This window comes from Rhinoderma darwinii, chromosome 11, assembly GCF_050947455.1.
Source record: "Rhinoderma darwinii isolate aRhiDar2 chromosome 11, aRhiDar2.hap1, whole genome shotgun sequence".
Classification (NCBI taxonomy): Eukaryota; Metazoa; Chordata; class Amphibia; order Anura; family Rhinodermatidae; genus Rhinoderma; species Rhinoderma darwinii.
The window spans coordinates 4,856,228-4,983,303 of record NC_134697.1 but is presented as its reverse complement, the minus strand read 5'-3'; the positions used below and the strand labels follow the sequence as shown (position 1 = coordinate 4,983,303).

Sequence of the window (127,076 nt, the reverse complement as noted above, 5' to 3'; positions counted from 1 at the left end):
GTGTCGGCAGCAGGCTGACCCCATCATAGGGCCACATAGTAACTGCACCGTGATGCCGACCATAAAATTATCACATAGCAGTGCCCACAGAGTCGTTACTGCTGCAGCAGAGCTCATACTAATGAACTGTTGTGGCCAGCCTGGGCATGTAATATTTGACGTACACCCTGCCTTGGAAGTTGTGGTACTGCTCCCCACATCTTCACTGTGCCCAGCAGAAAGTGATTCTATGACAGGATATTACTCCCAGCAGCCGGCACTGTTGGGTGTAATGATCATCTGATAAAACTCATTTGCAATCAGCTCAGAGCTGGAAAGCTGCAATTGATCCCTGGGATTTGAAACGCTCCAAAGTTCACTGTCAGGTTTTTTAAGGCATCGATGAGATTTAACCTCCCCTCTAATCCCACAATCTCATAAATTGTCCCGGTTTTTTATCGCATAGTGATCCAGCATGAAGTCAAGAGATGGTAGAGTTGGCTGCGATCGTTTGTAGTCCTGAAGCAGTGAATTCATTGAATTAAAGAGCAGGTCCAGTCTTATGCAAATAAAGCTAAATCATAATATAATAAAAAGTTCTGCAACTTTCTAATATACTTTGTGTTTCAATTCCTCACTATTTGCAAGATGCATGCTTGTTGTCAGTGAATGGAAACTTATTGATCAATTTCAGAAGCTAAAAAAAACTGTCCTGCCCTTATCCTGCTCACACAGCTGCAGTTTGATACAGTTTAAGGGTATGTTCACACGCAAACGTAAAATACGTCTGAAATTACAGAGCTGTTTTCAGGCGAAAACAGCTCCTGCATTTCAGATGTTTTTGAAAGTGCACACGTTTTTCGCGGCGTCCATTACGGACGTAATTGGAGCTGTTTTTCAATGGAGTCTATGAAAAACGGCTTCAATTGCGTTCCAAGAAGTGACATGCACTTCTTTTACGCGCCGTCTTTTGATAGCGGCGCGTAAAAAAAAAGCCCGTCTGCACAGAACACCGTAAGACCCATTGAATTCAATGGCCAGATGTTTACCGATGGTTTGGAGCCGTTTTTTTCGGCCATAATTCCAGGCGAAAAACGCCTGAATTACGTCCGTAAATAGTGCGTGTGAACATACCCTTAGAGTTGGCAATACAAATTTCTCCCCTGTCCTGAGGGTTTGATACAATGTATCCAGACTAGATAATCTTCTGTGAGCTAAACAAGAATGGACTCCAGACTGATACATTTTACCTGGACTGACACATTGTAACAAACTATCAGGACAGAAGAGTGATTTGGGCACACACACACACACACACACACACACACACACACACACACACTCTCATTTATATAGTATTGAGAGTGCTCATTCTAGTGCAATTACAAAATTGTCCCTTTGCACTGGGATACTCAAGGTGCTGAATTACTAGAAATTCCAAATTATTGGACGTTTGGACTGATGTACGTAAAACACGGTGCAGATATCTATATGTTTTCTAACTATGACTCTCTAACAGTGCATCACCACTGATCTCCGACGTACCACTGATCCTGAAGCCTGGCACTGTCATTCAGACACTGGCACTGGCATCCAACAAAGACTATGGTGGGAAAATGCCATCAGCACTGGTGTTGACCCAAGACTACAACTATGCTGGTCAGGATCACCTACATGTTGTCAGTCCACTCATCAAGTGTTGGTCCAGTGGCAATGCTGACAGTCCTGGGGCAGAGTTTAATGAAACATGATGGCTTCCCTGGCCAGACACCAACATATTTGCCTTTCCAGTCCACCGCACAATTTATTTTTATTAATGCTCCTTTAACATATTGTGACATTTAGCAGAAAATCAATCCATCTGAGCGGCCTTTAAACCTTCCTTCTATAATAGCAATAGTAATCATAAGGGCTGATCAGATAAAGCTCTTTCCACACGCTGAGCGGCTTCTTATCAGTCAATGGTTCCAAACTCTAATGTTAGTAAGAAGTCAGAATAAGTAGAAACTTACCCCCCCCCCCCATCCTCAACATGAAACATTAAAGTCAATTGAATAATTTTCTGCACGTGAGCTTAAATCTTGCAAAAATAAATGTTTAAAGTACATTAGCAACTAAAAAAAATGTCATACACTGGCTATAGACAACAATATGTGGCCACGATTAGGTATCCAGAGCTAGATGAAGTACTGTGGACAGAAGAGTTGGAAGAGTTCCGGTCCCCTAAATAGGAGGAAAAATCAGGGTCCAGGTAAAAGGAAAGACTTGCACAAACACAAAATATAAAAAGATAACAAATTGTATTGGCTTAATCACAACAATGCACAGAATGGACTGAGTGTGGATCCCATTCCGGGACCTCAGGCACTGAAATTAAGGGTATGTGCACACACACTAATTACGTCCGTAATTGACGGACGTATTTCGGCCGCAAGTCCCGGACCGAACACACTGCAGGGAGCCGGGCTCCTAGCATCATACTTATGTACGATGCTAGGAGTCCCTGCCTCGCTGCAGGACCACTGTCACGTACTGAAAACATGATTACAGTACGGGACAGTTGTCCTGCAGCGAGGCAGAGACTCCTAGCATCGTACATAAGTATGATGCTAGGAGCCCGGCTCCCTGCACTGTGTTCGGTCCGGGACTTGCGGCCGAAATACGTCCGTCAAATACGGACGTAATTAGTGTGTGTGCACATACCCTAACAGGCACCAGGACACCCTGTGTAGACTATTCATAAAAACAGGAACACCTAAGAACCCTAGAAGAAACCTGCCCCACCATCCTCAACAAGAAACATCAAAGTAAATTTTTTGCACATGAACCTTAGTCTTGCAAAAATAATTTAAAGATTTTAAAGTGCATCAGCAACTAAACAAATGTCATACACTGACCATAGACAAAAAATATGTGGCCACGACAAGGTGAACACTCTTATGTCCCTGACTGGATCAAGGACTGTGGAGTACCCTGGACAGAACATTGGAGAGGATTCTGTCCCTTGAAAGAAGGAAAAAGTAGGTCCAAATAAAAGAGTTATACATATGCAATATATAAAAAGATAACAACAGTAGCTTCCTCATAACAACAATGTACTGTACGGACTGAGTGGAGACCCCATTGCGGGACCTCAGGTACTAAAACTAATAGGCACCAGGACAGAGCCCTGTGTTTTAAGGCTGTTCATAAAAGTATGGACAACTGGGAACCATGTGTTGAGGAGGTCCCTGGATTCTTGAGGTCACAGAACAGTAGTGGCCTTTTGCCCCATCGTATAGTCTGGCCCTGTCTACTAGGTTCCAGAGGATCCATATAGCCTTCCTTGTGGGTGCATACAATAGTCATCAATGGAAATAGGTAACATTTACTATATTTAATGGCTCTGATAGCCCCTCCATCTATAAGGATATCTTCCAGGAGCCCCCTGTAGATCATACAGCATTGCTACTGGTAATAACTACATGGTTTATTTCCTGGATCCGTCTTACCATTTATATTCATTTCTTTCCTGGGTCCTCCCACAATTGCACTCATTGCAGTGCTCCTTTATCTGGGAGGGACCTAAAATATTGTTCATCCATAGCCTCATGGTTAACGAATAGAATTCCAAAATTACAGTAAAGACTGACACATGCATACTAGCAGGGGGCAAAAATGTAACAATATATGAGAATGAAGAGTTACATGTTATTCACGATATGTGAGGAGTTGGCCGACGACCCCTATGATGAATGCCACAACTCTGCAATTTTAGCATCTATTATGTGTGTAAAAGACAAAGATAACTAAAATAAAATTGCTACATGAACTATTAAAATAATTAAGACAGGAGGATGGTCAGGGGTTAAGACTGGGGCATTTTTTTTATTTTATTTAAAGGTAAGTCGGTGTCCAGTCTTCTGTGAAAAAAAAACAAAAAACAAATCATTGTATAAGAAATTAACTTTGGTGTTTTAACATTTCATAATTTTCAAGATCTCTGCTTGCTGCCAGTGAATGGGAACATTATTGTTATATCCCCAGACTGAAAACTGGTACAGACCTGATACTTCTCACAGCTTATGGTTTGTTACAATTGTATCCAGTCTAGACAATCCTCTGTCAGCAGTACAACATCCAGATGTGGCTCACAATGAGCTGGGAAAATGGGACTTCAGTGAGGCCCTGGGGTAGAGGCTCGATGATGGGCACCTCACCCTGTGAGCATGGGACCCGCTTACTGTTAGGGCACAGGGGCCCTCAGCTCTCTGGGTCCCCCATTGCAATGGACTTATAAGAAGTGTAAGATCGGACTCCCTCTAATCCTGTCAGCTTATCAGAATTGACATAAAACCTGGATAGTGAAGGGTTTCGCAGCCGTTTATCTTGCATTTGTCATTGACCTTTCCCCTGGTGACCCGAGCAGACTGTGACTCATGGAAACGATTGTTGGTGCACAGGTTAATTTAAAGTCACAACGTGTAACACAATGTATAATAGAGAACCCCCACCCACTATAACTGTATACACAGTGCGTACAACGCTAACTCTCAAGGGTCCCCAGTTCTGTTGGACAGTTCCCGGATCCTTGCAGTGTCCCGTTCTCCCAGGACTCTCCATATCTATCAAGTAGAAGAGATCAGGAAGAGATTCACGCTCCCTGCTTCTTCCATGGCTTGCCGGGTAGACTATAGACCATTTATGGCGACCTGCAGCCCAATAATGGGGAGCTGGGGATGTGTAGGGTATCTCCACCTACATCTGTATCATAACATAGATCCCCCCCTATAGGTGACAGTTGCAAATCTGATAACAACATTACATTGGGGGCATTGCTATTTATGCAATTATCTAATGTATTATTTAATTAACATTAAGGGGGGGCTTCCAATGACAAGAAAAAGCCCCTAGACATACCTATGTAATTCTGGAATTACTCCACTCCCTCTGCCCCCTGCCCTTGTTAACCTACTGATAGTAGGAGAGGAGACAGATGGAAGGAAGAAACAAGGATCAGACTACACAAGGTTTGTTTGTAGTCTGTAACCATGGAGACACATTGGTCTGCATAGGAGCTGTAGACACAAAACGGAAATTGTTGTTTTTCTTGTGTTTTTTTTAATCAAGCTTATGCGCAAAGTTCTTCATTTTATTTTAGAAACATTTTGCTAAGTAAATTATTATGCAAAACTCAACATCTCTTTTAGCATAACATAGGTTACTTTTGGTAGACAATGTAACCAATAGCCCACGATTATATACAAGAGCACAGGGAGCTCCAGGCCTGCCCAGTCTGTGGAGGAATTGGTCCAGTTTGGTCAACCCCATTATAGGAGGTGAATTCCATTAATGATAAGCTGAGTATGGGGCTCCATGTTGATGGGACCCCAGAATTAACTGCTATTACCTGGAGAACCACCGAGCTAGCACTTCATCTCCGTGCAGCAGCACTATAAGGAAATGAAAGCAAGGGGATGGCAAACTGGGCAATTGCACAGGGACCCAATTTGATAGGAGGACTGGACCCCTCCTTGGGAAGCACTGGCTTGGACCACCAGGAACTTAACCATTACCCCTTCCCTATTTAGGCATTGAATGGCATTATTTATCATGCACAGCATTGTGTGGGCACTGCATGGAAGCATTATTTGGCATCGTATGGCAGCATTTGGGTATGAACATTAGAGTAAAGAGGGTATGATTATATATGTAATTTATTTTTAATTATAAAAACTATTTTCCAAAAATGTGAGGAGGGGTCTACTTAAGGTGTTGCCCAGGACCATATTTTGTATAATACGATGGGCAACTGTAGGACCCCTCTAACGACAGGGTGTCTGGAGCAGGGGGGCACCGTCTATCAGATCAGGCCATGACAATGAGTTATCTATAGCTCTGTCCCAGACAGACGAGTAGGTGTTGAATTCCGCTCTTTTCAATATTCGCACCTCACTTGCAAATCTCCTGCACAGGTGACTGCATTCTGCTTGCCCCAAAATTAAACTTTCAAATCTAGTGACGGGCCCTATCCGGGGAGGACGGTTCAATACCCCCCAGGAGCACGCTGTCATCACGCGGTATTTAAACACAGACTTTTCTACCTTTGTACCGATTGCAGCCAAGGTCCAAAGATTAGACTACAAGTGCAATGTGCGGCTTTTATTAGAGCTGCCCCGAGGACGGTATCAGGGCAGTTCCTCAGAAGGACTTGTCGGGATACCAGCCGGTGCCAGGTTCCTGTATGAGAGGAGGTAAGTCCGGGTCTGGCTGCGGAAGGGGGTGGAGGGGAAGGCTGAGCAGGCTGTAGGGCATTGGTCTGCAAGCCGGGACTCTCCAGCTCTTGTCAAACTACAACTCCCAGCATGTCCTGACAGCCGCAGGATGGGAATTGTAGTTTCACAACTGGCTTGCAGACCCCTGCTATAGTATCTTAATGAGGATGCAGCCAGGCAGAGGTGCAGCATGAAGCTCCTGGACCCAGTGCAAACTCCCTCCTGCTGCCTGCGCACCAGTGATGTCAGGATATGATGACATCACTCCGTACAGGATCTATATACCGTGTCATAATAAAGGATCCATGTATATGACATCATCGGGCAATTAGTCATTGCACCTCTCTCCAAGGCTGGATTATAAGAGGGGCAAATTGCAAGTAGCCTCCACCTTCTAGGGGCCCCATAGCAATGATCAGGTGGAGTGCAGATTGAGGAGCATGATCTGGTGGCATTATGTGGGCACTGCCCGGCATGATTATAGGGTTGGTTTTATAATCCTTTCTCCATATACACTCCCATGCATTTAACATGGGCATTTTAGTACGGAATCTCACCTCATTTTTGGAATTCTATCTTGCAAGTGAAATATTAATATGACCGACCTTATAGTAAGTATTAGTCTTACGAGTCACTGCTTGTTATACAACAACTCCATCCAAAACCTTAACCATTCTGCTGCCACTCCAAAGGACCCCAATATCCTTCCCCCTGGAAGCTGAGATATGAGGAGCTGTTTGCAGGATCCTCACATGGCGCTGTCCCTGTTTCTGCCTGTGACATGAAGGGAACAAGATGGACATTGGCGATTTTCTTTTCTTAACTAACAAGACGGTGACTGGAGGGTTAAATATATCTATTTTTTACGCATTGACCCTGCAATGTCAGAGACGAAAATTTACCAGAGACCACCTTGTTCCCTACACAGTGCGAGGACCCTGCAAACAGCCCCTGATATCTCAGCTTCCTCATGGGGGAGGAGTCAGCTACATTTTTAGGTTTTTGGCCGTGCCCATAATCACTGTCCACCCGCATTTTCGGCCCGTGCTCACAGTTTGGGAGCACGGTCCGTAAAAAGCAAAAAATAGGACATGTCCTGTCTTCTGCGGAGGCTTTCTATGGCCCGGACACTTTCCTGTATATATACGAGAAGGTGTCCGGGGTCAATAGAAGTGAATTGGTTCGTAATTGAGGATCATAATTACAGTCTGCAATTACGGACAAATTCTACAGTGGTGTGCGTGGGGCCTGAGTGCGTGCCCCTTCACCTCGCTGCAAGTAACTGGACATAAAAAAAAACAGGTATTATAATTGCTGCTTTTTGCGCAGGTGGAGGAGGATTGTTTACACCGTCACTGCACCAAATTAGCTTGTACATTGTTAATTAAATGAATTGCATTGTGGAGAGTTCACATTTTAATTGGCTCCCAGTGTCCACCCTGCAAGTTCACACACGAAGCAACATCCAGACACAAGATCACATCAAATATGTCACAGAGGTGTAAAATGTACCTGTCATATCCTCAATGCAAGAAGCCACCCCTGTACCCCAGTCCCCACTATAGTCCCCACTACAGTCCCCATCATGTTATGTATATAAAAATATAATCTCCAGGGAGAGCTGCTGAGCTGTGTATCTAATCCTACAATGTGTGATACTGTCTGCTGAGCTGTGTATCTAATCCCATCATGTGTGATACTGTCTGCTGAGCTGTGTATCTAATCCTATCATGTGTGATACTGTCTGCTGAGCTGTGTATCTAATCCTATCATGTGTGATACTGTCTGCTGAGCCACCGTATCTAATCCTATCATGTGTGATACTGTCTGCTGAGCCACTGTATCTAATCCTATCATGTGTGATACTGTCTGCTGAGCTGTGTATCTAATCCCATCATGTGTGATACTGTCTGCTGAGCTGTGTATCTAATCCCATCATGTGTGTTACTGTCTGCTGAGCCACCGTATCTAATCCTATCATGTGTGATACTGTCTGCTGAGCCACTGTATCTAAACCTATCATGTGTGATACTGTCTGCTGAGCCGCTGTATCTAATCCGATCATGTGTGATACTGCCTGCCGAGCCACTGTATCTAATCCTATCATGTGTAATACTGTCTGCTGAGCTGTGTATCTAATCCCATCATGTGTGATACTGTCTGCTGAGCTGTGTATCTAATCCCATCATGTGTGATACTGTCTGCTGAGCTGTGTATCTAATCCCATCATGTGTGTTACTGTCTGCTGAGCCACCGTATCTAATCCTATCATGTGTGATACTGTCTGCTGAGCCACTGTATCTAATCCTATCATGTGTGATACTGTCTGCTGAGCCGCTGTATCTAATCCGATTATGTGTGATACTGCCTGCCGAGCTGTGTATCTAATCCTATCATGTGTAATACTGTCTGCTGAGCTGTGTATCTAATCCCATCATGTGTGATACTGTCTGCTGAGCTGTGTATCTAATCCCATCATGTGTGTTACTGTCTGCTGAGCCACCGTATCTAATCCTATCATGTGTGATACTGTCTGCTGAGCCACTGTATCTAATCCTATCATGTGTGATACTGTCTGCTGAGCCGCTGTATCTAATCCGATCATGTGTGATACTGCCTGCCGAGCTGTGTATCTAATCCTATCATGTGTGATACTGTCTGCTGAGCTGTGTATCTAATCCTATCATATGTGATACTGTCTGCTGAGCTGTGTATCTAATCCTATCATGTGTGATACTGTCTGCTGAGCTGTGTATCTAATCCTATCATATGTGATACTGTCTGCTGAGCTGTGTATCTAATCCTATCCTGTGTGATACTGTCTGCTGAGCCGCTGTATCTAATCCTATCATGTGTGATACTGTCTGCTGAGCTGTGTATCTAATCCTATCATGTGTGATACTGTCTGCTGAGCGGCTGTATCCAAACCTATCATGTGTGATACTGTCTACCGAGCTGTGTATCTAATCCTATCATGTGTGATACTGTCTACTGAGCCACTGTATCTAATCCTATCATGTGGGATACTGTCTGCTGGGCCTTATATCTAATCCTATCATGCGTTATACTGTGCGCTGAGCTGTGTATCTAATCCTATCATGTGTGATACTGTCTTCTGAGCTGTGTATCTAAACCTATCCTGTGTGATATTGTCTGATGAGCTGTGTATCTAATCCTATCATGTGTGATACTGTCTGCTGAGCTGTGTATCTAATCCTATCATGTGTGATATTGTCTGCTGGGCCTTACATCTAATCCTATCATGTGTGATACTGTCTACTGAGCTGCTGTATCTAATCCTATCATGTGTGATACTGTCTGATGAGCCCCTGTATCTAATCCTATCCTGTGTGATACTGTCTGCTGAGCTGTGTATCTAATCCCATCATGTGTGATACTGTCTGCTGAGCCACTGTATCCAATCCTATCGTGTGATACTGTCTGCTGAGCTGTGTATCTAATCCTATCATGTGTGAAACTGTCTGCTGAGCTGTGTATCTAATCCTATCATGTATGATACTGCCTGCTGAGCCGCTATATCTAATCCTATCATGTGTAATACTGTCTGCTGAGCTGTGTATCTAATCCTATCATGTGTGGTACTGTCTGCTGAGCTGTGTATCTAATCCTATCATGTGTGATACTGTCTGCTGAGCTGTGTATCTAATCCTATCATGTGTGATACTGTCTGCTGAGCCACTGTATCTAATCCTATCATGTGTGATACTGTCTGCTGAGCTGCTGTATCTAATCCTATCATGTGTGATACTGTCTGCTGAGCTGTGTATCTGCTATGTATCTAATCCTATCATGTGTGATACTGCCTGCCGAGCTGTGTATCTAATCCTATCATGTGTGATACTGTCTGCTGAGCCGCTGTATCTAATCCTATCATGTGTGATACTGTCTGCTGAGCGGTGTATCTAATCCTATCATGTGTGATACTGTCTGCTGAGCCCTATATCTAATCCTATCATGTGTGATACTGTCTGCTGAGCCGCTGTATCTAATCCTATCATGTGTGATACTGTCTACTGAGCTGTGTATCTAATCCTATCATGTGTGATACTGTCTGCTGAGCTGTGTATCTAATCCTATCATGTGTGATACTGTCTGCTGAGCCGCTGTATCCAATCCTATCATGTGTGATACTGTCTGCTGAGCAGTGTATCTAATCCTATCATGTGTGATACTGTCTGCTGAGCTATGTATCTAATCCTATCATGTGTGATACTGTCTGCTGAGCTGTGTATCTAATCCCATCATGTGTGATACTGTCTGCTGAGCTGTGTATCTAATCCCATCATGTGTGTTACTGTCTGCTGAGCCACCGTATCTAATCCTATCATGTGTGATACTGTCTGCTGAGCCACTGTATCTAATCCTATCATGTGTGATACTGTCTGCTGAGCCGCTGTATCTAATCCCATCATGTGTGATACTGCCTGCCGAGCTGTGTATCTAATCCTATCATGTGTGATACTGTCTGCTGAGCTGTGTATCTAATCCCATCATGTGTGATACGGTCTGCTGAGCTGTGTATCTAATCCCATCATGTGTGTTACTGTCTGCTGAGCCACCGTATCTAATCCTATCATGTGTGATACTGTCTGCTGAGCCACTGTATCTAATCCTATCATGTGTGATACTGTCTGCTGAGCCGCTGTATCTAATCCGATCATGTGTGATACTGCCTGCCGAGCTGTGTATCTAATCCTATCATGTGTGATACTGTCTGCTGAGCTGTGTATCTAATCCTATCATATGTGATACTGTCTGCTGAGCTGTGTATCTAATCCTATCATGTGTGATACTGTCTGCTGAGCCGCTGTATCTAATCCTATCATGTGTGATACTGTCTGCTGAGCTGTGTATCTAATCCTATCATGTGTGATACTGTCTGCTGAGCGGCTGTATCCAAACCTATCATGTGTGATACTGTCTACCGAGCTGTGTATCTAATCCTATCATGTGTGATACTGTCTACTGAGCCACTGTATCTAATCCTATCATGTGGGATACTGTCTGCTGGGCCTTATATCTAATCCTATCATGCGTTATACTGTGCGCTGAGCTGTGTATCTAATCCTATCATGTGTGATACTGTCTTCTGAGCTGTGTATCTAAACCTATCCTGTGTGATATTGTCTGATGAGCTGTGTATCTAATCCTATCATGTGTGATACTGTCTGCTGAGCTGTGTATCTAATCCTATCATGTGTGATATTGTCTGCTGGGCCTTATATCTAATCCTATCATGTGTGATACTGTCTACTGAGCTGCTGTATCTAATCCTATCATGTGTGATACTGTCTGATGAGCCCCTGTATCTAATCCTATCCTGTGTGATACTGTCTGCTGAGCTGTGTATCTAATCCCATCATGTGTGATACTGTCTGCTGAGCCACTGTATCCAGTCCTATCGTGTGATACTGTCTGCTGAGCTGTGTATCTAATCCTATCATGTGTGATACTGTCTGCTGAGCTGTGTATCTAATCCTATCATGTGTGATACTGTCTGATGAGCCCCTGTATCTAATCCTATCCTGTGTGATACTGTCTGCTGAGCTGTGTATCTAATCCTATCATGTGTGATACTGTCTGCTGAGCTGTGTATCTAATCCTATCATGTGTGATACTGCCTGCTGAGCCGCTATATCTAATCCTATCATGTGTAATACTGTCTGCTGAGCTGTGTATCTAATCCTATCATGTGTGGTACTGTCTGCTGAGCTGTGTATCTAATCCTATCATGTGTGATACTGTCTGCTGAGCCACTGTATCTAATCCTATCATGTGTGATACTGTCTGCAGAGCTGTGTATCTAATCCTATCATGTGTGATACTGTCTGCTGAGCTGCTGTATCTAATCCTATCATGTGTGATACTGTCTGCTGAGCTGTGTATCTAATCCTATCATGTGTGATACTGTCTGCTGAGCTGTGTATCTAATCCTATCATGTGTGATACTGCCTGCCGAGCTGTGTATCTAATCCTATCATGTGTGATACTGTCTGCTGAGCCGCTGTATCTAATCCTATCATGTGTGATACTGTCTGCTGAGCGGTGTATCTAATCCTATCATGTGTGATACTGTCTGCTGAGCCCTATATCTAATCCTATCATGTGTGATACTGTCTGCTGAGCCGCTGTATCTAATCCTATCATGTGTGATACTGTCTACTGAGCTGTGTATCTAATCCTATCATGTGTGATACTGTCTGCTGAGCTGTGTATCTAATCCTATCATGTGTGATACTGTCTGCTGAGCCGCTGTATCCAATCCTATCATGTGTGATACTGTCTGCTGAGCAGTGTATCTAATCCTATCATGTGTGATACTGTCTGCTGAGCTATGTATCTAATCCTATCATGTGTGATACTGTCTGCTGAGCTGTGTATCTAATCCTATCATGTGTGATACTGTATGCTGAGCTGTGTATCTAATCCTATCATGTGTGATACTGTGTGTGGAGCTGTGTATCTAATCCTATCATGTGTGATACTGTCAGCCGAGCTGTGTATCTAATCCTATCATGTGTGATACTGTCTGCTGAGCCGCTGTATCTAATCCTATCATGTGTGATACTGTCTGCTGAGCCGCTGTATCCAATCCTATCATGGGTGATACTGTCTGCTGAGCTGTGTATCTAATCCTATCATGTTTGATACTGTCTGATGAGCTGTGTAAATAAGCCTATCATGTGTGATACTGTCTGCTGAGCTGTGTATCTAATCCTATCCTGTGTGATACTGTCTGCTGAGCTGTGTATCTAATTCTATCATGTGTGATACTGTCTGCTGGGCCCTGTATCTAATCCTATCATGTGTGATACTGTCTGCTGAGCTGTGTATCTAATCCTATCATGTGTGATACTGTCTGCTGAGCTGTGTATCTAATCCTATCATGTGATACTGTCTGCTGAGCCGCTGTATCTAATCCTATCATTTGTGATACTGTCTGCTAGGCCTTATATCTAATCCTATCATGTGTGATACTGTCTGCTGAGCTGTGTATCTAATCCTATCATGTGTGATACTGTCTGCTGAGCTGCTGTATCTAATCCTATCATGTGTGATAATATCTGCTGAGCTGTGTATCTAATCCTATCATGTGTGATACGGTCTGCTGAGCTGTGTATCTAATCCTATCATGTGTGATACTGTCTGCTGAGCTGCTGTATCTAATCCTATCATGTGTGATAATATCTTCTGAGCCGTGTATCTAATCCTATCATGTGTGATAATATCTTCTGAGCTGTGTATCTAATCCTATCATGTGTAATACTGTCTGCTGACCTGTGTACCTAATCCTATTATGTGTGATACTGTCTACTGAGCTGTGTATCTAATCCTAGCATGTGTGATACTGTCTGCTGAGCTATGTATCTAATCCTATCATGTGTGATACTGTCTGCTGAGCTGTATCTAATCCTATCATGTGTGATACTGTCTGCTGAGCTGTGTATCTATTCGGCCTCGTTTACACGAGCGTGATATACGTGCGTGCGATGCGCGTGCTTTTCACGCTTGTCGTACGGACCTATACAAGTCTATGGGGCCGTGCAGACAGTCCGTGAGTTTTGCGCAGCGTGAGTCCGCTGAAAAAAACTCACGACATGTCCGTTCTTTGTGCGCTGTTCGCGCATCACGCACCCATTGAAGTAAATGGGTGCGTGAAAATCACGCAGGTCACACGGAAGCACTGCCGTGCGAACTGCGTGGTTCGCGCAACAGCTGTCAAACTCTGAATGTAAACAGAAAAGCACCACGTGCTTTTCTGTTTACAAACATCCAAACAGAGTGTCATAAAGATGCCGGCTGCGCGAAAATCACGCAGCCGCGCATCATACACTGATGACACACTGTTAAGTGCCTTTAGCGCACGCAAAACGCAACGTTTTTTGCGTGCGCAAAACGCACACGCTCGTGTAAACCCGGCCTCCCTGTCACGTGTGATGCTGTCTGCTGAGCTTTGTATCTAAGCTTAGCATTAATGATATTACTTACTGTGTTTCCAAGCCTATCATGTGTGATACTTTCTTCTGAATCACTGTATCTAATCCTATAATGTCTGGCATTGTTTGCTGAGCTTTGTATCTAAGCCTATCATGTGTGATACTATCTTCTGAGCTATGTATCTAATCCTATCATATGTGATACTGTCTGCTGAATCGCTGTATCTAAGCCTATAATGTGTGATACTGTATGATGAGCTGCGTATCTAAGCCTATCATGTGTGCTACATTCTCAGAGCACCGCACAGCACTACAACCCCCACCATGCAATGTTAATGACGTTGGATACATATATTCCGGCTTCACTGGGTATAGAATTATAATGTCTCCTTATCTCTTATGGTTTAGGTTTGTGGGCCGGCGAGATGTGTTGCTGTCTCACTTTCCTGTTCACCCCACTGTCGGCACCAGCGATCGTCACCCTCATAGCCATCGGACTGACCGCTTTCTTCTATGTTCTCACCAAACCTAAACCCGTCTATCCTCCCATAGATCTGAACAAGCAATCCATCGGAACACAGGTAAAGATCTGCCGCCATCATTCTATTATTATTATCATTATTATTTCATCATCATCATCATCATTATTATTATTATCATTACTATTATCATCATCATTACTATTATCATCATTATTATTATTATTATTATCATTACTATTATCATCATTATTATTATTATTATCATTATTATTATTATTATTATCATTACTATTATCATCATTATTACTATTATTATTATCATTAGTATTATTGTTATTATTATTATTTCATCATCATCATCATCATTATTATTATTATCATTACTATTATCATCATCATTACTATTATCATCATTATTATTATTATTATCATTACTATTATCATCATTATTATTATTATTATCATTACTATTATCATCATTATTATTATTATTACTATTATTATTATCATTAGTATTATTGTTATTATTATTATTTCATCCTCATTATCATTATTATTATTTCATCATTATTATTGTTATTATTATTAGTATTATTATTATTATTATTACTACTATTATTATTATTATTAGTATTATTATTACTACTATTATTATTATTAGTATTATTATTATTATTATTATTACTACTATTATTATTATTATTATTAGTATTATTATTATTATTATTACTACTATTATTATTATTATTAGTATTACTATTATTATTACTATTATTATTATTATTATTATTATTATTATTATTATTACTACTATTATTATTATTATTTGTATTATTATTAGTATTATTATTATTATTATTATTATTACTACTATTATTATTATTATTTGTATTATTATTAGTATTATTATTATTATTATTATTACATGCCATTAGGTCTTTTTGCCTCTTCGCTTCCACATGACCAGTGTCTTTCCAGAATGTCCGGTGTTAAGTTTGGGTCTTCAGGCTTCTCAATGGAGTGATCGTGATTTCTATGTTTGTCTCCATCCATCTTATTACCATTTGTCTTCTTCCAAATGGTAACGGCGAAACGGCGCTGTTAATGTCTATGGGACTCAAAAATGTCAGAATATCCCCTCCGATGGGGGTCATGATAAGATATGATATGGAAAGGTCATAATTAGACCCAAACTCTGATGACCCGAGGTTGGGCCGGGATTTGAATCCGTAACAAAGCGCAGAATAACATCCATATAACGCTCCTATTTGTCAGTAATCTCATGGCGGTTCTATACGCAGGGTGGGGCGCGGAGATGTGCGTTACTGAAGGATGATACCCTCATGTCTTACTACTATGAAGACGCCAAAACCTTGTATGAAATATTCATGAGGGGACTACGAGTGTCAGGTAAGAAACACTACGAGATTTAGGCCATGGCTGCTACATTCTTTGCTGCTTTTTTATGGCCCATTCATATAAAATAATAAATGAAGCATCTTTGCAAATAGTTTTGATTAAAAATCTCCTATCGTTTTGTGTCCACACCTCCTATGCAGATCTATTTGTCTCCATGGTTACAGACTACAAACAAACCCTGTGTAGTCTGATGCTGCAGTCCCACTACTTTCTACCTGTCCCTTACTTCTTGTAATCTACCGAATGTACAAATGTATGTAAGTAAGAAGTAGGGGACAGATGGGAGTATGACCGCAAGATCAGACTACACAGGGAAACTGGAAACCATAAACAAGCAGGTTATCTGCTATTGGCAGCTCTTATTATAGCTTTATTTTTATTCTAATTCTGGCTTGTGTGAATACCCAGGGCATTTGGCTCATTAACATATAAATACATGATGGTCATTAACTTTTGAACATCCTAATACTTGAATTTGGCATTCATGGGTTAATGAGTCAGACTGTGGGGGTGTTAAAATATTAAAATATAACTAATAGCTCATTTACTTGTGGGACACCACTTTGGACCAAAATGACTAAATAATTAATAAGTATAATGGATCTGTTAATGGTATCTAGCCTGCTTGTTGATGGTTTCCAGGCTGTAACAGAACTTGAAAATAAGGGCAAACTGTAAAAAAAGAAAAAGATGCTGGATATTACGAGTGCTGACCAGTATTAATCATGGGTGGAGTACCTTTATCTTGAAATGGGGCATATAGCCAGTTGATGACATCATCATGACATAATCGGCTATTGGATTCTGCAGGAAATGGAGACTGTCTGGGATACCGGAAACCAAATCAGCCCTATCAGTGGATCACATACAGGCAGGTGAGATCCGGCGCATGATGATTTTCAGACACGATATTAGATTATCTACAGTTCCACATGGTATATATACAGGTATAATATATACCTGTATATAGACCTATTCCATGTGACCCCGTAGGTTACAGCCACAGATGTGGCATCACTCACTGATAACATTCACGTTTCATTTTATATCATGGATTTGTCTTACTATTTGGATTTCCGGTTTGTTTTTTTACCTATCATCCTCGTATAAGTATGAATATAATGCCAGACCTACAGTGGAGACTGACACATACACAGGCAGAGCAATAAGAGAGAGTGAAGAAGGGGCAGCAATGTAAATGGGTTTATATATTCCATTCTGTGTCTGTGAAAAGCTGGGTGTACACTGTCATGCAGGGGGGTCACTGTATGGGTGCAGCGGCTGCAGTCACTCCTAGGTCCAGGAGCTTCACGTTGCCCCTCTTTTGTCATGGCTTCTATTAGGAGATGTCACCCAGCGTCTTAGGAGACCAAGATAACTGAGAAATATGGAAGCAGAATATAGGACTGTTCCTATAATTTAGGACCATTTTGGCAAATATTTGTCCCGGGCACATTTTGGCAAACGCAGGGGTAGATTTGGAAGGGGAGATGATGGAGGGATCTCCCCCACTTTCCCTCTACACTACACCAGCAGTATTTTTTTTTTTGGGGGGGGGGGTTAATCGTCTTTTATCTATTGACCTAATCCAATAAATAACTGCCGATATTATGTCTCTCTCATCGCGCCCGGCTCCTCCCCAGCTCCAGATGCCGCCGCACACAATGTACGGACACTACGGTGTGTGGCAGCGCCTGCAGCTGAAAACGAGCCAGGAGCGGGGAGTAATTAGGGGGTCTGATCTCCAGTCTGAATTATTGGGTCTGGTGTCTGAAAAGGGGGGTCTGAAGTATGGGGTTTGAATTGTGGGGTCTGGACTTACATCAGGAATAAGTTTGTAGTCTGGTCTTGGATCTGAATTTTAGGGTCTGGTCTGGGGTCTAGAAATAGTTTGGGGTCAGGTCTGGGGTTATCCAGGCTTTGTAAAAATGTTAACTTTAACTGCAAAAGTCGTCTGAGATCCCCGCAGCGCACAATTCCCCCCCCCCCCCATACTGTCCTCACTGTACGGCTGTTATAGCGAGGTCGGTATACAGGGAATATTCAGAAGATAATGTATATTGTAACAACCCCCGCCCCATGGCAAGCCACGCCGCAACAAGCCGAGCCGCAACAATCCACGGCGCAACAAGCCGTGCCACAACAAGCCACGCCACATCAATCCACGCCACAACAAGCCACGCCGCATCAAGTCGCGACGCAACAAGCCACTTTGCAACAAGCCACGACGCAACAAACTGCCCCACAACAAGCCACGATGCAACAAACCGCCCCCAACAAGCCACGCTGCAACACACCACCCCCTGTCAATGCCAAAGTGGCCGTACAATTTTTTTAAAAGGGGACGCGTTTTGATTTTGGGGGAAATGTTACTCCATAAACCGGAGATTATTACTGAAGACTTTGGTTTTGACATTTTGCAGGTGGCAGACAGAGCTGAACATTTGGGTTCTGGTTTCATCCAGAAGGGCTGCAAAGCATCTCCGGACCAGTACATCGGGGTCTTCTCCCAGAACCGGCCCGAGGTAAAACAGCCAATCAGGAGAGGGTATCCTTCAGTACCTTTAAATAATAAGAAGCTATAATCAGTAAATCTACATCTGAGCTTACAAGAAATGTTGTTAATTTGACATTAAGAAACTGAGAAAGGTACAACAGGAGCCGAGACAGTGCTGAAGACCTGAGTAATGTGAGACAGACTAGTTGCTAGGGACCCACTGCCTGACAACCCCAGAGAAAAGACTGACAGTCTGGTTACTAGGGACCCACTGCCTGACAGACACAGAGAAAAGACTGACAGACTGGTTACTAGTAATTGACTGCAACAACCTCAGACATTTGTTCTCTGTTATCAGACATGTCAGGCTGGGGGAGGATGACTGTAGGACAGGTGACTACAATCTATTGTTCTCTGTTACCAGCCATGTCAGGCTGGGAGAGGATGACTGTAGGACAGGTGAATACAATCTATTGTTCTCTGTTATCAGACATGTCAGGCTGGGGAGGATGACTGGAGGACAGGTGAATACAATCTATTGTTCTCTGTTATCAGACATGTCAGGCTGGGGGAGGATGACTGTAGGACAGGTGAATACAATCTATTGTTCTCTGTTATCAGACATGTCAGGCTGGGGGGAGGATGACTGTAGGACAGGTGAATACAATCTATTGTTCTCTGTTATCAGACATGTCAGGCTGGGGGAGGATGACTGTAGGACAGGTGACTACAATCTATTGTTCTCTGTTACCAGCCATGTCAGGCTGGGAGAGGATGACTGTAGGACAGGTGAATACAATCTATTGTTCTCTGTTATCAGACATGTCAGGCTGGGGAGGATGACTGGAGGACAGGTGAATACAATCTATTGTTCTCTGTTATCAGACATGTCAGGCTGGGGGAGGATGACTGTAGGACAGGTGAATACAATCTATTGTTCTCTGTTATCAGACATGTCAGGCTGGGGGAGGATGACTGTAGGACAGGTGAATACAATCTATTGTTCTCTGTTATCAGACATGTCAGGCTGGGGGAGAGGATGACTGTAGGACAGGTGAATACGATCTATTGTTCTCTGTTATCAGACATGTCAGGCTGGGGGAGGATGACTGTAGGACAGGTGAATACAATCTATTTTTCTATGTTATCAGACATGTCAGGCTGGGGGGAGGATGACTGTAGGACAGGTGAATACGATCTATTGTTCTCTGTTATCAGACATGTCAGGCTGGGGGAGGATGACTGTAGGACAGGTGAATACAATCTATTTTTCTCTGTTATCAGACATGTCAGGCTGGGGGGAGGATGACTGTAGGGCATGAATGTTGGTTTCTTCCCACTCCCTGCCCCCATTAATAATGCTTTATGTCACATCCGTGATCCACCTGTATGACTGATATCAGCCGCCCTTTATATAACATTGCAGTACTAGTTTTGCATGGCGGGTCCCACTGGGGAACTAATCCTGCCATCGGCAGAAAGATTCCTCCTCTCATTGACTTCAGAATCCATCCAAAGATCGAGTAAGAAGCTTCTTTTCCCCACTAGCTTATTTTTTCAGCTAGCGGGAAAAAGAAGCGTCCGACTCCCATTGAAATGAATGATAGGTTGAATTATGCTGCGGAATCCTTGGTGGGTTACGCCACTAAAATTGTGCCATGTGAACAGGGCCTTATATGCTGACAGCTTCAGGTGTAGTTGCCCTTTAAGTTCAAGTAAAATGTTGCGGTGATGATATAAAGTAAAAGTAACTGACAGTATTGCAAGATGGACATGCCCTTAAAATGTGCAACATGAAGGTAAAGCTCTGACCTGGGGTCGGGGGTGCTGACACGTGTTAACCCCTCATCTCCTTGACCAGGTGGTGATTGCTGAACTCGCCTGCTTCTCCTACTCTATAGTGGTGGTTCCTCTTTATGACACTTTGGGAGCAGAAGCCATCGTATTCATCGTAAACAGAGGTGAGTCCCCCCTCAAAGCGGGCACTTAGTAATAATAAATAAGGGGCCCCTTGCTGGCAGTGGCATAACTCGAAGCTCGTGGGCCCAAAAGCAAAAACTGTGCCAGGGCCCCCCACCTACCATTTATAATACGGTGCTTTCTTATTTTGCAAACGGGCCTCACAGGCACCAGACCCCGGGTGTGACTGCTACCTCTGCACCCCCTATAGCTACACCCCTACATCCCGGGACAGGGGGGGCCCAGAACTGGTTACCACCTTATAGGTGTGAAGGGTGATATTGTTTAGGGAGATGCCGGACCCCCTCTTACATCAGAGCCCTTAGACTATGTAACGTATGGACAGCCGGGCACTGAATCCTGCTAGGAGTCAAGGTCTGAAGCCCTGGATATTCCTTCCCCTCTTTTAATTAAAGGGTCAGTCCAGTAAAATGAAGCTTGATCATTGTATTATGAAAAGTTTTGCAACTTTCTAATCAACTTTGTGCTTCAATTCCTTGACATTTTCAAGATCTCTGCTTGCTGTCCATGCATGTTTACATTCTGGGTCTAAAAACCTGTACAGACCTAAAACTTCTTACAGCTGAGGGGCTGTTACAATTGTATCCAGTCTTCATAATCCTTTGTGAGCTAAACACTTCAGCAGGACAAATCTCTCTCCTGTTCTGATAGTTTGTTACAATGTATCAGTGCAGATAAAATGTATCCGTCTGGGTCCAGGCTGTTTAGAACACAGAGGATTGTCTGGACTAGATTTAATTATAGCAAACCCTCAGCTGTGAAAATAATTAGGTCTGTACAGCTTTCAGCCTCTGGATGTAAAAAAGAAGGTCCCTACTCACTTACGGCAAGCAGAGATCTTGAAAATGGTGAATAATTTAAGCACAAAGTACATTAGAAATTTGCAGAACTTTCTACTCTTTCTTAGCAACTCCTGCTAATAATGGGAATCCTCGGCTATGATGTTCATTTACTTTTTTAGGACATCTGGACGGGGGATTCTTCTTGACATAACCCCATAATCGTTATTTACATAATAGCGAATTACCCCTCTAATACACAATCCATTATCGAGTTTGTAGTTGGATGAGAGGGAAACCAATTGGCAAGCTTGTGGTCTCATTACACGATCTTGAAGCTTTGCCTTCGCTCGTGCTTTGCTTCCAGGATCATGAATATAATTCCAGAAGTAATGCTATGACACAAACCCAGGCAGTGCCGTATGACAGAGCTGGCTGGCACGTAGCCGGGAGGGACCTATAGCGCTGCTTATTCTAAGCTTCATGGTTTAGGAACAGAATGCCACAACTACAGTAAAGACTGACACTTACACAAGCAGAGGAGTAGAAGAGAGGAACCAAGGGGGAAATGCATCTCTGAATATCAGTGCAGTGTATGGAGAGATGGTGACAACTGCAACGGCTGCCGCCAGTGGTTGTCACACATTATTTGATGCTCATAGTGGGGACTAGGAAGCCACAGAATAGCCTCGGTGTACAGGTGGAGTCCCCCCTTACTGTATAACATTATAATACAATGCCTTGTTGTGTTCTGCAGCCGATTTATCCCTCGTCGTCTGCGACAAACCAGACAAAGCTGCGATTCTACTCAGTAACTGCGAGAAGGGACTCACCCCGGGGCTGAAGATCATCGTCCTGATGGAGGAATTCGGTGACGACCTGAAAGAACGATCTGCAAAGTGCGGGGTGGAGCTGCTGCTGATGAAGGACGTGGAGGTATGTGGCGAATATCAGGGGTAACACTATGGATATGACATTGAGAATGCATGGAGGATCGGTCTCACCTCTGATCACCTGCCGAAAAATACTGCACCTCTGCAGAGATAACCCCGCTCACCTGTACACTGCAGCAAAACCCCAGCAATTGACAGGATTCGTCAATCATGTACAATGCACCAAGAGGACTGGAGATTTATTATTCCTCTGACTTGTAGCCGATGTTTAATGTGGTAATGGCTCCTTATTATTATATTATTATATTCACAAGCCCCTCCCCTGCATTGAGGCTCCTCCCTTTTGTTGAGGCTCCTCCTCTCACTCTTTGTGGAGCAGTTTCCTGAAAATCTTCTTTTTCTCACTGGGGTTTAGTTGCTTGTAGTTTATAATCGTTCTGTCCATGCTGATATAGAAATCCTCGCTCCATGTACTGACATCTTGCTGGGTTTGCACTTATACACAGAAGCCAATATGAACAAGCAAAGCAGCAGTATAAAGCATGGGGAGAGGCAGAGCAGATGTATGCGTATCTGATGAGATAGGAGGATGATTTCATGACTACGTCAGACCCCAACTAATAATGCAGCTAAGCTGGAGTCACTGATCATACAAGCATTGTAATGGAACTGAGCTGCAATGTAAAGTATGGTGGACAGAGCTGCCGCTGATGAAACAGGAGGTGGAATTCAGACGATCTCTGTTGACTGACACTTTAGATCATGCTAAATGTGTGAAACGTAAATGTGATCTATGACTTCTGTATTTTTGTTCAGTATTTAGGAAAAGAAAACTTCAAGAAACCCACGGTAAGTGGAAGATATAAGTTAAAGGAATCTTCTAGTTTCAGGGAATAAATGTTACTTATTCAATGTATAATATAAAATGTTTACGTTTTCCAATATACTTTCTGTATCAATACGTCATGGTGTTAAAGATCTCTGCTTGCTGTTATTCAATAGGAAACTATATTATTTCCAGTTTATGTGATGTACACAGAGGGGCTCGGACTATTACAGGTGGCTCTGATAACTGTACTGTAATTGTAACGAGCCGTGCACCTGTGCGTCCATCACATGACCAGGACTGGATTTCTCTGGAAGTAAACAATGACGTTCCCTATTGAATGACAGTAAGCAGAGATCTTAAAAACCATGAGGAATTGATACAGAATTTAAAGTGTAATTACCATCTCAGACATTTATGGCATATCCACAGGATCACCTGCTTACCCCTGTCCTCGATATAGGTGCAGGTCCTAGAGCATCTATCAGACATTTATGGCATATGGAAAGTATTTTTATTCGTAGTGGTGAAGAGTAAATGTTCTGGAGAGATATGAAGAATAATATGATACTGTGTATATAAATAATAATATGATACTGTGTATCTAGATCATTATATATTTACTATTAGGACTGTCTAATGCTAACAATAAATATTTACATATATCTAATAATAATGAATATATAAGTGACCTCCCCATTCATCTCAATATATCATTAGGTTATTATTAGTAGCATTATTATGATAGATAGATAGATAGATAGATAGATAGATAGATAGATAGATAGATAGATAGATAGATAGATAGATAGATAGATAGATAGATAGATAGAGAGAGAGAGATAGATAGATAGATATGAGATAGATGATAGATAGATAGATAGATATGAGATAGATAGATAGATAGATAGATAGATAGATAGATAGATAGATATGAGATAGATAGATATGAGATAGATAGATATGAGATAGATAGATATGAGATAGATAGATATGAGATAGATAGATATGAGATAGATAGATATGAGATAGATATGAGAGATAGATAGATAGATAGATATGAGATAGATATGAGATAGATAGATAGATAGATAGATAGATAGATAGATAGATATGAGATAGATAGATAGATAGATAGAATCTTTATATTTGTATTTTGTTTCGCTAGATGGAAATGTTGAGGGTTATTATCTGTTCTTTCAGCCTCCCAATCCTGATGACTTGTGTCTGATCTGTTTCACTAGTGGGACAACAGGTGACGTTTACATAATTTATAATATTTCCTCAGATTTACTAAGGGTCGGACATATATGTGTAGCTGTACAGGGGCCCAGCAGGTTAGGGGCCCCTGTGCCACTTCATACTGACTATTTAATTGATGTAAAGAAATGAGATAATGATTTTATTAGCTGACAATTGCTGGTGAATTGTTAGAGAGAGAAGGAGGGTGCTCTATAATAAGGGGGTGCTCTATGATAAGGAGGGTGCTCTATAATAAGGGGGTGCTCTATGATAAGGAGGGTGCTCTATGATAAGGAGGGTGCTCTATGATAAGGGGGTGCTCTATGATAAGGGGGGTGCTCTATGATAAGGGGGGTTCTCCTATGATAAGGGGGGTGCTCTATGATAAGGGGGGTGCTCTATGATAAGGGGGGTGCTCTATGATAAGGGGGGTGCTCTATGATAAGGGGGTGCTCTATGATAAGGGGGGTGCTCTATGATAAGAGGGTGCTCTATGATAAGGAGGGGAGGGGGCTCTATGATAAGGGGGGTGCACGATGATAAGGAGGATGATCTATGATAAGGGGGGTCTATGATAAGGGGGGGCTCTCTGATAAGGGGGATTCTAAGGGGGCAAATACTATTCCACATCTTTGCACAATCGCTGTTTATTTAGCTTTTTAATTTATATTTTAGCCTCAATCTTAACTCAGGACTGTTTACTGCACATATTCTTATAAAAAATGTCTTCTACCAGGTGACCCCAAAGGGGCGATGCTCTCCCACCAGAATGTTGTAGCTGATGCCAGCAGTTTTCTTAAAGCGACAGAAGTAAGTGACCGTTATATTAAAGTATTGAATCTATCTATCTATCTATCTATCTATCTATCTATCTATCTATCTATCTATCTATCTATCTATCTATCTATCTATCTATCTATCTATCTATCTATCTATCTATCTATCTAGACATTTGTCTCTATTCAACCTATGTAACAGACCTCAATGGCTGCATGCAATTTTTATTTTAAAGGAAAGGCTCCATCCATGTAAAACCTTTTATATATAATTATAGCCCATGGTTGTTTGATATTGTGCCACTTCGTTTGTCTTTTCTTTTCCACTGTCTCTTGACTTTGGACCTTTTTCATACTGTACAGAGCACCTTCGCCCCATTGACCTCCGACATTGAAATATCTTATCTGCCGATGGCGCACATGTTTGAGCGAGTGGTTCAGGTAAGGACTCTGCTCGGTGCCAGGATTTACTGTGACATTGTGTAAGACACCTTGAACTATGGCCACTGGAAACTTGTTATAGACAACATATTCACGTCATAAAGGGGCGGTCCTCCGCTTGGGACCCCCCAAGCTGCTCTGTCAGAACAGCTACTGCCCGGCTCGTCCATCACCACTTTAGGGGAAATTAATGGTTTAATGCCACAACTAAAGGTGATAGTTGCTGATAATAGAGGTCAGAGAAGCTTCACTTTAAAAAGAGGTTGTCTGTGTGAGAGATAATTAATGTAGGGAATAAGTAATATTTTTGGTGTATGTGAGTTAAAATTAATATCAACTGCGGGCCAGGTGTATTCCCGGTGGTCTAGTAGTAATACTATCCCTGGTGGTCTAGGAGTTAGTAATACTATCCATGTTGGACTAGGCATTAGTAATAATATCCCTGGTGGTCTAGGAGTTAGTAATAATATCCCTGGTGGTCTATGAGTTAGTAATACTATCTCTGGTGGTCTAGTAGTAATAATATCCCTGGTGGTCTAGGAGTTAGTAATACTATCCATGTTGTACTAGGTATTACTAATACTATCTCTGGTGGTCTAGGAGTTAGTAATAATATCCCTGGTGGTCTAAGAGCTAGTAATACTATCTCTAGTGGTCTAACAATTTAACAATTAGTAATACTATCCCTGGTGGTCTATGAGTTAGTATTACTATCCCTGGTGATCTTTGAGTTAGTAATACTATCCCTGGTGGTCTAGGAGTTAGTAATTCTATCCATGTCAAACTAGGAGTTAGTTATACTATCCCTGGTGGAATAGAAGTTAGTAATACTATCCCTGGTGGACTAGGAGCTAGTAATACTATCCCTGGTGGACTAGGAGTTAGCAATACTATCTCTGGTGGTCTAGTAGTAATACTATCCCTGGTGGTCTAGGATTTAGTAATACTATCCATGGTGGTCTAGGAGTTAGCAATACTATCCCTGGTGGTCTATGAGTTAGTAGCACTATCTCTGGAGGTCTAGGAGTTAGAAATACTATCCCTGGTGGTATAGGAGTTAGTAATACTATCCCTGGTGGTCTATGAGCTAGTAATACTATACATGACGAACTAGGAGATAGTAATAATATCCCTGTTGGAATAGAAGTTAGTAATACTATCCCTGGTGGACTAGGAGCTAGTAATACTATCCCTGGTGGTCTAGGAGTTAGCAATACTATCTCTGGTGTTCTATGAGTTAGTAGTACTATCTCTGGTGGTCTAGTAGTAATACTATCCCTGGTGGTCTAGGATTTAGTAATACTATCCATGGTGGTCTAGGAGTTAGCAATACTATCCCTGGTGGTCTATGAGTTAGTAGCACTATCTCTGGAGGTCTAGGAGTTCGAAATACTATCCCTGGTGGTATAGGAGTTAGTAATACTATCCCTGGTGGTCTATGAGCTAGTAATACTATACATGACGAACTAGGAGATAGTAATAATATCCCTGTTGGACTAGAAGTTAGTAATACTATCCCTGTTGGACTAGAAGTTAGTAATACTATCCATGTTGGACTAGGAGTTAGTAATACTATCCCTGGTGGTCTAGGAGTTAGTAAAACTATCTCTGGTGGTCTAACAGTTAGTAATAATATCTGTGGTGGTCTATCAGTTTGTAATACTATCCCTGGTGGTCTAGGAGTTAGCAATACTGTCCCTGGTGTTCTATGAGTTAGTAGTACTATCTCTGTTGATCTAGTAGTAATAGTATCCCAGGTGGTCTAAGAGTTAGTAATACTATCCATGTTGGACTAGAAGTTAATAATACTATCCCTGGTTGTCTAGAAGTTAGTAATACCATTCCTGGTGGTCTAGGCATTAGTAATACTATCACTAGTGATCTAGCAGTTAGTAATATTATCCCTGTTGGACTATGAGTTAGTTATACTATCCCTGATGGCCTATGAGTTTAATTATACTATCTCTGGTGGTCTAGGAGTTAGTAATAATATCCCTGGTGGCACTTAGACCACCAAGGGCAGTATTACTAAGTGCCACCAGGGATATTATTACTAACTCGTAGACCACCTTGAATATTATTACTAACTGCTAGACAACCAGGAATATTATTACTAACTGCTAGACCACCACAGATATTATTACTTGCTGATAGGAATAATGTCCTTGGTGGTCTATCAGCAAGTAATAATATCTGTGGTGGTCTAGCAGTTAGTAATAATATTCCTGGTTGTCTAGCAGTTAGTAATAATATTCCTGGTGGTCTAGCAGTTAATAATATTATCCCTGGTGGTCTCTGAGATAGTAATACTATCCCTGGTGGTCTATGAGTTAGTAATACTATCCCTGGTGGTCTATGAGTTAGTACTACTATCCATGTCGAACTAGGAGTTAGTAATACTATCCCTCGTGGTCTATCAGTTAGTAATACTATCCATGTTGGACTAGGAGTAGGTAATACTATTCCTGGTGGTCTAGGAGTTAGTAAAATTATCTCTGGTCAGCTAACAGTTAGTAATAATGTCTTTGGTTGTCTATCAGTTAGTAATCATATCCCTGGTGGTCTAGGAGTTAGCAATACAATCCCTGGTGGTCTAGGAGTTAGTAATACTACCCCTGGTGATCTAGAAGTCAGTAAGACTATCTCTGGTGGTCTAACAGTTAGTAATAATATCTGTGGTGGTCTATCAGTTAGTAATACTATCCCTGCTGGTCTAGGAGTTAGTAATACTCTTTCTTTTAGTCTACCAGTTACTTATACTGTTCGTGGAGTTCTAGCAGTTAATAATACTCTTTCTGGTGGTGTAGGCGTTAGTATTACTCTTTCTGGTGGTCTTGCAGTTAGTAATAATATCCCTGGTTGTCTCACACTTAGCAATACTGTCCTTGGTTTTCTATCAGCAAGTAATAACATCTTTGCTGGTCTAGCAGTTAGTAATAATATTCCTGGTGGTCTAGCAGTTAGTAATAATATTCCTGGTGGTCTAGCAGTTAGTAATAATATTCCTGGGGGTCTAGCAGTTAGTAATAATATCCCTGGCGGTCTTGAACTTCATAATGCTGTCCTTGGTGGTCTATCAGCAATTAATAATATCTGTGGGGGGCTAGCAGTTAGTAATAATATTCCTTGTGGTCTAGCAGTTAGTAATAATAATCCTGGTGGTCAAGCAGTTAGTAATATTATCCCTGGTGGTCTATGCGTTAATAATACTATCCCTGGTGGTCCGTGAGTTAGTAATATTATCCCTGGTGGTCTATGAGTTAGTAATACTATCCCTGGTGGTGTAACGGCTAGTAATAATATCCCTGTTGGACTAGGAGTTAGTAATACTAACCGTGTTGGACTAGAAGTTAATAATACTATCCCTGGTGGTCTATCACTTAGTAATACTATCCCTGTGGACTACAAGTTAGTAATACTATCCCTGGTGGTCTATGAGTTATTAAAACTATCTCTGGTGGTCTAACAGCTAGTAATAATATCTGTGGTGGTCTATCAGTTAGTAATACTATCTCTGCTGGTCTAGGAGTTAGTAATACTATCCCTGCTAGTATAGGAGTTAGCAATACAATCCCTGGTGGTCTAGGAGTTAGCAATACTATTCCCAGGGGTCTAGGAGTTAGTAATACTACCCCTGGTGATCTAGAAGTTAGTAAGACAATCTCTGGTGGTCTAACAGTTAGTAATAATATCCGTGGTGGTCTATCAGTTAGTAATACTATCCCTGCTCGTCTAGGAGTTAGTAATACTCTTTATTTTAGTCTACCAGTTACTTATACTGTTTGTGGAGTTCTAGAAGTTAATAATGCTCTTTCTGGTGGTGTAGGCATTAGTATTACTCTTTCTGGTGGTCTAGCAGTTAGTAATAATATCCCTGGTGGTCTTGCACTTAGCAATACTGTCTTGGGGGTCTATCAGCAAGTAATAATATCTGTGGTGGTCTAGCAGTTAGTAATAATATTACTGGTGGAATAGCAGTTAGTAATAATATCCCTGGTGGTCTAGCAGTTAGTAATAATATCCCTGGTGGTCCAGGAGTTAGTTATAATATCCCTGATGGTCTTGCACTTAGTAATACTGTCCTTGGTGGTCTATCAGCAAGTAATAATATCTGTGGTGGTCTAGCAGTTAGTAATAATATTCCTGGTGGGCTAGCAGTTGGTAATAATATTCCTGGGTGGTCTAGCAGTTAGTAATAATATTCCTGGTGGTCTTGCACTTAGTAATAATATCCCTGGTGGTCTAGCAGTTAGTAATAATATTCCTGGTGGTCTAGCAGTTAGTAATAATATCCCTGGTGGTCTTGCACTTAGTAATACAGTCCTTGGTGGTCTATCAGCAACTAATAATTTCCGTGGTGGTCTAGCAACTAGAAATAATACCCCTGGTGGTCTAGGAGTTAGTGATAACCTAGTTGCAGTTTTAAAACTAATATCTCAGGAGATCTAGTAAGTTTAATATAATATCCCTGGTGGTCCCATACCTTACATTAAGTATTTTTATTACCATCTCAGGGTTAATGCTTTTATTTTCTTCTAATCCTAAACACATGATCCTCATATTGTTTGTTTCGTCTGACAGACAGTGATCTTCTGCTCTGGCGCCAAAGTGGGCTTTTTTCAGGGCGATATACGAGTATTGACTGACGATATGAAAATACTGAAGCCGACAGTTTTCCCCACAGTCCCCAGACTGCTGAACCGGATTTACGACAAGGTACAGGTGGGATTTAGGTGGACGATTTTCCACGCCCAGATATTAGCTTTCTGTCATTTGTACACAAATATAACAACTTGAAAATCATTTCCCCCAGATACAAAGCGGGGCCCAGACTCCCTCCAAGAAATTTCTGCTAGACTTTGCTACATCTTGTAAGTTTGCCGAGGTTAAGAAGGGAATTTTTCGAAATGACAGCATTTGGGATAAATTAATATTCAAGAAAGTTCAGGTGAGTTATAGTGTGCGGTATATTATAAATAGGATATAGCAATTATTTTACAGAAGCATTATATGTTCACTATTGTCTATGAACACCCCACCGCAGCTGCAGAACCTCTTTTTAAAGAAAATGTTATTTCATGGCAAACACTGATTCGTTCACATGAAACCCCTTCTATTGTGCACTGTATTTTTATTGCAGCTGGTATATGTACTTTACATTACAACGCCACACCGCTGCTGCACCCATAGTACATACTCCAGCTGCTGCAAAACCTCTTTTTTTTTAAAAAGAACAATAATGTGGGTCATGTCATTCACTGACAGTCCTCAAATTGATGATAAACTTTAGTGTCCATTTGTTTATCCGCTGGTATAGCAGGAGCTCATCTCTAGTGGTCCAGTAGTTCTGTAGTTGTCTCTGGTGATCCAGTTGCCATCCCTGTTCATCCAGCGAATTAGTAATATCCCTGGTGGTTCAGTAATAACATCCCTGGTGGTTCAGTAATAACATCCCTGGTGGTTCATTAATATCCCAGGTGGTTCAGTAATAACATCCCTGGTGGTTCAGTAATAACATCCCTGGTGGTTCAGTAATAACATCCCTGGTGGTTCAGTAATAACATCCCTGGTGGTTCAGTAATAACATCCCTGGTGGTTCATTAATAACATCCCTGGTGGTTCAGTAATAACATCCCTGGTGGTTCAGTAATAACATCCCTGGTGAATCATTAATATCCCTGGTGGTTCAGTAATAACATCCCTGGTGGTTCAGTGAATTAGTAATATCCCTGGTGGTTCAGTAATAACATCCCTGGTTGCTTCAGTAAATTAGTAATATCCGTGGTGGTTCAGTAATAACATCCTTGGTGGTTCAGTAATAACATCCCTGGTGGTTCAGTAAGTTAGTAATATCCCTGGTCGTTCAGTAATAAAATCCCTTGTGGTTCAAGGAGTTCTAATAATTTCTCACAAGTAATTTATTGCTTCCATAATAAAATTCCCTGGTCGTCTAGGGGATCTCATAATATCCCTAATGATCCAGTGTTTCATTTCTAACATCCCTGTTGGTCTAGTGGCTCAGTAACAATAATTCTCGTAGTCCAGTACTTCAATAGTAACATCCCTGTTGGTTTTGTGAGTACAATCATTTCTCTGATCATCCAGTGGCTCATTCCTCTTATTTCTGTGGTTCACTAATAATATTCCTGGTAGTGTAGTCAGTAAGTAATAACATCTCTGTTAACCCAGTGGCTCAGTATAACATTACTGGTGGTCCAGTGGCTCAGTAATAACATTCCTGATGGTCCAGTGGCTCAGTAATAACATTCCTGGTGGTCAAGTGGCTCAGTAATAAGATTCCTGGTGGTCCAGTGGCTCAGTACCAACATTCTTGGTGGTCCAGTGGCTCAGTAATAACATTCCTGATGGTCCAGTGGCTCAGTAATAACATTCCTAGTGGTCCAGTGGCTCAGTAATAACATTCCTAGTGGTCCAGTGGCTCGGTAATAACATTCCTGGTGGTCAAGTGGCTCATTACTAACATTCCTAGTTGTCCAGTGGCTCGGTACTAACATTCTTGGTGGTCCAGTGGCTCAGTCATACAATTCCTGGTGGTCCAGTGGCTCAGTCAAAACATTCCTGGTGGTTCAGTAATAACATTCTTGGTGGCTCAGTACTAACATTCCTGGTGGTCCAGTGGCTCAGTTATAACATTCCTGGTGGTCCAGTGGCTCAGTTATAACATTCCTGGTGGTCCAGTGGCTCAGTAATAATATCCCTCGTGGCTTACATTTTTAGGGATTTCCGTTTTTTATCTGCTTACAATAATCACACTGACGATTTGTAAGCTGCGTGGCCCTTCTTTCCGGATGTTTGGCACACTATAATCTAATGACTTCTAGATAATTGCATATTTTACCACTTTCTACCTAGGAAACAATGGGGGGACGTGTCCGGGTTATGGTAACGGGAGCAGCCCCTATTTCAGAGAATGTCCTGTCCTTCCTGAGAGCCGCCCTGGGTAGTCAGGTAAATGATCATCACTGAATATGTTTAGGTTTAATCAATGCACCCTGACACTTAAAGGGTAACTCCATGATACAGAATTCCATTATTATGATAATTATCCCTGATTTACCAGTGCAGCCATATTATTAATTTGTGACCCGGCATTCACACACTTTGTAAGGGGTTCTCCACTTTGGACAATCCTCTTTTGTTAGGGTCCCGCAATAATAAGTTAATCACAGGGTGTCCTACTACTAAATTAAAGGGGTTGTCCAAAAACGGAATTTTCTTTCATGTCAATTGGATTTCATCAGAACAAATCAGCAGGGGTCTAGTAATTCAGAGTCCGCACTGATGGTCCCATGCCTCTTTGTTTTGTTTTTTTTAAATTAAGATAAAAGAGAAGTTGTCACTGCCCCGCCTCTTTTTTAAGAAAAGGAATAACATCAATAGAACAGTAATTAAACTCAAGACTCAAGAGCTTCAAGCCAAGAAACAATTAGTAAAACACTTAAAATGGAGTTCTCCTTTAATTATACATATGTATCAGGGAAGGACTGTGACAACTCTCCAGATCTCCCCGCTCCAGAAATGGGCAGGTCTTATGAGAATTGGGTGTGGTCTTAAAGGAAAATGTACCTATTATTACATGTTACTGATGTGAATAAAGAAAATAGATTTCCCATTACAAAGTTGTTTTCTGATGACAGATTTTTGAAGCATACGGACAGACTGAATGTGGCGCAGGTTGCTCGTTTTCCACCCCCGGAGACTGGACGGCAGGTGAGATCTGCTTCAGGATAAGCTGGGTGACAACCAATATGGCGGCCATTATAGCATCTATGGGGGTTGTCTCTCATTTACAGTGTCAAATGTGGCAAATTAAGTAGCATTGTATCCCGTGCTTCAGCAGATTTGCTGTTCAGGGCTCTGGTGACAACCTGAGAGCTGCGATGGCGGAGATATTGGTTGTCACTCATCTTTCCCAGGAACACATACAACAAAGCAATAGCTAAATGGAGAGTTCTTGGGGGGACGTTACATACGAGGCTTGTATCTGAATCTCATGTCTTCCAGGACACGTTGGTGCTCCGCTGCCGTGTAATCTCCTGAAGCTCGTAGATGTGACAGATATGAATTACTTCTCATCTAATGGAGAAGGAGAGGTGAGAAATATCAGGGTCAGGACTGGTTCTCACTAGATCCACGCTAAACCTAAAGAATATCTAATCACAAAATGCTGTGGAGGTGACTCAAATCGGCAAGCTATTGCTCCCTGATATCAGCCATTTTAGACCGGAAAGAAGGTGACTGTAGAATGTGAATACAATCATTTGCTTTCTGTTATCAGCCATTTCAGACAGGAGAGAAGATGACTGTAGGACAGGTGAAGACATTCTATTTCTCACTGTTCGCAACCATGTCAGAGGGGATGACTGGAGGACAGGCAAATACAATCTATTGTTCTCTGTTATCAGACATGTCAGGCTGGGAGGAGGATGACTGTAGGACAGGTGAATACAATCTATTGTTCTCTGTTATCAGACATGTCAGGCTGGGGGAGGATGACTGTAGGACAGGTGAATACAATCTATTGTTCTCTGTTATCAGACATGTCAGGCTGGGGGAGGATGACTGTAGGACAGGTGATTACAATCTATTGTTCTCTGTTATCAGACATGTCAGACTGGGGGAGGATGACTGTAGGACAGGTGAATACAATCTATTGTTCTCTGCTATCAGACATGTCAGGCTGGGGAGAGGATGACTGTAGGACAGGTGATTACAATCTATTGTTCTCTGTTATCAGACATGTCAGGCTGGGGGAGGATGACTGTAGGACAGGTGATTACAATCTATTGTTCTCTGTTATCAGACATGTCAGGCTGGGGGAGGATGACTGTAGGACAGGTGAATACAATCTATTGTTCTCTGTTATCAGATATGTCAGGCTGGGAGAGGATGACTGTAGGACAGGTGAATACAATCTATTGTTCTCTGTTATCAGACGTGTCAGGCTGGGGAGAGGATGACTGTAGGACAGGTGAATACAATCTATTGTTCTCTGTTATCAGACATGTCAGGCTGGGGGAGGATGACTGTAGGACAGGTGAATACAATCTATTGTTCTCTGTTATCAGACATGTCAGGCTGGGGGAGGATGACTGTAGGACAGGTGATTACAATCTATTATTCTCTGTTATCAGACATGTCAGGCTGGGGGAGGATGACTGTAGGACAGGTGAATACAATCTATTGTTCTCTGTTATCAGACATGTCAGGCTGGGGGAGGATGACTGTAGGACAGGTGAATACAATCTATTGTTCTCTGCTATCAGACATGTCAGGCTGGGGAGAGGATGACTGTAGGACAGGTGATTACAATCTATTGTTCTCTGTTATCAGACATGTCAGGCTGGTGAGAGGATGACTGTAGGACAGGTGATCACAATCTATTGTTCTCTGTTATCAGACATGTCAGGCTGGGGGAGGATCACTGTAGGACAGGTGAATACAAACTATTGCTCCCTGTTATCAGCCATATCAGGCTAGAGAGAGGGTGACTGTAGAGTTTCCCAATGTAATGAGTGACATAAAGTGCAGACACCTCGCCTCCCCCATGATAACTACTTTATGACACATTTCTCCAGCGCTGAGAACCTACAGAGATATTTACCTCTATATGTGATTTTATGTTTTTAGGTTTGTATTAAAGGTCCCAATGTGTTTAAAGGATATCTGAAAGACCCGGAGAAGACGGCAGAAGCCATGGATGCGGAGGGATGGCTGCACACTGGGGATGTCGGGAAGTGGCTTCCAGTAAGTATAGAGGGGTAAAGTGCATGCCTCTATAACTATGCTACCATGTAAGCCTCCCCACTAGAGCACCGAGACCCCATACAATGTATCAGCTTACAAGACAATGTTTTAGTTTATTTCCATTCTAATTTATAGTATTTTCTTCTTTGTAACTTTTGTATCAATTTATTTTTATTATCTTGTATTTCTTAATTTATCTTTATAGAGGTCGGACCTCAGTTTTTTTGATATAGAGCTCCAAATCCCCTGCGTAGACTAGAGTAATATTGTTTAGAGAAAGCAAAAAGAAAAAGAGAACAAATCCTGGTAAAAAAGAGGCACTCGGCTCAGTATATGTCACAAAATTAGTTATCAAAATTTTTATTTTATTAATATATAAAAAGAATTTAAAATTATGCAAGATTTTTGTTTTCTCTAAATTTAAATTTCCTGGTTGGCACCGTATATATATATATATATATATATATATATATATACTGATCTCTTTAGTCTGGAGATCTCTTGTTCTCTTTGTTTATATATAGAGTAATATTGTGTCTGTCTGCAGTCACCACTAGGGGGAGCTAGGCTAAGAAACATCAAATTTATTAAGAGGCTCACGCCTTTCCATGTTCAAGAAATGCAAATGATGGTAAGGCCTGGCGTAGATTTACGCTATAATTGACAACAATTTCTGGCGGAGATTATCGTAAATCTGTCTGTCCATGATAGGCCACGTAATCTCTTGCTAAACCCCACCCACTTTTCGCGACACTTTTGAAAATTGGCAAGAGAATAATAAAACATCGCAAATTATTGCACAAACATGGCGTGCACTATAATTGGCGACTCTGTACCACAAAAGTTATTACTAACAAGAATACAGTAAATTGTCCCAGCTCCTAAGCTCTCCCTAGTGGTGACTGCAGGTAGCAGAATGTTATCATGTAACTCTATGGGAGCTGTAAATATATGTATGTAGTAAGCTCCCCCTAGTGGTGGGTGCAGGCAGCAGAATGTTATCATGTAACTTTATGGGAGCTGTATATATCTGTATGTAGTGAGCTCCCCCTAGTGGTGACTGCAGGCAGCAGAATGTTATCATGTAACTCTATAGGAGCTGTATATATCTGTATGTAGTGATCTCCCCTAGTGGTGGCTGCAGGCAGCAGAATGTTATCATGTAACTCTATGGAAGCTGTATATATCTGTATGTAGGGAGCTCCCCCTAGTGGTGGCTGCAGGCAGCAGAATCTTATCATGCAACTCTATGGGAGCTGTATATATCTGTATTTAGTGAGCTCCCCTAGTGGTGGCTGCAGGAAGCAGAATGCTATCATGTAACTCTATGGGAGCTGTATATATCTGTATGTAGTGAGCTCCCCCTAGTGGTGGCTGCAGGCAGCAGAATGTTATCATGTAAATTTATGGGAGCTGTATATATCTGTATGTAGTGATCTCCCCCTAGTGGTGGCTGCAGGCAGCAGAATGTTATCATGTAACTCTATGGAAGCTGTATATATCTGTATGTAGTGATCTCCCCACAGTGGTGGCTGCAGGCAGCAGAATCTTATCATGCAACTCTATGGGAGCTGTAAATATATGTATGTAGTAAGTTCCCCCTAGTGGTGGCTGCAGGTAGCAGAATGTTATCATCTAACTCTATGGGAGCTGTATATGTCTGTATGTAGTGAGCTCCCCCTAGTGGTGGCTGCAGGCAGATAGAATGTTATCATGTAAGTCTGTGGCAGCTGTATATGTCTGTATGTAGTGAGCTCCCCCTAGTGGTGGCTGCAGGCAGCAGAATGTTATCATGTAACTCTGGGAGCTGTGTATATCTGCGACCACTATAAAGATATATTAAGAAATTAATAAGACCCGAATGTGGGACTTAAAAATGACCTGATGTTAATAGGTTGAATGGAACTAATACTGTAACTGGAGATGGGCAGTAATATCACCAACCTTTCCCTTATCCAAGTGTGCAAGCTGCTGATCTTGGCTCAGGCAGTAGAGGTCATACCTGTCATTCTGATACTAACCCTTCATCTATTAGTGATACTGAGATGATATTCGGTCAAACCTGGGAGTGACGTATACCTGTGTTCATTCTGAGCTTCCTGGTTCATGAATATCATGTTAGGACTACAGTTAAAACGTACACAAGCAGCGTAGTAAGAAAGATACAGGAAAGGGAGACTGTAGCTTTATATAACAGCTCAGATTCATCTGCCATTCAGGGTCTTTGGAAAAGCTGGGTGACAACCCCGGGATCTAATATTTCCAGAGCAGCAGATTTCCTGTATATAAAGCGCTGATGTATGATGTAGTGTGGTGACCGCAGTGACACAGACTGGATTCATTCAGCCCCCCGCTCTCACCCCTTGGATTAATGAGCAACACACGGACTGCGCCGGGTTCCAGCCCCGCAGCAATTATCCGGCCCTCAAGGCCAATTTGGAGCAGTAAGTATATTCTGCTGTGCCACCTGCGGGGCCGGTAATTACGTTCCTGCATACGGAACCGTCTCTGGATTAATAATCCATAAGAATCCATCGTATTGAGGGCGGTTCAGAGAAATGTGTCCGGGTTTCTTCGGTTCTGCGGCTCCGTTACCAGGAATAATCGAAGATCTTGGAGTCCGATAACAGATGTCATTGATTCTCTGGGTCGATGCGGTCGTCAGGCGGAGCTGCAGACATGAGGGGTCTTCAAGGAGAATCACACAAGTGGCCAGTGACCTCAATACTGTAGGACTAAGCTTCTCTGCGGATCTATAGGATGCTGAGTAAGGGTCTGTTCACATTGGCGCTCGGAGGGTCTCTCACCCGTCTGCTCGTCAAAAATCCCAGGGCCCCAATAAAAAATAAATGTATTTGCTTTACTGATGTCACCACGAGAGCTGCATCCAGTATCCTCAGGCTGGACCTCACTGCCGCCCCCTCCTGGTTCAGTGGCTGGACACTCACCTTACAACTTATGGGAAATGAGGACAGGTGCATGCGGCTCGCCTTACATACTGCTGCACATAAAAGTGAAATCCACAGTACACCCAAAATAGTGCCCCCTAACAGTGATAGCCGTAGTGTCCCCATAACAGAGCCTTCCTCCATGCTGCCTCGCCTCCGCCTTACTGCTGCTATTGAACCATTGAATGATGACACCATGCACTAGTAATGTCTCAGGTGAGACATTACTATAGTTTTATGACAAGCATTTCTTAATTCTCCATGGAGTGGGCCCCGCCGTTCGCTGTTTTGAGAGAATTTTTCTTCTTTCATACTCCCCGCTGGTCTAGGGTAGTGAAGGAGTAATTTGTAAGTTCCCTGGTGGTCTAGGGCAATGAAGAAGTTAATGGTAAACTCCGGTTGCTCCTGGAGCCCCTTAGGAGATGGGCGCTCAGAGCAACTTCCCTGTTTGCCACCCCCTAAAACCAGCAGGTCTATGAACCAGGACACGCTGAGACAGGTCAGGGGCACCAGGGGTAGTGTATAGAATCCAGGCTCTGCTGCTGTGGTGCATTGCGGGAGATGTAATGTGTACACAGGTGCTATAATGTAGACTGACTTAAAAAAAAGCTCCATATTTCTCAATTCAACGCTTAATTACATTATAGGGTCTCCACTTTTAAGAGTTTGCTTTCGGCACTGTGTGGGCAGATTCTATTTCTGAATGCAGCTCTGGATGTGACTGGAGTATAAGACATGATATAATTCAGGATAAGAAATATTAAAGTGTATTAGAAAGTTGAAGATTTTTTCCTAATTCAGTGATGCGGTACAATAATGTTAATAATCTTTATGTCTTCCAGAATGGGACCTTGAAAATCATCGATAGGAAGAAGAACATCTTCAAGTTGGCGCAGGGAGAGTACATCGCCCCAGAAAAGATTGAGAATGTGTATGTGCGCAGCGCCCCGGTGGCTCAGGTCTTCGTACATGGTGACAGTCTGCGGGTAGGTGCTGATACTCTGGACATTAGATAATCCACTTATAATGAGGGAGACCCGGGATCACAAGCAAAAAAATCCAATTAACGGTCGGACGAGTGGATCAGCCTCTGGAGAGCGGCACGTTGCCGGAGAGCTGGGGTTTTTCATGTCTTGCACGTGTACCGGCACAAGGCTGCCACTTCCATGTGATGCATCTGACCATGCACGTCCATACACGTGTCACATCACATGGAGACGTCCGAGCGATACTGAACAATAACCCTACAACAATAAGGTCAGGACCTGACCCCCCCCCCCCACTGCCTCTCCGTCCAATGTCTGCCACCATCGCCACTGACCGCACCATTACCATGTGTTCATCCCACCATCAATGATGTCATACATGATGACATCACATTGCGTAGGATTAACATATTTCATAGCTTTTTTTACAGCACCCACTTACAGTGACAGCTAGGGTGACAGGAGTCTGTGCTACCCTCCCCCAGACACAGGGGCCCGGCCGCCCGGGTGCAACCACAGCTCCTCCTACGCCATTGGTCCCAGTCAAATAAAGAAAAGATATATAAAGAAAAGTTCTGCAACTTTCTATTAGACTTTGTTTTTCAATTCCTCATTTCTTTCAACATTTCTGTTTGGAGTCAGTGAATGGAAATATTATTTATGTCCAGAGGCTCAAAACCTTTGTAGACGTAGTCCTAACGCAAATTGTTACAATGTGTCAGTCTCTGCGATCCTCTGTTAGTTCGGCTCTGTTCACACTTGCATCGTGATACCAGCGCCACTGGACGGACTCCATTGACTTCTATAGGGTCCTTTGAGTTCAGCTTAGGTGCATTTTTCCCACGTCAACCTTGACGGAATCTGCAACGGAGCCTCCTACGCAGATGTATTCATAGTCTTAAAACCCCTCAGCAGAACAAATCTATCTTCTGTCCTTAGTTTGTTACAGTGTATCAGTGCAGGTAAACTGAATCAGTCTGGAGTTCAGAGTCACAGAGGATTATCTAGACTGGATACAATTGTAACAAATCCTCAGCTGCAGGAAGAATTAGGTTAGGACACTTGTTCAGCCTCTGGATGTAAACCAGAATGTTCAGTTTCACGAACAGCAAGCAGAGATCTTGAAAATGGCGAGGAATTGAAACACAGTCTAAGTTGCACGCTTCAGGTATCTATAGAACTATAGTCTGTGTCAAGTCCCTTTAACACGGGCCAATGAGAGATGGTATGAGCGCTCATCCCGATCATTGCCCTGTATGAACAGGACAACGATCAGCCGATAAACGGGCAAGCGCTCGTTTATCGGCTGATCGTAACGTTTATGCAGTTAAATATTATCGCTGTCAGCAGAACATCTTCCTGTATAAACAACAATGTACTGCCGACATGATAGAAATGTTTGGGGACAAGCGATGGTAGTAACAAGTGCTCGTCCAAATCCTTTACTGATCGCTGCTCCTTATGAAAGAAGCAAACGAGCGCCGATCAACAAACTGTCTCGATCAGTGCTCGCTTTCACGGCCCACGTCGGGCATGTAAGCAGACGCAAGCTCATTCCTTCTTGAAATCCAGTTAAGACAATGATTAAAACCAGGAAAGCCCAGATGCTGTATCCTGGGAATATGTCAGGAATTATATGAGCCAGATATAGATGTCATTGTAACCCATAAAACAGGTATAGCAGTGCCACCCAGTGGTTATGGAGAGGACTACACAGCAATACATTTTATAAACTGCTCATAAAAATAATTTTTTTTCACCCTCTCTTTCCTAGTCTAGTTTGGTGGGAGTAATTATCCCCGATCCTGAGGTCTTGCCAGATTTTGCAGCAAAACTTGGTGTCAAAGGGTCCTTTGAAGAACTCTGCAAACATTCAGTGAGTATTGAGCCTATCGTCTGTAATACGGTCTGCTACACTGGTGTATCTAATCCTACCATGTGTGATACTGTCTGCTATACTGGTGTATCTAATCCTACCATGTGTGATAGTGTCTGCTATACTGGTAATGGCAAGTGCAGGCGCTTTTCGGTGCGTCCATTACGGACATAATTGGAGCTGTTTTTCCATTGTGTCAATGGAAAACGGCTCCAATTACGTCTCAAGAAGTGACAGGCACTTCTTTGCCGCGGGTGTCTTTTTTACGCACCGTATTTTGACAGCGGCGCGTAAAAAAAATGACCGTCGGCACAGAACATCGTAAAACCCATTCAAATGAATGGGCGGATGTTTGCCAACGCTATTGAGCCGCATTTTCGGACGTAATTCGGGGCTAAAACGCTTGAATTACGTCCGTAAATAGGGTGTGTGAACCCAGCCTAATACTGTTAACTATCTGAACCTTCATGTCATATACTGTCTGCTGGGCAGCTGTATCTAATTATATCATGTGATATGGTCTACTGAGTCGTGTATCTAAGCCTATCATGTGTAATACGGTCTGCTGAGCTGCTGTATGTAATCCTTTCATATTTTTCACCAGACTGTGAAGAAAGCCATACTGGAGGATATGATTAAAATCGGAAAACAGACCGGACTGAAGTCTTTTGAACAGGTCTGTAATTATTTAATCATTGGAATCATAATAAATCTAAGGATAATACAGAGATTTATATGAAACAAAGTTTATAGCTTCATAATAACAGACTGAATTATACTCCAGAGCTGCACTCATTATTCTGTATTCTGCTGGTGGAGTCACTGTGCACATACGTTACATTACTTCTCCTGTACTGATCCGGAGTTATATCCTGTATTATACTCCAGAGCTGCACTCACTATTCTGCTGGTGGAGTCACTGTGTACATACATTACATTACTTATCCTGTACTGATCCTGAGTTATATCCTGTATTATACTCCAGAGCTGCACTCACTATTCTGCTGGTGGAGTCACTGTGTACATACATTACATATCCTGTACTGATCCTGAGATACATCCTGTATTATACTCCAGAGCTGCACTCACTATTCTGCTGGTGGAGTCACTGTGTACATACATTACTTATCCTGTACTGATCCTGAGTTACATCCTGTATTATACTCCAGAGCTGCACTCACTATTCTGCTGATGGAGTCACTGTGTACATACATTACATTACTTATCCTGTACTGATCCTGAGTTACATCCTGTATTATACTCCAGAGCTGCACTCACTATTCTGCTGGTGGAGTCACTGTGTACATACATTACATTACTTATCCTGTACTGATCCTGCATTATATCCTGTATTATACTCCAGAGCTGCACTCACTATTCTGCTGGTGGAGTCACTGTGTACATACATTACATTACTTATCCTGTACTGATCCTGAGTTACATCCTGTATTATACTCCAGAGCTACACTCACTATTCTGCTGGTGGAGTCACTGTGTACATACATTACATTACTTATCCTGTACTGATCCTGAGTTACATCCTGTATTATACTCCAGAGCTGCACTCACTATTCTGCTGGTGGAGTCACTGTGTACATACATTACTTATCCTGTACTGATCCTGAGTTACATCCTGTATTATACTCCAGAGCTACACTCACTATTCTGCTGGTGGAGTCACTGTGTACATACATTACATTACTTATCCTGTACTGATCCTGAGTTACATCCTGTATTATTCTCCAGAGCTGCACTCACTATTCTGCTGGTGGGGTCACTGTGTACATACATTACATTACTTATCCTGTACTGATCCTGAGTTACATCCTGTATTATACTCCAGAGCTGCACTCACTATTCTGCTGGTGGAGTCACTGTGTACATACATTACATTACTTATCCTGGACTGATCCTGAGTTATATCCTGTATTATACTCCAGAGCTGCACTCACTATTCTGCTGGTGGAGTCACTGTGTACATACATTACATTACTTATCCTGTACTGATCCTGAGTTACATCCTGTATTATACTCCAGAGCTGCACTCACTATTCTGCTGGTGGAGTCACTGTGTACATACATTACATTACTTATCCTGTACTGATCCTGAGTTACATCCTGTATTATACTCCAGAGCTGCACTCACTATTCTGCTGGTGGAGTCACTGTGTACATACATTACTTATCCTGTACTGATCCTGAGTTACATCCTGTATTATACTCCAGAGCTACACTCACTATTCTGCTGGTGGAGTCACTGTGTACATACATTACATTACTTATCCTGTACTGATCCTGAGTTACATCCTGTATTATTCTCCAGAGCTGCACTCACTATTCTGCTGGTGGGGTCACTGTGTACATACATTACATTACTTATCCTGTACTGATCCTGAGTTACATCCTGTATTATACTCCAGAGCTGCACTCACTATTCTGCTGGTGGAGTCACTGTGTACATACATTACATTACTTATCCTGGACTGATCCTGAGTTATATCCTGTATTATACTCCAGAGCTGCACTCACTATTCTGCTGGTGGAGTCACTGTGTACATACATTACTTATCCTGTACTCCAGTTAGGAGTCACAACCTGTTTTACACTCCAGTCACATCCAGAGCTGCAGCCATAATTCTGATAAACTAAAATTGCTTAAAGTAAAATATTTGCAAAATTGCAGAAAGCAATACGTATATTTAAACGTCAAATTCTAATACTTCTCCCACGTGGTGTTTTTAAGGTGAAGGATATTTACACCCATCCTGAAATGTTGACTATCGAAAATGGTTTATTGACCCCGACACTGAAAGCCAAGAGAGCAGAGGTGGCCAAATACTTCAAGAGCCAGATCGATGACTTGTACACCAAAATCAAGGATTGAAGTGTTGTGTAATTACCGCCACCGACCACCTTGGCGCCACCGAAACAATCAAATCTGTATGAGCCGATCGTCGCAACCTGGGCTATATGGCACAGAATCCTACAACATACAGAAGAGCAGACGACGTTCACCCCAGAGCACGCCGCTACATTGTATACCTTTGTATCCATACTGTGTACAGTCATCCGTATAGCAGAACACCGGAGCTCTATGGGAGCAGAGAATCCACAACGGACCGGAAAACCATTACCCAGGGCTTGTAAATTCTAACAAAATGCATTTTATACAGAACCAAGATTTATATCAGTGACCTGTGACCTACAGCCTGAAGCTCTAGTGGTTGTGAAACTACAAGTCCCAGCAGATCACGGACGCTGCAGACTGACAACATGCTGGGACTTGTAGTTGCACGCCCGCTGAGGGGTTGCAGGCTGCTGCTCTATATTAGTGTTGGGGGGGGGGGGGGGGGGTCTTGCGCTGTATATATGGACTAAATAAACTATACTAAGAATGGGAACGTGCTGGTAATTTTTGGGTCCAGAAGCTGCGTGGGGGGGGGGGGGGGTTAATCGCTACTGATCCCGTCTTCTCTACTGAGCGGGGGGGGGTCCGCCTAAATGAAGCCGGTGCGGCAGGGAGACACAGAACGTTCTGTACGTGTAGCGATATGTAACAAGTGGTGGTCACCCGGACAGAAACTCGTAGCCTGCAGAACACATGAATGTGGCGCTTCAAGGCCGGGTTCCCACGGGGCGTAAACGAAACGCTGCAGAATTTCTGGAACGGAATTCAGTGTGAAAATTCTGCAGTGTTTACAGTAACAGCAAAGCGGACGAGATTCAGAAAATCTTCGGCCCACGCTGCGGAAAGAAATGCAGCGTAAACGTTAATAAATTCACCTGCGGCGCGGAATTTAAATCCATGTCAATTTATGCTGCGTTTTTTGTTGCGGGTTTTGCATCTCTGATGAATTCCAGAAAGCCAAGAATAAAAATAACTATCTCTATATATATATATATATATATATATATATATATATATATATATATCTATCCCTATACATCTCTCTCACACAGAAGAGAGGGAAGGGGGTAATTCTAAACGTTTTTTTTCCGCTCAAACAACCGCATCACAACGTGGCGCTGTTTTATGGCCGGAATGTGCTGCCAGTTCCACCTCGGATACGTTGTTTTTACGCAGTGTATCCAACCCGTGGGAACCCGACCTAAGAAAATGAAACCAAGATACTGCAAAGGTGTGCGATACTGAGTGGGGGGAATTTATTCCGACTGGCGTTTCATTCTTCATATGATGAACGTTGGTTTAAGATGCGACATTTGAGGCAAACGTCTCTTAATAAACCGCACACAATTTCGGAGGAATGACCGCGCCCACATGTCATCCATTCCCATCAGACAGAAGTATACTCACCGCTCTTCTTCTCCCCTCCTCCTCCCACAGCTCGTACGAGATCCTGACGTCGAGCAGCGGCAAGGCCTTATATGTGACGCAGCACTAAACCTCACCACTGCTGCGTATCTTACAACGTCCTGACGCTGCCAGACATACAAACCGCAGTATGTTGGGGGAGGCTGAGGGGACCCGGAGGGGAGAGGAACGGTGAAGCGAGCGTTCCAAGTTTATTAAATTCGTTTAATTGTCCAATGGAAAGGTGGGGGGGGCAGAAGGTTCAGGGCCTGGCACGAGCTTCTACCCTGCTATGCCCCACAGCTGGCATAGCACCACTACAGTTTATGGCAGCTCTTTGCCACGCATTATAATCCATTTGTTGGGCCATCGTCAGCCCCTTTTGGGAAGCCACTTCCCCTTCTGGCGAGAGATGAGTAAAAATGACAAAAGTGGCAAATTGGGACTCTTGGGCCCTTTTGTGACTTTTCTACACCAGGAACCTGCTATAGAAAGGTTACGTTCCGCCCGTTATGCAGTGCGTGTCCGGCGGGGCCACAACGGCGTTGACCTTTAAACGGAATGACAGCTCAGATATTTTTCTGTCTTTTATTACCAATCGACATACAGAACATTTATAAAAAGATCACATCTCAGATTAAAAAACAGGCGTCTGGAGCAATGGTTTCCAATTTCTGGCATGCTGGGAGTTGTAGTGCCATAGGATGGAGACTGCGGCTCTAGAAGATAAAAATAACAGGCCGCATCGTCCGATATAACCGGGTGAGACAAAACCGCAGCGGGATACAGGAATTTTTGGCATGAAACAAAAATGCTGGGACGGCCGCGGCGCCGCGCCATTATCCCACTTGGGGTAGAAAGTTACGGAATTATGATCCCCATAACTAGATTCAAGACCCCAAACTCCTCTTCACCCGAGGAACCCACCACATAGACGCCCAGTAGGTTGACGTTGCGTTAACTCCTGAATTGCCAGCCTGGAGGTTTCTGGTTTTCATCCTGTGGAAATAAAGGACGGGAACCCTCCACCTCCTGTCCACAATAAAATAATACAACACGGGGAAGGGAGTGGTCCAGGGATGAGAAGAGTCCAGGGATGAGAAGAGTCCAGGGATGCGGCCTGCCAAGTGAATGGGTGAATTATAGGGGGCTGAGACAACATACAACAGGCAAACATTGCAATGCTGATGGAGAACAGCAAGAACGGTTTGTCAATGTAGCAGAGCCGAGTTTGTCACATGATACAATTGGAGGGGCTATCACAATGACATACCGGTTGCATGTGCCGAGGGTTTACCTGCAGTCCTATGTAACACCACAGATCGTGAGGACAGATAACACATAGAACTGCAGCTAAACCGATCAAACCAAGTCCGTTCTGCAACATCTGACGGACATTTCCCTAGACACCCCCCCCCCCAAGTCATAAAGACTGAGGCTCCAATACCATGATGGATTTCAACAGAGAACAGGAATGTCATCTCCAATTCTGCAAGACGTGGAAAATAAAAATGAGAAAGTCCTGGAAGCAGCCCATAAAGGTAGAAAATACTGGAAAGTCTCGGCGGCGTCCATACTGTCCGCTATATAAACAGGGCAGACGTCGTCACCTACGACCTCCGCTAACCTACGGGACGTTCAGAGCAAAAACAAACACTTGAGGTTCATGATAAAAATAAATGGAGACCAAAGAATGTAGGACCCTCAGGACCGCAGCCCTGGGTTATCGGTAGACACCATAAAAAGATGGCGGCCAGCTCCTCCCGTGTGGTGACGGATACGGAGAAACGCATGAGATGTAGAACAGTCCAGATACCACGAGGTTCCTGCCGGCAGCTTCTTCATACTCGGCCACATTGCCGGTCTCTGAACATTTAAAGGAGACGTCCGTTCTAACGAAAACAAATCATCGTGTAACGAGAGGTCCTGCAACTTTCTAATGTACATTGTTTAAATTCCTCAGCATTTTTAAGTGATCTGCTTGCTGTAAATGAATGGAATTACATTTTGAGGGTCAAAACTCATCCTGCTCACACAGCTAACAATGTATCCAGTTTAGCCAATCCAGAAAAACAGTAGGAGACTCTCCTGTCCTGAAAATTTGCTACAATGTATCAGTGTAATGCAAAGTTCACACAAAAAGTAAATACTGCGATATTTCCGTGTGGCTATTTATCTCAGAGGACTGATACACTGTAACAAACCCTCAGCTGTGTGTGAGAAAGACAAGATCAGGAAGAATTTTCAGCCTCTGGCTCTAGACAACAATGTTCCTATTCACTGACAGCACTCAGACATCTTGAAAATTAAGGAGGAGTTAAAACAAAGTCTATTAGAAAATTGCAGAACTTTTTATACCCAATAATTAATCTCGATTCTCAAACTAGAAACCCGCGTTAAAGAAAGAAAAGCTCCGCCGGGTCCCAAGGAGTAAGTAGGAGGGCGTGCGATCCCACGTAGCAAAGTCATAACACAAGAAATACAGCTAAAGGTGTAAACGACAACCGATCCAATAAGAAACGAGCGACGACAGATCCGGACCCCCCCCACCGACTGATACCCCCAACAGAGAATACTGAAAACATCCTGTCTGAACCACTGCCAGCAGAGATCTTACTTTAGCAGAACATTGAGGGGCATCAGGGTGATCAGCCCTAGTGCAACACTCGTCATCAGTACAGCGGGTGAGGGGCAAATCAGAATACGGACGGCGCAGCCATTTCTGGCATCAGAGCAGAGAAGTTCCCGGCTTGGCCCGAGTTGTAGCTTTGGGAGGTTTAGTGCCCTCCTCGTGTGCAGTAAGGGTCGTCCGCCCAGGCTGCAGGGGGGTGATAATGGTAATTGAGATAAAAGACCCCCGAAAACCCTTCAACATAGGGGGTATGAACCCCAAGACGATGCTATGTGGGTACATTTATAGTCTGAAGACACAGTATGGTCCTGGAAGAGGTAGGTTACATTTATGAATGGGCCTGTAACTGCAGATAGTAATGTCTCGGTAGTTCCCCTTTAAGAGCCGTGGCTACTAGTAATAGCAGGTGGAGAGAGCCAAGTCTGGGGGTCTTGTTTCTGCTATCTCGTCTTCTTCTCATCGTCTGATTGGTCGGAGCCTGTGTCGGACACATATTTCACCACACATCTTCTGGGGAACCAGCCCCTCACTCGAGTTCCATCTGTGAAAAAAAGATAAATGAAGAATGATAAACTGGGAACAAGAATCAAGTTCAATCCGATCATCTCCTCCAGTCACATCCAGAGCTGCATTCTACAAATATGCCAGCTGCCACTTGGAATCTGTCAACACTGGTGATAGAAATACCCGTCAGCTTAGCTAATCTCCTATAGTACAATGCATTGTGGGAGATTTACAGATTTTACCCTGTAGAATACAATAAGGTCCCTGGTGGAAATACTATGTCGACCCCAATGTGTTGCTGCAGAGCTTGTTCGTTGCATACGCTGAACCTGCAGGGGGCAGCAGTGAGATGCGAGGTCTTGCAGCCTCAGCTAGCAGAACTTTAAATGCAGCTCTGGATGTGACTAGAGTATGAGGCATGATGTAATGTATGAACTGAACAATACAAATCCAGGCTCTTCGACATGATATGTGAAGTATAAAATCAGGGCCGGACTCTGAGCCACTTACCTGGAGGGAGGTCGCCTTCATAAATCCTGTCTCCATACATCCAGCGCCTAGAAGACACAGGCCCGACATTTACTATATTCCCTCACATCAGGGACCAGTGTTACGGCGTGGGGTGGAGGGCGGCAGCGCTACTTACTTCAGGCCTCGCGTGGCTAGAATGAGATCTCCTTTCTTGAGCTTCATCCGCGGCTCCTCGGTACACGGCGTGGTGAAGAAGGTTCGGACGCCTTTGGTAACAGGACAGCAGGCGCCGCTGTAGTCCTCCACGGCTCTGTACCTCACCTAGATGTAGGGTTGGGATAGAATATCAGAGAACTCCTCCTGTTATGTTTGGATGAGATAATCTGCAGTGATTAGGTCCTCCGGAGTGATCACTGATTGACCTCCAATGGCCTGCGGACACGGATTTTAATGGATGCTGCAGGTCCTCCAGCACAGAGGGCCGCGCTGCCGGTGCCATGACAAGTAAAGGGAGGTTTCCAATTGTGGGCCCATGTTCTATTGTATAAACATGCATGGGTCATATGGCTAGAATAAGCCAACACTTTATGATGGGTCAGGGTCCAACCTCTGGGACCCCCACCGATCCGGAGAATGAAGGGTCGGCAGTCCTGATTTAGCGCTGTCTCCCCTGCCCGCTGTGCAGGAAAAACTAGCGAGGGGTGCGCAGCGCTAAATCAGAACCGAAGACCCTTCATTCTCAGATCCCACCGATCAAAGGACGTTGAATATCCTGGCGATGTCACTTTATAACATGGGAGTCCCCCCTTAATAAGGAAGTTTAGCCAAAACAATCAATTACAAAGTAACATTAAATTAACCCCTTAATGGCTGCCGATACGCCTTTTCATGGCGGTCATTAAGGGGCTTTATTCTAGCCCGCCGCCTTTTCACGGTGCCCTAATCAACGTCCTGCACGGGTGTCCAGTGCGGGCGGGTACTCGCTGGTCGGATGACAGCCGGGCACCTGCTCCAACGGTAGCAATCGAAGTTTAGTTAGATCGCGACCGTTTAACCCCATAAATGCCGCGTCATTAGCAACTGCTGCATTTGAGTCGTTTAGAGGTAGAAAGCTCCCTCTGTCACCCAACGGCAGCCCACAAATGCAGTTGCGGGCATCCGATGCGGTGCCATGGCAACGAGGGCCTAAAAAAACGTGCAATAAAAAAAAAAAAATTGACATTGTATCCCCGCAATCATAACGACCCAAAAAATAAAGTTAGCATATTATTTAAACCGTAAGAAAGACGTCAAAATTGTTTGTTTTTTTTTCCATTCACCCCCCAAAAAATAAAAAGGTTAATCAATAAGTCCCATGTACCCCAAAACAGTAGCAATAAAGTCCCGCAAAGAACAAGCCCTCATATAGCGACATTTTAAGTTAAAAAAAAAAAAAGTTATGGCTCTTGGAAAGCGGCAATGCAAAATAAAGTTATTTTGGTTCAAAAGTGTTTTTTATTCTGCAAAAGTCGTAAAACCTAAAAAAGCCGTATGTTTGGTATCGCCGTAATCGTACCGACCCGTAGAATAAAGGCAGCGTGTGATTTACACCGCGCGGATACAGCGTAAATGTAAAATGTATAGAACAATGGCTAAACTGCAGGGGGGGGGGCGGTTTATATCCCTCCAACAAAAAATAAATAATTCTATATGCCCCAACACGGTGTCATTGAAAGATACAAAAAAAAAAAAACCCCTCGTACAGCCGTGGCCACGTGACAATAATAATATAAAAAAAGTTATAGCTCTTCGAATGTGACGATGTAAAAGTTACAGCAAAAAAATTTGCTTGGTCATTGGGGCCCAGAATGCGTAAGCGGGGAGGGGGGAGGGGTTAAAACGAAAGGTCTTAAAGGCAAAGTACATAAATTCCCTGTGATATAAGGACTCATCCACCAGGGGATAAACGTGAGACACTTCAGGGTGGTGCGGCTGCCTCGGCTCAGCGCGCTACCTGTATCTCCCCCTCCCCTATACAGGCAGATTATTACTTTTAGATGACTGGATTAGAGCTGGCCACATCTGAACACCACAAATACAGACCGGAATATTAGACCCAGAAGCCGGGGAGACCATTCGGCCTCTCTAGAAACCTCAGTATACTCACGCTGCGCACGCGCTTGTCTGCTTTCTGCTTCAGTTGCTCCACCTGACAAAACAATATGAACGGAAAGTTATTTCAGTAAGTCAGACACCTGCCCTGTATAAGACGATACATGATAGACGTGCTGTCTGCAGCCGCCACTAGGGGGAGTTTACTGAAACCAGATTATCAAGTTCAATGGGAGCTGTATAAATGAGCTCCCCCTAGTGGTTATGGCAGGAATACAGAAATTTATAGTGTAACTATGGCTGTGTGAAGGGAAGACTTGGAGCGCTGTGTCAGAAAAACAAAGATGAAACCCCTGTAAATATAGATCACGAAATCAGCAGAGAAGTCCTCAAAGCCCAAAATGCGTCCTTAGAGTCAGTCTACGCACCGACGCCAGTCCTAGGTTACGTTAGTGCATTGATACGGTTGTTGCTGAGGATTATGGCGCCTTCTATGACTGTAGAGGGACAGCCGTCATGGCCGCCGGGTCACTCTCCAGCTGCAGAGCGTTATTTACCCCCAGTTTATACTGTGTGATATTACACATCCAGCGAGTTCTCATTCGCGCAGTCGCCAGCTCTTACCGTCAGCGTGTACCTGTGGCATCCGTCCCGTACTTGCCACTCTGTTCCGTTCCCCTCAGGTGAACCTGACCCGGTGAACACCTGTCGGAAGTTCCTCCACCTGCTGCCCAGGTCATAGGGGAAAATGAAGGCTTCACCTGTCTGGTAATACTGGATCCGGTCCTTAGCCTGGAGGAAGAGCGGAGGTAACGCAGTCAGGACAGACGGGGGGGGGGGGGGGATTATCAGGACAGCTAATAACAGATTGATCACGATCCTCCTGCGATCACGGGTGACACATTCGTGGAAAAAAAAAAAGGGCCGAACTATAAACTGGGCAAATCTCCTAAAGACGACCCCCTCCCCCCCATTGGACATTTGTGGTGGTATTATTTGGGCACTATCTAGTCCCGTGTGGGTTCCTCCCCTCCTTACAGCGATGACCGTCTCACTGAAGGTCTAGGAGAGCAATCACCTGCTCCAACCGGTACTCAATACAGTTAAAGTCCTTTAATCTGGCATGAATGGCACCCGATATTCTGGATTATGAAACAGAACACACAGGCAGCAAATTATAGGATTATTGGACAGCAATAAATAAACCTACAGAATCTGACAGAACGACAAACATAACCCCACAAGTCGTGAGGCACGAGTCTGATCAGAGGGGATTTCTCTTACAGTCCCGCAATCCTTCCCGTATTCCAGATTCTCTCAGTTCTGTCAGAAACAAGACTACAATTTCCGGATTAACAAGTGCCAGATTAATGGAATTTTACTGTATAAACATTTGTTATATTTATGTTTTATAATCCAGAATTCCTGGAACAATCAGGTCACATTAATGCCGGAGCGAACGTTGTAACAGACCCCGAGCAAGTAACTGAGGAATGTATTCACAGACTATCGTGGCGGAGTCAGGTGGCAATCTAATATGTATATGGGGGGGGGGGGGCTCCTGACTCTCCCTTGATGGCAGATATTGGGGGAAATAGGGTGTGACATGTTGGATTTCACCACGCCTGATCCTTGTTCATGCAGGAGATAAGTCACTGCCGGAGGGTCTGGAGGGGCCGGCACCAACTTATTCCCCTTTCCCTATTGAAAAAACATGGAGGTGGGGGGGGGGGGGGGGTAGTTTGGAGGAATAGCGGTGGACTGGAAAGCTCAGCTGCCTTAAGGGGTTGTCCTGTTTTGGCAAAGTAATGTTATTTTTTTGTATAATTTAAAGTAATACAATTTTTAAATATATTTTCTGTATTTATTTCTCACACTAAGATCTCTGCTTGTTGTTATTCAGTAGGAACGTTAACTGTTAACTTCCAGTGAATCAAATTCTGTCCATGGTCATGTGGACACACAGGTGCACATCTCGTTACAGGGTCATGTGGACACACAGGTGCACATCTCGTTACAGGGTCATGTGGACACAAAGGTGCACGGCTCGTTACAGGGTCATGTGATGGACACAGGTGCTGGGACCGATGTAGTTACAGTATAGGTCTGCTAACAAACCGTGCACCTGTGTCCATCACATGACCCTGTAACGAGCCGTGCACCTGTGTGTCCATCACATGACCCTGTAACGAGCCGTGCACCTGTGTGTCCATCACATGACCCTGTAACGAGCCGTGCACCTGTGTGTCCATCACATGACCCTGTAACGAGCCGTGCACCTGTGTGTCCATCACATGACCCTGTAACGAGCCGTGCACCTGTGTGTCCATCACATGACCCTGTAACGAGCCGTGCACCTGTGTGTCCATCACATGACCCTGTAACGAGCCGTGCACCTGTGTGTCCATCACATGAACCTGTAACGAGCCGTGCACCTGTGTGTCCATCACATGACCCTCTAACGAGCCGTGCACCTGTGTGTCCATCACATGATCATGGACAGAATTTTATTGACTTGAAGTAAACTGTGAATGTTGCAACTGAATACCAACAAGCAGAGATCTGGAAAACCATGAGGAATTAAAGGGGTTATCCCACCACATCAACTATCCACAGGACAGATGTTTTTAAATCGCCAGGGGTCCCAACAGAGACCCCCACAGATCAAGAGAAAGGAGGGTCCCGAGTCCCCTGAACGAACGGAGCGCCGCTTGCGCACATGTGCGCTGCCCCTTTATTAATTCTGAAATACAGTACACGGCTATATCCGGCAAAGAATGAAGGGCGCGGCAGTGCACATGCGCGACCGCCGCTCCATTCGTTCAGGACACTCGGGAACCCGGCGATCAAACACTTACCAACCTTTCCTGTGGATAGGTGATAAGTTGCCGTGGTGGGAAAACCTCCTTTAATACAGAAAGTATATTGGAAAATTTAATAACTTGATTCTACAAAAAAAATATCATTCATTTGCCGAAACCAGACAACTCCATGGCCATCATTAGGCAGCGGTTACGACCCCCCCTCATGCTTTACACTGCAGCTCAGCTTTTGTATATAAAACACAAGCTCAGCAGTAAGTCAGTGCAGGGAGAGCGGATTATACAAGCAACTAAACCCCAGCGAGGAGAAGTAGATTATAAGGAAGCTGCTGCACATAGACAGGGGGGGGGGGCACACGTGGCATTATTGGGGCACCCTCACCCGCTGGATGAATTGGTGCTTTAGTTATAACCTGCGGACAACATGCCCTCGTGCAGGAAACAAAAACCGTGCAAAACTGAAACCATTCAGCGGGCCGCTGCTTCCAGCATTAATCAGTTTGGCCTTTGTTCTCTACGCCCTCCTCAATACGGTTACCCAAAAACTGTGACAATGGCCCCGATGTGTGACCCATTGTTGAGGAGCGGGCGGCGTGTTAACGTGACGGCACCGGCGGGGGACGTACCTTCTCTTCTATCCACGATTCAATGGAGGTTTTATTCCTCAGGATCACTTTCATCTTAAAACACATAAGAGATAATGCATCAGAATGACGGGCGAGCGTCAGGATTACATTACAATGAACGTTTTGATCGGGCGTCAATCAGCAGCCCCGGCACAAGGCGAGCGCGCTGCCTCCGGGTGGGTGCGCGGCTTTGTGAGGGACGCGCGTGATCTCAGCGTGGGCTCCTCTCTTTTGTATATCATTTAACTGGCTGAGTGAAATCAATTACTCTGTAATAAAGGCATCAAGAGCCGAGCACAATACAAGGTCCTCATATCATCAGGACCCCGGCGGCTCCCGCAGTCCCTGCCGGCTCCGGCGGCCTCGCTGTAACGACATCTGATGGGACAGACTGACTATTGTGCCGACGGTTTTAACAACAGACGAGGAGAGAAGAAAAGGCGAATTTATCAGACGTGCGGGACGAGGTGACGTATCGGAGGCAGCAACGTGCAAAGAAAGGAAAAACCATAAATAATGTCACAATTTAAAGGGGTTTTCATTGCGGTCAATAAAGTTTAACCCTCATATAACAAGTTCTGCAGCTTTCTAATAGACGCTGTTCAATTCATTGTCAAAATATCTGCTCATCTGAAAACCTGTCCAGACCTAATACGTTTCACAGCTGAGGATTTGTTACAATGTATCCAGTCTAGGCAATCCTCTGAGTTAGGTTTCGTTCGAACGGGACCCTGACTGACAAATGGAAACCAAAAGGTTATCCTCACCATGGATTTCAATGGCGATGGATCCGGTACCAATGGTTTCCGTTTGTCTCAGTTGTGCAAGGGTTCCGTCGGAATCAATAGCGTTGTCGACATCAGAACGGGACCCTGGCGCAGATGTGAACGAAGCCTTAAAGGGTTATTCCGTAAATGTAATATTTATAAAGAGTCTACACTGATCGGCCGCTTTATTAGAGACCCCGGCCCTTTCACGATTGGAGCTTCCCTGTATGGAAATTAGACCGGTGACCCCGGACGCAGCGTAAAATGAAGGGATCCAGTATTCCGGGGATCAGCTTCAGTGTGAATCCACATTAGAATGGGAAAGTCCAGCGATCTGAGTGACTTGGGACGATGCCTGGTAATCAGGGCTGGACAGGCCGGGGCCAGGATATAACCTCGTGTAAGGGTGTCGAGAGTAGACGGAGAATCGTGTGATCCAGCGAAAGGAGATCCTGTGGACGTCAACAACTTCTTGATGAAAGTGGTCGGGGGAGGATGTGAAGAAACGTTCTGATGAACAGGCGGCGCCCAGATAAGCGAACTGCAGCCGATTACGATGCTAGCGCTCCAACTAACGTGTCCGAACCCACAACTCGTCGCTCCTTAGCGCTGGGAAATATAACAGCAGACGACCAGTTCCTGCGCCATTACGGTCTAAGGGAAACAGAGGCGAGACTCCAGTGGGCAAAAGAGTGAAAATTGTATCACTGAGCAGCGGCACCGCACTGATGTGAGGGTCAGAATATGGCACGGACAGCATGAATCGATGGAGGTGGAGTGATGGTGGGGGTGGGAGTGATGATGGTGGGGAAGGGGGGGTGGAGGTGGAGTGATGATGGTGTGGTGGGTGGAGGTGGAGTGATGGTGGGGGTGGGAGTGGAGTGATGATGGTGTGGTGGGTGGAGGTGGAGTGATGGTGGGGAAGGTGGAGTGATGGTGGAGTGATGGGCAGGGGTGGAGGTGGAGTGATGGTGGGGGGTGTTTTCTCTGCACACCCCGGCTCCTCTGATACCTGTGGTTGGACGTCATCAGTAGGGTTTACCTAAGCACTGCGGCTGACCAAGTTCATCCCTTCATGGCGGCGTTTTACCCCGTGGCTGCAGGACACTGTGAGAAGCGATCCTGTCCGCATGCGCCAATATTCCTGCAGAACTACAACGCCTCTAGATGAGTCTATGCCACGATAAATTGCTGCGGGTCTAGAGGAGGTCCAACGCACTACTACTTGGGGGTCTCTAATATCCTGTCCATTGATTATATTCAGCAGATCTGTACAGATAAGGTCATCACACACTGTCACGTAGGGGCTCACAATCTAATTTCCTATTTTACAGACAATTTACCTATCAGTATGGTTTTTTTTTAGAGTGGGGGGGGGGGGTTAACCCACAAACTCAGAGAGAACATACAAACTCCACACAGATGTGGTGGTCCTTGCTCAGTTTTGAATCCAAGACCCCAGTGCTGCAAGAACATAGTGCCGACCACCGAGCCACCACATGGGTCTGATAGATGTTTCCTGAACGCTTGTCCTGCATTAGAAAGCTGCCGGATCCGGGCAGGAAATGAATGGAGAGGTGGCCGCGCACGTTATAGGCTCATACGGCCCCAGAGCTGTCCCGGGGATGCGCCATAAATGTCCGAGATTGGAATAACCCTTTATATAAACCAGCAGCATCAATCTCTCTCCTGTCCTGATAGTTTGCTACAGTGTATCAGTGCATGTTAAAAGGTATCAGTCTGAAGTCCAGGCTGTTTACTTCACAGCGTATAGTCCAGACCACCGGGTTCTCAGCCTCTGAATGTAAACAAGAATGTTCCAATTCATTGGCAGCAAGCAGAGATCTAGAAAATGTTGAGGTAATGAAACAATGTATAATAAAAAGTTGCAAAACGGTTTTGCAATGATTAACTTTTTTTATTTAGATTACATTTTACGGATTGCTGTCAATGAATTAAATTCTTGTTCACACCCGGAGGCGGAAATCCAGTCTTGTCCTAGTTCTGCCCAGACAGCTCTGATATTTAATGAGACCGGAATCCAGATCTATGATCGAGAGACCGCATTACAGAGCTGATTAGATTTTATTTACATTAAAAAAAACAAAAAACTGGACAATCCCTTTAAGGGCCGGGGCACATTGTCAATGTCCATTAATAACGAGGTTACAGGTGAAAACACATTGTCACTACTGCTCAGGTCACCCATCCAATAACTAAGGCTACATTCACATGAACGCAGCCCACCTCCGACGTGAAAAACTGCTGTTAGTCACGTCGTAGAAGGACCCGAGCGGCCCGCGTTGTCACGGATCCCCCACAGAAATGTCCTATATTTCCACGAATCCTTCACATGCTCCGTTGAAACAACGTTCCGGCCCCTTTGAAATACATGGGTCCGGGTGAGGGACGTGGTTTTAGCGGCCGCCACACGGACAAGATTCACGTTCGTGTGAATGAGCCTTAAGGCTGTGTTCACATTTGCATTTGAGGCTTCTTCCCGTCAAAACGATGGAAACCAGAAAATAATCCATTATAAGCAAATCGGTTCCTCCAGACGTCTCTGGAATCTGACACACGATGCAGATGTGAACAGAACCCAAGAGTAACAAATAAATCTCCAAAATAAAGAGCAGAGCGACCTGCAACGCACCTGAATACAGAAGAGCATCCCCACGGCAATGGTCGTCCCGAGGGCCAAGCCTAAGGCAAAGAGGGTGACTGCAAAGGCAGAAATACCAAAGGGGATGATGGGAGGCGGCTCGCGCCGCACCAGGCTCATGTCGATCTTTACAGAATTCCACCCAAAAGAGATCTAAAGAAACGGAAAGGATCAAACAATTGGTGATAGAATTTTCCCTCAATCTGAAATTCCAAAAAATGGGGACACAGTTAAAGGGGTTCTCCAGGTCTTTAAACTTAATGGCCTATCCTCAGGAAAGGCTATCATGTTTGATCAGTGAGGAACGGATATATGGGATCGATCAAAATGTAGGGGCCGCAGTGGTCCCCTTCATGGTTTACATAGTGTCCATACGAGCGTCTGTGCCTGGTACTGCAGCACATCCAACTCACCTCAATCCGATTGGATAGGCCATCAGTGTTATAGACCCGAAGAACCTCTTAAAGGGCCATACACTGCAGAAAACCTGAAGAATTTTCCCAGTGGAAAATTGGTGCAAATATCTACATGCATTACTGCACCTGTATTTTTTTCACAAGTGTCAAACTCTATATTGACTGATATTTTGGCTCCCGCTCAGCTTCTCTGGTAGCAGCAACATTTAATATTTATCAGTCAGAACTAAAAATCGTAGTTTTATTTCCTGGCGTTTATAAAGGTGAGAACCTGTAGAGGATGAAGGACAGACTGACCCGGTTGTACAGCTGGGTGTACATGGTCATGGTGAAGATGTAGGAGGCATGGATGCAGCCGAGAGGCGCCAGCAGTAAGAACAGCGTGAAGGCGGAGTGGTTGTGGTGGCCGCAGCAGTTATTGATCCACGGACAGTGGTGATCCATCTTCATCACACATCTGAGGCACAAGAACATCAACAATTTACTTGTAGCGGGTGCAGGTCACGTGTCCCGGCTCACGCGGCGCTCCCCCCTCCTCATACCTGTTACACTTGCGGCAGTGATGGGAGCGCGGCGCTTTGTAGCCCTCGCACACCTTGCAATACTGAAGAAACCTGCAGTCCTGGGCGATCTCCTTCAGAAACATTAAACACAGATGTTAAACTTCTCAGGAAAGAGAAAGAAAAAAACCGTCAACGGCTGAAACAAAACCTTAATATATTGAAGCCGAGGTCCAGGTGTGGACTTTACCTTTAATGCCGTTTCTCCAATATGATCAATGACTTCAGTTTAGCGGCACGGTCTATTGGAGTCTAGGGTAGTCTGAAATCTTGCTTCTGTGTCATCAGGGCTCAAGGCTGCTGCTCTGTCTCGCCCTCATGCTTTACACTGAAACTTTGCACCATTAGGGCATAGTCACGATCAGTAATTCAAGCTTAGCTACACTGCCTGTTGAAGTTTGTGGTAGTCGTAAAATCTCCTGTCTCCTCAAAAGGTATAGACCGCTGCCCTGTCCCCCCTGCTTTACACTGCAGCACTGCTTGTTCAGATAGGCTGCGGTGTATAAAGACAAGCTCAGTAGGAAGTTGGTGAATAGAGAAAGGATTTCTATTACATTAAAGGACAGAATGATAAACTACAAATAACCGATTCCCTAGTGAGAAAAAGATGATCAACTATTGGACATAGACCGAGAGGGAGGAGCCTCAATAAGGGGGAGTGGTAGAGTTGACTTAAAGGGGTTGCCCAGGATTGGAAAAATATGGCTGCTTTCTTCCGGAAAGAGCGCCACACCTGTCTATGGGTTGGGCATGGTATTACAGCTCATCTTCATTCACTTCAATGGTGCTGGGCCGAGATACCATCAATAGAAGGAATGCCTGCAGGCAAACAGAACCCTTTTTCCTGACCACCCAATAGTAATAAAGAATAAGTTTACATTTTTATTAAGCTACGTGTAGCAAAAGACAGACCACATATATATCAGTTTAAAACTATCACTGCCTAAAGCCAAAGTAGAGGTAATTCGCTGAAGGAATCAGAGCCCCCCCGACATGTTTCGCTAACTCGTAGCGTCCTCAGGGGTACACGGGGCTAATAAATCATTAGCCCCGTGTACCCCTGAGGACGCTACGAGTTAGCGAAACATGTCGGGGGGGCTCTATATGTTTTAATCTCCTGCCTTAGCCGAATTTATCCCTCCATAAGCCACATGGTATTCACTGGCTGTAACTGACTCCTTGTGTGTCGGCCAGCACTTACTTCTGGGTGTTTCAATACTTTGCTGATTCCTTCAGCGAATTACCTCTACTTTGGCTTTAGGCAGTGATAGTTTTAAACTGATATATATGTGGTCTGTCTTTTGCTACACGTAGCTTAATAAAAATGTAAACTTATTCTTTATTACTATTGGGTGGTCAGGAAAAAGGGTTCTGTTTGCCTGCAGGCATTCCTTCTATTGACCATATTTATTGTACCTGCTGACTACCCTGGGTCACAAATGTTTTCGGGCCGAGATACCAGACACAATCCATGGATAGGTGTGGAGCTGTTCCGTGGAAGAAAGCCGCCATTGAACACTTCAGGTAAAACTGATGCAATGGGGCAGATTTACTATTGGTGCTGCAGCATAATTCTGGCCTAATGCCAGTTGCACACGACCGATGTTGTTAACGGCATCCGAGTGGCACCCAATCGTTTTCACGGACCCATTCACTTTAGCGGGTAAATCGGGTCCGTGAAAACTGACCCGATTCAACGATCCGTGGAAAGATAGAACATGTCCTATCCTTCCACGGATCACTGACGGGACCTGGCCGGCGCACCCGGTCGTGCGCATGAGGCATAAGTTGGCTCAAATAATTTTAGACATTTATCGATGAAATGCGCCAAAAAGAACAGATGTTTGAGACTCGTATGACAAGTTGGCGCGGCATAGTGGAAAACTGCGTGGTTTAAGATGCACCAAAATTTTGGCACAAAAATAGTGGTTTCGAGTAAGCCAACCAAGAGGCGGTACAAAGGTGCGACAAATTCATCATCCAGCATCAGGCCCTGTGATAAACCTGTGTATCATCGTATACGCCCCGTGTAAACCTACTCTAACAAGCTGGAAGTTGAGCTTCGGCTTTGATCCCTTAAGTCTGTAATGTGGTTATAAATATAATTGTGCGCAGAGAGTAACGGTCATTACATAGAAACGTATCACTAACTCCAGGGCGATGCACAGCGGCGCGAGCACGCAAAGCCAGGGAGGACGCACTTTATAACGGGTTATATTATAATGACGACCCCGAACATAAAACCTATTAGGACATATGGACATTATAGACGGGGGCTCAGGATCCTCTCTATGAACCAGACAGAAGCGCTGTAGACCGTGGCTCTTGCTCTGCCCACGTGGTCCGTCCATGTATTACACGTAGGGTTGGCCAAAGCTTCCCCGACTATAATAGCTGATCACCGGGGGTTTCTAAAGTTGTACCCGCTGCCGGCGTCAGTGTACAAGGCCGGCGTCAGTGTACAAGGCCGGCGTCAGTGTACAAGGCCGGCGTCAGTGTACAAGGCCGGCGTCAGTGCCGACAATCGGAGCAAGGAAAAGAACCGCAGATGATAGAGAGGCCTTCGTGTAGGGCACAGTGACAGATAAATCTTTCTTACCGGTTTCCATCCCAGAGGAACAAACCCGGGGCCGATAAACATTGCATTGAAGTAATTGTAAAGAATCATAACAGTCCAGTTAATAAGCGTGAGAAAATTAAGACTGCCCCCCGGGGAATCAAGGGGCCAATACCAGAGGATAGAGTCCAGGACTGCAACAATGGAGCAGATTATAATGACCCCAAGGGCGATGACCGGCCCCCAGTGACACAGTCTCCTCAGCTCCCTCAAGTTCTCAAAACTGATAAACCAGTCCAGTTTAGCCATGATGTCCCGAGGTAGAGACTTCTATTCCGAGAAATGTCGCCTGCTCCCTGCCGTCCTCAAATCATCATCATCATCATCATGACGCTGCGCTCCCCATACCCTCAGGAGCAAACATCCCACCTACAGGACAAACAATAAGAAAAGGTTGGAGTTTCTCTGGTCAGACGTACAAAAGATCATAAAGAATCTGTTACCCGCTAATCAACTTTTTATAACTTATATATAGAATTTAAATAGAACGTTAAGTCACTGTGTACATACATTACTGATCCTGAGTTACATCCTGTATTATACTCCAGAGCTGCACTCACTATTCTGCTGGTGAAGTCACTGTGTATATACATTACTTATCCTGTACTGATCCTGAGTTACATCCTGTATTATACTCCAGAGCTGCACTCACTATTCTGCTGGTGGAGTCACTGTGTACATACATTACATTACTTATCCTGTACTGATCCTGAGTTATATCCTGTATTATACTCCAGAGCTGCACTCACTATTCTGCTGGTGGAGTCACTGTGTACATACATTACATTACTTATCCTGTACTGATCCTGAGTTACATCCTGTATTATACTCCAGAGCTGCACTCACTATTCTGCTGGTGGAGTCACTGTGGACATACATTACATATCCTGTACTGATCCTGAGTTACATCCTGTATTATACTCCAGAGCTGCACTCACTATTCTACTGGTGGAGTCACTGTGTACATACATTACATTACTTATCCTGTACTGATCCTGAGTTACATCCTGTATTATACTCCAGAGCTGCACTCACTATTCTACTGGTGGAGTCACTGTGTACATACATTACATTACTTATTCTGTACTGATCCTGAGTTACATCCTGTATTATACTCCAGAGCTGCACTCACTATTCTGCTGGTGGAGTCACTGTGTACATACATTACATTACTTATCCTGTACTGATCCTGAGTTACATCCTGTATTATACTCCAGAGCTGCACTCACTATTCTACTGGTGGAGTCACTGTGTACATACATTACATTACTTATTCTGTACTGATCCTGAGTTACATCCTGTATTATACTCCAGAGCTGCACTCACTATTCTGCTGGTGGAGTCACTGTGTACATACATTACATTACTTATCCTGTACTGATCCTGAGTTACATCCTGTATTATACTCCAGAGCTGCACTCACTATTCTGCTGGTGGAGTCACTGTGTACATACATTACTTATCCTGTACTGATCCTGAGTTACATCCTGTATTATACTCCAGAGCTGCACTCACTATTCTGCTGGTGGAGTCACTGTGTACATACATTACTGCTCCTGAGTTACATCCTGTATTATACTCCAGAGCTGCACTCACTATTCTGGTAACTCAGGATCAGTACAGGATAAGTAATGTAATGTATGCACACAGCGACTCGGCTGTTTATGTGGATGAATTATATATGTTGATGGTATAAGGGTGTCTGCCGCATCCAGATCTGGAGTGTGTGAAGAGGTGGCTCTAGAAAAATAATAGGTGTGTAACACTACCAGATACATATTAACATTGCACACATGCCATTATCTGTATACAGTGTGTTTATATATACACATACAATCACAGTAATATGATATAAGGTTATGTACCTCAATGATGTCACCAGATAATGGAGTCTTCCAGGAAAAGTTGACAGTAGCAGAACCCCCTCCCCCACATACACAACACAGTAAAGAATCCGCTTTGTCTTTTGAGACGACCAACATTTCATATTTTCTAGTAAACACAGAGAAAATCCTCGTCCTGGAGTCGTCCTCTCATCAAGTCATAGAACATGCTGGGCGACCAATATGGACATCATCAAAGCACTCACAAGGTTGTCACTCAGCTTTCCTGGACTCCTGAAGGGAGGGTTGTAGTTATACAGTGATACATCCCCCTACTAACATATCGCAGCTTAAAGTGAAACACTTTTTAATTAGACACTGGCCCCAGAGATCAGTCGTGATCATCGGGGGAACTTTCGTTTGGTCTTTTGCACATATATTACTTGAAGTGGGAGCCGCTGTGACCAGGTGTCGCTCTGCATGACTTACACATTGGGGGGGGGGGGTCTTAAACGAGGGACACTCCAAAATTATGTGGCCTATTAGAACATACGGAAAGGGCTTTATCATGCGAAGCCAACCTCCCCTTTCAGGGTGCCCATACACGCAGCATCCGCGTGACCCGAGAACCGAGCGACAAAACCGCATGTAGCTTTATTACAAATTGCTTTTTTGACATGTGACTCATACAGGTGAAGATCATCGAAACCATGTGATTCACCTGTACAAGCCACGCAGCCAAAAACCAAAAACCGCTAAACCACGGCAATTTGTGGGTGCGCGGCCCATGACCACTGAACGGCTGCTGAGTGCACAGGCGCCCGTATTCTTCCAAACACCAATTGTTCGCCATGTGTGATCGGGGTTTATAGTGATAATAATGAATGATTAAATTAAAGTGCAGCTAAACGTTCAAACTTCTCACATGTCCTAGTGACACGTCAGAAGTTTGGATTGGTGGGGTCCGAGCACTGAGACCCCCACCAATCACTAGAACGAAGCAGCTGAAGGTCTCATGCGAGCGCTCAGCCGCTTTGTGTCTGTTCGGCTTTTTCCGGAAATAAATGTATCGTGTACGGATTCAATAGAAAGTCTATGAGCTCGTCCTCCGATACATTTATTTACGGAAAAAGCCGAACAGACACGAAGCGGCTGAGCGCTCACACGAGACCTGCAGCTGCTTCGTTCTAGTGATTGGTGGGGGTCTCCGTGCTCGGACCCCACCAATCCAACCTTCTGACGTGTCACTATGAGATTAGATTATAAGTTTGTCGAACGTTTAGCTACACTTTAATGTTTTATTTTCAGCAGAATTTCGTTCTATCAAATGCAGCCGCCCCGGATTTCAACGCAGTAAATTAAACCAGATTGATCTGTAATGACAGTAATTACACAGGAGCAGAGACGTGGCCGACAAGTCACAACTACAAGCAGAAGAAAAATAAATCACACCCACGCATCAGAAGGTAATGATCAGGACACGACAGGAGGAGCAACACGAGCACCAGGAAAAACTACTCCATAACTGCCCGGTGCACGGATATACACAATCAGCCCCCACAGACATCGACCACGAACCATCATCAACTGTCCACAATACCGACCGGCCCACAGTAATAACCGCGCCAAACCTGTGGGAAATGCAGCATCATCATTGTATAACGATATCGTCTCATCTTGACATCCCGCCCATGTGCTCTAATAGAGTGCATGGATATCATAGAGGGGGGTCCTCTATAAGAGCAGCTCCCATTCAGGACTCGAGACATCCGTGTAATACCACATCTCCCCAGAAGTGGCCGCTGCAGGGAAATGACAGATGTTTAGAGGGCCTGGACTGATAGATCAACTGATCGGCGCACAGCTCCATTCTGGATGAGTCAACATCTTTAAAGGGATATTCCCACCATAGACATTGATGTCATTACCACAGGATATGCCATAAATGTCTGCTAGATGTGGGTCCCAAAACTATGGAGTCCCGAGGATGGGAGTCCCCCTGTCTGCTGCAATCAGGCAGTGTCTGTGTGGAGAGGGGGCTGGTCTGACGTAATGTGATTGGCTGTTTTCTTAACTCCCATTAAAGTGAACATGAGTCGATTAACGGCGCAGCTTTCCGTGCTACGAGGTTTCCGAAGGCCCAGCCATATCTACAGTCCCCACAACCCCCTCACCAGACCAGGAACCCCCATCAGTTATTTATGGCTCGGATATGCCATAAATATCGAAGACGGAATTACTCGTTCAAGCAAATCGTTTAATATCTCCACTTGCTGCCAGTGAATGAAAACATTCATTGACGGTAATATTCCTCACAGCTGTTGGACTTGTTACAATGTATCAGTGCAGGTAAAAGCCCAGATTTTAGGACAAGGGAGAGATTTGCGTTGAAGATTTTCACTCAGAGAATTCACTGATACACTGTCACAAACCCTCTGCTGTGACGTTTCAGCTCCGTGGTTCGCTCTATATCTAGGGAGGATGGATGATAATAAATATGGCTGATACTACAGCGTCCAGCTCAGTTATAAGGGGGGCCGAGGGGAGAGTTACCGCTCTGGAGTCCAGGAAAGCTGGGTGACTTGTAACTATGAGACATGACAGGATGATGCGAGCAGTCATAGTTACAGGGAGCCTTCTCTACCTGGACTGACGGTCACATGGTCCCGGCTCTTACATAGGAGGTCGTTATATAAAGGACAGTCGTTACTGCAATACACCATTATCCCACAATAACCCCCATTCATTACGATAATCCCCCTCCATACCTCATTACACCCCATGAACGACAACTCTCATCCTCCTCACAGGTCCTTGAGCGGGTTAGAGATACTTCCGGGTTGTGTCACCTCTAATGCTGCCCGGCCCGGAACTGAGCACAGACAGCTCTAGTCCTCCGGTGATTGGTTCCGCCCCCTTCTCCAGCCTGTGACGGGATCACTAATATTACAATTCCACCTCCTTGTTCTGGTTATTAAAACACAATCGCAGCTAATTGTAAGTGAACCGCATATGCGGCTTTATATACAGCACACATGTGTACACTACAGGCTATTGCTTACTGGTATCAGCCAGTACATAACATTCTATGCCAGAGTTTCCCAACCTTTTCAGGCTCGAGGCACCCCAGGAAGAAAATAATAATTCTCAGGGCACCCCTACCAAAAATTGTTTACAAAACGACAAAAAATGGCTGAAAACAAGCACTACCCTCTTAGGGTATGTTCACACAACGTTTTTTTTGTAAGGCAGAAACTAAATATCTGCCTCTAAATTCCTTTAGGAATTTTGAGACAGATTTTGAATTGACAGCGTTGTTTCACTTCTTTTTTTTTTTTGCTGTGTTTTTTGGCCACATTTTTTTTAAGCCGTTGAAGCGAATGCAAAAACCGCAGGCAAAAAAAGCACCAAACGAGCGCCGCAGGTTTTTTCTGCCTCCTATTAATTTCAATGGGAGGTCAGAGGCGGAAACCACTCGAAGACCATCAGCCCCCCACTCACAGTAATGACCATCAGCCCCCCCACTCACAGTAATGACCATCAGCCCCCCACTCACGGTAATGACCATCAGCCCCCCCACTCACAGTAATGACCATCAGCCCCCCCACTCACAGTAATGACCATCAGCCCCCCACTCACGGTAATGACCATCAGCCCCCCACTCACGGTAATGACCATCAGCCCCCACTCACAGTAATGACCATCAGCCCCCACTCACAGTAATGACCATCAGCCCCCCACTCACAGTAATGACCATCAGCCCCCCACTCACAGTAATGACCATCAGCCCCCCACTCACAGTAATGACCATCAGCCCCCCACTCACAGTAATGACCATCAGCCCCCCACTCACAGTAATTACCATCAGCCCCTCCACTCACAGCAAAATGACCATCAGCCCCCCACTCACAGTAATGACCATCAGCCCCCCACTCACAGTAATGACCATCAGCCCCCCACTCACAGTAATGACCATCAGCCCCCCACTCACGGTAATGACCATCAGCCCCCACTCACAGTAATGACCATCAGCCCCCACTCACAGTAATGACCATCAGCCCCCCACTCACAGTAATAACCGTCAGCCCCCCACTCACAGTAAAATGACCATCAGCCCCCCACTCACAGTAATAACCATCAGCCCCCCACTCACAGTAATGACCATCAGCCCCCCACTCACAGTTCTGACCATCAGCCCCCACTCACAGTAATAACCATCAGCCCCCCACTCACAGTAATGACCATCAGCCCCCCACTCACAGTAATAACCATCAGCCCCCCACTCACGGTAATGACCATCAGCCCCCACTCACAGTAATGACCATCAGCCCCCACTCACAGTAATGACCATCAGCCCCCCACTCACAGTAATGACCATCAGCCCCCCACTCACAGTAATGACCATCAGCCCCCCACTCACAGTAATGACCATCAGCCCCCCACTCACAGTAATGACCATCAGCCCCCACTCACAGTAATAACCATCAGCCCCCCACTCACAGTAATAACCATCAGCCCCCCACTCACAGTAATGACCATCAGCCCCCCACTCACAGTAATGACCATCAGCCCCCCACTCACAGTAATGACCATCAGCCCCCCACTCACAGTAATGACCATCAGCCCCCCACTCACAGTAATGACCATCAGCCCCTCCACTCACAGCAAAATGACCATCAGCCCCCCACTCACAGTAATGACCATCAGCCCCCCACTCACAGTAATGACCATCAGCCCCCCACTCACGGTAATAACCATCAGCCCCCCACTCACGGTAATGACCATCAGCCCCCACTCACAGTAATGACCATCAGCCCCCACTCACAGTAATGACCATCAGCCCCGCACTCACAGTAATAACCATCAGCCCCCACTCACAGTAATGACCATCAGCCCCCCGCTCACAGTAATGACCATCAGCCCCTCCACTCACAGTAATGACCATCAGCCCCCCACTCACAGTAATGACCATCAGCCCCCCACTCACAGTAATGACCATCAGCCCCCCACTCACAGTAATGACCATCAGCCCCCACTCACAGTAATGACCATCAGCCCCCCACTCACAGTAATGACCATCAGCCCCCCACTCACAGTAATGACCATCAGCCCCCCACTCACAGTAATGACCATCAGCCCCCACTCACAGTAATGACCATCAGCCCCCCACTCACGGGTAATGACCATCAGCCCCCACTCACAGTAATGACCATCAGCCCCCCACTCACAGTAATGACCATCAGCCCCCCACTCACAGTAATGACCATCAGCCCCCCACTCACAGTAATAACCATCAGCCCCCCACTCACGGTAATGACCATCAGCCCCCACTCACAGTAATGACCATCAGCCCCCACTCACAGTAATGACCATCAGCCCCCCACTCACAGTAATAACCATCAGCCCCCACTCACAGTAATGACCATCAGCCCCCCGCTCACAGTAATGACCATCAGCCCCTCCACTCACAGTAATGACCATCAGCCCCCCACTCACAGTAATGACCATCAGCCCCCCACTCACAGTAATGACCATCAGCCCCCCACTCACAGTAATGACCATCAGCCCACCACTCACGGGTAATGACCATCAGCCCCCACTCACAGTAATGACCATCAGCCCCCCACTCACAGTAATGACCATCAGCCCCCCACTCACAGTAAAATAACCATCAGCCCCCCACTCACAGTACAATGACCCCTCAGTAAAGAGACCATAAGCATACCTCCCAACCGTCCCGATTCCGGCGGGACAGTCCCGGTTTCTCACCGCTGTCCCGTCGTCCCATCCGGTCTTCAAAATGTCCCGCTGGGCGCTGCATCAAAACAGCTGATCGCTGCTGACTGCAGCAGCGATCAGAAGAAGGCAGGAGTCTTGCTGCGGTGTTCTCACTGGGATCGATGCCGGCCCGGGAGTGGACCAGTCCAGTCACCTGACCTGTCACCCGACCTGACATCTGACCTCACTGGTCAGGTGACTGGACTGGTCCACTCCCGGGCCGGCATCGATCCCAGTGAGAACACTGCCGCAAGACTACTGCCTTCTGACGGTGAGTGAAAGCAGAGCGCATGTGAGGAGGAGGAGGAGGGTCTTTTTTTGCTCCCTGTAGGAGTTGGAATTCCCAATCCCCGGCCGGGGATTGTGGATTCCGCTACAGGAGAAGTGAGTGACTACACTGTCCATATATGGACACGGCGACATCACTCACTTCTGAAGCGGAATCCCCGACCCTATGGCCGGGGATTCCGCTACAGGAGAAGTGAGTGACTACACTGTCCATATATAGACACAGCGACGTCACTCACTTCTGAAGCGGAATCCACGACCCTATGGCCGGGGATTCCGCTACAGGAAAAGTGAGTGACTACACTGTCCATATATGGACACAGCGACGTCACTCACTTCTGAAGCGGAATCCCCGACCCTGTGGCCGGGGATTCCGCTACAGGAGACGTGAGTGACTACACTGTCCATATATGGACACAGCGACGTCACTAACTTCTGAAGCGGAATCCCCGACCCTGTGGCCGGGGATTCCGCTACAGGAGAAGTCAGTGACTACACTGTCCATATATGGACACAGCGATGTCACTCACTTCTGAAGTGGAATCCCCGACCCTGTGGCCGGGAATTCCTCTCCAGGAGCTGTCATATATGGACATTGAAGTCAATGACTTCTCCTGGAAGGGGGGGGGGGTGGTTGGGTGCAACTTACAGGGGGCTGTGTGGCATTACCTACAGGGGACTTGGTGGCATTACCTACAGGGGGCTGGGTGGAATTACCTGCCGGGGGCTGGGTGGCATTACCTGAAGAGAGCTGAGTGGCATTACCTACAGGGGGCTGGGTGGCATTACCTGCCGGGGGCTGGGTGGCATTACCTGCCGGGGGCTGGGTGGCATTACCTGCCGGGGGCTGGGTGGCATTACCTGCCGGGGGCTGGGTCGCATTACCTGCAGAGGGCTGGGTGGCATTACCTGCAGAGGGCTGGGTGGCATTACATACAGGGGGCTGGGTGGTAATGCCACCCTGCCCCCTGTAGGTAATGCCACCCTGCCCCCTGTAGGTAATGCCACCCTGCCCCCTGTAGGTAATGCCACCAAGTCCCCTGTAGGTGATGCCACCAAGTCCCCTGTAGGTTGCACCCATCCCCCCCCCCTTCTAGGAGAAGTCACTGACTTCAATGTCCATATATGGACAGTTTAGTCACTGACTTCTCCTGGAGAGGAATCCCCGGCCACAGGGTCGGGGATTCCGCTTCAGAAGTGAGTGACGTCGCTGTGTCCATATATGGACAGTGTAGTCACTGACTTCTCCTGTAGCGGAATTCCCTGCCACAGGGTCGGGGATTCCGCTTCTGAAGTGAGTGACGTTGCTGTGTCCATATATGGACAGTGTAGTCACTGACTTCTCCTGTAGCGGAATTCCCTGCCACAGGGTCGGGGATTCCGCTTCAGAAGTGAGTGATGTCGCTGTGTCCATATATGGACAGTGTAGTCACTCACTTCTCCTGTAGCGTAATCCCCGGCCATAGAGTCGGGGATTCCGCTTCAGAAGTGAGTGACGTCGCTGTGTCCATATATGGACAGTGTAGTCACACACTTCTCATGTAGCGGAATCCCCAATCCCCGGCCGGGGATTGGGGATTCCGACTCCTACAGGGAGCAAAAAAAGACCCTCCTCCTCCTCACATGCACTCTGCACTGTGAGGAGGAGGAGGAGAGAGAGCACGAGCGACGGAATACATGGCCGTCACTCGGGACACATTCCGGTGATGGCCGTGTATTACCCGGCCCCATAGACTTCTATGGGAGCCGGGCGGCCGGGTAAACGACCGGAAATAGGGCATGTCCCATTTTTTGACGGCCAGGTTTCCCGGGCCGTCAAAAAATCGGTCGTGTGAATAGCCCCATTAGGGGTCTATTGTACCTACTGCTTCCTACCGATTTATGAACGGCCGTCACCCGGCCGGGAAACCCTGTCATGTAAATAAGGGCTAAGGGGCTGTGTGTTGCGCTACCTACAGAGGGGGCTGTGTCTGGAGCTATCTACAGGGGGGCTGTGTGTGGAGCTATCTACAGAGCGGCTGTGTGTGGAGCTATCTACAGGAGGCTGTATCTGGTGCTATCTACAGGGGGGCTGTGTCTGCAGCTATCTACAGGGGGGCTGTGTGTGGAGCTATCTACAGGGGGGCTGTGTGTGGAGCTATCTACAGGGGGGCTGTATCTGGAGCTATCTACAGGGGGGCTGTATCTGAAGCTATCTACAGGGGGGCTGTATCTGGAGCTATCTACAGGGGGCTGTATCTGGAACTATCTACAGGGGGGCTGTGTGTGGAGCTATCTACAGGGGGGGGCTGTGTGTGGCACTATGTACAGGGGGGCTGTATCTGGAGCTATCTACAGGGGGCTGTATCTGGAGCTATCTACAGGGGGGCTGTATCTGGAACTATCTACAGGGGGCTGTGTCTGGCGCTATGTACAGGGGGGCTGTGTGTGGAGCAATCTACAGGGGGCTGTGTGTGGCGCTATGTACAGGGGGGCTGTATCTGGCACTATCTACAGGGGGGCTGTGTGTGGCACTATCTACAGGGGGGCTGTGTGTGGAGCTATCTACAGGGGGCTGTATCTGGCGCTATCTACAGGGGGGCTGTGTCTGGTGCTATCTACAGGGGGCTGTGTGTGGAGCTATCTACAGGGGGGTTGTATCTGGAACTATGTACAGGGGGGCTGTATCTGGAGCTATCTACAGGGGGGCTGTATCTGGAGCTATCTACAGGGGGCTGTATCTGGAACTATCTACAGGGGGGCTGTGTGTGGAGCTATCTACAGGGGGGCTGTGTGTGGCACTATGTACAGGGAGGCTGTATCTGGAGCTATCTACAGGGGGGCTGTATCTGGAGCTATCTACAGGGGACTGTATCTGGAACTATCTACAGGGGGGCTGTGTGTGGAGCTATCTACAGGGGGGGCTGTGTGTGGCACTATGTACAGGGGGGCTGTATCTGGAGCTATCTACAGGGGGCTGTATCTGGAGCTATCTACAGGGGGGCTGTATCTGGAACTATCTACAGGGGGCTGTGTCTGGCGCTATGTACAGGGGGGCTGTGTGTGGCGCAATCTACAGGGGGGCTATGTGGCGCTATGTACAGGGGGGCTGTGTGTGGCGCTATCTACAGGGGGGCTGTGTGTGGCACTATCTACAGGGGGCTGTGTGTGGCACTATCTACAGGAGGCTGTATCTGGTGCTATCTACAGGGGGGCTGTATCTGGAGCTATCTACAGGGGGGCTGTATCTGGAGCTATCTACAGGGGGCTGTATCTGGAACTATCTACAGGGGGGCTGTGTGTGGAGCTATCTACAGGGGGGGCTGTGTGTGGCACTATGTACAGGGGGGCTGTATCTGGAGCTATCTACAGGGGGCTGTATCTGGAGCTATCTACAGGGGGGCTGTATCTGGAACTATCTACAGGGGGCTGTGTCTGGCGCTATGTACAGGGGGGCTGTGTGTGGCGCAATCTACAGGGGGGCTATGTGGCGCTATGTACAGGGGGGCTGTGTGTGGCGCTATCTACAGGGGGGCTGTGTGTGGCACTATCTACAGGGGGCTGTGTGTGGCACTCTCTACAGAGGGGCTGTGTGTGGAGCTATCTACAGGAGGCTGTATCTGGTGCTATCTACAGGGGGGCTGTATCTGGAGCTATCTACAGGGGGGCTGTATCTGGAGCTATCTACAGGGGGCTGTATCTGGAACTATCTACAGGGGGGCTGTGTGTGGAGCTATCTACAGGGGGGCTGTGTGTGGCACTATGTACAGGGGGGCTGTATCTGGAGCTATCTACAGGGGGGCTGTATCTGGAGCTATCTACAGGGGGGCTGTGTCTGGCGCTATGTACAGGGGGGTTGTGTGTGGAGCAATCTACAGGGGGGCTGTGTGTGGCGCTATGTACAGGGGGGCTGTATCTGGCGCTATCTACAGGGGGGCTGTGTGTGGCACTATCTACAGGGGGACTGTGTGGAGCTATCTACAGGGGGCTGTATCAGGCGCTATCTACAGGGGGGCTGTGTCTGGTGCTATCTACAGGGGGGCTGTGTGTGGCACTATCTACAGGGGGACTGTGTGTGGAGCTATCTACAGGGGGCTGTATCAGGCGCTATCTACAGGGGGCTGTATCTGGAGCTATCTACAGGGGGGGCTGTATCTGGAGCTATCTTCAGGGGGGCTGTATCTGGAACTATCTACATGGGGGCTGTGTGTGGAGCTATCTACAGGGGGGCTGTGTGTGGCACTATGTACAGGGGGGCTGTATCTGGAGCTATCTACAGGGGGGCTGTATCTGGAGCTATCTACAGGGGGGGCTGTATCAGGAGCTATCTACAGGGGGGCTGTATCTGGAACTATCTACAGGGAGGCTGTGTGTGGAGCTATCTACAGGGGGGGCTGTGTGTGGCACTATGTACAGGGAGGCGGTCCAGGCTTTTGAGGTCCTTAAAGGAACAGTGTCATCACAAATTTTTTTTTGATATGTTAAAGATGTTAGTGCTTTATTAAAAACGTTTATATTTATTTGTGTGTTTGTGTTTTACTTTTTCTTATTTTTACACTTTTTCTTCCCTATGGGGGCTGCCATTTTTTGTTCCATTTCTGTATGTGTCGATTAACGACACATACAGACATGGAATACGGCAGCCACAGTCCCATAGGGACTGCGAACGGCTCCCGTCCCATCCACTTCTGTGTACGCCGTCTGTGTGGGAACTGCGCATGCGCCGCTCCCACACAGTCCAATTTGAAATTGGCGCCGTCCGGCGCCATTTTCCTGTGGACCGGAAGTCGCGGCCGGACAGTAAGATTACTACTTCCGGTCGCGGCTTCCGGACTTGTGCACTTGGACCAGCGGCAGCAGACGGAGCGGACGGGCCGGAGGGAGCCGCGGCGGCAGGAGCAGGTAAGAGATTTCAATGTATGTTCGTGTTTCTGTACGTTTACTACTGTATGTAAACCTACTACACTGTGTGTTAGCTCAAAAAATGGCGACACACAGTGTAGGAGGTTAGACCGTTCAAACCCTTCGTTTATCCCGGCACTAGCCAGGATAAAGGAGGGGGGATGCTGAGAGCTCACTAGAGCGAGGGCTTTTTACCCAATTTTGCAGCAAAAAGCAATGTGGTTGCTTTACCACTTGCAATGCTGCAATTTTGGGAATAGCTCCATCTAGTGACCAGCAATGGGAAATATTATAAATTAGAATCTAATTTATAATATTTCCTGGCTCATGAAAAAAAAAAAAAAAATTTGAACAATGTTTAATCACCTACACACTAAATGTTTAATTAAAAAAAAAACAACATGTTTTTCTGGCAACACATTCCCTTTAAGAGGTGCTTTATCTCTGCCCCAGTGCTGATTCAGCCTAACCAAATGGAGCCATTCAAAGTGGAGGTTGACGCCTCCGAGGTGGGAGTGGGTGCTGTCTTGTTCCAGGGTACCAGGTCCCTCACCCATCTCCGTCCCTGTGCCTACTTCTCCAGGAAGTTCTCGCCCACTGAGAGTAACTATGACGTGGGCAACTGCAAACTCTTAGCCATTAAATGGGCATTTGAAGAGTGGCGCCACTTCTTGGAGGGGGCTAGGCACCAGGTAACGGTCCTTACCGACCACAAGAATCTGGTTTTCCTAGAATCTGCCTGGAGGCTAAACCCGAGACAAGCTCGATGGGCGTTGTTTTTTACTAGATTCAACTTTGTGGTCACCTATAGGGCTGGGTCTAAAAATATTAAAGCTGATGCAGTGTCGCGTAGCTTCATGGCCAGCCCTCCTTCGGAGGAAGATCCTGCTTGTGTTTTGCCCCCAGGTATAATCATTTCCTCTGTTGATTCTGACTTAGTCTCCGAAATTGCGGCTGATCAAGGTTCAGCTCCCGGGAACCTTCTTGAGAACAAGCTGTTTGTTCCTCTGCAATTCCGGCTAAGGGTACTCAGGGAGAATCATGACTCTGCACTATCTGGCCACCCAGGCATTCTGGGTACTAAGCACCTCATTGCTAGAAACCATTGGTGGCCTGGGTTGCCTAAAGACGTTAAGGCCTACGTCGCCGCTTGTGAAATTTGTGCTAGGTCCAAGACTCCCAGGTCCCGACCAGCGGACTTACTATGTTCTTTGCCCATTCCCCAGAGACCTTGGACCCATATCTCCATGGATTTTATCACCGATCTGCCTCCATCTCAAGGTAAGTCGGTGGTGTGGGTTGTAGTAGACCGCTTCAGTAAGCTGTGCCCCTCAAAAAACTACCCAATGCTAAAACGTTAGCTACCTTGTTTGTCAAACACATCCTGTGTCTCTATGGGGTCCCTGTCAATATTGTTTTGGACAGAGGGTACAATTTGTTTCATTGTTTTGGAGAGCCTTCTGTAAGAAGTTGGGGATTGATCTGTCCTTCTCCTCGGCCTTCCATCCTGAAACTAATGGCCAAACTGAGAGGACTAATCAGTTTCTAGAACAATATTTAAGGTGTTTTATCTCTGACTGTCAATATGATTGGGTCTCATTCATTCCCCTCGCCGAATTTTCCCTTAATAACCGGGTCAGTAACTCGTCGGGGGTCTCCCCCTTTTTTTGTAATTTTGGGTTTAATCCACGGTTCTCCTCCATTTCACCTGGTAGTTCCAACAATCCCGAGGTAGATGTCGTTCATCGGGAACTGTGCACAGTCTGGGCCCAGGTTCAGAAGAACCTAGAGGCGTCCCAGAGTATACAAAAGACTCAGGCAGATAGAAGACGTTCTGCCAACCCCTTGTTTGTGGTCGGGGATCTGGTGTGGCTGTCTTCAAAAAAATTGCGTCTTAAAGTTCCGTCCAAAAAATTTGCTCCCCGGTTTATAGGGCCGTACAAGGTCATTGAGGTCCTTAACCTTGTCTCCTTCCGGCTGGAGTTACCCCCGTCTTTTCGAATACACGATGTCTTTCATGCCTCCCTCCTGAAACGCTGCTCCCCGTCCTTGGCTACCTCGAGGAAACCTCCTGTCCCCGTTCTCACCCCTGAGGGGGTAGAATTCGAGGTGGCCAAGATTGTGGACAGCAGGATGGTCCAAGGCTCCCTCCAGTACCTGGTCCATTGGAGAGGATACGGGCCTGAGGAGAGGACTTGGGTACCCGCCCGGGATGTTCACGCTGGGGTATTGCTCAGGAGGTTCCATCTTCGGTTCCCCAATAAGCCAGGTCCACCTAGAAAGGGTCCAGTGGCCCCTCATAAAAGGGGGGTACTGTAAAGGATATGCCAGACACAGCTTCTGTGTCGACGCCCGTGGTTAATCAGTCTGCACCTTCTCCTAGGTCTGATAGAGTGACTCGATCTGCTACCACTCAGGCTGGTAGGCTGAGGAGTGGGAGAACCTATCACAGACTGGCCAGACGGTTCTAGCTCCCGCCCTTAGTCTATTTATACCTTCATTTCCTGCTTTTCATTTGCCTGTGATTCTCTCCTGTTTCCTGGGTCTGCTGCTGCTTGTTGTATTGACCTCAGCTTCCTATCGACCCTGGCTTACTGACTACTCTTCTGCTCTGCTTTTGGTACCTTGTACACTCCTGGTTTGACTCGGCTCGTTCACTACTCTTGTTGCTCACGGTGTTGCCATGGGCAACTTCCCCATTTCCCTTAGCTTCTGTGTACTCTTGTCTGTTTGTCTGTCGTGCACTTATTGAGCGTAGGAACCGTCGCCCAGTTGTACGCCGTCGCCTAGAACGGGCCGTGCAAGTAGGCAGGAACTGAGTGGCGGGTAGATTAGGGCTCACCTGTCTGTCTCCTTACCCCGTCATTACAGTCAGATAATTATTCACTGGAAGTAATTGATGAATGCTCCTACTGAATAACAGCAAGCAGAGATCTTTAAAACCATGAGGAGTTAATACAGAAAGGATATTGGAAAGATGTATAACTTTTAATTATCAAAAAAAATAACATAAGTTTGCTAAAGTGGACATGCCCTTTATTTTCGGCTCTAAATGCAGTTTTTCCTATTGAAATCAATGGAGGAAGAGCCGCGAGCTGACTGGTTGTGTGGTAAATGGCGCTGGGGTTGATTCACTTCAGCCTTATGATCACACAGTCCTGGCTGGGACCAGTTCACATCATTTATGTAAATTCCACATGGCAACCAATCAGATTCCAGCTCTCATCTATCTAAGGCAGGCCTGAAAAATGGAAGCAGGTCCCTTATGGGTTACACTGGAAATCGGTTGCTATGGGTGTTAACCAGAACAACCAATCAGCTTACAGATTTAATTTCTCTAATTGGAAAATAAAACAAAGAAAGACATGATTGGTTGCTACGGCTCCAGCCTATTACACTGTTACGTCATGGAGCCAGGCAGCAGCTGTTCGCATTATTTATTGATCACAGCGCAGATGACCGGCAGGTCGCAGGTCGGATTTTCGTCACCAGTGGGTGAGACTACACTCCAGCGCCCTACTACTAGAAGTAAAGCAGCTATCTGTTGCTAGGGAAAAGCTGGTTGCTAAGGGCGCCGGGGAGCGCTAAATTGGAGGACCGGCGGAAGTGGTTGGAGAGGAGACTTCCGGTTGTCACTCTACTGTCTTCTAGCTGGATAAACATGTCTGCCGAGTTCCAGGGTTATGAGCAGGACTATGGAGTCCTCACAGCCGAGATCACCAGCAGGATCGGGAAGATCCCCAAGCTGTTAGGAGGTGAGAGGCCCGCAGCCAGCACGGGAAAGTTATGAAGATGTAGGGGTGTCTGTAACTGTGGGGGTTCCTGTGAGGATGTTGGGGGTTCCTGTGAGGATGTTGGGGATGACTGTGAGGATGTTGGGGGTTCCTGTGAGGATGCTGGGGTGTCTGTGAGGATGTTGGGGGTTCCTGTGAGGATGCTCGGGATGACTGTGAGGATGCTGGGGATGACTGAGGATGTTGGGGGTTCCTGTGAGGATGTTGGGGAAGACTGAGAGGATGCTGGGGGTTCCTGTGAGGATGCTGGGGATGACTGAGGATGTTGGGGGTTCCTGTGAGGATGTTGGGGATGTCTGTGAGGATGCGAGGGGTGTCTGTGTGGATGTTGGGGATGACTGTGAGGATGCTGGGGATGACTGAGGATGTTGGGGGTTCCTGTGAGGATGTTGGGGATGTCTGTGAGGATGCGGGGGGTGTCTGTGAGGATGCGAGGGGTGTCTGTGAGGATGCGGGGGGGGTCCTGTGAGGGTGTTTGGGGGTGACTGTGAGGGTGTTGGGGTGTCTGTGAGGCTTTGTGGGTGACTGGGGGTAATTGTTAAACTCTTGAGGTGCCTGTGAGTATCTAGTGGAGTGTGTGGGGGCACATGTATGATCGCTGTTAAGGGGGGTCTCTCTGTGTGACTACAGTAATGATTGATCCTCAGGGGGGGGGGGGGTGTTTGACTGTGGGGGGTGGCGAGTTTATGTTCGGGGGCTACGGTGGAGGTGACAATACCGGACAGATCTGGGTAGAAGGTGTAATAGGAGCCTATTATACGGGTTGTGGGGTTGGCACTCGGGGTGGTAATTCACGGTGCAGCAGTAGTAGGCTGTAGTGTAATACATTATTATTAGTACTAATAGTCTGAGTATGGAGGATGCGCTGATCACTGCGTGTTTCTGTTACAGAGGAGAAGAAGCAGGTGGTGATGAATGTGGAGAAGCAGCTGGAGGAGGCCAAGGAGCTGGTACGTATATCACGGAGGAGGACCCGGGGCTTACATTTATTATATATCGCCATCGTCCTCCGTCCACTGTTATAAGGAGGGTCACGTCTTCTGTGCCTATTGATTATTCACGTGCAGAAAGTAAGTGCACCCGCAGACATTGCTCATAATGGAAATCCTGGGGATTGTTTGGCCTCTAGCTGTTCTGACACTACAACTCCCAGCATGCTCTGTCAGCTGTTGGTGCATGCTGGGAGTTTTGGGTTCCCCACATCTGGAGAGCTACAGGCTGCACATCTGGAGTGATAGATATATATATATATATATATATATATATATATATATATATATATATATATAAAATGGGTTTTCAACCTGAATATTTTAATTCTCTGACAATAAGCAGAGATCTTGAAAATTATGAGGAAGGAAATGCAAAATATATAGACAGTTGCAGAACTTTCATTATACGAGGATTTTCTGGGACTGGTTGCTCACATTGGGGATACTGGCTCTACAACTCAGACGAGCGTGTGGGCTGCGTACTTGTAACGATGCGATGGTTAAAGGGGCGTTCCCAGACTGGACAATAATCACCCACTGTTCACTAAAATGGGGCTCTCCTCCTGGCGGCACGGTCTCTGTGAGGAGGAGCGCGCACGCTGCCGCTTCATTCAAAGGTTATAGGACTGACGGGGATGGCAGAGTGCTGCGCTCCGCGGTGTCCGTCAGTCCCATAGACGTTGAATGAGGTGGCGCCGCACATGCTCTTCCTGCGCTCCATTCAAGCTCCTCCTTACTGTGGGGGGTGCAGTGAGGAGGAACAGGGGGCTCGAGACCCTCGTTGTAGTGATCCGTGGTGGTCCCACCGATCAGACACTTATCACATATCCTGTGGATAGATCCGTTCTGGGATTAACCCCTTTAAGGTTTTGGTCTTTTAGCTTTGCTGTTCCTGTGGGTATAAACATGGAGAGCACCAAGATCTGCCTCTCCAGTGATATTATATATTGAGTGTATTCAGCTTTCCTGGAATCCTGAACAGCATATCTATAGCCAGATCTCCACATCCCCTCCCCCTTCACCTGCAGGCTACATACTACGTCTATGGCATGAAGTAATGTAATCTGCAGTGAGAGGGGGAGGGGACATGATGACTGACTGCATCGCTCCTGTAGTGACAGTGTATCAGTGAATTATTAGTATTCCTCAGTGGGGATTGTAGTTTTGAATCCTGACTTCTTGCAGCGTGTGACGGGGTCCATTTAGACATTGCGATGCGTTTTTTTTTTATCGTGATTTGGTGCATTTTTGATGGGGTTGTGCCCCCCCCCCCCTTACTGGAAAATGCACCAAAATCCGCAGTAGAAAACCCGTAATATTAAGTGACGCTTTTTTGACCTGCGCATTTTCCTGCGTTTATCTGCGGTTTTTGTGCAGATTTTTTGCATCAAATTCTGCAACGTGTGCATGAGGCCTGAGGGTGGATTCAGAGGTTGAGGCGCGGTTAAAGCCGCATAAAAAGACGCATTTGATGCGTTTTTATTAACACCCTCAACTGCAATATCTGAATCCGTCCTTAGGCCCCGTGCACACGACCGTATTTTCATCTATCCGTAAATGGGGATCCGCAGTCATCCGTAACTTATCTGCATATATGGAACGGTATCCGCAAATACGGTCCGCATTGCATCCATATTTTATCCGTATAGAAGGATCCGTAAAAAAAGAGGGAGGCTGCAAATGATGTCACCAACATGTGGCATAGCAACGCTTCCGTAAATACAGGCGGTTTCCAGATGCACATCCGTAGCTGTCCGTATATACGGAAGCGCCCATAGGCTTCGATGGGAGAGTCCGTGCCGTAATTCCAGACAAGAATAACTGTTTTTCATCACGGACACCAATCCGTAAAAATACTGGAAGGTGTTGAATGGCCTCGTTTGTCAGTTGTGACGCTTTAGGCTCCGCTGACATTTGCGTCGGGACTCTGTTCGTGGATTTCGTCGGAGCTTTCAGCCGGGAAAACATGAACGAAACCCAAACTGAAACAAATGGAAACCATAGGAGTCACCATTGATTTCAGTGGTGACGGATCCCGTCCAACCCGATGGAACCCACGAACTGAGTCCCGATGCAGATCTGAACAGAGCCTAAGAGAGGGCGAGCGGGTCCAGTGCACAACTCTGAGCGCACTTCTTACGGTTGTCGTCCATGTCCCCGCTATTATGCACCAAAAATATACTGGCGCGAGTTTGTTTTTCACTTCCCAAAACAATATTTAAAAACAAAAATCGGACACGTTGCATTTCTTTGTGATTTAGTTTATTGCCATTTGCTAGATCTCTGCTTGCTGTTGGTGAAAGGAAACATTCTTGCACAAATTTAAAATGTCTCACTGCTGAGGGTTTGTAAGGGTATGTTCACACGGCTTTCGGCCCGAAAAAACGGAAGCGGAACGCCTCCAAACATCTGCCCATTGCATCCGACGGGGCGTTTTTTTTACGTGGCCATTTTGTAAAAACGGCACGTAAAAAGACGCCCCATAAAAAGAAGTGCATGTCACTTCTTGAGCCGTTTTTCATTGACCCTATAGAAAAACCGCTCCAAAAACGCCGCTGAAAATCAGGAGCTGTTTTCCCTTGATAACCGCTCAGTATTTTCATCCGTTTTTTGCTAAGCGTGTGAACAGAGCCTTACAATTGTTTCCAGTTTAGACAATCCCCTGTGAGATAAACACAGCCACAGTACACATCTCTCTCTCCTCTCCTGATCATTATAATAGTTTGCTACAATGTATCAGCGCAGGTGTAAAAGTCCTGGCTGTTTTTGGCCCTGTTCACACCTGCGTCGACGCAGTGGCAGATTTGTCTCGTGACTGATATCGACGTACCGCATTGACTTTCAATCTGTTGTGGTTCCGTTTAGGTGTTTGTCATTTTGACGGTACAAATAGCGCTGGATGCCCCAAATTTAAGACCGTTCCTTTAATACAGGGACCCAGAGAAGGGTTGGGATAGGACCTATGGGCATTATAGTGTGTGTTCTACCCGGCTGCCATTATACAGCAAGCACATGAATGACGTAGCGATATCTAGAGGCTGCCGTAAAGCAGAACCGCCCTCACCCAACCATTTCTATCCTGACAGCTGGAGCAAATGGACCTGGAAGTGCGGGAGATCCCGGCCCAGAGCCGAGCAGTGTACAGCAGCCGCATGAGGAGCTACAAGCAGGAGATGAGCAAGCTGGAGGCCGACTTTGTGAGTCAAACCCATGTGAAATATTGTCCGTGCTCGTGTTGTTGTATTCCTGCCTTATACAGAGGCTTTAATGGGCGTCATGACTTATACAACCAATTGTTTCTTTTTGCTCCATGCATCAAAATATAAAATGCTTACGAATAGCCTTCACTTAAGTCTGCTGTTATGTGTATACAGCTCCTATAAAGACCTACATGTCTCCATGGTTACAGACTACAAAATAGACCCGTGTAGTCTGATCCTGCCGTCATGTGTTCGTCCGCTCCCTCAAACCTGCATACAGTAGAGGAGGAGGCAGTAAGGGGGAAGTATCTGCAGGATCAGACTACACAGGGTTTGTTTGTAGTCTGTAACCATGGCGACAGAGGCCTGCACAGGAGCTGCAGAAACAAAATGATAGGAGTTGCTTCATTTTTAATTTTTTTTTAAATTCCAGATGCATTAGAGAAGTAAATGAACGCTAGCAGGGAACATTTTATGTTGTAAGAACTTTACTTACATTCTATGAAGGTCTTTGAGGGTCACCTGGTCTTCTGTAAAAAAAAAGGTTTAAAGGGGTTCTCTTGTATTGACAACCCCCTTTTAATAGAAGCTCGCCCAGTATTCATCTGATCGCAGTCGGTCCGCCTTTTTTAACCCCCAATTAGTATCATCAGGGGAACTGTATCTGCCCCCCGCAGGGGAAATGTGGCATTGCAAGCCGGCCATTCAAATGGATGCATGGAAAAGCCTGGTCCACCAGAGCAAGGGATTAGGGGGCCTGAGCATGTGACCACCCGCTAAGGCTTCTATATAATTTATGAGAGGACCCCTTTAAGCAATGTACGCTGTATGTGTCTTGGGTTGGGAAACCTGCCTCAGTCTGGATGCTCTGCGGGCGCTCCCACACATGAAAATACTCACCGCTTAAAAACACGTTTTAATTGTTAAAGCAACATGGACGAACATCAATTTGCATACAAAACGCATACGAGTTTGCCATACGTTTTTTTTGTCTGCGCTATACATTACCGGCACATGTGAATACACCCTAATAATGCATATAGAAAGGAGGGAAGAGCAGGCGACCCCGTGGTATAAAGTCTCATAGCACAGAGTGCCACCTAGTGGAAAAGTGCCGCAAAAAGAAGAAAATAATACCAAGCGCAGAGGGAATAATCTCACACGTTTCTGTCAGTTTTTTTTGTTTTGTTTTTTTGCTGCGATTATGAAAATTATGGGAAAAACTTCCTTTGGTCTGAGAATTAACCTCTTCTTTGCAGTGATAAGATTCCTCTTTTATGTCTCCGTGCAGAGAAAACAGAAGAGATCAATTCTGGCACTTAGCGGTAGTGAGGGATCGGGGAGTGTATTTGGAAGTTTGGTCCTGGGAGATAATCCTTCCCTTCTTTCCTTATTTTGCTCTTTTTTTTTTTCCCCCTTTTTTTTTTTTTTTTTCTCCAAACATTAATAAAAATATAAACTGAAAAATAAGCGTTGTACCGGCCTGCGTTACCTGGAGGACTGTGCGTCCCATGCTGCAGAGCGTTGTACCGGCCTGCGTTACCTGGACGGCTGTGCGTCCCATGCTGCAGAGCGTTGTACCGGCCTGCGTTACCTGGAGGGCTGTGCGTCCCATGCTGCAGAGCGTTGTACCGGCCTGCGTTACCTGGAGGGCTGTGCGTCCCATGCTGCAGAGCGTTGTACCGGCCTGCGTTACCTGGAGGGCTGTGCGTCCCATGCTCCAGAGCGTTGTACCGGCCTGTGTTACCTGGAGGACTGTGCGTCCCATGCTCCAGAGCGTTGTACCGGCCTGTGTTACCTGGAGGACTGTGCGTCCCATGCTCCAGAGCGTTGTACCGGCCTGCGTTACCTGGAGGGCTGGGCCAAACCACTCCTTCTTATTTTACCCTACGTCGTCCTCCTTTGTGAAGTCTTTGAATATTCTATTCCGCTATTTCTTCGTTATCTTGGATACCTACACGGGTATGAAATTCTGCAATCTAGTGATGTAGGGGGAGTCACCCAGCTTTCCGTGGACCCTGATCAGCTTATAGATCTGTACTGTTATATAGAGATGTGCACAGTCTGAGAAACAACACACCGGGCGGCAGCTGCAAACTCGTTTTTTTTTCTCTTTCTCTTTTTCTTTCTTTCCTCGCTGAAAGTCCACAGTGAGGGGATGTTCACACGGAGTGTTTTCAGGCTTATTTCGGGGAGTTTACGCCTCGAAAAACGGCTGAAAAATCGGAAGCCGAACGCCTCCAAACATCTGGCCTTTGATTTCAATGGGAAATACGTCGTTCTGTTCTGACTGCGTTCTTTTTTTTGTGCCTCATTTTCGGAAAACAGCGCGTATAAAAAATGGCCGCGAAAAAGTGCATGTCACTTCTTGAGCCGTTTTTCATTGACTCTATAGAAAAACAGCTCCAAAAACTGCCGTAAAAATCGCGAGTTTGATTAAAAAACGACTGAAAATCATTAGCTGTTTTCCCTTGAAAACCGCTCCGTATTTTCAGCCGTTTTTGAGTTTGCGCGTGCACATACCCTCAGGGCTTTCAGACAAACAAGTGCAAAACGTCCGAGTTTCACCCGTCTGGGACAAGTTTTCACGGATCCCCATAGACTTGAGTTTATCGAGGGATCCATGAAAACAGAAGATAACAGGACAGGTTCTATTTTTCAACGGACCCTTCACATAGTTCCGGTAAAACAACGTCTGTGTGAACAGCGCCAATTAAATATATGCGTCTGTGTGACGGCCGTTGTTTTAACGTCTGTCACGCGGACGCATTCTAAGCTCGTGTGAATAAGCCCTAAGTCTACCTCGTGTGGATTTACCTTTGTCCCCCTCCCTTTTCTAGGTCCAGGCTGGCACCGGCTGGCGCTGCAGGGGAGATGTGGTATTGCTTGGCGTCCATGTACGGCATGAAATGTGCAGCGATGTAATACATGATCGCCCCCCATGTGTCTGGATACAGCCGCTGCCATTCTCCCACTTGGTGAGACCCCCACCCATGACACATGTAATAGAAAAGACCAGGAAACCCCTTTAAAAACTCCGAAAAGTTTTTGTTATTTTCTCCTGAAAACAGTTGGAACCAAATAGCATTTTCTGATAATATTGAAGCGCATTGTCCTCCGAAACCTAAAAACCCCAAATTCCGTCCACTTTCTATAAAGTTATTTTGTCGTTTTTTTTTGTAAAAAGTGCCCGCTAATAACGCTGCGACAGGACTGATCACCCCTCTGAAGTCGTGCGGCATCCGATCGTGTAACTAGGTAGATTTGCTTTTCCGGACTCTGAGAAAGCTGAATGACCCCTCATACGATGTGTTCTCTTCCAGAAATGATCAGAACTAAGAACCGGCTGAATAGAATTTGATGATGAAGGACGTTGTGGATTTCTTCTTCGTTCAGGGGTTGGGGGGGGATCTTGTTTTTGTAAACCCAGGGCAGTATAACAATTCTGAGGAGGGGATTCTGTGGATCTTTGTCCTATTAAACGAGAGATTATTGCATAGGGCAGATAAGGCAGAGGATTTATAGTAGTATGACCGCAGTACACCGCTTTGGCCTCTAGGTGGCAATGTCGCTGTGCTTTTCTGTGACTTTTTCGCCGTATTCTTATTATTTGCCGATGACTAAATCTTACTGTCTGATGAATTATAGATTTCTGCTGGGATTTGCTTTCCTATATTGGCTGCAGAGACGGTGCTCAATGTTTTATTAACCATCCCAATGCAACTGTCAGCCTATTAGAGCGATCCAGTGGACCCTGCGTGGAGGGATAAGCCAGAACGCGTCTGTTTCCTCAAATTGTCCTCCCAGCTGTTTATTGCTGGGCTTTTTCTTGATGAGGGGTTTTATTTTAAGCTAAATCTGCGGCGATTTCTAAATTAACGTCAGATTAGAATTGTGGCATTTGGGAACATGAAATGTTTCATTGTGAATGGATTGGGTTTTGTAAAGGTAAATGTGTGAAGGTAATGAATGGATTTCCCTTATTGTGTTCTGCTGTGCGGTGATAACGGTGTAATCTACGGCGCGGCGTCCAGACCTCGCCAGTCACATGTGAAGCTCAGCGATTTGTGGCTTAAGTGACATTAGAAGTTTCCTTTCAGCAATTAGACGCGTGCCAATACTTTCCAATGTTCCTCCCGGACCTCCTCCGACGGCGGCACAAACGTCGCTCATCTGCGACGTTTCCTTATTTACTCCCTTCCTCCTTCTATAAGAGTCCATTCTATCCGTCTCCAGGAAAGCTGGGTGATGACGGCATTGCCGCTATTACACAGGGACTGTCACCCGGATTTCCAAATGGAAATTCATTCTAGTAAAACCCGTCTGCGTCGCCCGTGTCACTGTTTTCCTGCGATCTGGATTTTTTTTATTTTTTTTTAAAACCCAAAAAAAAATCCAAAAATAAAAAGATGCTTCCGGTCAGAATTCTTCTTCTTCTTCTGTCCCGGCCGCCGGTTTACCCCTCGTGTGTCTCCAAGTTCCATTGTATCGTAGTGTCACATGACCGCGGCATTAGTGGCTCTCGCTGGACCTAAGTTGACTATGAACTTTGGCCTACAGCGATTGGGCGACGCGGTCACATGATCGTCATTATGGACATGGTGTCCCTGCGGCCTCGTCATCCCTGTATAGTCACGTGTGTGTGTGTGTATATTATTCTAGCCTAGATGCGGTGCCATAAAAAGGCGCCATAAGGTGGCACACCGAGTGCCCACAGCTCCGCAGTACAGAACCACATGGACATGAGGGCCCGGATACCGGCAGCTGGCCGTTGGGTCTTTACCAGCGATCTATGACCATAGAGCGTTCTGGCGGCAGCTTCTTCCTGTGGGGCCGAGGGGCAGACATTTCGCTTCATGCAGCTCTATTTTTTCATCCAAACGTCGGACTCCACCACGGATCTCATTGTAAGATAATGGGATGAGTCTGGTGCTGGTGGCATCTGTAACGGAAATTACGCTTTGCCAGATGCGTCGTTGTCTCTGTTTGTCAGACGACGGAAGTGAGGTCGTGGCGTGTTGGCCGATCCCGCTGAGATTGTCGGGTTAAGACGACTTTGATGGAATGTGTGATTTACTTGTAGACCTTTATCTGACAAGTTCTGTTCCGATGTCCCAAACTATCAACATCCCATCCAGACCCCGTTCACGTTGCGTTATTGCCTTCCTTCAGAGACCTCGGCATGCGCCGCTCATGCTGTTCTATACAGCGAAAAAACCTTTTACCAACCTCTGCCAAGAGGAGAACATTCGCCGGAGCGCGGCCAGTCTGCCTGGTCGGCCTCGAGGGTCATTGACACTCATGGCGGGTGCGCTCATATGCAGCAAATCCTCGTGTCACGTGCAGATTTATCCCGCCTGTCGTTACATCTGCGCAGTAAAGGGTTAATCCCTTGGTGATCCCCTGTAAACAACATGGACATGCTCTGGTTTCCATGCAGAAAATGTGTTTAAATCCTTTCCCCGTGGCTGGTTCTGTAATCCTACGGGTTTTCTGCTCTCTAATCCGCAGCATGTCTGTCCCGCGTGCCTTACGCGGTGTGAAGAGAACCTAAATTGTGCTCCTGAAAAGTGTTTTTTTTCAGTTTGGTACCAAAAAAAACCCACATATAAGGCCTTGTTCACACCGTGCAGATTTGCGGCAGATTTTCATGGTGGTTTTTTTTTTTTTTTTTTTTTTAAGCCACAGTCAGAATTGGATCCAGGACAGCAGACCTATAAGGCCCCGTGCGCACGAACGTGCTTTTGCGGCCGCATTTCCCCCGAAAATCCACGGGAGTATTGCGGCCCCATTCATTCCTATGCACACGACCGTGGTTTCCATGGCCCAGGAGCCCGGACCGCAGAAATAACGGACATGTCTTATTACGGCCGTGTTCATAGGAAATAATGGACGCTGCCATGTGCACGGGCGGCTCGCGGGTGTCACTCCGCTGCCGACCGACCCCAATATCACGGCCGTGCACATGGCTACGGTTTTGTGCATGAGGCCTAAGACCTTCCTTTTATATATTTCTTATGTTTTAGGTTCCGTTCCCGATTTTGGCTTTAAAAAAAAAAAAAAAAAACGCATGCAAAATCTGCACTCTGTGAACAAGGCCTAAAGAATAGAAACTAAATTTGAAAAAATAATTTGCCTTTTGATTACAAAAGTTCAAATTTGCCGAGATCTTACAGAGGAAATATCCCTCCAGTTGTGAAGGGGTTAAAATATCGACTTACTACAAGTCCCATCTTTTCTTTTAACCACAAAGCAAAATAAATCATTTTACGGCGATAGATTAAACATTGGCGCCTCGCGGCTGACAACGTCATGAAAGACTCGGATTTTTTTTTATTATAGCTTTTTTTTTTTTTTTTCTAATGTTGATAAAATCTCAGTAAATTGCGCCGGATTGCGGAATAAGTGACATTGATCAGAAACGAAATGTGTATAACCCGGAGCTGACAGACAGCGAGTAACCAGGACGGTTGGATCGGGGAGGAGGGACGTTTGTGTGACATTTGCGATGTCCCTTTTTGGCGGCGCCGTTGATGCGGTGACACGTGATTGGCAGTTTTCAGGATGCGGCCGGCCTCAGAAATGGAACATGTTGTATTTAAAGCTGATGAAAGTTGTTAACATGGACTGACAGGGCCCATCCGAGGAGCGTGGCGCTGACGAGGTGGGATATAGGATTGTGCGCGGCCTCAGAGAAAGTGACAGCGCAAATTGAGGTGTCAGTCTAAGGAGAGCAAAGCACAGGCGGAATAGTGGAACAGTGATGTAGCAGAGGGGAGATCGTACTACCCCCCCCCTCCATCCGCTGTTTAGTCCTCTCCTTGGTCAGTGCTTTTCAGCCGTTGTAGTGAATGGCGCGCGTCTCCTTAGATTTCCGATTACGTATTGAATTATCAGCAGGGGCCGCGCTCCAGGCAGAATGTCGCAGTGTTTTTATTTTCAGATCGCTTTTTTTGAATCGGCTTTATTTTGTCTTTCCGACCCCTTAACCCCTCCAGGACCGGAACAGTTTGGCCTTCAGGACCCAAAGAACTTGTACGTTTTTTGCCTCTGATCCTCATACGGTTTTTATTTTTACTCTGACACGCCCTGCTTTTTGCGGAATATGGCCTCATTCACATCGCGTTTGTGCGATCCGCCGGGCGTATACGTTTTTAAACACTAAAAAAAGTATTGAAACGTACGGCTCGGCGTATACCGAGACTATAACGGGTCAAATGTAAACCAAAATCGCGTCTGTCTGTGTTTGTCGTGGTTTACGTTGAGATACTGTTTTTTTTTAAAGTACTGAAAAGCGTAGTCTGCGGCGCTATCCTGTACTGCACAAAAAGGTATACGTGAGGTTTTTTTTTTTTTTTTTTTAGCATTGATCTCAATGAGCCACGTACGCAAACGTACCGCTACACGTTTGTATCCAGTAAATATATCCGTTTTTTATTCTATTTTTTTTTTGTCAGTCTTCACTTTAAAAAAAATAAAATAAAATACTTTTTTTGGTAAAAAAACAAACGGTCAGAAATGTATACCGATGTATGAGTATACGCTAAACGTACACGCTATAAAAAACACAGACGGAAACAGAAAATGGTCCACATTAAAAAAAAACCTCAGTGCTCGGCGGACAGCACAAACGCAATGTGAATGGGGCCTAAGTTGTACTTTTTTGGGGTACTCAATCGGTGGAGGCTGCCGCGGTGCCCTCGGTGGAGGCTGCCGCGGTGCCCTCGGTGGAGGCTGCCGCGGTGCCCTCGGTGGACAGTGATGTCAGGGGCTTGCTCAGAGCTGGAGTCCCGGAGCAGAGCCGCTTCTAGCACTCTGCCTGGGACTCCAGCTGTCCTCCTGACATCACTGTCCAGCTCTGGGGAAGCCCTAGACAAAGCTATCAATATGTGGACAGCGATGTCAGGGGATTCCACAGAGTCCCGGAGCAGAGCCGATACTTGCAGCTCTGTGTCCCGCGGGCCGCAGATGACCGCCTCAGGGGCTGCATGCGGCCCACGTGCTTGAGACCCCTGGTCCGTGCGTTGGCCGGCAGCCCGGACCGCAAAAAAAAATAGGACAAGTCGTTTTACGGGCCGAATTTGTGGTTCTGGCTCATTGAAATCAATGTGTGCACGGTCTGTGAATTGCAGATGACGCTCAGCGGCCGTCCGAGCCGTAATCGCGGACTGCACGTCGCTACGTCCGTGTGCATGAGGCCTTACCTTTCTTGCACGGTCACCGTTATTAAGCTCTGCTGCTTAATCTTTCATGCACAAGACAGAGCTGTGCGTACGGAGGTCCCTGAAGCCCCTCTGTGTCCCCCCTCTATATGGCCCCGTCTTACGGAGATAATGCTATGGATACCGCCATACCGACAGATAGTGGAGCTGCAAAACTTGGGTGCATTATGGCCCATTGGCGTGCGATGGCTGTTGTATCACCGTTCCTTCACGCATGAGCCCTTAGGCAGATCTACGTATGCAGCTGTGCTACGTGCTTTCCATCCCCTGACTGGCACTTTTCAGTAACCGCATCACCGCGCGTCCGTTTGTCTTAGTAGCGCTGTTTTTGGCAGACCTATATGATGATTTTTGGGGGTGTCTGCTGACATCATGTGGTGCATTTAGATCATTCTACGACGTATGGTCGAAGCCGTTGTTATTGCCTCCTGAAAGGTGAACGCACCTCAAGCATCGGCGTTAATCCGCGAGAAATGAGCAACGTCTACGTTATTAAAATCTGAATTATCGAACGATTCCCATTTCAATGACGGCTCATAATGTATCCCCCGAGGTGGGTTTATATTTTTTTTATTTTCCCCATCTCGATGTTGGGCTCCCAGTCGGAGGATTATGTGATTACGGAGCTGTGGTAATTTTTAATTGTATTCTTTCATGGTAATTCAGTGGCTTAACCCCTAGAAGAGCCGCTCCAAACACTCCTAATCTCCAAAACTTCTCTCCCGCCTTATCCGTCACGAGGACGAAGAAGAAAACGGAATCTCTCTCTATTTTCCAGAAGTTTGGTCGCTTCTCCGTCCTTCATTTCTAATTTCTGCTTTGTAAACACTTTTTTATTATTTCTCGTTCTCTCATCCGCGGACGAGCAGAACATATGGCCAGGAATCTGGCGCTGCGGCACCTCCTTGGAAGTTGCTCCCCAGAAATAGCAGCAGGTTTTATATACGCTGAGAAAAATCCAGCTAATGACCCAAATCCGGGCTGTTTTTGTTGCGCGGCGGTTGTATTAAAATAAGGCGCTGTATAAGCACTGTCATTAACGATAAGCTCATTTCGATAATGGGACTGTAGCCTCGGAGTGCGGGGTCCCTATGGGAGATGCGTTTTTTTTTTTTTTTAAACCAAGTATTGTTCTGGCGTATATCCTTGATTGGCCTAGAAATAGCAATCAGCTGGGTAGCCGGATGACATGCCTCTTAGCGATCCCTTTTATCTCGGAGATGAGTATCAACATTGTATGCTTCCTAATGGAAGTGTAATTTAATGAAATCTATTGGGTAAACACACTTCAGATGTTCAAAGGAGGTGACAAAATTTTTGCTGGCAGCCAGGACCTGGCTGCTTTCCAGCTTGCCTCTAGCTGTATGCATATAGCATTGAGAGACGCACTTTAAATAGGAACACAGAGGATTGTTCTCATTGTTTTTCTCCCCATTACCTTCCCCTGAATTTTTTCCTATTTTTTTTCTTGCTCCGGTATTGCCGTCTCTTGTCCTCTGACATCCAACCTGCCCTTACAATATGGGATCTCAAATCCTCACTTGTGTTGTCACATCTGCGGGTTGTAGAGCGAATAATGGTGGGACTCTGCCTGATATATATATATGTGTATCCCAAAGCTACAGCCAGAGGAGCAGGACTATTGGACTTTTACTGCAATAATATATATTATAATGATACAGAACCTGCCGTTTATGCCAGAAAAAAAGAGATATAATAAGCACAGGGAGTGAATCTAAGGAAGTTACTGCAGTGTGTGTAAGAGACAGGGGGTCAGATAGTGACATTCTAGGCACAGGGACTAATGAGAGCAAATTATAAACTGTACACCGCTGCTGAAAATATATACATACTGTGTATATACTAGGAAATTATTATAGCAGTTATATTATATATAGGGGCAGTATTATAGCAGTTATATTCTTGTATATAGGAGCAGTATTATAGTAGTTATATTCTTGTATATAGGAGCAGTAGTATAGTAGTTATATTCTTGTATATAGGGGCAGTATTATAGTAGTTATATTCTTGTATATAGGGGCAGTATTATAGCAGTTATATTCTTGTATATAGGAGCAGTATTATAGTAGTTATATTCTTGTATATAGGGGACAGTATTATAGTAGTTATATTCTTGTATATAGGGGGCAGTATTATAGTAGTTATATTCTTGTATATAGGGGGCAGTATTATAGTAGTTATATTCTTGTATATAGGAGCAGTATTATAGTAGTTATATACTTGTATATAGGGGCAGTATTATAGTAGTTATATTCTTGTATATAGGGGCAGTATTATAGTAGTTATATTCTTGTATATAGGAGTAGTATTATAGTAGTTATATTCTTGTATATAAGAGCAGTATTATAGTAGTTATAGTCTTGTATATAGGGAGCAGTATTATAGTAGTTATATTCTTGTATATAGGGGCAGTATTATAGTAGTTATATTCTTGTATATAGGAGTAGTATTATAGTAGTTATATTCTTGTATATAAGAGCAGTATTATAGTAGTTATAGTCTTGTATATAGGGGCAGTATTATAGTAGTTATATTCTTGTATATAGGGGCAGTATTATAGTAGTTATATTCTTGTATATAGGAGCAGTATTATAGTAGTTATATTCTTGTATATAGGGGGCAGTATTATAGTGGTTATATTCTTGTATATAGGAGCAGTATTATAGTAGTTATATTCTTGTATATAGGAGGCAGTATTAGGCTGGGTTCACACGTGGCGGAATTTCACTTAAATTCCGCTGCGGACACTCCGCAGCGTTAATCCGCAGCGGTGCCGTTTGTCCATTGACTTACACTTTAATTTAGCAGTGTTCGTTTAGACGAGGCGTAAAATTCCACTGCGGAGCATAGGCTGCGGAGCGGAATTTGGTGTCCGCAGCATGCTCTGTCTGTTGCGGAGCAGTGGCGGACTCATGGCGGAATTTCTCCATTGACTTCAATGGAGATTCTAAGTTCCGCAATGAAGTCCGCAGCTGTCATGCACATGTCATGTGTGCTGCGGATGCGTCTTGCTTTTTTAACTTGACATTTCTTCATTCTGGCTGGACCTATGTATTTCTAGGTCTACAGCCAGACTGAGGAAGTCAATGGGGCTCCCGTAATGACGGGAGCGTTGCTAGGAGACGTCTGTAAATAGTCACTGTCCAGGGTGCTGAAAGAGTTAAGCGATCGGCAGTAACTGTTTCTGCACCCGGGACAGTGACTACCGATCCCAATATACAGCAACCTGTAAAAAAATAGAAGTTCATACTTACCGAGAACTCCCTGCTTCTGTCTCCAGTCCGGCTTCCCAGGATGACGTTTCAGTCTAAGTGACGGCTGCAGCCAATCACAGGCCAAGCACAGGCTGCAGCGGTCACATGGACTGGCGCGTCATCCAGGGAGGTCGGGCTGGATGCCGAAAGAGGGACGCGTCACCAAGACAACGGCCGGTAAGTATGAAAGTCGTTTACTTTCACTAGGGAAAGTGCTGTCCCTTCTCTCTATCCTGCACTGATAATAGAGAGAAGGGAAGCACTTTTCCCGCAGTCCGCAGCAGCTAGTCCGCATCAATTTTCTGCACATTTTGTGCAGATCCGCAGCCGTAATCCGCAACCCGGATTAGGTGCGGCATTGATGCGGACAGTTGCGGAGGAAATCCGCCACGTGTGGTCATGCCCTTATAGTAGTTATATTCTTGTATATAGGGGCAGTATTATAGTAGTTATATTCTTGTATATAGGGGGCAGTATTATAGTAGTTATAGTCTTGTATATAGGAGCAGTATTATAGTGGTTATATTCTTGTATATAGGAGCAGTATTATAGTAGTTATATTCTTGTATATAGGAGGCAGTATTATAGTAGTTATATTCTTGTATATAGGTGGCAGTATTATAGTAGTTATATTCTTGTATATAGGGGGCAGTATTATAGTAGTTATATTCTTGTATATAGGAGCAGTATTATAGTAGTTATATTCTTGTATATAGGAGCAGTATTATAGTAGTTATATTCTTGTATATAGGGAGCAGTATTATAGCAGTTATATTCTTGTATATAGGAGGCAGTATTATAGTAGTTATATTCTTGTATATAGGAGCAGTATTATAGTAGTTATATTCTTGTATATAGGGGAAGTATTATAGTAGTTATATTCTTGTATATACGGGTAGTATTACAGTAGTTATATTCTTGTATATAGGGAGCAGTATTATAGTAGTTATATTCTTGTATATAGGGGGCAGTATTATAGTAGTTATATTCTTGTATATAGGGGCAGTATTATAGTAGTTATATTCTTGTATATAGGAGCAGTATTATAGTAGTTATATTCCTGTATATAGGGGGCAGTCTTATAGTAGTTATATTCTTGTATATAGGGGGCAGTATTATAGTAGTTATATTCCTGTATATAGGGGCAGTATTATAGTAGTTATATTCTTGTATATAGGGGGCAGTATTATAGTAGTTATATTCTTGTATATAGGGGGCAGTATTATAGTAGTTATATTCTTGTATATAGGGGCAGTATTATAGTAGTTATATTCTTGTATATAGGGGGTAGTATTATAGTAGTTATATTCTTGTATATAGGGGCAGTATTATAGTAGTTATAGTCTTGTATATAGGGGCAGTATTATAGTAGTTATAGTCTTGTATATAGGAGCAGTATTATAGTAGTTATATTCTTGTATATAGGAGCAGTATTATAGTAGTTATATTATTGTATATAGGAGGCAGTATTATAGTAGTTATATTCTTGTATATAGGGGGCAGTATTATAGTAGTTATATTCTTGTATATAGGGGGCAGTATTATAGTAGTTATATTCTTGTATATAGGGGCAGTATTATAGTAGTTATATTCTTGTATATAGGAGCAGTATTATAGTAGTTATATTCTTGTATATAGGGAGCAGTATTATAGTAGTTATATTCTTGTATATAGGAGCAGTATTATAGTAGATATATTCTTGTATATAGGAGCAGTATTATAGTAGTTATATTCTTGTATATAGGAGCAGTATTATAGTAGTTATATTCTTGTATATAGGAGCAGTATTATAGTAGTTATATTCCTGTATATAGGGGCAGTATTATAGTAGTTATATTCTTGTATATAGGGGGCAGTATTATAGTAGTTATATTCTTGTATATAGGGGCAGTATTATAGTAGTTATATTCTTGTATATAGGGGCAGTATTATAGTAGTTATATTCTTGTATATAGGAGCAGTATTATAGTAGTTATATTCTTGTATATAGCGAGCAGTATTAGGGGGGATTCACACGAGCGTGTATTCGGTCCGTGCGGGCCGCTTGGTTTTCACGCGCCACGCATGGACCAATACAAGTCTATGGGGCAGTACAGACAGTCCGTGTTTTTTGCGCAGCGTTTGGCTGCTGCGCAAAAAGCGCGACAGGTTCAATAACTCTGCGTATTTCGCGCATCACGCACCCATTGAAGTCAATGGGTGCGTGAAAACCACGCAGGTTGCACGGAAGCACTTCCGTGCGAACTGACTGAAACAGCGCACCAGCTGTCAAAAGGATGAATGTAAACAGAAAAGCACCACGTGCTTTTCTGTTTCCGAACATCCAAACGGAGTGTCTTTGCGATGAGCGAAGCCGGACAAGCGAACCGAACTTGACCGGGTTCGGCCGAACTCGTTTTGTCCGAACCCGGCAAAAAAATTATCGGTACGCGACGTCAGGAGATAGTCACTGTCCATGGTGCAGAAAGAGTTAAACTGTTTCAGCACCATGGACAGTGACTTCCGATCCCAATATACATGAACCTGTAGAAAAAAAAACGAAGTTCTGACTTACCGATCACTCCCGCCGTCTTCCTCCAGTCTGACCTCCCGGGATGACAATTCAGTCCAAGTGACAGCTCCAGCCAATCACAGGCCAAGCACAGGCTGCAGCGGTCACATGGACTGGCGCGTCATCCAGGGAGGTGGGGCCCGATGTCGAGAGGCGCGTCACCAAGGACGCGTCACCAAGGCAACGGCCGGGAAGTTCTCGGTAAGTACGAACTTTTTCTTTTTTTTTCAACAGGTTTTTCGATATTGTGTTCGGCATTCACTGTCGAGGGTGCTGAAAGAGTTAGCTCTTTCAGCACCTTGGACAGTGACGGGCGTCGACTAGCCTCATCTCTATGATGGCGGCTGCGCGAAAATCACGCAGCCGCGCATCAGACACGGATGACACACGCAGCTGTCAAATGTTTTTTGCGCGCGCAAAAACGCAACGTTCGTGTGCATCTGCCCTTATAGTAGTTATATTCTTGTATATAGGGGCAGTATTATAGTAGTTATATTCTTGTATATAGGGGCAGTATTATAGTAGTTATATTCTTGTATATAGGAGCAGTATTATAGTAGTTATATTCTTGTATATAGGGGCAGTATTATAGTAGTTATATTCTTGTATATAGGGGGCAGTATTATAGTAGTTATATTCTTGTATATAGGGGCAGTATTATAGTAGTTATATTCTTGTATATAGGAGCAGTATTATAGTAGTTATATTCTTGTATATAGGGGCAGTATTATAGTAGTTATATTCTTGTATATAGGAGCAGTATTATAGTATTTATATTCTTGTATATAGGAGCAGTGATATAGTAGTTATATTCTTGTATAATAGGGCAGTATTATAGTAGTTATATTCTTGTATATAGGAGCAGTATTATAGTAGTTATATTCTTGTATATAGGGAGCGGTATTATAGTAGTTATATTGTATATAGGGAGCAGTATTATAGTAGTTATATTCTTGTATATAGGGGCAGTATTATAGTAGTTATATTCTTGTATATAGGGGCAGTATTATAGTAGTTATATTCTTGTATAGAGGAGCAGTATTATAGTAGTTATATTCTTGTATATAGGGAGTAGTATTATAGTAGTTATATTCTTGTATATAGGGGGCAGTATTATAGTAGTTATATTCTTGTATATAGGGGGCAGTATTATAGTAGTTATATTCTTGTATATAGGGAGCGGTATTATAGTAGTTATGTTGTATATAGGGAGCAGTATTATAGTAGTTATATTCTTGTATATAGGGGCAGTATTATAGTAGTTATAGTCTTGTATATAGGGGGCAGTATTATAGTAGTTATATTCTTGTATATAGGAGCAGTATTATAGTAGTTATATTCTTGTATATAGGAGCAGTATTATAGTAGTTATATTCTTGTATATAGGGGGCAGTATTATAGTAGTTATATTCTTGTATATAGGAGCAGTATTATAGTAGTTATATTCTTGTATATAGGGGCAGTATTATAGTAGTTATATTCTTGTATATAGGGGGCAGTATTATAGTAGTTATATTCTTGTATATAGGGGGCAGTATTATAGTAGTTATATTCTTGTATATAGGGGCAGTATTATAGTAGTTATATTCTTGTATATAGGGGGCAGTATTATAGTAGTTATATGCTTGTATATAGGAGCAGTATTATAGTAGTTATATTCTTGTATATAGGAGCAGTATTATAGTAGTTATATTCTTGTATATAGGAGCAGTATTATAGTAGATATATTCTTGTATATAGGAGCAGCATTATAGTAATATATTATATAGGGAGTAGTATTATAGTAGTTATATTCTTGTATATAGGGGGCAGTATTATAGTAGTTATATTCTTGTATATAGGGAGCGGTATTATAGTAGTTATATTGTATATATGGAGCAGTATTATAGTAGTTATATTCTTGTATATAGGGGCAGTATTATAGTAGTTATATTCTTGTATATAGGGGCAGTATTATAGTAGTTATATTCTTGTATATAGGAGCAGTATTATAGTAGTTATATTCTTGTATATAAGAGCAGTATTATAGTAGTTATATTCTTGTATATAGGGAGTAGTATTATAGTAGTTATATTCTTGTATATAGGGGGCAGTATTATAGTAGTTATATGCTTGTATATAGGAGCAGTATTATAGTAGTTATATTCTTGTATATAGAAGACAGTATTATAGTAGTTATATTCTTGTATATAGGAGCAGTATTATAGTAGTTATATTCTTGTATATAGGGGTAGTATTATAGTTGTTATATTCTTGTATATAGGGGGCAGTATTATAGTAGTTATATTCTTGTATATAGGAGCAGTATTATAGTAGTTATATTCTTCTATATAGGAGCAGTATTATAGTAGTTATATTCTTGTATATAGGAGCAGTATTATAGTAGTTATATTCTTGTATATAGAAGACAGTATTATAGTAGTTATATTCTTGTATATAGGAGCAGTATTATAGTAGTTATATTCTTGTATATAGGAGCAGTATTATAGTAGATATATTCTTGTATATAGGAGCAGCATTATAGTAATATATTATATAGGGAGTAGTATTATAGTAGTTATATTCTTGTATATAGGGGCAGTATTATAGTAGTTATATTCTTGTATATAGGGGCAGTATTATAGTAGTTATATTCTTGTATATAGGAGCAGTATTATAGTAGTTATATTCTTGTATATAAGAGCAGTATTATAGTAGTTATATTCTTGTATATAGGGAGTAGTATTATAGTAGTTATATTCTTGTATATAGGGGGCAGTATTATAGTAGTTATATGCTTGTATATAGGAGCAGTATTATAGTAGTTATATTCTTGTATATAGGGGTAGTATTATAGTAGTTATATTCTTGTATATAGGGGGCAGTATTATAGTAGTTATATTCTTGTATATAGGAGCAGTATTATAGTAGTTATATTCTTGTATATAGGAGCAGTATTATAGTAGTTATATTCTTGTATATAGGGGGCAGTATTATAGTAGTTATATGCTTGTATATAGGAGCAGTATTATAGTAGTTATATTCTTGTATATAGAAGACAGTATTATAGTAGTTATATTCTTGTATATAGGAGCAGTATTATAGTACTTATATTCTTGTATATAGGAGCAGTATTATAGTAGTTATATTCTTGTATATAGGGGCAGTATTATAGTAGTTATATTCTTGTATATAGGGGCAGTATTATAGTAGTTATATTCTTGTATATAGGTGCAGTATTATAGTAGTTATATTCTTGTATATAGGAGCAGTATTATAGTAGTTATATTCTTGTATATAGGAGGCACTATTATAGTACTTATATTCTTGTATATAGGGGTAGTATTATAGTAGTTATATTCTTGTATATAGGGTCAGTATTATAGTAGTTATATTCTTGTATATAGGGGCAGTATTCTAGTAGTTATATTCTTGTATATAGGGGCAGTATTATAGTAGTTATATTCTTGTATATAGGTGCAGTATTATAATAGATATATTATTGTATATAGGAGCAGTATTATAGTAGTTATATTCTTGTATATAAGAGCAGTATTATAGTAGTTATATTCTTGTATATAAGAGCAGTATTATAGTAGTTATATTCTTGTATATATGGGCAGTATTATAGTAGTTATATTCTTGTATATAGGGAGCAGTATTATAGTAGTTATATTCTTGTATATAGGGGCAGTATTATAGTAGTTATATTCTTGTATATAGGAGGCAGTATTATAGTAGTTATATTCTTGTATATAGGAGGCAGTATTATAGTATATATATTCTTGTATATAGGAGCAGTATTATAGTAGTTATATTCTTGTATATAGAGGCAGTATTATAGTAGTTATATTCTTGTATATAGGAGCAGTATTATAGTAGTTATATTCTTGTATATAGGAGCAGCATTATAGTAGTTATATTCTTGTATATAGGGGCAGTATTATAGTAGTTATATTCCTGTATATAGGGGGCAGTATTATAGTAGTTATATGCTTGTATATAGGAGCAGTATTATAGTAGTTATATTCTTGTATATAGGGGCGGTATTATAGTAGTTATATTCTTGTATATAGGGAGCAGTATTATAGTAGTTATAGTCTTGTATATAGAGGCAGTATTATAGTAGTTATATTCTTGTATATAGGGGCAGTATTATAGTAGTTATATTCTTGTATATAGGAGCAGTATTATAGTAGTTATATTCTTGTATATAGGGAGCAGTATTATAGTAGTTATATTCTTGTATATAGGGGGCAGTATTATAGTAGTTATATTCTTGTATATAGGGGGCAGTATTATAGTAGTTATATTCTTGTATATAGGGGGCAGTATTATAGTAGTTATATTCTTGTATATAGGAGCAGTATTATAGTAGTTATATTCTTGTATATAGGAGCAGTATTATAGTAGTTATATTCTTGTATATAAGAGCAGTATTATAGTAGTAATATTCTTGTATATAGGGGCAGTATTATAGTAGTTATATTCTTGTATATAGGAGCAGTATTATAGTAGTTATATTCTTGTATATAGGAGCAGTATTATAGTAGTTATATTCTTGTATATAGGAGCAGTATTATAGTAGTTATATTCTTGTATATAGGAGCAGTATTATAGTAGTTATATTCTTGTATATAGGAGCAGTATTATAGTAGTTATATTCTTGTATATAGGAGCAGTATTATAGTAGTAATATTCTTGTATATAGGAGCAGTATTATAGTAGTTATATTCTTGTGTATAGGGGCAGTATTATAGTAGTTATATTCTTGTATATAGGAGCAGTATTATAGTAGTTATATTCTTGTGTATAGGGGCAGTATTATAGTAGTTATATTCTTGTATATAGGAGCAGTATTATAGTAGTTATATTCTTGTGTATAGGGGCAGTATTATAGTAGTTATATTCTTGTATATAGGGGCAGTATTATAGTAGTTATATTCTTGTATATAGGAGCAGTATTATAGTAGTTATATTCTTGTATATAGGGAGCAGTATTATAGTAGTTATATTCTTGTATATAGGGAGCAGTATTATAGTAGTTATATTCTTGTATATAGGGAGCAGTATTATAGTAGTAATATTCTTGTATATAGGAGCAGTATTATAGTAGTTATATTCTTGTATATAGGGGCAGTATTATAATAGTTATATTCTTGTATATAGGAGCAGTATTATAGTAGTTATATTCTTGTATATAGGAGCAGTATTATAGTAGTTATATTCTTGTATATAGGGGGAAGTATTATAGTAGTTATATTCTTGTATATAGGGGGCAGTATTATAGTAGTTATATTCTTGTATACAGGGGGCAGTATTATAGTAGTTATATTCTTGTATATAGGTGGCAGTATTATAGTAGTTATATTCTTGTATATAGGAGCAGTATTATAGTAGTTATATTCTTGTATATAGGGGGCAGTATTATAGTAGTTATATTCTTGTATATAGGAGCAGTATTATAGTAGTAATATTCTTGTATATAGGAGCAGTATTATAGCAGTTACCGGTATATTATTGCTCAAATTGTTCCTAAATCTCCCCCCCCCCCCCCCAAAAAAAAACCTCTTGTAATCCGCGTCACTTGTAGTTGGTGCCGTGTTCGCCAGACGTTCTGGATTATTAGACGGCCATCAGAACATGTATAAAAGTTACTGATATTTGTAGGGAGACTTCAGTATTGACAGTGGCCCATATATAAAGTTTACACATAATTTGATGCAATTCTTTAGATTTTTTTTAATCACAGGATTTTTTCTCTTTGTCTCTTTTTCTTCTCCTTCTGGTCTTGATAAATGTACAATTATATTGCCGTCCTGTGCTGGAAAGAAGAGCCGGATTATCAGACTTTATTATGAAATGTTGGTTTTCGGCTGTTTGGCTCTTCCAGTTCCTTCTCTTTCTTGGGGCTTCAGTCCTCCCATGATGATGAGTTGTCGGGAGCAGCAGCCGATCGTACGGGATGTCGCTCCATACAACTCTATTGGAGGTTCAGACACATCCGAGCCGGGGGCAGGAATTTGAATTGTGTTGCTGTATTCGGCTCACAGAACATTTTCTAGATTGGATTAGATTGTAACAAACCCTCAGCTGTGAGAAGTGTAAGGCTCTGTTCACTTTGGCGTTCAGGGCCTTTATCGGTGGTTTCATGACTTTTGACTGTAAGAATCGGCCACCATTCTGCGCTTTTTTTGTTGTCCCAACGACAAAAACTTTGATGCACTTGTTAGTCTCTGGTGTCCGACGGTCGCTGTTTGTATCTGTTGTACGACAGTGTGAACGTAGCCTTACGATCTTTGTAGGTTTTCAGTCTTCAGTCTCTTGAGCTAACCAAGAATGTCTATATTCACTGACCACATGCAGAAATGTTGAAACTAATGATGTACGGCGTCGTGCACACGACCTCCGTTTTGCGGATGTATAACCGCAATACTGCGAATAGTATAGAATGCGTGCTTTTCTATAGGCCAATTCACACAACCCTGGTTTCCACGGTCCGTGCATTGCCAGGAGCCTGGACCGCAAAAAAAAACAAATCGGATGACGTTATACGGTCAATTTGGGGTCCGGGCTCGTTGAAATGAACGCACGTCTTTTGTGTGCATGGTCCGTGATTGGCGCCATAATCATGGACCGTATATATACCGCTAAGGCCGTGTGCAGGAGGCCTTAGAAAGTTGCAGAACTTTCCATCCTGCAGAGATTATTATTTATTTTTTTACATAGGACTGGAGCCCCATTTTAAGTTTTTTTCCTCTTGTTTTCCGCCCGGTAATCGATCACGTTCCCGGCTGGCGTGTCTCACAATCTTCGCTTTCTCGGCTCTGACCTTTGCTGCGCTGGGACCTCATCCTCGTCTAGACTTGTTAGCGATTACAAAACATCAGAATTTGTCTCCCGATGAAACTTTCAAACGTAATTTGAATAAATTGCATGTCACACGCTAAATAAATCATGTGCTGTACACAAAGGCTGCAGAGGTGAGAGGTCAGCCGCGCCGGTGTCGCCCGTGTGTGGAAACCATTTTATTCTGCGTCTGTCAAGCAATTACCTCTCTCTGCTATGCAAAGTTCAGTGGAATACATCTGCATATTAAGCGCGCGCCCCGTGCTTGGTTTGTAGCGCGCGGGCCGCCATAGTTGACCTTCTAGTATCGCACAACCATTCATTATAATCCTTGCAGCAGCAGAAACGGCTGGAACCTCTGTACACTTATAAAGAGGAGGCTACAAGAAGATGGATGACTGTCTTATTACACTAACAGGCCGCCTGCGGGGAGAGCGGAGAATAAATCACAATAGAAAATGTTCCGGACGGCGGTTGATCAGTTATCAGCGACAAACAAAACGAGATCAAATCTCCCTGACAGTAATAGAATCTTATGTCAGCGACTGCGAAGTAAAGTCGTCTCCGATTTCTTATTCTTTGTAATCTGCTCGTGATCCGAATTGTACATTTCTCGCTTTGCTTTAAAACACTGGCCGGCGTTCACGGGGACAGAAGGAAAAATGATTGATTATTAAACTACGTTATTTCTAGATCGACAAGTTAAAGTGATGGAAAAAAACCAACAACGCCTGTCCATGTGCCCTATCCGGTCATGAGGACGTCATAGAGTCCGTTCAGATATGAGGACAGCCATCCATCTGAATGCCTGCCCTGCAGTACCGCGTTTCCCCTGCAGAGGGCGGTGTAGGGGAAATGTCTGGCCAGAGGATTTTTGTTCCAGCAAAATCGACGGTTTGCGGGGCTAAATCGGAGGAGCGGCGATCAGTTTGATCAGCGGCTTCAATATGATGGAGCAACCACTTTAATATATGTCCTTGAGTCGTCTACTCCTATCGGGATGTTAAAAATGCCATGCAGCTATTTCATAGTTTTATCAGATCCTGGGAAAGCTGGGTGATAACCAATCATGCATCTCTCGTGGGGTTGTCACGCTACATTACCAACCTCATGAATGGCAAATCTGGCAGCTGTAGTGGATGCATCACTGTATATCTAGGCACATTTGCCGTTCTGATGTCTGGGAAAGCTGAGTGACAACTATTCTGAGTGGGGTGTGTCAGCCATAGTGATTGGAATTAAGGGTAAACGTTCTTTGACTACTCTACTGCATGTGCCAGGTTCTTCAGTGCCCATAGGACCTCCTGGGGTCCCGGTGCAGGGACACCCCATGATTAGATATTTGGGAGGGAAGTGACTGCTTAGTGCACATCTCCCCAACCACTGCGCTGTCTGTATAATGTAGGGGTGCCACGGATCTTCCAGGGTAAGAGGAGCCGCAGGTGACCCCCACACCCCAACACTCCAACAAACCTTTCACCTCCTTATAAAAGGGGGTTCTCCTATCTAATATAAAACAAGAACCTGCTGCATGGATGTAAGCACTGCTGCCCCCCGATCTTACATCCAAGGCCCCCGACATTAGGAAAGCACAGGTTATATATCCTGTATGGGCAAGAAATGACTGCAGGTGACGAGTCCTCACGTCTTCTAGTAACAGAAAACATGGCCGGGTGACCCGAGGTACTGCATGTCGAGGTCAAAGTCCCCTTCACACCATCCCCCAAAACTCCACTGGACGAAGTGTCCCTTACACCAGTCAGAAAATGCCGAGTCCTCATCTATTATGAAATCCTATTTCCATGTCTTTCCACCATTTTATCCTTTTATATGTAGAATTATTCCCTGTAAAAAAAAAACTGTGGCTCTGTAAATACATGAATTACTCTGCTTTATTTCACGTTTCTTATATAGCACCAAGATATTCTGCAGCGCTATACAGAGGTATTTATCACTCACATTAGTCCCTGTCCTCAATGGGGCGGACTATCTTATACTTCAGAGCTGGACTCACTATTCTGCTGGTGGAGTCACTGTGTACATACATTACATTACTTATCCTGTACTGATCCTGAGTTACATCCTGTATTATACTCCAGAGCTGCACTCACTATTCTGCTGGTGGAGTCACTGTGTACATACATTACATTACTTATCCTGTACTGATCCTGAGTTATATCCTGTATTATACTCCAGAGCTGCACTCACTATTCTGCTGGTGGAGTCACTGTGTACATACATTACATTACTTATCCTGTACTAATCCCGAGTTGCATCCTGTATTATACTCCAGAGCTGCACTCACTATTCTGCTGGTGGAGTCACTGTGTACATACATTACTTATCCTGTACTGATCCTGAGTTACATCCTGTATTATATTCCAGAGCTGTACTCACTATTCTGCTGGTGGAGTCACTGTGTACATACATTACATTACTTATCCTGTACTAATCCCGAGTTGCATCCTGTATTATACTCCAGAGCTGCACTCACTATTCTGCTGGTGGAGTCACTGTGTACATACATTACATTACTTATCCTGTACTGATCCTGAGTTACAGCCTAAATTATACTCGAGAGCTCTACTCACTATTCTGCTGGTGGAGTCACTCTGTACATACATTACTTATCCTGTACGGATCCTGAGTTACACCCTGTATTATACTCCAGAGCTGCACTCACTATTCTGCTGGTGGAGTCACTGTGTACATACATTACATTACTTATCCTGTACTGATCCTGAGTTACATCCTGTATTATACTCCAGAGCTGCACTCACTATTCTGCTGGTGGAGTCACTGTGTACATACATTACATTACTTATCCTGTACTGATCCTGAGTTACATCCTGTATTATACTCCAGAGCTGCACTCACTATTCTGCTGGTGGAGTCACTGTGTACATACATTACATTACTTATCCTGTACTGATCCTGAGTTACATCCTGTATTATACTCCAGAGCTGCACTCACTATTCTGCTAGTGGAGTCACTGTGTACATACATTACATTACTTATCCTGTACTGATCCTGAGTTACATCCTGTATAATACTCCAGAGCTGCACTCACTATTCTGCTGGTGGAGTCACTGTGTACATACATTACATTACTTATCCTGTACTGATCCTGAGTTACATCCTGTATTATGGCATTATTAATACATTTGGGCTAATATGTCGAATATAAACCTCTTGCGTACTCGTGGGGGGGAAGGGCTGTCAGGTCAGTGTTTATTCTGCTTAACCTTTTCCCGACTTTTGACATCCCTGTACATTATAGCCAGGATTGGGGCGTATCACCGGTTACTACTCCAGCCAACACATAACGGCTGTGATCGGTGATAACTTTGATCCCGGGCCTTTAACCACTCAGATGTTGCGGCATGTTTCCTGGTAGAAAAAGATGGTGGGGTCTCCGTCATCCCATCGAATCCCACCCCTCGTGATGCCATCATAGGGTGGGTGGCGATGGTTTTCATGGTGGCCTAATGAAGACCTCTGTAGGACCGCCATCTTGGTCCTCCTATTAAGCCCTAAAAAAGGGAACCGTGGAAGTCCAATCCAGTATTACAGAGTAATGTACGAGCAATCAGATTATCGCATGTCAAGTCCTCCAGCGGAAATCATAACAATCATTCAAAGAAACAAAAAATGTGTTCGTTTTTACTAAGATGGGAAAAAAATACTAAGTTTAAAAGGAAAATGGGAAAAAGTTGTTCTTTTGTTTGTTTTTTTTAAAGTAATATAAAAAGTAAACCACTGGAATCGCCACGTCCATAAGAGACCAAACTATTATAATGTAACGTTCTTTATCCCACATGGTGAACGTCGTAAAGGAAAAAAAAAAAGATGAACGAATTGCTATTTTTCGGTCACTTTCCCAAAAAAGTTAAACAAACGAAATAAAGGAAAAATTGCTGCGGCAGGACGGGGTTAAAGAGTTTCTCTTAAGACCAGACCTTTCCATGTCCCTTATTGGGGCATATGAACGTTATAAAGGTCGCCCCCCCCCCGCTCGTGAACCCCTTTATGAGCCAGAATGGGGAGCAGCTCCTGTTCTGTCGGACTCGAGCCGCTGATGTCATCATCTGAACGGCCGCCTTGTCTTACCACATCTCCCTGCAGTCCCGGCAAGCCGCTGATTCCAGATAAATATTGTTATTAGCGGTTCATTCGCCCGGGTTTTTTGTTTCATTCAGGGCTTTCTCAGTTATATCTGTTTCTGGGAAAGTTGGGTGACAACAATTATGGCCGCTAATGCATCTGCCACCGGGGGGGGGGCGGTGTCACCCATCTTTTCCAGGCCTTTGAATGGTAATGATGCAGCAATATGGGAGCAGGGGATGCATCGCTTTAGAACTAGGCAGCGGTTTACTTTAGAAGTCTGGGGGGCCGGGTGACCACCCTTATAGAAGCTGGAAGGGCGGCCATATACGTTGTCACTTCGCTTTTCCGATAACAGCCTGATAGAATTTTTAACAAGAGGAATTATAAACACGTTCACTTCTGAATTATAAACTAACATATGAGTTTTGATTATATACACATTATTATTTTTTTTACTTAATAAGGATATCATGAAACCCATAAAACATGGCTGGCGTTCACTCCGTACTAGACCATTAAGATAAATAAAGCAGATAGAGGTCCGCAGTGTTTTGATCAGATAAATTATAATATTTACCACTGATATCTGCTCTTAATTGCATTGTAATTCTCCAGATAATCATCAAAGGGATTTCAAAGTAGTAATGCCTAATTGTAGGGAAGGGAGCAGGGTGTAATATCCTGTGCTGCAGCTAGGTGGCGGCAAAGCTCTGCTGAACCTGTGCTGCAGCCTGAACCTGGCTGGTAGTGAGGACTGTTCTCATATTCACAGGGACCGCAATATTGGCAGGGACCGCATTAGTGGTGGGGACAGTATTAGTAATAGTGATGGTAATAGTGGCAGGGACAGTATTCTGGGCAGGGACCTTCTTAGTGACGGTAATATTGACAGGGACAGCATTAAGTGGCAGGGACAGTATTCGTGACAGGGACATCATTCGTGGCAGGGACAATGCCAGGGACAGTGTTTAGTATCTGGGACTTTATTGTCTGGAGGAGCAGATTATATAAAGTCCTACTAAATGTTCTTACCACGTCTTCCTATCCCCGTCGGTTCCTTCCCGCAGTTCCGGTGGACGGTCTCGGTGGTGGTCCCTGTGTGACTCTTTAATCATGGCACTGAATATGGTGTGGTGAAGAGAACCTGTATAATGGGATGTCCGATACTCTGAATGACATTACAGCTCACTCGGGTATTTCTTCACCCAGCTTTATAGTGACCCGCCAGGATTTAGTCTGGGGAGCTGTAATAGTGGTCATATTGATGGTCACCCAGCTTTTCCAGAATCCTGAATTGCAAAATGACTTCATTTTTGAAAAAAATGGAAACCGGGATATGTATATATCTGAATAAAAAGGCAGGTTTAGCTATTCATGAGTCCAGGAAAGCTGGGTGACCCCCCCCCCCCCCCGGTTGTCACTCAGAAGAGCAGATCTGGCTTAGGAACAGATTAATGAACAAGAATTTATTAAAATAGGGACCGCAACGGATTTTACAGGACTTTTTTTCTACATTTTAAGGGGAAATGTCCTTTAGACACCCGATGAATAACCCTCCTAGCGCTGAGCTCGTCTGACAGCACAACAAGGACTCATGAGCTGCTGCCTAGCGACAGGTGTCCCGGCCAGCGGTGACCACCAGGATCTCCACATCGGCTGCCGGTTATATCGCTGGGGGGGGGGGAGACATTGCCTCCCTGCCTCGCACATCTTATTATTCCTTCTCTTGGTTCCGAGTTGCGGTTTATTAGAATAAAAACCCTTTTTGCGTGTTTTTTATTTTTTACTAAATGTCTTTTATGAAGGAAAAAACCCAATAACTTTTGTCTCGGATTCATGTAAAACCAAACCCCTTCCTGTTCTGTTCTTGTCCCTGTAATGTCGGGGACTGGAGGATGACGGGGATCTTAAAGGTGTATTAAATATATATTACCAGCAACGCGACTTCAAAAGAGTCGCTAATTCCCATCATATACGGCGTGTTTAATGTCCGGGGGTTTGGTAATGCCGGCTGGGGGGACCGGCCTCGGGAATACAGTGACTTCAGCGAAGATCCCTAATTACTTTCATTTACTCCACGACGGACAGATCACAGACATCGTAATTCAGAATTAAGTCATTAAGGGGAGGCCATTACTGCGGCGGAGCGAGGACGGCCTGACGGCTCAGCAGGGGGTTCCCTCCGGTTTTATGAAGACATTCTTACGTTTTGTCCTTTCTCACCTTGATTCCTGGTCCAGACACAACGCGTATTGTGAATCCATGATCATCGTGATTATAATGGGAATATTTGTCTACAATTATGGCGCCAAAGGTTCCGTTTTGTAGCTGTATATCCCACTCCTGTTGTAACGCCCGCCACGGTTTGTTTTTTCTGCATATTCGTTTCAGGAGGGTTTCTCCCCAGAAAATCGCCATTCCGCTCAATATGTGTAAAAGCATCAAACTGTAGTCAAATCATTTCTTTAAACTGCGCCGCCGATGACGTGGTCCCCCATTGGGTCTCGTTTTGGGGGGCAATGTGATGAACACGTGACATCAGGAGCTTTTTGCTGCCCATATTAAAGTCACCGCAGCAGCCAATATTTGGCGAGTCCAAGATGATGACACATTCACATCATACATACCCTAGAAGCTGCTATGGGGCCCTTGGGGGCCCAGTCCTGGTTGGTCCTATTCCTTTTGCTATACAGCGGTGATAATATTGCAGGACCCCTCTCTCTGTACAAGGAACTGCCAACCAGGGATGGGGAGCAAAACCTTCCCGTATAAAGGAGAGGGGGTGAAAGATTAGCGCTTTTCTTTGAGGCCCGGCTGCTGGTCTAGTGCAGAATTGGCACTTTTGTTTTTTCGACCCGTCTCGATCTAAACGTCCGTCTTCCTGAGAAATAGGAAAAAACATTTACACTGAGTATTTTGACCTGTCGGCAGAACACTTGCCGCGTTTTTCGCTCACGGTCACTGAGCGCTGCGGGCAAAAACCGCAGCGACAAACATGATCTCTGCCTTCCATTGATGTCAATGGGAGGTCAGAGACGGAAACGGCAGAAGAAGGGGCATGTCGCTTCTTTTACCCGCGAGCGGTTTTTTACCGCTTGTGGGAAAAAAACGCCTCCGCCTCCAATTTAAATGGAAGGCGTTTTCGGGCGATTTTTGGCGCTGCTTCCGATGCGGTTTCCACAGCGCCAAAGTACTCCATGTGAAAGCTCCAATCCTCAACCATTCCGCACCTTATTCTTCCGTTACGTGACTCCCCGAATGTTATTCTCTGTACTTGAAGGACTTCTCCAGTTTTATACAAATATAAGGCGTCCTATATGAAGAATAGGCCACACTGATGTTTGCCATACTATTCCACATTATTTTTAGGATTGTTGCTTGCTGTCAGTGAATAGAAACATTCATTCTTATACTCAGAGGCGCAGAATCTGTCCTGACCTAATTTGCTCACAGATGATGGGTTTGTTACAGTGTGTCAGTGTAGGTCAGAGGAATCAGAAGAGAGGTTTGTGCTGAAGGCGCTAACACAAGTCGTACAAATCTACACAGTCGTCCTTTTCTCTCTTTCTGTTCTAGTAGACAAGCAGAGGTATTACTTCCCTGTGGTAAGAATACGCATGACAGCTGGCACTGCAAACTCCTCTCCTTAGGGTTTCCATTCATTGCAATGGCAGCTGCAGTCCAGTGTCGTAAAATACTCCATGCGTTTCTTTGAATAAAAAAGTGAAAATCCAAAGCTTAGGTCTCGTTCACATGTGTCTGGTTCTTCTTCTTATCCCTCCGGCGCAGTTGTAGTTTTTATTTAGGCAGGACAAAGTGCACTTGTATTTCATCAGTACGTCAGGTAAATATACGGACACCACTGTTATGTGATCGTGCCGAAATCCTTAATATACTGCCCTATAGGCCCCCTGCACACAGGATGGAAGTGCTGGAGAATTACTGGATGGAAAAAATATGCGGGAAATCTGTGCGAAAAATGGTGGATTTTCAATCTGCAGCATGTCCATCTATATTGTGTAAACCGCATTTCTGTTCTGTGTGCAGAGGGCCTAAGAGTTACTAACCACATAACTTATACCAGCTGTACATATATATTCTATACAGGAGATACCCATGTTATACCATAATTCTCCATATCACTATATACAAGAAGATGTATAACTTATACCAGCTGTACATATATATTCTATACAGGAGATACCCAGGTTATACCAGCATGTTCCATATCACTATATACAAGAAGATGTATAACATATACCAGCAGTACATATATAATTATATACAGGAGATACCCAGGTTATACCATAATTCTCCATATCACTATATACAAGAAGATGTATAACTTATACCAGCTGTACATATATAATTATATACAGAAGATACCCGGGTTATACCAGCATGCTCCATATCACTATATACAAGAAGATGTATAACTGATACCAGCTGTACATATATAATTATATACAGAATATACCCAGGTTATACCAGCATGTTCCATATCACTATATACAGGAAGATGTATAACTTATACCAGCTGTACATATATAATTATATACAGAAGATACCCAGGTTATACCAGCATGCTCCATATCACTATATACAAGAAGATGTATACCTTATACCAGCTGTACACATATAATTATATACAGAAGATACCCAGGTTATACCAGCATGCTCCATATCATTATATACAAGAAGATGTATAACTTATACCAGCTGTACATATATAATTATATACAGAAGATACCCAGGTTATACCAGCATGCTCCATATCACTATATACAAGAAGATGTATAACTTATACCAGCTGTACATACATAATTATATACAGAAGATACCCAGGTTATACCAGCATGCTCCATATCACTATATACAAGAAGATGTATAACTTATACCAGCTATACATATATAATTATATACAGAAGATACCCAGGTTATACCAGCATGCTCCATATCACTATATACAAGAAGATGTATAACTGATACCAGCTGTACATATATAATTATATACAGAAGATACCCAGGTTATACCAGCATGCTCCATATCACTATATACAAGAAGATGTATACCTTATACCAGCTGTACACATATAATTATATACAGAAGATACCCAGGTTATACCAGCATGCTCCATATCATTATATACAAGAAGATGTATAACTTATACCAGCTGTACATATATAATTATATACAGAAGATACCCAGGTTATACCAGCATGCTCCCTATCACTATATACAAGAAGATGTATAACTTATACCAGCTGTACATATATAATTATATACAGAAGATACCCAGGTTATACCAGCATGCTCCATATCACTATATACAAGAAGATGTATAACTTATACCAGCTATACATATATAATTATATACAGAAGATACCCAGGTTATACCAGCATGTTACATATCACTATATACAAGAAGATGTATAACTTATACCAGCTGTACATATATAATTATATACAGAATATACCCAGGTTATACCAGCATGCTCCATATCATTATATACAAGAAGATGTATAACTTATACCAGCTGTACATATATAATTATATACAGAAGATACCCAGGTTATACCAGCATGCTCCATATCACTATATACAAGAAGATGTATAACTTATACCAGCTGTACATATATAATTATATACAGAAGATACACAGGTTATACCAGCATGCTCCATATCACTATATACAAGAAGATGTATAACTTATACCAGCTGTACATATATAATTATATACAGGAGATACCGAGGTTATACCAGCATGCTCCATATCACTATATACAAGAAGATGTATAACTTATACCAGCTGTACATATATAATTATATACAGAAGATACCCAGGTTATACCAGCATGCTCCATATCACTATATACAAGAAGATGTATAACTTATACCAGCTGTCCATATATAATTATATACAGGAGATACCCAGGTTATACCAGCATGCTCCATATCACTATATACAAGAAGATGTATAACTTATACCAGCTGTACATTTATAATTATATACAGAAGAAACCCAGATTATACCAGCATGCTCCATATCACTATATACAAGAAGATGTATAACTTATACCAGCTGTACATATATAATTATATACAGAAGATACCCAGGTTATACCAGCATGCTCCATATCACTATATACAAGAAGATGTATAACTTATACCAGCTGTCCATATATAATTATATACAGGAGATACCCAGGTTATACCAGCATGCTCCATATCACTATATACAAGAAGATATATAACTTATACCAGCTGTACATATATAATTATATACAGTAGATACTCAGGTTATACCAGCATGCTACATATCACTATATACAAGAAGATGTATAACTTATACCAGCTGTACATATATAATTATATACAGAAGATACCCAGGTTATACCAGCATGCTCCATATCACTATATATAAGAAGATGTATAACTTATACCTGCTGTACATATATAATTATATACAGAAGATACCCAGGTTATACCAGCATGCTACATATCACTATATACAAGAAGATATATAACTTCTACCAGCTGTACATATATAATTATATACAGGAGATACCCAGGTTATACCAGCATGCTCCAAATCACTATATACAAGAAGATGTATAACTTATACCTGCTGTACATATATAATTATATACAGAAGATACCCAGGTTATACCAGCATGCTCCATATCACTATATACAGGAAGATGTATAACTTATACCAGCTGTACATATATAATTATATACAGAAGATACCCAGGTTATACCACCATGCTCCATATCACTATATATAAGAAGATGTATAACTTATACCTGCTGTACATATATAATTATATACAGAAGATACCCAGGTTATACCAGCATGCTCCATATCACTATATACAGGAAGATGTATAACTTATACCAGCTGTACATATATAATTATATACAGAAGATACCCAGGTTATACCAGCATGCTCCATATCACTGTATACAAGAAGATGTATAACTTATACCTGCTGTACATATATAATTATATACAGAAGATACCCAGGTTATACCAGCATGCTCCATATCACTGTATACAAGAAGATGTATAACTTATACCAGCTGTACATATATAATTATATACAGAAGATACGCAGGTTATACCAGCATGCTCCATATCACTATATACAAGAAGATGTATAACTTATACCAGCTGTACATATATAATTATATACAGAAGATACCCAGGTTATACCAGCATGCTCCATATCACTATATACAAGAAGATGTATAACTTATACCAGCTGTACATATATAATTATATACAGAAGATACCCAGGTTATACCAGCATGCTCCATATCACTGTATACAAGAAGATGTATAACTTATACCAGCTGTACATATATAATTATATACAGAAGATACGCAGGTTATACCAGCATGCTCCATATCACTATATACAAGAAGATGTATAACTTATACCAGCTGTACATATATAATTATATACAGAAGATACCCAGGTTATACCAGCATGCTCCATATCACTATATACAAGAAGATGTATAACTTATACCAGCTGTACATATATAATTATATACAGAAGATACCCAGGTTACACCAGCATGCCCCATATCACTATATACAAGAAGATGTATAACTTATACCAGCTGTACATATATAATTATATACAGAATATACCCAGGTTATACCAGCATGCTCCATATCACTATATATAAGAAGATGTATAACTTATACCTGCTGTACATATATAATTATATACAGAAAATACCCAGGTTATACCAGCATGCTCCATATCACTGTATACAAGAAGATGTATAACTTATACCAGCTGTACATATATAATTATATACAGAAGATACCCAGGTTATACCAGCATTCTCCATATCACTATATACAAGAAGATGTATAACTTATACCAGCTGTATATATATATAATTATATACAGGAGTTACCCAGGTTATACCAGCATGCTCCACATCACTATATACAAGAAGATATATAACTTATACCAGCTGTACATATATAATTATATACAGGAGTTACCCAGGTTATACCAGCATGCTCCATATCACTATATACAAGATGTATAACTTATACCAGCTGTACATATATAATTATATACAGAAGATACCCAGGTTATACCAGCATGCTCCATATCTCTATATACAAGAAGATGTATAACATATACAAGCTGTACATATATAACTATATACAGAAGATACCCAGGTTATACCAGCATGCTGCATATCATTATATACAAGAATATGTATAACTTATACCAGCTGTACATATATAACTATATACAGAAGATACCCAGGTTATACCAGCATGCTCCATATCACTATATTCAAGATGATGTATAACTTATACCAGCTGTACATATATACAGAATATACCCAGGTTATACCAGCATGCTCCATATCACTATATACAGGAAGATGTATAACTTATACCAGCTGTGTACATATATAATTACACACAGAAGATACCCAGGTTATACCAGCATGCTCAATATCACTATATACAAGAAGATGTATAACTTATACCAGCTGCACATATATAATTATATACAGAATATACCCAGGTTATACCAGCATGTTCCATATCACTATATACAAGAAGATGTATAACTTATACCAGCTGTACATATATAATTATATACAGAAGATACCCAGGTTATACCAGCATGCTCCATATTACTATATACAGGAAGATGTATAACTTATACCAGCTGTACATATATAATTATATACAGAAGATACCCAGGTTATACCAGCATGCTCCATATCACTATATACAAGAAGATGTATAACTTATACCAGCTGTACACATATAATTATATACAGTAGATACCCAGGTTATACCAGCATGCTCCATATCACTATATACAAGAAGATGTATAACTTATACCAGCTGTACATATATAATTATATACAGAAGATACCCAGGTTATACCAGCATGCTCCATATCACTATATACAAGAAGATGTATAACTTATACCAGCTGTACATATATAATTATATACAGAAGATGCCCAGGTTATACCAGCATGCTCCATATCACTATATACAAGAAGATGTATAACTTATACCAGCTGTACATATATAATTATATACAGAAGATACCCAGGTTATACCAGCATGCTCCATATCACTATATACAAGAAGATGTATAACTTATACCAGCTGTACAAATATAATTATATACAGAAGATACCCAGGTTATACCAGCATGCTCCATATCACTATATACAAGAAGATGTATAACATATACATAGTTACATAGTTACATAGTTACATAGTTAGTACGGCTGAAAAAAGACACATGTTCATCAAGTTCAACCAAGGGAAGGGAAAAGGGAAGGAAAAATTTCTACACATAGGAGCTAATATTTTTTTGTTCTAGGAAATTATCTAACCCTTTTTTAAAGCCATCTACTGTCCCTGCTGTGACCAGCTCCTGCGGTAGGCTATTCCATAAATTCACAGTTCTCACTGTAAAGAAGCCTTGTCGCCTCTGCAGCTTGAACCTTTTTTTCTCCAGACGGAGGGAGTGCCCCCTTGTTTTTTGAGGGGGTTTTACAAGGAACAGGATTTCACCATATTTTTTGTATGTGCCATTAATATATTTATACAAGTTAATCATGTCCCCCCTTAGTCGTCTTTTTTCAAGGCTAAATAGGTTTAATTCTTTCAATCTTTCCTCATAACTTAAATTCTCCATGCCCCTTATTAGCTTCGTTGCTCTTCTTTGTATTTTTTCCAACTCCAGGGCATCCTTTCTATGAACTGGAGCCCAGAACTGAACTGCATATTCTAGATGAGGCCTCACTAATGCTTTGTAAAGTGGCATTATTACATCCCTGTCCCGCGAGTCCATGCCTCTTTTAATACACGACAATATCCTGCTGGCCTTTGAAGCAGCTGATTGACACTGCATGCTGTTATTGAGTTTATGATTTACAAGTACACCCAGATCCTTCTCAACAAGTGAATCCGCCAGTGTAGCGCCCCCTAGGACATATGATGCTGCAGGTTGTTGGTACCCAGATGCATAACTTTACATTTATCTACGTTAAACTTCATTTGCCAAGTGGATGCCCAAACACTTAGTTTGTTTAAATCTGCCTGTAATTCATGAACATCTTCCATAGACTGAACTATATTACATAGCTCGGTGTCATCTGCAAAAATAGAAATAGTGCTATTAATCCCATCCTCTATATCATTAATAAATAAGTTGAATAATAGGGGTCCCAGCACTGAACCCTGGGGTCACCACTTATAACCGGGGACCATTCAGAGAAGGAATCATTGACCACAACCCTCTGGATACGGTCCTTGAGCCAATTCTCAATCCAATTACAAACTATATTTTCTAAACCTATAGTCCTTAATTTACCCATTAGGCGTCTATGGGGGACAGTGTCAAATGCCTTTGCAAAGTCTAAAAACACTAAATCCACAGCGGCCCCTCTGTCTAGACTTCTGCTCACCTCTTCATAAAAACAGATTAGGTTAGTTTGACAACTTCTGTCCTTAGTAAAACCGTGCTGGCTGTCACTTATAATGCTATTTATTGTCACATAATCCTGTATATAGTCCCTCAATAGCCCCTCAAACATTTTCCCCACGATGGATGTTAAGCTTACTGGTCTATAATTACCCGGGGAAGACCTAGAGCCCTTTTTGAAAATAGGCACCACATTTGCCCTGCGCCAGTCCCTTGGCACTATACCAGTCACTAGAGATTCTCTGAATATTATGAAAAGGGGGACAGAAATAACTGAACTAAGCTCTTTAAGAATTCTAGGGTGTAACCCATCTGGTCCCGGAGCCTTGTGCACATTTATTTTATTTAATTTAGCTTGGACCATCTCTACATTCATCCAATTCAGTATATCAACTGATATATTAACAGCACTGGCACCGGCTACATCAGTTCCTCAGCACTGGCACCGGCTACATCAGCTGCTCTTTCTTCAGTTGTATACACAGAGCTAAAGAACCCATTTAGTAACTCTGCCTTCTCTTGATCCCCTGTGATCAACTCCCCATTACCATTATCTAGGGGTCCTACATGTTCAGACCTTGGCTTTTTTGCATTTATATGCTTGAAGAATTTTTTAGGATTTGTTTTACTATCCTTGGCCACCTGCCTTTCATTTTGTATTTTTGCTAATTTTATTACATTTTTACAGATTTTATTAAGCTCTTTATATTTTACAAAGGCTATACATATATAATTATATACAGTAGATACCCAGGTTATACCAGCATGCTCCATATCACTATATACAAGAAGATGTATAACTTATACCAGCTGTACATATATAATTACATACAGAAGATACCCAGGTTATACCAGCATCCTCCATATCACTATATACAAGAAGATGTATAACTTATACCAGCTGTACATATATAATTATATACAGAAGATACCCAGGTTATACCAGCATGCTCCATATCACTATATACAAGAAGATGTATAACTTAAACCCGCTGTACATATATAATTATATACAGAAGATATCCAGGTTATACCAGCATGCTTCATATCACTATATACACAAGAAGATATATAACTTATACCAGCTGTACATATATAATTATATACAGGAGATACCCAGGTTATACCACCATGCTCCATATCACTATATGCAAGAAGATGTATAGCTTATACCAGCTGTAAATATATATTCTATACAGAAGATACGCAGGTTATACCAGCATGCTCCATATCACTATATACAAGAAGATGTATAACTTATACCAGCTGTACATATATAATTATATACAGAATATACCCAGGTTATACCAGCATGTTACATATCACTATATACAAGAAGATGTATAACTTATACCAGCTGTACATATATAATCATATACAGGAGATACCCAGGTTATACCACCATGCTCCATATCACTATATACAAGAAGATGTATAGCTTATACCAGCTGTACATATATATTCTATACAGAAAATACCCAGGTTATACCAGCATGCTCCATATCACTATATACAAGAAGATGTATAACTTATACCAGCTGTACATATATAATTATAAACAGGAGATACCCAGGTTATACCAGCGTGCTCCATATCCCTATATACAAGAAGATGTATAACTTATACCAGCTGTACATATATAATTATATACAGAAGATACCCAGGTTATACCATCATGCTCTATATCACTATATACAAGAAGATGTATAACTTATACCCGCTGTACATATATAATTATATACAGGAGATACCCAGGTTATACCACCATGCTCCATATCACTATATACAAGAAGATGTATAGCTTATACCAGCTGTACATATATATTCTTTACAGAAAATACCCAGGTTATACCAGCATGCTCCATATCACTATATACAAGAAGATGTATAACTTATACCAGCAGTACATATATAATTATATACACGAGATACCCAGGTTATACCAGCATGCTCCATATCCCTATATACAAGAAGATGTAGAACTTATACCAGCTGTACATAAATAATTATATACAGGAGATACCCAGGTTATACCAGCATGCTCCATATCACTATATACAAGAAGATGTATAACTTATACCAGCTGTACATATATAATTATATACAGAAGATACCCAGGTTATACCAGCATGCTCCATATCACTATATACAAGAAGATGTATACCTTATACCAGCTGTACACATATAATTATATACAGAAGATACCCAGGTTATACCAGCATGCTCCATATCACTATATACAAGAAGATGTATAACTTATACCAGCTGTACATATATAATTATATACAGAAGATACGCAGGTTATACCAGCATGCTCCATATCACTACATACAAGAAGATGTATAACTTATACCAGCTGCACATATATAATTATATACAGAATATACCCAGGTTATACCAGCATGTTCCATATCACTATATACAAGAAGATGTATAACTTATACCAGCTGTACATATATAATTATATACAGAAGATACCCAGGTTAGACCAGCATGCTCCATATCACTATATACAGAGGATGTATAACTTATACCAGCTGTACATATATAATTATATACAGAAGATACCCAGGTTATACCAGCATGCTCCATATCACTATATACAAGAAGATGTATAACTTATACCCGCTGTACATATATAATTATATACAGAAGATACCCAGGTTATACCAGCATGCTCCATATTACTATATACAAGAAGATGATGTATAACTTATACCAGCTGAACATATATAATTATATACAGAAGATACCCAGGTTTTACCAGCATGCTCCATATCACTATATACTAGAAGATGTGTAACTTATACCAGCTGTACATATATAATTATATACAGAAGATGCCCAGGTTATACCAGCATTCTCCATATCACTATATACAAGAAGATGTATAACTTATACCAGCTGTACATATATAATTATATACAGAAGATACCCAGGGTATACCAGCATGCTCCATATCACTATATATAAGAAGATGTATAACTTATACCAGCTGTACATATATAATTATATACAGGAGATACCCAGGTTATACCAGCATGCTCCATATCACTATATACATGAAGATGTATAACTTATACCAGCTGTACATATATAATTATATACAGAAGGTACCCAGGTTATACCAGCATGCTCCATATCACTATATACAAGAAGATGTATAACTTATACCCGCTGTACATATATAATTATATACAGAAGATACCCAGGTTATACCGGCATGCTCCATATCACTATATACAAGATGATGTATAACTTATACCAGCTGTCCATATATAATTATATACAGGAGATACCCAGGTTATACCGGCATGCTCCATATCACTATATACAAGAAGATCTATAACTTATACCAGCTGTACATATATAATTATATACAGAAGATACCCAGGTTATACCAGCATGCTCCATATCACTATATATAAGAAGATGTATAACTTATACCAGCTGTACATATATAATTATATACAGGAGATACCCAGGTTATACCAGCATGCTCCATATCACTATATACACAGAGATGTATAACTTATACCAGCTGTACATATATAATTATATACAGAAGATACCCAGGTTATACCAGCATGCTCCATATCACTATATACAAGAAGATGTATAACTTATACCAGCTGTACATATATAATTATATACAGGAGATACCCAGGTTATACCAGCATGCTCCATATCACTATATACAAGAAGATGTATAACTTATACCAGCTGTACATATATAATTATATACAGAGGATACCCAGGTTATACCAGCATGCTCCATATCACTATATACAAGAAGATGTATAACTTATACCAGCTGTACATATATAATTATATACAGAAGATACCCAGGTTATACCAGCATGCTCCATATCACTATATACAAGAAGACGTATAACTTATACCAGCTGTACATATATAATTATATACAGAAGATACCCAGGTTATATCAGCATGCTCCACATCACTATATACAAGAAGATGTATAACTTATACCAGCTGTACATATATATAATTATATACAGAACATACCCAGGTTATACCAGCATGTTACATATCACTATATACAAGAAGATGTATAACTTATACCATCTGTACATATATAATTATATACAGGAGATACCCAGGTTATACCAGTATGCTCCACATCACTATATACAAGAAGATGTATAACTTATACCAGCTGTACATATGTAATTATATACAGAGGATACCCAGGTTATACCAGCATGCTACATATCACTATATACAAGAAGATGTATAACTTATACCAGCTGTACATATATAATTATATACAGGAGATACCCAGGTTATACCAGCATGCTCCACATCACTATATACAAGAAGATGTATAACTTATACCAGCTGTACATGTATATAATTCTATACAGAAGATCCCCAGGTTATACCAGCATGCTCCATATCACTATATACAAGAAGATGTATAACTTATACCAGCTGTACATATATAATTATACACAGAAGATACCCAGGTTATACCAGCATGCTCCATATCACTATATACAGGAAGATGTATAACTTATACCAGCTGTACATATATAATTATACACAGGAGATACCCAGGTTATACCAGCATGCTCCATATCACTATATACAAGAAGATGTATAACTTATACCAGCTGTACATATATAATTATATACAGGAGATACCCAGGTTATACCAGCATGCTCCACATCACTATATACAAGAAGATGTATAACTTATACCAGCTGTACATATATATAATTATATACAGAACATACCCAGGTTATACCAGCATGCACCACATCACTATATACAAGAAGATGTATAACTTATACCAGCTGTACATATATAATTATATACAGGAGATACCCAGGTTATACCAGCATGCTCCACATCACTATATACAAGAAGATGTATAACTTATACCAGCTGTACATATATAATTACATACAGAAGATACCCGGGTTATACCAGCATGCTCCATATCACTATATACAGAACATGTATAACTTATACCAGCTGTACATATATAATTATATACAGAAGATACCCAGGTTATACCAGCATGCTCTATATAACTATATACAAAAAGATGTATAACTTATACCAGCTGTACATATATAATTATATACAGAAGATACCCAGGTTATACCAGCATGCTCCATATCACTATATACAAGAAGATGTATAACTTATACCAGCTGTACATATATAATTATATACAGAAGATACCCAGGTTATACCAGCATGCTCCATATCACTATATATAAGATGTATATATTCTAGGAGCCACAGTGGTAAGGAATTGTGACCTGGGAGGGATATCTCATGTCTGTATGTGCCCTCAATATTAAGCAGTGTGGCACGTGGCAGCCGTTTGGCATTCATTCTTTTACAGAAACTGAATTTTAGTCGCTGTCGGCTGGTTGGACATTTCCTCGGAGCGATTCCCATGAAGCCTCCAGCTGGAACAACTTCCCCTTGTTTATCTGTAAAGTCCTTTGTTTGGAGGCCGAGTGAAGTAAATGGCAGTACATGCTGGGAGTTGGAGTGCTATTGGCTGGTTTGTGCATCTCTAAGGCCCGGAGACTTGTGATAAAGAACGTGTAATTAAATGTGAATAGCAGATAACGGTCCTGACATGCCGCCTTGTTTGGGGCTGATTGTTGATCTGTTTGCTGGATCTCTTTATTCCGCAGTGAATATGCAAACTTTGTCCCAACGTCATGTTTTCCCCCGTTTATTAGCGACGTATCTGCGGTAATTTAGCATATGCTGCGTGCCGGGTGTTCTGGCTCGTCCCCTATTAGAATACCAGATCGTTCCTTAATTCAGTTGCACATACGAGGAAAGCATTATAAATCTATTTTCAGTGAGCCGCGCTCAAATGATAACATTGTATCTAATTCCCAGGCGTAGCAATTTAAACAATCGCTTCGCCATGTTGTCGACTGGTGAATTGAACGTCATTGTTACCGGCAGAGATTAAGTGGCGCAGCTCAGAGGAATCCAAGGCGAAGCGATGCACAATCCCGCCAATTCACGACTGACCGCACAAAAAAGCTACAGCTTGAGTTTCGATGAATTAATAGCTTGTTTTTTTTATTTTATGCTATTATATTCATATAAGGGTTAACCATCAAATTATTTTAAAGGGGACATGTACGTTTTTTTTCTTTTTTTTTTTTCTTTTTCTTTTTTAATTGCTTTCCTTAAAAAGATCTGAGGTTCAATGCACACTTTTTAGTTTTGTGTTTTTTGAAATCTTGTTTTCTTCTCTGACCTAGTTTTCGTTAAGGAGTGGACAAGCAGCGAAGGCAGAAATGCTCTTATTAAAGCCCTTTTACACCGGCCGATAATCGTCCGATGCAGCGAGCGCCGATCAACCAGACATCGTTGATCGGTGCTCGTTTGCTCCTGTCACACGGATCTATGGATTGGGATGAGTGGCCGTTACTCCGATCATGCGTCCCCATAAATTTTTATCATATCGGCAGCGCGTCTCCCTGTTTAAACACCAAGATGCGCTGCCGACAATGAAAATTTACTTTTTTAGAACTATATGATTATCAGATGATCCAGCGTTTGCCCGTTCATCTGGTGATCGCTCCCCTGTTTACACAGGACAATTATCGGCAACGAGTGTTCTATGAACTAATTATCTTGCCGATAATCGGCCAGTGTAAAACCCCCTTTAATCCAGAGAATTGCTTGGTGGGAAGCGTAGTTGTCAGCCATATTTTATGTGCCGGTAATCAGTCGGTATGTCTGTCATCTATGTCTTGTATTTGTTACCATTTTAGGTTAACGACTTCCTAAATGGGAACATTTTGTTCTTCATATTCCTCCTCCCTTCTCTGATATGGTAAAGGTGATGACCCTCGCAGTACACCAAATGTAGATCTGGTCATTGCTTTAAGTGAATCCGCAACTTTTAACATCCGGTCCACAATTCTGTGCTGATTTCCCAATAGATCATTATAGTGGTCAATTCTATGTTTTTCTGATAAAAAAAAAAGTCCAAATCAACTGCATAGAGAGAGATTCTGTATGACTGCAGCCACCACTAGGGGGAGCTCAGGAGCTCCCTGCATACTCCTGTTATTATTGGGTTTAATCCGTGTGCGGTAAGCTCCCCCTAGTGGAGGTTGCAGGAAGACAGAAGGCTATTTTTAAATTTGTCTGGCCTTCGAGGGCAGACATTCACTTTAAAGTTTACCATAAACGTGATAGCCGTTAACCGAATATCCGCACGTAGTTCTAAGTAGCAGAAGCCCGCATGAAGCGGATGCCAATTTTCCTGATCTTAGGGAAAAAATATGGATCTTAGGATAAAAATATCAGAACAAATCTTTGGATCAACTACCCTAAAATACCTCTGTTATACGGCGTGCATGAATCCGTGAGATAAAACATAATTGTGCCGGCATATAAAATCTGAGGCATTCGGAGGAGTGTGCCGGTAGGAGTTCGGTTAGACCCTAAGTCCTCATTCACACTACTGTATTACTGATGCCTGTTGTGACGATCCATATTATGAACCATAAAATCCTGGCGTGGTACAGACTCGTAGGGACTTTGTATGCTGCGATATAGCTGAATGTATGGACCCTAAAGCTGGCGCTGTGATCCCCAGGGATTGGGACTCTGATCACTCCCATTTTGAGTGCATTAGGCTTCTCTATTGTCCAGTATATGATTGATATTGAGGTGCCGTTCTCATATACTCATGACTGGAAGCGGAGTTATTCTGAGTATTACGCATTTTATACTGGTTTTTTTTTGCAGTTTATTAGTAGAACGTGATAAGTGCATCTGTCATTATAATTTGTTTTTCATACATCAGTGAATAAATAAAACATTGTATTATATGACATAAGGGGAAAGTGGCCTCTTCCTTACCCTCCAATTCCCCTACTTCTGCCTGCAAAATATTTGCTTATGCAAACTACATGCAGACCTACTTGGTCACCCAGAAATCCATCTAGAGTAATACAGTAAAAATAAGACCTACTGGAGGGAGAGGAGGGGGATGAAGCTGCAGCTTTTACTCAATGTTCCAATTAAACCAAAGGAGAGGGGAGGGGGAGCAGCAGGGGTCGACCTCTGATTGGCTCATCGCACACAACTCTGACATCACACCATAAAGGGCCCGCCCACTGAGCAGCCATATTTAGAGATGATGTACAGAAACCAATAGGAAAGAAAAAAGAAACAAAATCTGCAAGTTACACACAACATTTGTATCTAATCCACTTCTACAGCTGCAGGAGGAGGGAAGTTTTCTTTTGTAATATTTAAAGTGTATCTGTCTTTTCAGGAAGTTTTTCATAATATTGAGTCATGTGTGTACATGAGGAATAACACTTCTTCTGGCCATTATATGACTTGTAACTTGAATTCTTCATTTTTTTTTAGCCTAACGGCTATCGCGTCTTCTGCACACATAGAAGAGGAGAATCCTGCTCCCTTATTTCTATTATATATATATATATATATATATATATATATATAAGCTGCAGCAGCATGGAGGAGATTATACAGCAGTGTAGCTGCACATAATGAGCAGTGTAGCTGAGAATCCAGGAGAGTCGTGAGACAGTAAAACTTACCAGGAAGCTGCAGCACGTCTGTGTGTTTCTTTCTCATTCAGCTCCTGCTCCCCTCTCCATAGACTTCTATGGGTACCGTCTGTGTCTGACTCGCTCAACTCCTGCTGGCCCTCCCCTCCCCTCGCCATAGACTTCTATAGGCAGGCAGTGAATGACACACCCCGACTTTCTACAGGTGGTCAATTCTGCTCTGTAACTAGGAACAAATTTTGCTTGACAACACGGTGGACAGCAAACTACAGAAAGGGAGACACCTAGTGGCAGTAACTTCACACAGAATTTGCATGGATAAAAAAACTAAATTTTAACAGTGAGTTAATTACAAAGTTAATCTATATCCGGTATTCAATCAGCACGAGTTGTTTGAAAAGTTAGTGTCTATTTAAAAAAGGTTGAATTCACACACTGCAGATTTGTTTGCTTTTTGAATGGGGTTGTTTTGGCGGCTAGAACATGAATGTCTGCAATCTCTATTTAGACAAATGGGATCGCTACAAAGATTTCTGCAACAAATCTGCCCCATGTGAAAATAAGCTACATAGGGGGCAGTATTATAGTAGTAATATTCTTGTATATAGGGGCAGCATTATAGTAGTTATATTGTTGTATATAGGAGCAGTATTATAGTAGTTCTATTCTTGTATATAGGAGCAGTGATA

The 127,076-nt window shown here is 43.3% G+C and overlaps 3 protein-coding genes across 7 annotated transcripts in view; 2 read left to right on the top strand and 1 right to left on the bottom strand.

Moving 5' to 3' along the window:
* The first annotated feature begins 6,095 nt into the window (after positions 1-6,095).
* ACSL5 (acyl-CoA synthetase long chain family member 5) lies at positions 6,096-44,446 on the top strand. Its single transcript, XM_075842775.1, has 21 exons — positions 6,096-6,212; positions 14,600-14,772; positions 15,975-16,083; positions 16,903-16,967; positions 18,516-18,617; positions 20,451-20,550; positions 22,106-22,284; positions 23,058-23,090; positions 24,271-24,322; positions 25,046-25,119; positions 25,449-25,526; positions 30,108-30,242; positions 30,340-30,474; positions 32,400-32,495; positions 33,185-33,257; positions 33,552-33,640; positions 35,178-35,294; positions 39,085-39,228; positions 41,003-41,104; positions 41,709-41,780; positions 43,848-44,446. The coding sequence occupies exons 1-21, from the start codon at positions 6,203-6,205 to the stop codon at positions 43,986-43,988; spliced, it is 2,079 nt and encodes a 692-aa protein (XP_075698890.1). The 5' UTR covers positions 6,096-6,202; the 3' UTR covers positions 43,989-44,446.
* Positions 44,447-45,990: 1,544 nt separating this feature from the next.
* Positions 45,991-66,264, bottom strand: ZDHHC6 (zDHHC palmitoyltransferase 6). Of its 2 annotated transcripts, XM_075842773.1 has the most exons (12): positions 66,176-66,264; positions 63,450-63,701; positions 61,567-61,953; positions 58,950-59,041; positions 58,705-58,864; positions 57,983-58,144; positions 54,563-54,616; positions 51,739-51,906; positions 51,170-51,211; positions 49,199-49,344; positions 49,063-49,109; positions 45,991-48,589 (listed from the first exon to the last, which is right to left on the bottom strand). In XM_075842773.1, the coding sequence occupies exons 3-12, from the start codon at positions 61,831-61,833 to the stop codon at positions 48,489-48,491; spliced, it is 1,239 nt and encodes a 412-aa protein (XP_075698888.1). In that variant the 5' UTR covers positions 61,834-61,953; positions 63,450-63,701; positions 66,176-66,264; the 3' UTR covers positions 45,991-48,488. The 2 variants fall into 2 exon arrangements, with proteins under 2 accessions (XP_075698888.1, XP_075698887.1); XM_075842772.1 differs by lacking the exon at positions 63,450-63,701 and having other exon boundaries at positions 66,176-66,262.
* Positions 66,265-77,789: 11,525 nt separating this feature from the next.
* VTI1A (vesicle transport through interaction with t-SNAREs 1A) overlaps positions 77,790-127,076 on the top strand; it is a 329,342-nt gene continuing 280,055 nt past the window's right edge. Inside the window, exons 1-3 of one of the 4 annotated variants that reach the window (XM_075842769.1) lie at positions 77,790-78,109; positions 79,040-79,098; positions 82,227-82,337. In XM_075842769.1, the coding sequence (XP_075698884.1) occupies positions 78,016-78,109; positions 79,040-79,098; positions 82,227-82,337 (264 nt within the window). In that variant the 5' untranslated portion in view covers positions 77,790-78,015. The remainder of the gene's footprint in view (positions 78,110-79,039; positions 79,099-82,226; positions 82,338-127,076) is intronic. The other 3 variants (XM_075842767.1, XM_075842771.1, XM_075842768.1) reach the window with 3 other exon arrangements.

Excerpts from the sequence above, each read along its gene's own strand:
- ACSL5 (XM_075842775.1), top strand. Across the intron at positions 23,091-24,270 it reads AAAACTTCAAGAAACCCACG|CCTCCCAATCCTGATGACTT; the intron begins GTAAGTGGAAGA and ends CTGTTCTTTCAG. Across the intron at positions 32,496-33,184 it reads GAGCCGCCCTGGGTAGTCAG|ATTTTTGAAGCATACGGACA; the intron begins GTAAATGATCAT and ends TTCTGATGACAG.
- ZDHHC6 (XM_075842773.1), bottom strand. The coding sequence starts at position 61,833 with ATGGCTAAACTGGACTGGTTTATCAGTTTTGAGAACTTGAGGGAGCTG. Across the intron at positions 58,145-58,704 it reads ACACCCAGCTGTACAACCGG|ATCTCTTTTGGGTGGAATTC; the intron begins GTCAGTCTGTCC and ends CCGTTTCTTTAG. Across the intron at positions 49,345-51,169 it reads CAGACAAGCGCGTGCGCAGC|GTGAGGTACAGAGCCGTGGA; the intron begins GTGAGTATACTG and ends CCCTACATCTAG.